The following is a 106426-nucleotide window of genomic DNA, read 5'->3' as shown; positions in this document are numbered from 1 at the left end:
TGGAATAGATGGAAGAAGTTTGTGTCTGTCCGTCAGAAAAACAAGTTACTATGTACAGTTAGAAGAAGAGAGACAGGGATTCCCATGTTGTAAATGTGAAGTCAAAATGTGAAGCATGTACATACTCTAATAAATATTGTGAAAAAAAGAAATATTTTGTTGATTATTAATTTGGCATTGATTTTCAGAAGCTGTTTGGATGACACATGCTGACATTCATTTTCTGATGATGATTTGAATTTAAGGAATATTAATTTCAATTTTTTTTCTGAAAGTGATTTTAATTTATCTGTTTTAGAACAAAGGAAGAAAATTTTGCCTTAATTTTTTTTTTAGTCTGCATTGCCTAGCGACCCACTTAAAATATTCTTTACCCAAACTTTTTCCCCCCAGTCATTTTGTGATATTTTGCAAGGGGTGAGAGGAGTGGGTGGGGGAAATGAAATCAACCCCTCTCCTAGAAAATGCTAGATCAGCCTCTTGATATAACAATTTTTAAAATGAATTTGTCCTGTGGATCATGTTATTATGAATAAATGGATGGGATGGGGATCTAACACAAGAGAAAGATTACAGGCATGCATTCTTATTTTGGAAATAAAAGGGGGTACCTAAAAAATCGAAAGCACAAAAGAGTGAGAATGAAAAATATCCTATTTCACATTGGAGGGGATGTTCAACTTTCTTTTGGAATCAATTTTTATAAATACATGTATATGTACGTTATCACACCATAAACCATGATTTAATATACTGAAGAAAGAATGTAGGGGTTGGGGGACCAGCCTTTCAATGTGAGTTTCTTTTTAAACTTGATTTTAAAATGTTTAAATTTGAATATTTAAAGGAAAAAGGCTACATTTTTATTTGCCAACAAAATTTCACAGCAGTTGTGGAACAGTCCTTTAACAATTTTACTTCTGGTTGCAAGGCCGTAACTAGGCTGAAGCTTTTAGTAAGGCAAGTGATCTGGGGGCACCCATTAGTCACACGCGAGTCCATGGTAGTTCCCTGATTTTCTCGGGGGGTGGGAAAATTCCCGAAATCTTGGTTTTTATAGAATAAAGGCTCGCATGTAATTGTTGAAAGTTTTCACGTTTCATGGGCGTCGAAAGCAAGTTGAAAGTGAAAAGGGGCTAAGTAAACCAACGAAAAAAGTACTGATAAGACCCAATTTTCAATGCCTGTATTACGCATGTCCATCTTTGAAAAAAATGGGGGGGGGGGGGGACTAGGGGCTTGTCTTCCGGATTGTTAAATGTAAAATATATTTTTTAAAGTTTGTATCTACATTAAATACACTCTAAAAGTTGCTGTAATAAAGATTCTGACATGATCAGACAAGGAAAATAATGTTTTAAAAAAAGGTACTATACCTATTTACATAAACTCTATGCCCCCCACCCCACCCCCCGGTTCCGACGCCTACGCGTTTGAATTATTTTTAAAGGGCGTGCTGAGATGATCAATTTAACATGCGTTCTTAACGATAATAATTAAAAACACCTGGTGAGATGAACAATTCACAGAAATTGGAACAAAAAGAAAACATAATTAATTGATTCAAGTTCAAAATTTTGTTACGGTCTTGGGTTGTACTTTTTTCCCTTATAATTAAATAGATATTTTACATTTAATTAATATAACTTTTACAGTTACTGACAGCCTAATTGAATTATTCTATATTACCCCCTTCCTTAACAGAAAATTATTAACTTAATTAAATTTCTCCACATTCAGAATGTAAAAGTATTAATTAGCTGAGAAGTAATGGACAAGGAGAAATTTATTTTTCATTATGAAGTACAAGTGTATTTTTTTCTTTTAAGTTTGCGTTTGTATATTTATTTCAAATATTTGCGTTATTGAAATACGTGCGGATTACGCTTAAAAACTTCTTGATAAATTAAATTGCTTCTTTTGAATGCCACATATCTGTTCAAATTGTGGTTTTTTAAATATATACATGTACATTTATGCGACTTTATATTCAAAATATATACAAGCGCAAACAGTTCATAACACTCTTATTCACTGGAAATACTTGATTTTTTTTTTAAACTTTATTTTTTTTTTATATATATAGTTTTCTTTAGTTAATAAACTTTACAAAAATTGTTCTAAAAATACAGAATATGTCATTAATTTCTAGGTGCGATAAATTCTTATCAATCTGATTAATTAGTTAGATTAACTTTAAATCTGATGCTATTGTTTACAAGTCTGGTTAATTATGGCTCTTTGATTTATTTTTCACGACTGAGTAACTGTAAAATTTAACTGTTTATATTACTCCCATGACGACCACGCAGTTTCCTATTTTCAGCCAATCAGAATAATCCAAAATCACGTCTCCGGTAATCGGGCACCTGACTTCCTGTGTTTACAGATTTTTAGACCGTAAAGTATCGACACTACAGTTCCCCCTAAAAACAGAATCTAAAGGAATTCAACCGAAATAAGTTTCAAACGGAATGTATTAACCTACAACAAAAAAAATTTAGGTGTTCAGAATCCAAATACACGCCAGAAAACAAACTTTTTTCATGCTGAAATAGAAAACTTTTCGGTCATTACCCCCGGTCAATACTTCATTATTTTTCACTCAGAAGATGGTGGATTATACGTACGATGATGACGGTAACCCAGTGCGTCGTTTGAATGAATGCTATGAAGATGCGTTCTCTGATACCGAGGATCTGATCAACCCGTTCGTTATTAAGGGGGATGGATTTGATGTCACTCTGTCCCTGGCGCGTGGTATGATCAGCTGGACCACAGTCAGCCCTAAAGGTAAACACAAATAACAAATGAAAAAGTAAGTTCTAAAGGTAAACATACAGCCTAAAGGTAAACATACATAGATATATAACCTTCTATATAGCTTTATTAAGCTATTCAAAATAGCTTGATAAAGCTATTTATATGCAGTTTTTCACAAAAACAAAGAAATAAACAAAAAGTAAGTATTTGACTATTCATAGATGTAATGGACTATCAAAAATACAACCTAAATCATAGTTCTTACATTGCTGCTGTTGAATACTTTTAGCAAAATATGAATTTCCATTGTTTGAGTAACTGTGTGTGCGGTGAGGCATGGGTAAGTATGATTGCTTCTCATTGTGCTGACACAGTTATCATTCAACTGTCTCCTTTGTAATTTCAGAAAAACTTATATAGAAAAACTTTTAAAACTGTAAAAAAATTTTTTTACATGCATTGTATTCAAAGAGAACAAAGTTTATTATTTCCACTGCACCTAGAGATGGAGGGGGTATGATGGGGCACTCAATATACTGTTATTTCTAAAGGTAAGCACAGTGGAATAATTAGTAAATGTAAAGGGTAAGAGTTATTCCAGTCAGTCATAAAGGTAACATGTAGAAAACTTCTTAATGTAAAGTTAACCCCATTCTCCTTTCACTCCTGACGAGTTATTCTTACAGGTAAGGAGGAGCCAACAATAATTCACATGTTTTTGCGAAATTTTGATTCCAAAGTTACCAGTAATCATGTGTGATATATATATCATTGTGATGTTTTTTTTACCTTCAGTGAAGAAAAGCAAGATACCACTCCCAGGAACAGCCACAATCTCCAAGGGAACAGTCGACCTTCCTCTCAAGGACATATACGGGGTCCAGATCAAACGGAAGAGGGTCAAAGGTCAGGTGGAGGGGGAGGGGCTGTGTCAGGGGTTCACAGTGTACACCTATTATCAATTTGGACCAAACTGCTGGAAGGATCTAATTATAGATTTTGAACATCCTAGTGAATCCCTGTGTAACAAGTATTATGATGGGATCTATTCATTTATTAAAGGTTTGTATTAGTTGAAGTGTGTGTGTGGTTTAACTGATAGCTGAGGTTTTGATTTTGTATACTACTGTTTAATTTTTATATGTCAAACACTGATATTTCAAAAACAGTGGATATAATGAATATATGTCATTATTAAAGGTTGACTTCGTATTAGTTGAGGTGTGTGTGTAGTTTTACTGATTTTGTATACAGTTAAACTTCAATGCATCAAATATTGATATCTCTAATTCAGAGGAAAACACATTTTTGATATTGGAGGATTTCAGATATCAAGGATATAATACAGTAAAATTTTGTTGTGTCAAACACTGATATATCTGTAATGCTGTGGATATGTCAAAGTGATTTGGAAGTCACAACCACTCGATTCTTTAAGTATCTTGCTTCTGATATCCCAATTCCTCTGATATATTCCGAAGGATTTTCTTGATCCCACTGGTACTAATTCGAGATATCATGGATTCACTGTACTGTTAGTTGAATTTAAGTCACTATTTCAGTAAATTTAATCCACCATGAATGTACATTTGTTTACAGATTTTCCGGGAAGACCTCACTCCCTGAAGTTTTTTATGCAGACCCATGCTGGGGCTCGGACAGGAAGTCAGCTGTACAGAAGTCGGATCTTACCGATGCTCCGAGCTGCTAATCTCAGCGTAGACTTTCTGGGTATGTCCTCTATGTATCTCTACAACAACAGAAAAATTAAATCATATGTACATGTATGCTATGACACACAAATTTACCAGAAGTAACATTATTTAGTAACAATATTTCAAAAATGCAGGTTGTCCCTAAAAATTGAAATAGCAGGGGACATTATGTGGAAATGTAAGATACATGGCATCCTACTAGCCTGGGCTAATGTGTTAACCTTTTAGCCTAATTGGTAGAGTGCTCTGGAATGGCAAGCCAGAGGCCCAGGGTTCAATCCCCAGCAGAGGCAATAAATTGTCTCTGTCAAGAAATGATCCACAAAAGAATTATGACTGGGAGGTTTGTTATATAGTCTACCCTTGATTCCTCCCCACCCTCAAAGATGAGGTCTCATTGTCCAAAGTGAGATGCTAATTAGCAGACACTGCAAATCATGGGTTGCATAAAAGGGAAGGGGGTTGGCAAACATGGTTAGGGTTTTTTTTTAATTAGTTATCATGGATATTAGAATGCTTGCAACTGAGTTGAACTGATTTTGTTGTAGAAATACAGCATTCAGAGCATGTGAAACAAGAAATGATCCACATCAACATTGATGATTATGATTGGTGAGTTACACATTAGTGTTGTTATATATAGTCTCTCCCCCTCGTCCCCCAACCCATTACAAGTCAGTGATAAGTCTCATGTTGATTGTCCAAAGTGAGGTGCCTTTATTGATATGATCATAAAATTCTTTTAATTAATTTGGTACATCTGAGAACGGTAAAAAATTCCTTCCTTTTCCAAGCACAGTGTATGTAAATTAATTGGACTTGTCAGCTATTGATCAGCTGTTAATCAGAGTTAACAATGTCACTGGATTCTGGGCTGTGATACTGGAGTACACAACAATCAATGATAATAATACGCAGTGATAGCAGCCAGTCTTATCCTGCCTTGTATGAATAATTTAACATTATAGGATAACTATAAACACTTAAAAGTTGGATTACAGCCACAGTGTATAAAGGAAAACAAAGCCTTGTAAAATAATTAATATCAAAGATTACAATAATTAAAAAAATATTGTTAATCAAGTATTGAATGGCAAATAATTTCTTTTTAAAATCAACTATGGGCAAAAACGTAACACTGCCTTGGTCAAATGTAAGGCTTAACATTTGTACAGTAGCAGTTAAGAGTTTTTCAGATGAAATTTTAAAATGTGATTTTGTTAAAGACAGAAGCTCCTTTATTTCTTAAGATGATAATAAGTTACATTAGGCATGTCATGATTTATTTTACTTTGAAACGTCTGTTCAGATTATCATTGATACAGTGATTAATCTTACCTTCAAATGATAATTTAAACAGTTATAAATATAAACAATGCCTTTATATGATTGCTCTATTCTTATTTTTACAATATTTGTTAAAAGGTCAAAAACCAAAGAAATAAGCTGCATTTAATAATGAAGCATCCCCCCTTTCAGGGGACTTATAAATGGCTACATTATTGCAGCTCCATGGAAATTCACTGATAACTGGTTTTCAAATTCATGTTATCTTTATTTATTATTTTTGTAGCATGGTAGCTATGGGTGGTGATGGGACCGCCTCTAAGGTTGTGTCGGGGTTAATAACGGCAACACAGACCAGGAACGATGTAGAAATACGACAGGGTTTTACCCCCTCTAGACCAGCCATGCCTGTCGGAATTATTCCCACCGGTAAGTAGAAATACACCATGGTTTCACCAGCCTGCTAGAGCAGCCATGTCTGTCGGAATTATTCCCACCGGTAAGTAGAAATACACCATGGTTTCACCGGCCTGCTCGAGCAGCCATGTCTGACAGAGGGAATTATTCCCACTGGTGACATAAAGCATTCCAAAGGAAACATCTTATCTTACACTAGTTTCTTATTGCAGTGAAATATTATAAAATTTAGTTTATTTTAACCTTAAAATAATAATTTCTTGCATTACAAATTAAAATGATTTTTTACCGTGTAAATAATAAATTGATCTCCTTTGCTTTTACAAGGAATGAGAGATTTTGATGGAAATAGAATAAGCAACAGTTGGTCAGGAGTATTTAAATTAATTTTCATGTTATAAAGGAAAGTATTACCGGTACAAACTAATTGTTATAAATCATATAAATCTTTGTTTCCAAGGAACCACCAATCACATCGCTCGTTCTGTCATGGGTTTGGCTGATCCCATCACTGCTGTTCTGTATATACTATTGGGTGAGTTGCTGTGTTTTTATCTGACCACCTTGCTTCTTGCATTAACTAAAGAATGCACTAGTAAAATTATTTTAATTAAAAAATCCTGTTAAGTACAAATTAAAAGCCATGTTCTCTTTGATCAATTTATGCAATCAGAGATTGTACAGTGAAAACTTTTTATCTCATTGATTGTACAGAGGTAATAAAAATATATTAAATATTGATTGATTTGGACATAAAGGGTAGAATTGTTAAAGTGCACAAAAAAGGGTTGGATTTTCCAACTTTCTTTGACACATATCTGTGGAATTCCATATGATTGAGATACAGAAGTTCAGCTGTACATCATAGTTTTGAACTTCTTTTGGCCAATTACACATTCTTCTTATCAATTCATCCAATCAGAGGTCATGTATCATAAATTCAGCCAATGATATGTTTTCTCTCATCATTTCAACCAATCATTATTGAGAATGTCTGTATATTTAACAGGTTACAGTGTACCAGTAGATGTGTGCTCTGTGTTCAGTGAGGATAAGCTGGTTAGGTGGAATTTCGCTTGCCAGTATGGGTTCGGTGCAAATGCCCTCAGATATGCCAATAATTTCCGCCATAATCTCCTTCCCAAGAGTATAGATGCTGCCATTTATAAAGCCTCGTCTAAAAAGAAACTTTTGTAAGTAATCACTAAGAGAATAGACGCTGCTATTTATAAAGCCTCATCTAAGAAGAAACTTTTGTACGTGATCACCAGTGGTATAGATAATGAAGTTGGCTTGGGTTTCTCTTTATGTAACATCTGTTCAGTTCATATATTTAAGCATTAAAAGCCATAATCTCAAATACCATGCATGGATATATGTCAAAGTTATTTTCAATTGACTGTCCCAATTATTTGATTTTTAAATATTTCATGTTTGATATTTTAAAACTTTGGAAGTTTTTCTTGGGTTCGACAAGATTCCAGATAACAAGCTTTGACTGTTGTGTAGGATTTAAAATTAATTTTTATTTTACTATTTTTAGACCCTACGATTGTGATATTGAATACATTCCTGCAGAAGAAAGACCCAAGGACTGCGATCAAACTGCATGTTTGCGGGGGTAAGTATAGATGTCAGGGCACACACGATTTTTGTTTGTTGCTTTTTAGATGAATCACCTATTGAGCGTAAGATGAATCTGTTTGTCTTTATTTTGTAGATGTACGGTTTGTTGGACAGAGGATGTTAAAGAAGAAGATGAAGTAGAGGAATGTTTAGTGCAGCCATTTAATGATCTCAATACCTCCAACACCAGTGACACATTTGTAGGTAAGATACCCATCAATCAAAACCTGTGTCACAATACCCAATCAGAAACAGTGACACATTACCCAATCAAAAAGATTGACACTTTACCCAATCAGCATTGATGACACATTGCCCAATCAGAAACAGTGAGACCTTTGTAGGTTCTAAGTTACCTAATCATAAACAACAACATATATAAGGAAGCTGTTTTGTTTTCTTGGTTTCATCACAAAATCAATTTTCTTCCATGATTATTTGCATAAGGTGTTTATGCAAAACAAGTGTCACACGGGTAGATTGATTGATCATCATCATAGAACCAAAAAACATTTAAGTGTTTAATAGAATGACACATAGAACTGAGTATATACTGATCAAAACATTTTTCTGATGCAATACATTTTGATTAAGGGTCTACATTAAGGAAATGTTTTAGGAGAGACATGAATATTAATTTATTTTTTCGTTGTAGATTTGTCTAAGGATGAGAGTCCGTGGAAGGTGTCTAAGGGCTCCTTCCTACAGGTGTTAGGGATTATATACGGTGTTAATTTATTTTTTCGTTGTAGATTTGTCTAAGGATGAGAGTCCGTGGAAGGTGTCTAAGGGTTCATTCCTACAGGTGGGGCTGTTTTCTATCCCCGCCCGGAGCGAGTTGGCCCCCGAGGGACTCAGTAAATTCTCACACCTGAACGACGGCTGTATGGAGCTAGTGCTCATCAAAAACATCAACAGGAAGGACTTCATACGTTTTCTTAAACGTCACGGAAACTCCAAAAACCAGGTATGTCTGAATCTTTATCGAGATTGATTGGTTGATTTTTTTTCATATACCATTAAAAAATTTTGCACCTATAGAGCTATCAGCATCTTTAGAAGCGCCACAATTTTCTGCCTTTTCATGGCATTGACGGTTGTATTGGTTAAAGTTCTTTATTGTGTCAAAGCCTATCATAAGACAAAAATTTTTTTTATTGTTTCTAAAACTTTAAAAGTGTGACTTTCAAATCTTATGATGAGCGCTTCCCTTTGGAAAAGTCACTGATAATCTATGTTATACATACATGTATTAGATTTAACACAGTGCTTAGGAACAAGAATCATTAACCATGACTTCCTAGTCACATTTTAATCAGAGAATATGTTAGGCAAAAAAAAATTAATTTCTTGGTTCTCAGACCCTCCCTCATCTCTTCCAAGGGTGCCTCATTGACCCTTTTTATTGCTAAATCAATAAAATATAAACACCAAATCACCTCCCTCATCATCTTTTTAGGTTTTGTACAATGTAAAAAGCTGCCTCATCATGTTTGGGGGCAATAAAAAAGAAAAAAAAATGCCTCCCTCCCTCATCATATTTCTTGAAAAACGGCCTGAGAACCAAGTAATTAACTTTGCATGGCCTTATATTGTTTGTTAAATTATCCTGATAGCAACTTTATTGTATTTGAATAATTAAGATATTTTTTTATTATGACAACTTCTGTAAAATAACATTAATCCTAAAGCAAGGAGAAATTTTCATCATCTTTCAGTTTGATTTTCCATTTGTGGAGGTGATCCGTGTCAAGGAAGTTAAATTTCGTCCCCGACTCCCCACTGGCTGGAAACACACGGACCGTAAATTTCATGAAATCCAGTACAGAATGTCTAAGCTTGAACGCCAGGCATCGAAAGGAAGTCAGATCCTGGAAATCGATGACAGCGATGATGATAAGGACAATGTCAGTGAGCTGAGGAACCCGTTAGATGACATGAGTGATATAGAATCAGATGAAGATGAGGATTTTAAGGGATCAAGTAACAGTGGGAGTAGAAAGGTCAGTCTGAGAGTGCAAAGATGTATACCAAAACAGACAGTTTATATTAGTCCTAACTTCAGACCTGTTTACTCTTACGATTTCGCCGTATTTTATATGGATTTTTAGTCTAAAATACGTCTCACGGTTTGCCATTATGAAAATACGGAAATCGGGAAAACATTAGTTTGGAATTTAACACTTTTGTTATAATCTGTCTTAGTTTCACCCCTTTCATCGCTAAACAAGAAAAAGATTTCAAACACATAAGCGATGTCAGTTTGTCAAAACGCTGTGGTATTATTAAATGAAAGAGACCTTGTTGTTAAATTATGTTTTTGTAATCAGAAAAGCAGTTTTTCTTTTTTAATATGTGTAAAATCGATGGAAAGTGAAATCTTACTGGCAAATGCCAAATCTCACGGAAAAATCTAATAAAAAATACTGAGAAACAGCATTATGGGTAAACAGGTCTGTAACTTAATAAGAGCTGTGTTTGAAACAGGCACAGTTTCAGGAATCTTTTCAACACTGACACTGTCTTATTGAAGCTTTCGAAGGATTGAAAAAACTGAAAGTAATGGGGATAGGGTTGGGGGGTATGATGTAAATGAAGCTTAAGAAGGGTAGGAACATCACAAGTTAATGAAAATTTTAATTTATTTTAATTACAGAGCTCTGCAGGAAGCAACAAGAGTTCTGAACAGAAACAATACATAAATAACAACAACGTCATCGTAAACTCGGCTCATCAGGACCGTAATCTCGTCGGCCCGCAGTACCGCATGACCTTCGCTGACATGGACCGCATGAAGCGTAAAAATAAACAGATTAAAAAGGAAGAGAAGGCAAAGGCGCGCGAGGAGAGACATCTCCGTACAAAGTGGAATCTGGATAACGAGCTAGTGGATAAATATGAATTGGACTTCAGGTTAGTTATATAACAAGCTTGTGGGTAAATATGAACTGAACTTCAGGTAAGTTATATTACGAGCTACTGGATAAAGACGAGCTGGACTTCAGGTACATTATAGGTTGATAAATGTGATAATGCAAAATAAAGAAAAGGTGGAGACCAACACCTTTATGTTTAATTTTACATAAATTTCTGCCTGGATACTTAACAGTATTCAATAGGTTCTGTATCTTATAAGTTGTAAAGTTCAAGTTAAAGAAATAAAATAGATCACCATTGACATGATTTTGAATGGATGCAGTTACTGTGGTAGATTTTAAAATAAATCTACTGCTGCATTCTCATGAAGTGTTGGTGATCTGTATTAATTATGTCTTTAAGTTTGCAAACATGATAATGGTAAACATGATTGAGATCAAATGGTGACAGTTTCAGGAAAATATGAAATCGAACTAAATACAAATGTAAAGGAGGGGAATTTTAACAGCGAGTATTGGAAAATTCACATTAAGAAAGTGTCAGCACAGATGACCTCAGGTTAGGACAAATAATGAGTTAAACAATTCAACCTTAATACATTCTTTTTTTCTGTCATTAGAGTTCACCACGGCCTGATTTCCTTGTGTGGGAGGGGCATCACTCCTGGTTCTGTGTTCCAAGAGGTTGGCTGCCTACCGCTGGCCAGATGATTGACAGCTCCAGTCACCATGGATACTTCCAGATCTTGGTCTTCTAAGCGTTTTACAGTATTGCATTTTTGCATTAAGAGATTAATCACTCTGTAGAGTCATACAGCATTTAAATCAGCTCCAATGTTTAATCATCACAATCAAACTTTACATGGACCTATAGTGTATACATAGGATTGTACTGGCAATTTTATGCAATGGAGACCTATTACTCAATTTTAATTATTATTGTATGACAGTGCTTCTATTGTATATGTTACAAGCAATGTGTTTTCACATTCTGTAGGAATAATGTTTCCATTCTCAGAAAATAGTTTTCATTCTTTCGTTGCAGATCTTATTTATAAAATTGACATTAATACATTAAAGTTTGCAACCCTTTGGATGTAAACAGAATTTGTATAAGTTACATTCAAAATGTTTATTTGCTCAAGGAAGTTCTAGTGTCAAAATATTTAAGTGTAAGCAGTATTATTTTTAATAATAACATGAACTAATTAGATCTAGGTATCTATTTCTTAGGCAACTGAATAATTTTGCTGCTTTTTGGTCTAAAAGCATGAGATGGTACAGTGTACCGTGATTTAAACTGTCAAATATCAAAATCCTGATAGAAATAACTAGTAGATAACAATTTCAGTTTGTGTGTGCACTTTATGTGGAATAATACATAAGTCTGAAGAAGAAGTGAATGTTTCAATGTTTAACATTGTTTTATATGCTTTGTGTGATATTCATTTAATCATATCACTTACTCACACCCTCCTTCCATTTTGTTTCTAATTTCGGGAGGTACTGAGAATTGATTTACATTTAATTGCTTTATTTTGTTTAATGTGCTTTCTATGATTGTATAAAATAATAACCTCTCCCCCTCTCTCCCCTTTTTTGCTTGTGATTTAGAAAAAAAGCAACTTGCTTTTAAGATGTATTTATTAATAAATTGTATAATTATATATATTTTGTATGATGGTGCAATGGATAAGGCAATAAATTTTTATTATCTACATGATCTAGGTAGGGTTTTTTTAAAATTTGTAACAAATGTACAACAATATACATTTATTAGGTAGATATATAATATGTACTTAGTAGATACAAAAGTTTTAGGGCATATCAGGTCAATCAATGCAATTATTGACTTTCAGGTCAGGTATTTTATAGAAATTGTGTTTTTTGTGAATTTTGCAATTGGTTTGTTTTAGTTCAGAGAAAAAAAAATTGGCAATGCAATATAGTAGAGATTGATTCTTTTTGTCTAATTCTGCTTAATAAGAACTTCACATATGGAAAAGAATATCATAGATCAATGTCAAATTTATTCATTTAATAAAAAAATTGACTTCTGTCAGACAAGCTCTATTTTCATTTTTTATGGGAAAAAAGTCTTAAATGTCCTTAATTTGTCATGGTAATATAGTAAATTTTACTTCATTCTCAGTAATTAAAATTTTCAGCAGCATGAAACAGTTATGTATTATATATTATATGCATTTCAATCCACTGATTGCTTGGTAATAATGTTCATATACAGTAGCTATTGCAATGAATTGTACATTTGTGTAATTACATATACTGAATACAGGGAAATTCTTGCCTCACTTTATTTTTGCCCCTTTTGCCATACCCTTTTTGGAGAGAATTTAAAATGGGACAAATTCAAAGAATATAGTATAATTTCTTAATAAGAAAAACTATGACTGGTCAAATTTGATATGGGGCAGACTTGATTGTAAAATTAATGTGAAACGGTGACAATGACAATGGGCAAAAATAACCCTGTACAGTAAAACACGTTTAGTACGAACACGGATACAGCGAATTCACGGATATAACGAAGTTTTTCTGGGTCCCCGGCAAAATTCTTAACAAATCTTTGTAAAATTTTACGGTTATAACGAACTCTGATATAACGAATTTACAGATATAGCGAACTGATTTTGAGTCCCGTTGAGGTTAAATATAATGAATTTTACATCTTTTATAACGAACTTTCAAAGATTTCAAAATTTGATTAATTGAACTGACTTTATTTTCTCTCAGCATTTGTATATAAAATTAAATTCATAATAAAACCTTAGTTATCGAAGGTATGTTTTGTAATATTTGCTTCCCTAACATATTTGATAGTAACACTTGAAGGAAAACATGCATATTGCGAATTCGCTATATTTGGTTATACGAATTCCTTATATGGATATAATGAATTACGGATATAGCGAATTAGATTCACAGGTCCCCAGGACTTCGCTATAACCGTGTTTTACTGTATACAGTAGTTACATTGATGTATACACAGTTATGAAATGATTATGTTGTACATTAATGTTATATTAATACAGTTGTACATTGATTTAAGTCCTTATACTATTCTTATGAAAGTGTAAATTTAGTTAATATACTGATTGCCTGTAGGATTACATGAATAATATTGATGTTGTTCAGATAATCAGTATTGTAAAATTATTGTACAAGTATCCACAATGTTTTATTGTTGCTACAAGTAGATATATTAATTGTATATACACACTATCCATGTGTACATGCATCAGATACAATTTTGTATTGTGACACCTAAATACATTGAGTACATATACATTGTAGATACATTATGTACATGTTATGATGTATATTTATGAGGTATATTGTATATAAACATTGTCCATGTGTACATGTTACAGAAAATTTTCTGTTGGTGTGATACATAGATACATAGCTGATTAGCTTACAGGTGTATACATTTATAATTAGATTGTATATTTAATTTTGACATGCCGTCCTTCAATATATTTGTATTGTTGATGCTGCTTTGCTGTTTGCAAACTTGATATAACTGTGCTTTCATTATTTTTTTTAAAGAATCTTCGTTTTTTTTTATTCAAAGTAATTATTTATTATTTTTTTTTTAATTATTATGATGTTTATCCTTTTCCGTCCTAGAAATAAATTGCATTCCATATAGTTGAGGCATATGAAGTTAGAGTGGGGATGGCAGGTGGGGGGGGGGGGCTTAATTAGTGATATAGGTTTGTCACAGCCCCTCCCCTACCCCCATCCCACATAGTTAAATTATACAAAACCTCGCACATTTCCTGAGAAGGTTAAATGTGCACACAGGTATTAATTTTCAGTGTATCTTCAATATTTATTTTGAATGCTTTATCAAAGATTTTACATTTACATGTATTTAAGTGTGATAGCTTTGTACATTTTTTGCTTTCATATTTATGCTGATCTACATGTACTTTAGTCAATTTATGTGAGTTTAATTTTAATCCCACAATGCTATCCTTTGCCGCTTTCATGAAGAGATAAATTGTGACATAATTATTATAGAGAAAAAATGAACCATAAATCAGTAACACAGCTTATAATAATAACCATAACAACAGCAAAACGTCTTCTTTACAAAAAGTCAAATTGAAATGAGAACACAAAAGTTCATAGGGTAAGCTATTACATGTATATCTAGTCAGAAGCAAAATAGATTTTTAAGTTTCTATGGTTTTTATGAAATCCATATCAGATCTTTTATTTGCCTCAAATTTGCTTCAAATTTGATTTGGTGATCTTTAGATTGAGGCATGTCAGATTTTTCATGAAGTCATTGTCTTATTGAAGCTTGAATTTTACAGATCTTGGTTTTGTTGATGCTTGTCTTTCATTGGTATTGTGAAGTTGAAAATGTTGAAAGACTTTTAGGCTAATAATTTTCAGAAATACTTAAACTTATAGCCATTGTTTTACAATGACTACTGAAAAAGTTATAATTTTTGTACTACAGTCAGCCCAGTGTTCCAATTTACTCTCGCTGAGATTTTAAAGATTTTTATAGCAATACTTACCACTGTTTTCACAATTTTAAAGTTATTTTAAGCTTTGTAGTATTTCAGGATGTTTTATATCTCACTTAAAAAAAAGCAATTATTCTCAGTCTGATGTGTCTGAAAGATAAACTTAGGTTTAGTTGTAAAAAAAATCAGAGATTAAAATTGACTGTAAGATAAATTCGGAGTAATTGTAAAATCCTGAATTATCTCCAGATTACAGGTTGTACAGTGTAGGATAAACCAAGACTGCTTGTAAAGTCTACTAAGCAGGACAACTTGATTTTATTCTGTGATTATCTGTAGTTATCATTGTATGGAAACAGTATTGTAAAATCACATGTATTGTTTTGATAATAAATATGCATAAATTATGAAAATATATACTTCTGCCTTTGGATTCATTGACAGACATTAAAAAATTAGTTGTCTATAGTTAGTATTAACAAAGTCAATATGAGCTTGTGCTTTTATAAGTGCACATTGATCATCGTCAGTCTGTCTGTCTGTAAATTTTTAACATTTTCGACCTTTCAAAACCACCGGACCAATGTCAACCAGACTTGCCACAATTCATTCTCGGTGAAGGAGATTGTATATCTGAAAGGAAGGGCCCAAAGCTTTTTATTCTCTAATATGATTAAGCATTAGTGAAAATGTGATTGTAATGTTTAAAAATCTCAAGAACCGGGCTAAAAATGTTGAAATGTACCCAGTAAATGAAACCTTATTTACGTAGTGAAGATCTCAAATCATGACCCTCGGTGTGGGATTGGACCACATTGGGGACAAAAATTTTTACATTGAGGCCATGATTAGTAACATTGACGTGGAAGAGTTCTTCAAAATTCTTAAAAGCGTGACCATCATAGCTCTTACAGAAGAAAACCAATAGAAACTTATAAGTGTTTTATAATCCACTTATTAGCAATTTATAAGTCACTTATAAGTGTACTATTTAAGTCAAAGTAAGTATAAGTGGGGAACAGATTTTGTTAATACTTAACTTATAAGGAAAGATGAGCTACATATCGGTGAATATTTCACTTATACCTCACTTATAAGTGAAGATCAGTATCGTATGAGCAAGAATAAGCGTGGACTTAGAATTTTTCCCCTATTAATAGTAGACTTCTCTCTTGGAGCATTATGGGTATTCAAGGTAACCAATCAGAAAGTTTGTCTCTGCAGAGACGAGCAACAAGAATTTGAAACTAAGTTAGTGTCAGTGAAAGGATGATGTAGGAGATTTTAGATTTATTTTGAGTATGCCTTCATATCAGGTACAACAAGTATAGGTTCTATTTACATCATCTTTTTATTTTAACTTCCTAAATGCCTAAAATTTTGAATCAATTGACTCAGCTGCTTTCAGATGTCGTAAATTTGAAGAAGACTCAAGGTCATTAAATCTTGTTGCCTTTTTGTCCAACATTCTTGTTAGTAAACTGAATTAATATGTTAAGTTTGCATCATCAAAGAATGTACCTCATATGAAAGGGACTTTTTTCATAGAAGGTTAACTTGATTATTTCATCTAAAGTGCAAATACCTATGTATATGTAAAAAAAGAAAGCTTTGAACATATGCAACCCCTGCATGATTGGAAGTTCTGTTCTAAATTAAGATCTTAAAAGTAGTGTTGTACTTCACTTATAAGTGACTAATAGATGACTAATACTTGATGAAGTATAAAGGGCTAATAAGAGGGTATAAAGACATCTTTAAAAAAACAAAGCATCTGAAGGGGGAGGGGGGGGGGGGAGAGGGTAACAATATACGTACAAAAGTTTTACATAAGAATATATGATAAAAAAGTTCTGATGAAAAACAGCAGAGATATATTGACTCAAGTGAGTGTTAATGCCCATGGGCCTCTTGTTCACGATGTCGGCGTCAGTGTTCCAGAACAAGATTCAAGAACAAATGTATTGGCTGACGTGGTCCACAGGTACTTGTGGACAGGACCCCCCCCCCCATATTCAACCCCGGGGGGCTTCTCCACAAATACCTGTGTCGTGGTCATCGTACGTCGTCGTTTTTGTCTGCTATCTATGCTATCATATCTACAGACAATGCAAACACTTTATGGAATATTGTCTAGCTAATTTTTTAACAAGAAAAGGAAAACAAAAGAACCCATGTGTTTGAGTATAAATCTTTATTATTGAGTCCACTCTGGAGTATAAGTAATTGTGAGTTTATTGAGTCTATCCGACAACAGGGGCCACAGACACGGGAGTGGTGAGTCCACATTTACTGCCGTCCACAGTCTGTAGAGAAGGGTTATCACAGCGGGCCTTAGACACGTGACAGCTGTAGGAAATAAAATATACAAACATGATAATCACGTGACAACTGTAGGAAATAAAAAATACAAACGTGATAATCACGTGATAACTGTAGGAAATAAAATATACAAACGGGATAATCACGTGACAGCTGTAGGAATAAAACATACAAACGTGATTATCACGTGACAACTGTAGGAAATGAAATATGATAATCACGTGACAGCTGAGATGCGATTAACACAGTTACACTGACCAAATATTCTCTGATTATCACAGCGACGCGTGAGAATATAAGCCTAGCTATTAGATAATTGTGCAATGAGTGAATCAGAGTGAGGCAGTGACATGTGACAAATGTAGAAAATAAATGAGGTCACACTATGAGATCCGCCATTTATAAGTATACACCACCGCGGTGTTCATTATACACGGGTTCTAACCTGCTGTTGTAGACAACGCCATCAGAACCACATAGTGGAGTCACCACGGTAGGGCAGTTAATGGAGTCCTTATTTTTACAGAAAATGTTTTGGAAGGCGATGGCCTCCGGGCTCTGAGTGGTCGTCGGTGGCATTGTGGATTGAGTGACGGCGCCTGAGCTCCCGACTACTGGTACTGTGGTGGCTGCCGTTCCGGCGGGAGTGGTGGCGCCCGCGGTGGTGGACGTACATGGACCAGTATGGGCAACACTCAGATTCTCGTACATACAGGCGGCGTGCACATACTTACAGCTGCAAAAATGAAACATACGACATTGTTAAGTAAATACTAGCTATAGAGTAAGACATACTTTAAAGTACATATAGTTTTGATACGTCCTATTATCCTAGCCTTCCGAGCAGGTGATTTATATTATAGTTGCAAATCCTTTTTTAAGGATTCGTATGTTTGTAGGTTTGTAGCAGTTTGTAGGTTTGTAGCAGCATTATAGCTTTATCTGGCCGAATTCTCTCATGCAGAGAGCTACAGTTCTGCAGCCATAGGAGCATGTATGCCTTAAATGCTATATTTTTAGTTCTTCGAAAATCTGAATGTCTGCATCTGGTAATAAAGCAGACAAACTAGGGTGTTTCTTTCAAAATTTTGCAATTTGTGGCCCCAGAGGCAGGGGCTCAATATGGGGAGGGGGTGGACTCTATTGATAATGACATTTTTAACGGACTTAATGCAGTTATATGTATGATAAACAAGAGTGTCTCTTCCAAAATTGTGATTTTCAGGGACTCATGTGATAGGGTTGTGATCTATTAATTCATGTAATTATTCAATGTATATTGTGAAGATGCATTCATGTTTGAAAATATTTTTTTCTGCTTGTATGCCTCTCGGAGGCAAACAGAGTACAAAGTATTGCCCATATGATTTTGAAAACGCACTTAGTTTCTGAAATGATTTTTTGCATGTTTTGTTCGTAAAACTTGCTTTTTACATAACTGATCATGGTCCCAATTAAACACTCTTATTACCGCTTTATAATTGTCACATGGCGGATCATAATCCCACAATATGTCTTTGATTTCCTGTTTTGTACCTGACTATTATTGTCACATACTGCTCTTGGTCCCAAGAGTCTTAACCCTTTATCATGTTTATAATTGTCACATGTTGATCTTGGTCCCACAAAGTCTTAACCCTTTATAATTGTCACATGCTGATCTTGGTCCCACAAAGTCTTGAATACACTTTTTACCCCTTTAATATTTTAACGGTGTGACAGTTGGGGCGAGCGCAGTTGTACCTTCAAATATACACCTGAGAAGTTGATCCACCACTTCAAACGTTAAATCGCACGAGACATCTAGACTGTGACGTCACACGAGAGCTCGTCAGGGTTTACGGAAACAATTTCGTCTATTTGAAATCGTCTGTTTGAAACTATAGACCTAGTGCAATTTTTGTCGAAATACATTGCAGTTATTTTTTGTTTCTTTTGAAGATTTCTACAAACTGAAAGCCTTAATGTTATGCTTTACGTTATTATTTATTTATTTATTCGCACAAAGGACATTGAGTAGTAAAAGAAATTTTGGGAAGGTTTCACAACAAAATATGCCTCATGTACAGATTTCATCCCGAATTTCCTCTCTTCTTACACGTTAGTCTATTGAGGTCGCTTCGCGAGCGTCACTCGCTGCGCTTGCTGTAATTTTCAATAGCCTGGTCCCCCTGTCTCATCCTTGCCAAGGCACGCGGAAGCTGTGCCTTGTGTAGCTTACAGTTTAAAGATAACTATACATAATTGTAATACTTCACCTTTTTTTCTGACGGAAAAGCCCGATTCATTATCTGATTGTTCTAAATAAAGACAATGGAGTTTTTTTTTTTACGTCTAAGCACAACTAAAGATAGACTCTAATAGATTGGTCAATTAAGCCAATCTTACAAATTCCAGAAACAACTTAACAAGAGTTAATTTACACTAAAAATAATGAATAAATCCATTATTCTAATGCAATTGTTTTGTAAAACACTCTGTGATTGGCTAATGCACTGAATAAATCCATTACGCGTCGCCGGTAAAACTCAGTTTGCGACCGTTAAATCAGCATTAACGGTCGCAAATACCAAATTAGAAGATAGTTATTCCCTAATTTATAAAAAAAAAATCTGATGTGTATGGCTTTTAACCTAACAGTTCTTGACAAAGATGACCCAAAGGACCAAGCTACTTCACATCTTCACATTCGGATCTCCCTGGATTTCTTTATACAATATAAACTTTGAGTTATTTTCTATATTCATTTTAACTCCGCTGTATCTTCCTTGCTACATAGCCAAAAAATTCTATTCTGAAACCAGCTCATACAATGCCTAAATCGGCATTTTCTCCATGTTATATAGAGTCTCTCCCCCTCTCCAGTAAAGGTCTGAAATGTTCCATTGGGCCAAAACTCCAATAGGTCAACACAAAATTTACTAATGTGTCTATAAAGTACACTTCACAAAACAATTATAACTTTATCACACTGCAGCCTCGATAAACATTTAAAAATAAATCACTTGATCACGGACCTTCCTTTCTGTATTTTTTGCTACGACTCACCTATCTTTTTTAAAAGATAAACTTCTACACCGTTATCATGTTTATAATTTCCAGATACTAAACTTGGTCCCACAAATTTTTTTATTAACCCTTTGAACTCTTTTTATCACTTACTGATTAGAGTAGGTAACCCCGTCACTTCCGCACACCATTTCGTCGCCATTAGTAGTATGATACTGGCAGTCTACTAACAGGAGATCTAGACACTGGTGTCTGCCGAAGTGGGCGTCCAGTCCCTGTATCTCGGAGTCTATGTGAGTCTGAGAGTCGGGTTGGTAGTTATTATGCCCACCTCCATGGCCGTGCTGAGCACCTGTCATACAAAATCAAAGGACTGAAAGTCGTGAAAAATCAAAGTATTCGTGCAAAATCGAAGTACTGAAAGTACTCGACGAGAAATAAGGTAATTGTACGAAATAGTTTAAGCAGAGGGGAACTATATTGGAGTTCGGGAACTTAAGTTTAAAAAGAATCTCCTCGATGAATTTTATAAAATGACAGATTGCTTGAGTTAAATGGGATATTGACCAAAATTAAATCACCGCCAACCTCTGAAAATAATATTCATGAACTATTTGGCTATAATGAAAAGTATTACGGCTCAAATTCATAAACCATTACAAATTAGGAGCAGAGAAAACACTGATCTCTAAAACGTCAGAGGTGGGATCGGGTGCCATCATGATGGAGGAGTAGTCATCCGCTGCCGACCGGTCACACCCGCCGTATGCTCCTTGTTATAAAGCATCTTTTATATGAATTTTATGTTGTCATGACTTACAACCGCTTCACCTTGCTAAATTAAATAGCCTTTCCTGTTTCTTATCATTTGTAAAAATGACAGAAATTCGGTCTAACAACGTAATCGAAATGCAAGAGATTCCATTTGCTTGGTTCTAAATCCAAGAATATCAATATTAATAACTGTTAAAATATTTGAATGGAAAAAATGTCTAGAATATCCTACATGTGTTTTGAGAGACGGGTCATATCATCTTGGAGCCAATTGACCTAAGTTGATAAAAAAAAAATTAGTAGCAATTGATTTGCTCGAAACTTTGAAGTGATAGTTGTGGGTCTTTTGAAAGAGACTTAATAACATAAACCTCGTGTCATGGCGGACGTTGGCACGATAAAGATCCTCCTTGTCCAATGGCCGTAACTGCTGAGTAAATACAAAATTCAAAATTTGAAGCCCTTCAGCGGTATGTGATGACGTCTTTATATGAGTGAAATAATCTCGAATGGGACGCTAAACAACATACACTTAATCAGTCATATTTTGAATTTAAATGTACGAACAACCTTCAACGTTGGCTGGTAATATACTATATTTGATTTCACATTAATCACTGTTTTAATTTATTTACAATCACTGTGATTTCGTGAAATCAAATTTAGTATGTTTCATTTACCGCTCTCCTGTGCGTTGCGTCACCAAATCATGCAACTCGAATCTTTCTCAGACATTTTAAACAAAGAATTGAAAAAAATTAAAAAGAACAATATTAGATAGGGAAATTTCATTGCAATTTTTGACAAGCATGGTTATACACGGTATTACTGCTGAAAACCGTTTCTATTTGGTGAAACAAAAGTAAAACCATGTACTCACAAAAAGAACTTGTACTGTCGATTCAGAAGAAAAATGACGCAAGATCTGATATTGTTTAAGGGTACTTACTGACGAATCCAATAGCAAGAAGGATAACTTTGTACAAAGAATGAAATATTGGTTTTAATGCTGAACGCGTTCTAATGTGCCCTATGGAAGCAAAACAATTACCACAAAAAGCCCTCGATTTAAATAGAAAATAAGGCAGATTAATAGGTATATGTACTTACTTACGAATCCAATAGCGAGAAAGACAATGATTAACTCCATAGCTGTATAAGTTTAGACTGAGGAACTCTGGCCTAGATATCAGTCTGCTATGTATCTCTTATCACTCCACAAGGACGGCGCGTGAGTTAAAGACATTCTCTTTTTATCGTACAATGACAAAGATCTCTGTCAAAACCAGTTTTTCTTGCTATTTGTTTGAAATATAATTACTTATTGTATGTATGAAAACTAACAAATCTAGAATCCTTTATATCTTGTTAATATTATAATGAAAGCACCAGAACGTTAAAAAATGTATAATTCAAAGATTGAAATTATATATAAATGCACAGGCTTAACTGTCTCGTTGTGCGTATTTGTAACCATAGAATTAAGTCACGTGGTTTTTTAACCGACACGTTTTAATTATAATTTTGAACAAAACAAAGAAAAAAATACTCTTGATTATTGATAAGAGAAAATTATGATTCAGACGAAAACAAATTGCATTAAGAATTTACAGAAGTGAAAAAAAAACAAGTTTCTGTGGGATAAATCTGAGAGTAATAATATCAAATTATACAGGGGCATGGATGAATTCAAACTAAATTTAATGAATCCAGGAAAATTAATAAAATATCTGTTAACCTGTATATTAAATCTTACACTAACAGGGGGTTGCATTATCCCCCATCAAAATATTTCTTTTTCTTATGTTAGGAATGAATAAAATCAGACAAAAGTTATTTTATCTAAACTTGATTCATAAAATTAACCTCTGTACAAGTATTGACTTCCAAAGCACTTAGAATTATTCCTTGTATTAGAAATGCGGAGTTCAAGTGCAATTATTTTATTATTTTTTCAAGAAATATAACTTTGTAAAAATTTGCACCATCGTACCCAAAATTAAAACCTGGCCTAGATGTACCTTTGATATTTTTTTAAAAACATTTTCTTTTTAGCTCACCTGAGCTGAAAGTTCGAGTGAGCTTTTCTGATCACCCATTCTCGTCGTCCGTCTGTCCCTTCGCCAGAAAACTTTTCAACTTTTTTACCTTCTTTTCAATGACCACTGAGCTAATTTTAACCAATCTTGGTACATAGCATCATTTGGTGAGTATAAATTTAAATGGTTAAATGTAGGGTATTAGAGATGTGGAGTTCAAGTGCGACTATTTTTTTTTATTTTTCAAGAGCATATTTTTGTAAAAAGAAATGCTCGATCGTACCCAAAATAGAACATGGCCTAGATATTCTTTTATAAAATTGTATAACATTTTTTTTTAGTCCACCTGAGCTGAGAGCTCAAATGAGCTTTTCTGATCACCCGTCCGTCTGTCCCTTCCTCTTGAAACTTTTCAACATTTTAACCCTTTTTTTCAAGGATCATGCACTGAGATCATTTAAAGCACTGAGCTCATTTAAACCAAACTTGGTACATAGCATCAATGTGTGAAGGGAAATTTAAATTGTTAAAAAGAAGGGTCATCTCAACTTCCAAGGTAAGATAATCAAGAAAAGACAAAAATAAGGTGTGGTCATTAACAATCTTTTACAGAACCACTGAGCCAGAAAAATTGAAAATTATGTGGAAACATCGTCGAACAGTGTAGATTCTAAATTGTTCAAACATGACCCCCGGGGGTAGGGTGGTGTGGGCGGGATCACAACAGAGAAGGTTTACATTGAAATCTATAGGAAAAGTTTTTTTTCTCAATAACCACTGGGCGAGAGTGGCTGAAAAAATGTGGAAGCATTCTGGGGTAGTGTAGATTCTATAGTGTTCATATTACGACTACTGGGGTAGGACGGGCCACAAAATGGAATCAAAGTTTCATATTGAATTATTTCAAAATAGAAAAATGTTTTAAAAAATCTTCTCACAAACCACTGTCCAGAAAAGCCAAAACTTAAGTGAAAGCATAAGCGCCCTCGGGTGACAACCCTTGGCAGATCCTGGGGTAGTGTAGATTCTAAATTGTTCAAATCATGACTCAGGTTGTGAGGCGGGTCACAATAGAGAATTCAAGTTTTACATTGAAATATATAAGAAAGATATTTGAAAATCATCTTCCAAAGAACCACTGGGCCAGATGTGAAACATACTTTAATAAACAATACAAAATCAGGGATAGAATCAAGTGCCAGAAACAGATGAACGAAATAGTTTTTATATATGCTCTTTATTTTTCTACAAAATACATAAACTAATAACAAACAAGCAACTTTTTACTATATAGGTACAATGATATCAATCTAAATCATATAAGACTAAATGTTTCACAAATTATAAAACTGTGGAAAATATCACTACGCAATACAAATGATAGAAATCATATGTTCATTTTTTTAAATAATTTTTTTTTTTTGCAAAGATGGTTTACCTTTCAATTATAACATTTAAATAGATAGTAAATTAATACAATAAGATCAGAGATGATAATTTTAGTTCACCTAAAGGTCATTGCCAGGATCAATTAAACATGTCTCAGTTACAAATGAAGTAATTAACTTTTTATGACCTTTGGAGTATAAATTTCCTCTTTAAAATAAATAAAGTTCAGAAAAAAAATGTTCTTTGTTAAGCACGTCTAAGCTGGATACAAAGGCTAAATATATTATGTTAAAATCACATATTTTCGTGGAGTCAATTTTTCGTTGTTTGAGTAAAAATCTTTATTTGTGGGGATTTGAATTCGTTGATTAAGAATTGTTAAGTATTTATGTATGTAACGTTTTACATTTCGTGCTGGATATGAATTCGTTGGTCTCTTCATACCCCCCAAAACAACGAAAATTAAATCCCCAAGAAAATCTGTAATTTCACAGTATATTAATTGAAGAAAAATACAAGTGTTCAAACCATCTAATTATACAAACCACGTACAACATAATGACGAGATGTCTTTGTAAAATAATTTATATATAGATAATTCTACTTTGTTAGAAAATAGTCACAGAAAAATTCACGTAAAGATAAAAATTCTTGTCTATAGTATACATCTTCCGTAAATAAAATGAAATGATATATGCTGAAACATTTAAACATGTTTACATGATATTTTTGACATGGATTTCTTTTATTATTGAACAAGGTCAAAGAATTAATACTAAAGGTAAAGAAATACCTATTCAATTTTTTAGGGAGAGAAAGTTTGCCACTGTGCAACAGGAATGGTTTAGCATAAATTGTAGAAAAGGGAAATATTATTTGTATTTAAAAAAAGTAAAAAGAAAAAAATCAATATATGACAATTTAAATCAATTACTAATAAGATATTTTATGTCATTCGATTTTTAATCAACTCAATGTGAGTTTTTTTTTTTTTTTTTTTTTTTGTTACACGCCCCAGAAATTCATTCAAATGTAGATATCACCACTTTCTTGTGAAGGACTGCAAATTCTGTCCTATTCTTGCCACTTTAACCATTGTGGCGGATCTTTTTACGGTCAGCAATTACTACGACAGAAGGTTATACACATGTATTTCAATTTACCCTTCCTAAATATCATAATAAAAGAAAGAAATATACAGTGAAATCTGTCTGAGCCGACACCTGAATAATCCGACACACAATGAATTCCAACGTAAAATTTCTTTCCCAGTTTTCTGATTGTCCATGTTTTAACACTGTTAAATCCGACACCTTGTCCATTCCGACATAAATTTTGTCTCCCAGTGTATGTCGAATTAAACAGGTTCACTGTATTAACTTGCATCCATAGACTGTAAGTGATCACATGCCCATTCACACGCACAATCAACGTTACTCAAGGTCTTAAGAGTCTAAGTATTATTGAAGGCGGTTGCAAGTAAAAAAAAAAAAAACCCTTTCAAAACGCTTTGCATTTATTTGGATTTTCCAATCTATTTGTCTTCCAGCATAGAGAAAAAAAAATCCCTATGTTTACGTGGGGGGTCACATGCTGGTGAACAGAACATAGTATTTTTCGTACATTGTTGTATCCCAGCCTATCAGAGAGATGGGAAATAATAAAAAAGAATAATTTTGAAAATTTAAATATCTACTGATCATCTATCAGCTTTTTTTATTCAAACAACATGTATTCTTGTATCTTTGCTAAACATATCAATGTACGAACAAAATACATGTACTACAATTCACTGACAGTTTTTAAAACGTACATCTAAACTCAGAGAAAAAAATATGGAGGAAAATTTATAATAATGGTGCTTTTAAATAATACAGTCACAAAAACCCTAGTGGAACAAAACTATATTATTTAAAGCTACATGTAAAATTTTTACACTGAAAAGAATCCCCAAAACCAACATCTTCTTTGATTTGACATATCCAAGGAAAAAATATACTAGCAGCTGCAATTTATATCAGAAAGCGTTGTTTTTACATTTTGCATTCTAACATACCTTAAACTTTATGTAAACGAATGGTTTTCCTGTCCCAAAATAGTTAGATACAAATAGTATGTTTACTTGATTCGATTCACCGAGACCAAAGGTCAAGATGATTATTGTACTTAATTACATGTAGTGTTCTCATATTCATATTATTGCAATTAATTTTGAGGTCGATACAATGTTTTTAAAATTTGATACCCGAGGAGTACATCTATATAATAGCATTTCGTTTTACTACTATTTCCTATAGGTATAAACTAAAGCACTAATTATTCAAAGCAGACTATTGTGGAACTCTTCAACATCGGAGGTTTAAATGAATGTAAAAAAAAAATATCAAAAATCCCAACAACCTCTTCGTCCTGACATATCAAGAAACAAGAGAAAAAAAATCAAATATCACACATCGCGGAACAAATCCTGTTCCAGTTTTGGTGTAAAGGATTTAAGTAAAGACCTGACTTTTTTCATGGAGATTCCAGACTCGACCAGCAGATCAAGACGTTTCAAGCGTCCATTAAAATAATTATAAAATACACCGGGGTGTCCACATAGAAGCATCCCGTACACTTTTGGGCTTCCATTACATACGATAATGAGTGGGGCACCGGACGCACCATGAGCTGTGCTACAGGAGCTATGAAATAAAATTTTGTCTTTAGAGATAACACACGGGGAATAAGATTCCTCTATATCCTTTTCTTCCAAACTTTTACATTCTTTTTTAAAGAAAGCAATTCCTTCTTTTTTTAATTCAGAAAGATCTGTATCCTCCTTAAGGATTGTACATGCAGGGTCATGTTGAAGCGGTTTTCCACTTGGGTGACCAAACACATGGAGCTTTTCGTTACAAGCATTATCTTCCACTAGACCAAGACATTTCAACTCAAACTTGTGGTCTTCAAGCTCTAAGACTAACACATCATATTCTGGAGATGCAAACGCTATATCAGGTTTGAATTTGACAATTCTTCCTACATCTACTTCCTTTAAAAATTCAAATTTGATTTCATATAGCCCAGTTACTAAATTCACCAGTTCCATGATTTTGCCTGAAAAAAAGACAAAGAAAATTAAATACTGAAATCGATACCCTACTCATTCTAAATTAGCAGGATCCATGTATTTGGATTTTCCTACCATAAAATTTTGATATGAAGACTTTCTTTGCAACTAAACAAACAAGAACCCCTCTTAAGGGGGATGTACAAGCCAATTGGATCTAGTCTGGTATGAAATAAGAAATGCCAAGAATGCGCTTAATACTCGTCTAAACGAGCCCAAAGTTACTCAAAGTGTTAATGCACTAGTTACCTACTGTTAGAGACCAAAATTAGTAAATAATTAAGTTTATTTTGTTTTAATTAGGAGGAAATTAATCATGGTAGAACTGCGCAGCTACAGCATTCACGAGATGAAAAATGCATTGAAAATGGCGTTAGTTTGATTCATTTATAATATGGCTACAACCATTTGTTTCGCTTTTTTCTTGTCATTATCTAAAATTCTTGAAAATTTGATTTTTCATATGTGTGTCTTCCTGAGGCCATATGTTTATTTCGCCCGCCATTCCTCTGTCACACAGAGTTCGAATTACATTGATTTTAGAATAAATGCGACCATAATAACATCAAGACAAGAAATTAATAAGTTATAATCATTAGGTATATTACTTACTACTTTTATTTGTTGCATCGCTTCGTCTGATTAATGAAAAAACGCTATTTTAACCCCACTAGAGCAAATCGGGAAAAACTGTTCTGTTCGCAGCTCGAGTTTCCTAGGTAATATTATTACACTGAGCACGTGGTTGGCATGTGCATATATCTGCTGTGGATAGATGCGTTGATTACCATGATTATATTTAATTTTTCGCGGAACAAGTCTTGATAATTTGTTGGTTTCTTTAAAACTCAAGAAAAAAGCTAAAAAATGCCCTAAACATATGTGTTTACGTCGGGTCTTTTTTCTGTGGCGATAGAAGTTATTTTGAAATGGGGCACTGCAAGGAGGATGCTTAGCATTTAATTTGAAAATGTTAAACAATATCCGGTGCATGAAAAACAAATTGCAATTGCATGTCTTACATTCGAAAAGTTGGTACATATGTCTATTTTGTTTAGCAGTTAGATAGAAAAAATAGGCTGTTAAAGGATTTCCTTCAGGCACCCCACGTAAATAACTTGATGAGCTGAACTTGATTGTTTGCAATGACCAACACATTGTATGGAGTAATGTTTGGACATAAAAGCGCATCATGTCTCATTATGTTGACTACGTTATAAGCTCTCGCTTATTGAACATACGAAGCTTGATAAAATATATTAAGTTGTTTCTTTGAAATTTAGAAGCAATCACAATGTTTGCAAACAAAGGTACATTGCATATGCTATGTCTATCATCGCAAAAAAAAATGAGAGAATACCCCCCTTCCGAAAATCTTATGTTCTTTTTTCAAAATAGTGCCAAAGATTAAAACAATATTGCATTACTAAGTATGTGATGGAACATGTACTAGCCTTATAAGACCATTTGTTATAAAAATATTTGGTTGTCCTCTCTCCCGATCTACTGCCTAGAAATGGCCCGACTCAATTTTATTTTACATCCAATTACAGGATTTTTTTTTTTCCGTCAACAAATATGTTTAAATTTCTATAAATACGGACCCAATAATTTTCCCTGAGTTGGGAGGTCCACCTAACGTCATTTTAAAGATGGTATAAAATATTTAATTATATGTTGATTTTTTTCTTTACTCTGTAAAATTGTAATTTTGACAAAATGGGCAAATAGAAAAAATAATTTTATTCATTAAATCTCCTAACCCACTCTGAATGATTTTATTCCTTTTCAAATGTTGCTCCACTGTAATGAAAATTGTAAATGTTTATTTGACAGAGTATACGGGGGGGGGGGGGGGGATCAAAAGTAAACGATATCTTAGGTATTTGATAGTTATATTATTGTTGAAATAATAAAGTATTTTTCTAAAATCTGAAAGTCTAAATTGGAGATGTTTGATAGCATATTGCTTAATTAAAAACAGACCCCTTTTCAAACTTGCTTTCACCGGGCAACATAACAAGTATCATATTCAACCATCTGCCTTCCTTCACTAAAACGATCGATTCAATCATTGATAGATTTTATAGGAAGTCATTTGTCTTAATAAACTATGAACAAATTCTTATACAAAAGTACGTTACTTCAAAGGCATTTTTAAGATATACCATAAATATTTTAGTCGTTTGTTGAATGAGTTCCACTGAGACAACCATTTTTCGTCACAAGTACATGCATGATGACTTCATTTTCACATTGTGAGCAATACTTTATTCAGCATATGCTATTTATGGAACTTGAGTGTGTACCAAATTTGTTTCTAATCTAAATTGTGGTTTTGTATAGATATAGAGATAGTTCGAGATTTTTTTGATCACCCCTCGTATTAGTTGATACTAACACAAGGTTTTTCATATCGATTTTATGTGGTTAATTTCTTTGTGTTTCATCGGTGATAATAAAACTTTTGATAGATATATTATAAGTTATCTGTGGCAAACTTACAAACTCTTAATTTTAAACTTTGATGGTGCTCATTTTTCCTTACCCGGAATCAAAGAGTTTATTCAATACGTACACTATTTAACAACTGTTCGATAATAATACTAAATAAATTACTTCAAGCCACACTATAACACAATTCCTCTTTTAAAAGTGTTCATATTATTTGAAATATTTGGAACTGTAATTCTCTTCTACATTTAAAGATTGTTATGTCCCTCCATATTAAGACGAGGTCTGGAAAACAAAATTATGTGCTAAAAATAGACCACGTGCTGCTATCAATGAACTACTTTCAGTGTTCTTTACACTCTTTTTGAAGACAACGATACCTTGTTTTGAACTTAAAATTATCATTTAAAAGTGCAAAATTTAGACATTTTCTCAACAAATGGTTGTAGAGAGAACATTAATGAACAGTTTGCGTATTTTTTTTGGATTTTTTAAGGCTCTGCTGAATTCTGTAGCTGCGCAGTTCTAAGGAGCATATCAAAAGCATTTTTCTGCAAAAGTACAGATTATATATGCACAACATGCATTCATTTATGCATATTTATTGTATCTTTATCATAAAGGTTTAAAATTTGATCAAAATATAATGTACTTTAGCATTTGAAGAAATGTTTACATTTTGTTCTCACTGCACTAAAGGTGGCCGTACATCCCCCTTAAATTCATAAGATATATTTCATGTTGTTAATCTCTCTTTCGAGATCTTTTTATCCAAAAAGGGCCTTATCTACAACGATACTTGCTACGCGAGAAAATTAGGCACTGATGACTACATAGGCAATATAGCCACATATGATCCACATATGCATTGTCTTTTATATAAGGGTCATATGTGGATCATATATGAATCATATGTAAATACAATCATATGAGAATCATATGTGGCAAATCATATGAGAATCATATGAATACACATATGTAAGTCATATGCAGTAATTTATGATTCTCATATGAAAGGCCCTGCATATGAAAATCATATGAATATTTTGACGGTGGTCACATGAGAATCATTTGAAACTGATCATATGAGAATCATATGAAAGTTTTCACTCATTTACCCTTGTTATACTCAAGTAAAATTGCAATTTCAATAATATATATGTCAAGATAAATTTAAATGTACATTTATTCAAAAGAATATTTTAGTAATTATATGTAAAGTTCTACTCTGTTCACCCCCCTTCCTTTCCCTTTTTGTCTTTTATCGGATAAAATTATACGTCATTTTCAATGCTACAGCAGACGTGTTGGGTGTTTGGAAAATGCAAGTGATCATTTAACAATATTATTTTAAGACTTTTGATAAATAATGGTTAAGTATTATTTTATGATAGTTACAAGTGCGTATAAACTTTCTTTATACAGTAAAACTCGGTTAGTATGAACACGGATGAAACGAATTACGGATAAAGCAAGCGTAGCAGTAACTACGTTATAACCGAGTGATACTCTTATCACTTGCAGAATGCATGTAATTGTTAGAAATCAATGCATTTCGTAAAGCTTACATTAATAATTTTGGATAAATTTGTTTCTGAATGAATGAGAAACATTACTGTTATGTTAGGCTTAAGGCATTAATATTTTATAACAGGATGTATTCACTTTGACAAAAGAATTGACGCTTTACGAGAAGACAATTTCCCGGAAAAAAGTGACATTTAAAAATTTATATTTATTTGTTGTTTTCTACTATATAATATATATATATATATATATATATATATATATATATATATATATATATATATATATATATATATATATATATATATATATATATGTGTGTGTCTATTTTTTTTTTAAATTTGTAATTTATACCTAATATTTATTATTTACTACTTTACAATAAAACTCCAAAGTTGGTCAAAACACCATTTTGTCCGTGCATTAAACTTTTCAAATGCTTATTTTTTCTGATTTTTGTGCTTGGATAAATACAGTGAATTAAAACTGAAATTTCCTTAAAAATGTATTGCATTTATTTTTAAACAAAATATGACCAAATTGCATGTATTTTGGCCTAGAAGTCCTTCAGGGCAGGCCTGCCCCTAAATAAAACTGTGATATTTTGATAGGTTCGGATGTAAAGAATAATTTAAGAAATTCAAAAAAAACCTACAAAAAATAAGGAGACCTGATTTTGATAATCTGCTTAAAAATTATGCCATACAATGTTTAAGTCAGACTAGCTCAGTTGATATATGCGTTAACTTAAACCCTATCGTTACTTTTTTTTAAGTAACATGGGGATCCACCTGGTACCACAATTTTAAAGTTTTATTTTTTCGCTTTTTCAAAGAATATTTTATTTTTTTTTTATAGACTTGTGCATTTTCTTTCAATTATCTATCCTTCTTGTATGCTCATACTTGATATAAGAAACCCTTAAGAGAGCTAAGATCGTGACAATCCAATGTCCAGTCGTCAGTCAGGCGGAACAATATAAGCACACTTTCTCCGAGGACAAGCTCACTTTATGTTACTCCATACAGGTATTCTTGGCAGCATTGAAATGCGATGATATTCCTTAGAATTTGATCACATTGACTTTGGCTACGTATATATCAGTAACTGTTTTCCTTTGATTTCATTTAGGTTTACATAATTTGCACACATTAATATGACATGTTTTATAATATCCACTGATAAATAAAGCCTAAACATAAAGAATAGAATTTCAGAGACAGTATACATTACCATTACATGTATGCACAATGAGAAGTAAAGAAAAATATAAATTATTACATTTGGAAATAAAAAATAAACTCAGAAAAAAAGAGTTCTTCCTATCTCTACTCACTGAAATAAAGATTTAAGAAAAACAAATTGTTATTATGTATTCAGTCTAAAGTCATTAATCAGAACGGAAATCGACAAGGTTTTTGTAGAGAGAAAAACCAAGCCCGGTCCTATAGGTCAAATACCTATTTAGAACGAAGTGATCCTTTGTTTTCTTTCTGTATGTTTTGTTATGTACTGATATGAAAGTGAAGGTAGAAACCTTGTAAGTCAGTTGGCGTTTATGTATGTTGAAATCATTCTCAAGTCCAGATCATTTCATCAACTCAATGACAAAGGTTTGTTTTTATGGCCTAAGATGCATTTGGCAACTTGAGTTCATTGCCACTGTGCTGTTTGTTTTTAATTCCAAAGAGCCCGAAGCTGATAAGACTGGCGATTGATTCTAAACATCTGTTAAAGCTGATTTGACAGACGATTCATCACAATAATAAAGGTAAAAATAAATACTTGCAATAAACAAGAGGCCCACGGGCCTTATAGGTCACCTGAGAAGTCTTTACCTAATCCTGGGAGTCCGAACCGCAAGTGAAAATCCGTAAGCTTTTAAGCTGTTGATTTTTGTAAAATTTTGTGATTTAAAATTGTCCAAAAGTTGCTTAGAATTTTTTAGTATTTACATCTGATTCACACCACTTCTTGAATATATAGTTGCAGAGTAGTCTTGAAGTTTTTCCTTCACTACTGTCAATATCTTGTATATAGTGAGGAGTAACGAAAGAGCTTTGGTTAAACATTTACTGAAACCTGCAATGTATCTTTGTTTGTAAGGATTCGTATGAAGTTTTGGAATTCAATATACATAAGGTAGTTCATTTTGGCTCTGTGGAATATTGAAAGTATTCCAAACTTCAAAACTGACAAGTTATTTTGAAGAATTTATTCCCTAGAAAGGAAAGTATGAGTATAAGTAGGATTACCATTTGTAGAATTAAATCAGAGTTCTTCTAGAACGCAATTTTTATAATGAGTCTTACAAACGAAGACAATCTTGGTACCTGCTTTGTCGGCAGGTACCAGTACATACTGATCGTGTAATCTATCTAACTCCTTTTTCCCTTCTGGTTCATCGAACACAGAAGGGTATATGGTTTTCATATTGCCCTCCAAACTTTTAATACAGGATTTTAACATGGATCTGATACATTTAATCCATTCCGACAAGGTGTCAATGTCTTCTTTTTCATATCTGGCCCATCATCTTGCGTAATTTTCAACAGAATCCATAATATTTATGAAATCCGACGCCAGTTGAAGGATCGGGGTTCCCTATATTTAGGACCTTTTAAAATAAGTGATCAAAGGTCCTCATTACGAACTATATTTATGTCACTTGTAATAACGTGTCCAGCAGGACTATAGTTATAGGGCGAAGAAGAACAGATTATGTTTCAGATAGTCGGTATCCAGGCCATGTAAAGTGTTTTTGTAATTGAAAAATTTGGAAGCAATGGTCGATGCATATTTGTAGGAAATACAAGGTGTAGTCTTTAATTTGAAATGTGGTGGAATAGAAGACTGGACCCTTTTGTGATTAAGAATATTCCTTATATTAACCGCGTCAATTCCTTTATTGGCATATTAAAGTTAAAGGAAAGACGGATTGTTTTTGCTGCATTTTCTTCCGTGAAGCGTGCGGGTTGAAAGAGCTTATGATATGCAATATCCATATTCACAGATCCGAGTCTATATTCAAATTGGATGTTCCTTGACCTTTTCAAGGAAACTATTTAAAAGTTTCAAAGGGACAGAGTAAAGTTTTGTTCAAATATGATGTAGACCTAACTGTTGATTTACATAAGGTAGTAATGAATCAAAAGACACGTCGTGTATTGCAGGTGAATTGTACGAACGATGCCCACGACTACGCTTACGTCTCTAAGTATGGTTAAAAAGTCCCATCACATTTACATTATTACACTGCAGACTGGAAAGATATCCAACACTATTGACATTATCATTACATCCACAGGGAAAGGCTGTCCCTAGTTTTCTAATCCAAAATTCTTCTCTTTGTCTACGAAAAGGTGTACTCAGGGACGGACTTTTTATGTGGTGATAAATCTTTTCGAGAATTCTAACTTTCATTGATAAAAAAAGAATGATCAGGTGAATTAAAATGTTTGTATAAAAGCTGCTGACCACCATGATTAATTTGAAATCAATCACCTGATGTTCTTTTGTTAAGCGATTCCTTGGTTTCACCGACATAAACAAGTCCACACAGATTACATTGTATTCCACAGACAACATTAGAAGATTTGCAGTTCAGATTTTCCCAAGTTTAGGTTTAGACGCTCTGTCCAGTAAGATTACTCGTGAAATAAGTGTCAGTTATCAAAATATCACAGGTTTTACAGCTTCGAAACAGAACATTTTGAAACAGAAGACATGGGATCGGAAAATATATTTGTAATAGAAACCTCCATTCTTTCAATTTGGTGTATTGGTTTTATACCAAAACTGGGAATCTGAAGACTGTACATATGACATATGTTTTATATCCCTGAGGATTATCTGAGGGGCACCAAATGAACTCCTTGAGTCTGTGTCCCTTATAGACCCAAAGGAGTGACGTGTTTCTATACTGGGCGACGCGCCTGCCAGTATCATTTCGTTATTCTGTGTACTCATGAATGAATAGGTACCGGACGACAAGTATCCTCGGGAACAAATTGTCCACCAACAGAGATCAAATTCGGTGGTTAAAAGAAAGATATGGAGATAACAAACAGTATTCCATCTCAAAGACCATAAAACAATACAAAATTAAAGGAGAGCGAACACGGACCCCGAAACATCAGAGGTGGGATCATTGTCATGGGGGAGTGAGCATCCCCTGCCGACCCCTTTATAAAATTAATTCGCAGATACATTACTAAGTTTTAGAATGTTCACTTTAAACAATTTGAGCAATAAGATTTTAAGTGACATCATTCTCTAACTATACACCTGGAGTAATCTACAAAGTCAAAAAAGACAAATGTCAACCGTTCAAATTTTTGAAGAAATATTCCAATTACCAGAATCAAATTCTTTGATTGATAAAAACGATTATAGTTATTAATGTAAAATAAGTTAATTACTATGATATGATCAAACATTAAAATATGTAAAAAAAAAAGTACATGTATATGCATATTCTGGTATGAAATTTTAATAATTTGAAAACCCTTTATTTCTACGGGCTTTTTGTCTGTCCCTAATGGAATTGCACAGTGGCACTCCTGTCAAAGGTTTAATCCTGTCTTCATTTTTATATCCGTTATACATATACATAGAGAAACCATTTCATTCATTTTTAATAATGGGGACCAGAAAACATTCCCTTGTATATCAAACATTTATGACTTGTACATTTCTGAAGGAGTGAATTCAAAATGAGAAGACTTGATCATAGTCCAGTGCGCCGCCTGGGCCAACGCAGCCGCCATTTTTCAGAAAGTCGGAATTCAACCTGGTGTATATAAAACTGTCTGAAATTCACATTTGTTAAAGTATTGTGGTGCTTCTGGTGTGGGTCCTAAGTGCACCACGAGTTCCGAGCTGCCAAGGAATCAAACAGACGTCCGATACTTTAGAAACTTTTATTAGAACTGACTTATGACGTATACAAAACATTTGCACTCCGAACCCGACGCCGAGCCCGACATTAATACAAATTCACTACACTACTCCCCTTTTTCTAAAAGGAATAATACATGAAATGAAAGCAAAGAAAATAAACATTAGTTAATTGTTCTGATATTTAAAGCTGCTTTAGGACGTGTATCTTGACGGAGGTTGAATCTTTCTTCCACATCTAGTAGTGGTCTCGTTGGTCCTCTGTTGGTCTTCCGCATCGCTATCCTGGTTCTCCGGTGTAGCCGGTCCTGAAGGAACTGTTTCCTTTTCAGCTTCATGTTGTATGGGTATATCAGGTACCACCCAGTTCTCTTCTACTGCAGTTTCCTCTGACTTGTCTTCTGTCTCGCCTGGAACATCAGCATCTTCTGGTGAGATTGCTTGAGGGTCCTTTTCCTTAAAGTTGACACAATACTGGAGCTGTCTTCGTGCTTTCGATATCCATCTGGGCAGTGTTTCTTGGTGGCAAGGCTTGAGGCGGTCATGATGCAGTACTGTGCATCCCTTCTTTGTGATAACTTCATACAGCACTGCACCCAACTTTCTAGCAACTACTGCAGGCCCTTTCCATAACGGTTGTAGTTTAGGACTCTTGCCTACTTTCTTTGAGTCGTCCCGTATGTATACTAAATCACCAATGTCGTAGGACCTCTCGTACACACGCAAATCGTGTAATCGTTTTTGTCCTATCGATGCACTCTTCAAGTTTCCTCGAGCTATTTCTTGACATTTCCTCATTGACGATCGTAGTTTCTCCAGGTATGGTATTTCATCCTGCTCTGCTGAATGTAAGCCCAATATCACCTCTTGAGGAAGATGGACTTCATGACCTAACATCAGTCTATTGGGTGTGAAGCCAGTACTGGTATGAGGAGTACTTCGATATGCCCCCGCAAGCAAGGGAAGGTGTTCGTCCCAGTCTTCCTGATTCTGGCTGACAAAGCATCGCATCATCTGAAGTAAGGTCCTGTTAAATCTCTCCACGAGCCCGTTTGAAGAAGGGTGGTAGGGGGTTGTTCTTGTTTTTGCCCAGCCCATCAACTCTGATAGTCTTTTCATCAGGTCACTATCGAAGTTCCGCCCTTGGTCCGTGTGAAGTTCTAGAGGCACCCCGAAGCGGGCAATAAAGTCCTTCACTAGTACATTGGCAATAGTCTCCGCTGTCTGGTTGGCAAGTGGATAACACTCCGTCCATTTCGAAAACTGGTCGACAAGAACAAGGATATATTTATTTCCCTTTTTAGATAAAGGAAAGGGTCCTAGTATATCCAGCTGTATTCTGTCCATGGGTGATCCAGCTTGGTACTGCTGCAATGAGGATCTATTTGTCTTGTTAGCCTTTTTACTTAGCGCACATTTTTCGCATGCTCCAACAAAAGTTTTCACCCAATCCGTCATATTAAACCAGTAGAAGGTCTGTCGAAGGCGCTGAATAGTTCTTTTAATTCCAGGGTGTCCCGATAATGGTGAACAGTGGGCGATGTCTATAATTTCCTTCTTCATTGCCTCAGGCACGATGAATAATAGTCGGGTCTCCTCTGGAAACGTCCATCGGTAATAAAGGCAGTTATTGCTTAGTGAGAGATTTTCTCTTGTAAGCCAAAAGTGTTTAAGGGCTGGCGACTCAGAAAATACTTCCTCTCGATTACTTGGAAACTTCCCTTCCACCCACTTAAAAAGCTTATGTAGCTCTGGGTCGTCCTTTTGTTTCTGACTCAATTCTTCATTTGTGTATTTGCTTAAGGATATAGGAGGACCTATTTCTTCCTCATCATCACTTACTGCCTCATCTATCTGTGTTAAATTCCGGATGGTACCCATCGCCGCACTTTGCTCGGGGACACTGTGTCCTCCAGAGCAAAAATTAGTATTTGGCCCTGGATCAGAGTCATCACAGCATTGGTCTCCATGGCTTGTCTGATGTTTAGCAAAAACCATGCCAAAATCACTCCTTACTGCCAGGGGTATGACGTCATCTACGTCTGTGTGAAATCGAGACCACTCCCGATGTATTTTTGTGCAGTGTTTGCATCCACCACATGACAAGTCAGATAATCTTGATCCAATAGTGTAGCAGTCACATTGTGGTCCTTCTAGAGGGTATCTGGATAAAGCATCAGCATTGCCATGGTTCAGACCTCTCCTGTGCTGAAAAACGATGTTAAACTGGCTGAGATGTTCTAACCAGCGTGCAAGTTGTCCCTGTGGTGTCTTAAAACGATACAACCAAGTAAGGGAGCCATGGTCGGTCCGCACAATAAACTGCCTGCCTAAAAGGTAGTGTCTGAACTTCTGCGTAAAGGTGACAATAGCAAGAAGTTCCTTGCGTGTAACACAGTACTTTGATTGTGTTGGACCAAGACGCTTGCTGGCATAACTGATGACCTTTTCTGAGTCGCCTTGTAGTTGTGAAAGGACTGCTCCAATTGAACAGTTAGATGCGTCGGTATCTAAAATAAATGTATTCTGGGCTAGCGGATAAGCCAGAACAGGTGGGGACACTAGTTTCTCTTTTAAAACTTCAAATGCCTTTTGTTGTTCAGCTTCCCAATGAAATTGCACTCCTTTTTTGGTTAACTGGAACAGTGGTTCAGCTATTTCTGAATACTTGTCAATGAACCGACGGTAATAGTTAGTGAGGCCTAGAAAGGATTGTATGTCCTTGACATTATGAGGCTGAGGCCAGTCCTGTACAACCTTGGTAAGCTCTGGGTTTGCCTCAATTCCTTCTGCACTGATTCGGTGTCCTAAGAACAATACACTTTTCTGGAAAAAATTGCATTTAGATGGCTTCAGCTTAAGGTTGCTTTCTCTAAACCTTTGGAGGACCTCCTTAAGGTGTTCAATATGCTCCTGCATACTGCGACTGGCAACAATCACATCGTCTAAGTAAATCAACACCATATTCCACTGGAGGCCTTTCAAAATAAACTCCATTGCCCTTTGAAATGTCCCAGGTGCTCCGCATAGCCCAAAAGGCATGCGTGTATACTCGAATAAACCGTAGCGAGTAATAAAGGCTGTTTTCCTCCTATCAGCTTGGTCAACTTCAATTTGATGATATCCTTGCTGCAGGTCGATAGTTGAAAAAATTGTTGACCCTGCAAGAGTGTCCAGGCATTCCTCAATATTTGGAAGTGGGTAGGAGTCTTTCCTTGTTACATCGTTGAGCTTCCTATAATCGATGCACCACCTTACCCCACCATCTTTTTTCCTCACCAATACCACAGGTGATGCCCAATCAGAAGTTGAAGGTACCACAACACCAGTATTGAGAAGGCTCTGCAAATGTTGTTCTTCCTCACCTTGAAACCCCAGAGGTGTTCGCCGAACTGGTTGCCGTACAGGTGGAGCATCACCTGTGACAATCTTGTGAGTGATCTTAGAGAAACATCCCATATCACTGGCACTTTTTGCAAAAACATCTTGATAATCCATTAACATGGCTTTTATTTCATTTGCTTCTCCTTCTGAACGTCCCTTTATAGCTCTCTCCATTAGGTTGTCCAGATGCACTGGGACAGCATCACACTCATCTTTCTGCTGGTGCTCTTCAACCTTGTCCATTTCAGCTTCCACCAATTTACCTAAATGCGTGCCTGCAGGCAACTTAAGTTCTTGGGGAGTTGGGTTTAAGATTCGAACAGGTATATGCTCATTCATATTTACTAGTACAGAACCAATATGTGCACCATTTTTTAAGGATGCAGGATCCAGTACCCCAACAAGGTGTGCATCAGGTTTGTTGACATATCCATTAAGTACTGTCTCGCTCAGTGGGGGAAGTATGGTGTCAGTATCTACGCTAACTCTTGTGACATGTATCTCACTTGCAGACTCCATGTTTCCAAGCACAAGCTCTCCTCCAACCATTAGATCACCCTGTCTTGTTAAAACAATAGCATCAAGGGCCATTAGCAGGTCAATTCCAATTAGTACCTCATCATGTATGGGCGCAATGCAGACTTTCCAATCAACTGAAGACTTCCCCAAATCAACTCGCACTGTAACATCAGTAACTGCTGCCATCTTGTTGCCACTTTCTGCATTTAAAAGTGTTGTTGTTTTCTTACCGCCAGAATACACTAAACTCCTACTCCTCACAAAGTCTTCTGATAGCACAGTTACTTCTGCCCCAGTATCAATAATTGCATGAGTTTCTTCCCCATTTATTTGCACTGGTACTCTTATTGTTTTCCCACTCTTGGTTCCAATCTTGAATAATTTTTGCTGAGTCTCCTGTTCATTAAAGTGATCATCCTTCTTAGGAGACTGATATGGTGAATTCAAAGTTGGGCAGTTCTTTTGGAAATGGTTCAATCCCCCACACTTGAAACAACCTCTTTTGGGGGATGGTGACCGGCGGGATCTCATTTCTGTTGTTTTCCGCTCTATCAACTCCTTTAATTCCAAAATCGCATCCTTTAATGACTTTTCCTTTGTGTCCATTGAGGAGAGTGATCGCAAGTTTTCGTAAGCATTCCCTTCTGCGTTTCCAATGTTATGGGAATCCTCTTGCCAAGAGACTCTCCTTGAATGTCGCTGAAATTGGACATTTTCACGGCCAATTGTTGCCCTGAAGTTGTGCTGTAACTGTATAACATAATCTAATGCCTCAGATATAGTTTTCGGCATTTTGTTTAGGGCTTCATACCCAATTTTAGAATTTTTGTACCCTTTCAGGAAGGATTCTGCAGCTATTTCTTCTTGGAGCTCAATGTTCACAGAGGGAAATGCTTGTGAAACCAAGCGCCGGACATGCTCTGCGAATTCATCGTCAGACTCTCCCCTTTGTCGCACTTCTTCTAATCTTTTCCTTGCTGTAGCAGGTGGATCTTTTCTATTGAAGCGATCTGACATAAGTTTAAGTAGTTTAGGTAAGTCGCTCTGTACAGAACTCGGTAAGCTGCATAGATATTTTGAAGCCTGCCCCCTCAGACATTCAATGAATCGGTCTAGTTGTTCTTCTGTTGTCCATGCGTAGCGTTGCGCAGCCCTTTTGAAGGGTAGGAGAAATCCTTCCCAATCGCCACTTCCATCAAATATTGGCAACTTCTGTCTTGGCATGTACTCTTGCTTGAAACTTGAAGCTCCCAGGCCTCGACAAGATTCAAAATTGTTAATTGTGTCTAAAAGTGGCTGAAATGGTACGTTGCTTGCTCCTGAAAGAGGAGTTGATGTAGGTTGTCTATTACTTGCACTGTTGCTACCTAAGCCATGTAGTGTGTGCGTGTTTCTCTGCATAACACGTCCTGATGGTAATGAGTCATTTCCATTCATGTTGTTTGGCCTGTGGGGTGTTGAAAACCCAAGCCAATCTTCATCACTTTGTGGTCGCTTTTCCTCCTGATCATGCTGACATAGCCTGGGGCTGTCCCCTCGACTATGCAGCAACCCCGTCTTGTGGTCCTGTTGTGCATACACTTGCCTGGGGCTGTCCCCTCGACTGTGCAGCAATCCAGACATGTGGCCCTGTTGAGCATCGATTTGCCTGGGGCTGTCCCCTCGGCTAAGCGAGTGCTCCAAGACCTGTGTGATCCCTTGAGTCATGTCTAAGAAAATGCTTTCTTGTCTTTTCATCATTTCTTTATGATTTTCTATTGTTTCCCATAGAAGTTTCTCTTGTTTATTTATTACATCCATTTGTCTGTCTATGCTTCTTGACAAAAGTTGCTCTTGATTTCTCATCTTTTGCATTTGTGATTCAAAAGTTTTATCTTGCTTCCCCAACATCAAATTTGTTTCATGTATGTTTAAGGAAAGGTCGCCTAAGGTTCTCTCAACTTTTTCCAACACCCTGACAGTACCATTTTCTACAGACATTTTCAAACTAGCTTCTAACTTATGATCATTGTCATTGTCTGTTGTTAGTGTGTCATCGAGCAAATTGTCACCGGTAGACATAATTCTTGTTTTGTGATTACAGTGTCAGTAATTCTTGTGGGTCAACACTCAAGGTTAACAAATCTGGTGTTGTGTCAATCCAACACTCCTTAATTATGTCCAATTCTAATCGCCTTAGCCACTTTTCCGACAATTTACTATCAGGATGAATTCCGTCTCTTAAGAGATTAAAATTAAAAGATTGTCTTCCACGACCTCTGACCTTTACAATGTCAAGGTGAAATTGGAGGGTGTTACGGCCTAACGATTGATTTAGATCAAAAATTTTCTGGTTAAGGAGTGTTATTTCTTCAACTAGAAACTTATCTGTGGCTTCAAAATATTCAGGGTGGGGATGGCCTAAGTAAGAATTGTAAATTTTTGCCGAGTACACTGGAACTGTAAGGAATTTTATAGAGCCTTTATTGGTGATGACCAAACGTTTTAACCTATGAAATTGCTCCAATATGTGTGTACTCGCTTCACCTACTGAGCTATATCGCAATTCAATTTGCCTTTGCCTGCGATTAGGCCCCTTATGTATTTTTTTTGTAATATCACACACACCTAACCAAACATACACAACAAGTGGCCTGTTTCCCTTAGACAGTTTTTCTAACTCAGGTATTGCCCTATCAATTGCAGTGGCAGTAGGTGACCCTGGATAAGTGAGAAAATGCAGTGGAATATTATATGTGTTGTGATGTGTTTGAAGGCAGTTTCCCAAACTATCTGAAATCAACACAGGCAATTTGTCGATTGGGGAAGAGGGAACTTGAAGTGGGTTTTTGTCTAAAAATTTTGTGATGCTTGACAAACTCATAAATAGCAAAAATTACCCCTCTTGATCTATTGATAAATGTAATGATGATTTTGCAATGAATAACACAAATATTCAGAATGCGGATTCACACAATCTGATACAAAATTTAATAAATACGCAAACAGGCTATCTGGACTTGTCCCGCCAAAATCGTGCAATAACAGAGGAGCGGATTCACACTTCTTTGAAACGCACGTGGTCGAAATTAAACCCGACTGTAAAATATTCAATAAAACAAGTGCAAATTCACGCAAAAACTTAGCTGCATAAATTTACGACACTTCTGACACCAGTGTGGTGCTTCTGGTGTGGGTCCTAAGTGCACCACGAGTTCCGAGCTGCCAAGGAATCAAACAGACGTCCGATACTTTAGAAACTTTTATTAGAACTGACTTATGACGTATACAAAACATTTGCACTCCGAACCCGACGCCGAGCCCGACATTAATACAAATTCACTACAGTATAAATACCAAAATTCGAGGAAATATAGATAATAAAACAGTATTAAGATTTTTAATTTCCATTCTAAAAATACAGAGTATTAATGTGTAAATTAATTACTTTTCCGCAGGGTTTTAAAAATGATAAACCGATTTTTAATTGCACATTTTTGGTTCTGCGCTGCTTTCTTACACCAGACAGTGAAATATATATATGCTAAAAATCCTATTTAAATGGGACGGAAATTTAAATTTGCAAAAGAAAAATAGATATACGAGGGTTGTCCTAAAATGTCGTAGACAATGTTAATAACTTTTTTAACACATGACCAATACAAACCAAATTTTGCATAGACATAATACATTCAATGTTCTTTAAAATTGTGAATTCTATAATATATATCTTTCATATTTATTATATTAGGACGATTTATATGAAGGCCGATATGGGCTGTCATCATACGACCAAAATTCGGAATAATTTACGCATATAACTATTACATGTACATTTGTTTTTATTTCTTTGGTATTATGTAAAAGATTGATCTAAAATTTCAATAACTGAAACCAGAATCAAAATCTTAATAATATGTCAAATTTTCATACACTGAGCACATTTGTAAATAGCTTTAGTAACAGACGACTGGTGGCATGATTTTCAAAGTGTTGTTCGAATTGAGATTGATGAAAATGACGTCGTTGAACGCGTACCCGGCGAACGGAAATGTAATAAATTGTTTTTAGTATGTTTTATATTCATCAGAGACAGGGGAAAGGAGTGGCGAAAGGACATTACACACTACATTTTAATAAAGTAAAGAAAAGTTGTTTTTTATAGTATGAGATTTAAAGAGTTTTTCCTCTATATCGAAAAAAAGTTATTGCATGTAAAGTTGAGTACTGATTCTTTAACACAGACATTTGGAAATGTTCTGGGTCATGAACGTCGTCAAGCAAGGTGTATTCTCCGTGTCTCAAATGTAGGGTGATCTTTCAACTAATTCAATTTTGACTAAAACTCTTGTTTCAAAAAACGGACAGTAGTGAATTTGAAATATTCCCTTAATCAAGAGTTGTTTTTCACTATAACAAATATTCATTTAGATGTTAATAGCCTCATGTGAAGCAGAAAAAGGGACCATGTCATTGTGAGAGACGTAAATTACGCTTGCTTTCGTAGGTGCGCCGATGTACACTTACACGTTTTCTTTATTTTTTCACAGTTTTCTCATTAAATGTGGTATCGTCATGAAACTTGAAATACATGATCATAAAATGTCACTCTTTGCTATGACAAGGAAAGAAATTTGATTTAGCAAAGAGAAAATAAAATATGTTCCCTGTCTATGATTTTATGGGACACCCCTCGTATTTTTAAGGAAAACATTACCTTTGCTTTTGGGATCTGTTGAGAAGAGGCTTGATATATTCCAACTAGTCTCTGGCACATCGTCTGTTGTCCATCCTATTTCTTCTTTTTCTTCCTTAGACAATTCATTCACGGTTTCCCAAAGCATCTCTACAAAAACCTCTAACAAATCAGAATTTTAAATATGTTCCGCATTACCTAAAACGAAACTTGAGTGTTGATTTTCATTGCTGCTGTAAATGTTAATGGATTGGAGGTTTTTATGGCTAGTTATCATCATGATTTGATTTGAAGGTACATTGTTTTTGCTCAATTTTTGCACTATATTTTTTCCAGTGAGTGTTGATATATCATTCTGTTGTTACTATTTTATAATTAAGCAATCCATAAAAACAACACTCTCCTGAATAACTGTGACCGGTCTTTGTTTACAATGTCTTGCTTCTGTTTTGTATTGTTTTATGGACTTATGATGATAATGTAGATAGTGTTGAAAATCTTTCCAGTCCAAAGTGTAACAACGTTAATGTAATAGGAAAATTTAACAATACACAGAGACGTACGCGTGGTCATGAGCATTTAATATTTTTTATCTTTCATTTTTTAACTTTATGTTAACTCTTAATTTAATTTAGTATTGATCAGTTATTGATTAATCCTTTATTTTTTACTACATACAAGTAAAAAACAAGCTTAATGTTTGTTTTACTTTATGATGCATACTGATGGAAATACTTCATGCTTGTTTGTAGTTTGATACTGTAAATGTATTAAGCTTTTTACGTCAAATCCTATTGTGACGTCAACAAACCCGCGATCTACCTTAACATTTAATGAAAGACAATCAAAAACAAGACAAGGAATAAATCCAAGAGATCTGATGTTTGTGTAGTCATACCCAAAATGTGGGCAAATACTTGCGCGCCAGATGGATGTTTAGTTGCTATTTACAAACTTTTTTCAGAAATAAGACCCAATGATTTTTTAAAACCTGATGATCCATTTTATTTAGCTACGCATACTCAGCAACACGCAATGTCAGTCAAAGAGCAATGGTTTAAACGACCTCCGGTTGGCGTCAAAAAATTAGCATCTTTAATGAAAAGAAAGGCAAATGCAGCTGATATTGGTGGAGACAAAAAAAACTCACTGGAAAAAATCTAGTGCAAAAATTAAGCAAAAACAATGTACCTTCAAATCAAATCATGCAGATAACTAGCCATAAAAACCTCCAATCTATTAACATTTACAGCAGCATCAATGAAAATCAACTTAAAAGTATATCTGGCATCCTTTCGAACTCCGCACCTCCTGTAAACAACCCCGGATCCGCCACATTCAATTGGACACAAAACAGCTGTACGAAATATCACAACATCAAACACTGGAAGTTATATGATTATTAATGTTTCAGGGGCATTCAAAACTTCTTGACTAGAGACATGCACGACGGAAAAAAAAATTGTAATCATATATGAATGTTCAAACAAAACACCACAGAAAAGGCAGCATGTTATCTTTGACAAGGAATCGGATGACTGAGCTGAAGTCAATAATTATTGTAAATGACTTACATCGTCAAATTTCACATTATTTGATAAATTTTAACAAATTTTTTATTCATGGATTTAAAAAAAATAAATGCTTTTTTTCTTTATTTTTGTACGAACTATTTCATACATCGTAATATGATATTATTTATTACGTTATTTGGTCAGGAGTAACCGAAAGGGAACTTTGAATTAGAAACAAAGACAAAATACACATTTATAGTGAAAAAAAATATGTGATAAAAAGGATCTCTTATGGTTTGTGCTTTTATCCAACACTTTGTGTTTTTTCTGTCCCCTCGCCAAGGCTCAGGGATAGAAAACACATAACGAGTTGGATAAAAATCACAAACCATGGGAGATCCTATATTTATCATTGAGTCTAATGCTGACTGACGTCATCATTTCCTAAGTTCTTTTGTTCTTTTCATACTAAATGTTAGTCCATTATTTATACACTGAATTGACGACGGATTTTTTTGCTATTTCCTGATAATGGCAGGGGAAGCGGCGGCCAGGGGATGCCCCTACCTCCATGACAACTGCTCCCACCTCCTCTGATGTTTTAAAGGTCTGTGTTTGCCTTGCTTCTATTTTGAATTGTTTTATGAACTTTGATTTTAATTTATATTCCTTATATCCATGTCCTCCATGTTTTTTTCTTAAATAAGGGTTCCTATATAAAAGTATTGTATGAAGGAAATGGAGATAACGTACAGTATTCCATCTCAAAGTCAATAAAACAATACAAACTAAGAGCAGATCAAACACGGACCCCCGAAACATCAGAGGTGGGATCAGATGCCACGGAGCATTTTTAATACTTGAAAAAAGAAATCGAACAAATTTCATGGACTTGAAAAAAGTAATTAGTAATTAATTACAAATATTTTGAAATGCTTATACAATCATCACAAAGTATCTCATTTACTGAAAAATGACGAAATAATCGAATGGAAAATTGAAATCAAGGTATTCAATCCCTGATAGCAAAAGAATCAAAGAAATTGAAGATGTGTTAGTGTTGAATACTCGGTTTATTCAGACATAATTCTCATTTATTACTATATATTAGCGAGTAAGGATTGAATGTATCCTAATTTAAATCCATGAGTTCAGGTAACTTCTCTTTAATTAAAATTAATTATTAAAATCAATTTTAAAATACTTATCTGGTAAAAAAGAAATGTTTTAATTTCTATTTTTAAAGTTTTAATGCATCTTTCGAGCAGAGTGTTTAATGATATTCATTATGTTTGATCTTTTGCTTTAAAACTAAAATAAAAAGGCTTTTCCCCATAGACATGCAATCTTTGTTAATTAATTACTGCTTAGCTAATGATGTTTTTTTTTTAACTTTTCCTTGGGGAATCCTTTTAAGCTGTAAAATGCTTTAATATAATGTCACATGATAATATATTTGATAAATATTTAAGGGAAGAAAATTAGTCCAATTTGGAATTGAAATCTTTAATAGTCAAATTCAGAAAATTCTTCTAGTGATAGAAATATTCCGATAGTCAAATCAAAATATAATAAAGTGTCGTACGTTTTTGTTTTTTCTCTCTCTGTAAATCTCAAAATCGGTGATAAATATTTAATTTAACAAGCTATTAAATGCATGCACAATCAATCAATCTGAAAAAAAAATATTTTGGTCAAAAGCCTTTCTAATATAAACAAGAGAATAAAATGTTATTTTAAAACTTATTTTTACAGCTCAAGTATAGATGTCATTATTGTTATGTCAATCTAACACATCCGATAGTGCTTATATATATATATATATATTTTTTTTTTTTATATATAATTTGAACAATAAGAACAGAAAAAAATATTATTTACACCTTTTCTGGAAAAACCTAGATATAATAAATTTTGTCGAAACCGCAGGATATTTTAGCTTTTGAAAGACACCGTTTTAAAATCATTTTACATTATTTATTTAATGATATGCCCCTGGTTAAAGAAATTTATTTATAAAGATTTAACTTTTTAAATGAAATTGTTTTCATATCATTTTACTAATTTTATAGATAGATTATCTACAACGATCTTGGACACAGGAACAGGTGCCCGTAGCTTATAATTGTCGTCATCACGATAAGAGATGTGTAATTTATCAGCTTTTCCCAAAAATCCGCGCAATTAACATAGAATATACAATAAATATATACCAGATATATACACATTGCAGCTCATCGATACAGCAGGTAGGCCTTTCAACTAATTTTTCAAGTTGTACATATGGTAAAAAATCATTTCAGATATTGATTTATAGGTACATGGAATTATCAAAAAAGATAATAAATTAGGCACACCTTTAATCAAATAATTTTAAAGTTTAATTATTAATAGTTGACTACTTCGATATTGTGTTTTAAGGACAGACAACTCAGGTGCGTAAAACGACCAACTAAGTGCCGATTTATGACTTATCGTTTTTAGGAATGACATATAGGCTCCTTTTCCATTGGTATTGTTATGTACACAAAAGGATAACCTATTCCTTAAATTGTTTTTATACAAAAGTGTTGACCAAAAGAATGTGAATGTCTTCACTTTACCTGAAATAACAGGGTCAAATGAATGGGGAACAGATTATTCAACATTTAAGCTCTCATGGACGATTATTATGAAGAAGAAAATATAATGTCATGTTTTTTGTACACACACTTTTGCGCTTCCTATAAAAACATATACATATTTACAAGTAAATGCTATAATTAATTATCTTATTTGTGTTACTTACCATGATGAAGAACGACCAGGTATAAAAATTGAATTAGGTTAGAATTAAACGGAAGGTAGACTTAAATTTTTATTTTAATTTAAAAATTTACTTATATGTAAATAAACGGTTTCCGCAACTGTATAGTAAATAAGTTTAACATTAGTGCTAAATTTTGACAGCAAAGAAACACTTGGGAAATGCTAAAAACTGACTTGTGGATAAACCGTTCTATACCTGGGACTTGCTCTAAGCAAGTTAAGCAACTTATTATCATTCATAACAGCGAACCCTAGCGGCACTTGAAAGACTGTTTTAATCCGTGTTTTAATTTTGTGTCAATATTAGAGGGATAGATAGGGGGTAATTTTATCGACCAATCAGAAGAGATACTTTTGTTTTGTCTTCATGTAATATGTTACACAGGGGAGATTAACTTATGTGTTGTACAAATTTTCATTTTTTTTTCAAGAGTGATCTCCACTTTATCTTATGTATCTTTTGATTATCTGTCGACATTTATACATGTATAATAAATGACAAAGAGCTTGAGTCAGAAAGTACACAAATTCGCCTGATTTCAAAATAGGACAATTTTACCTCTAGGTATATCTATAGACTGTATATTTTTTCAAACCAATTTTCTTTTTTCAATATCTCTTTTATATTTTCTGTAAGAGGTCTTCAAAATAGCATATGTATATGGCCGAATTTCGTACATTTTACGGAACGTCATAATGACGTTGTGAATTTCAACACATCTGAGTTCTCATAAATAAAGTGTAAATATTTATTAATTGATGAGAATTTAACAAAAATGTATATTACAACATATTACAGATAGTACTTTGATATTTTGTTAATAAAAGATAACTTAATTTGAAATTATAACGCGTCAGGTGTAAACAAGCATAGGTACATGTACAAGTGAAAATGACAGCGTGTCCGTTCAGCACCCATGTGTTTATCGCTGAATACGTAAATAATTATGTTCCCCAAACGAAGTTGGGGAACATATTGTTTTTACTCTGTTTCTTATTATTATTATTATTATTTTTCTTCTTCCTGGGAAAATTTTGTCCACGAGTGATCTTGTAAACTACACGTCCGACTTAGATGAAACCTTTTTAGGGTCAGTAGGCATGTTGTGTAGACTTGCCGAACGAAGGTCATTTTGCGCGCACGTGCTTGCAAGAGCGAGCACGTGCAACACATAAAATGACCAATATAATGGATATTGCTGGAACTTTTCTATTTTTTGATGAATTTTTTTGAAACTCATAATGTAAGGATACATTAGTAGTATTGGCATGGTCAAAATAGCAAGATTCACGCGCATGCACGTGCGCTTCGCTCTGATTGGGTCAAACTAAAGTCTCAAAATAATCCTTTGAAATTTTGAACATAGCCCTACATAATGAAGATCTACAGCATGATATATAAAAATTTTCATGAAAGCATGCGCATGTGCGCGTGCTGTAATCTGATTGGCTGAAACTTTAAATGGCTATATCTCCTTTGTTTTTTGACGAAATGCTTTGAAATTTAAAGCATAGTCATGCATTAAGATATCCTACAATATGATATAGAAAAAAAATCATGAAATCACGCGCATGCACGTGTGCTGCAATCTGATTGGCTGAAACTTGAAATGGCTATAACTCCCTTGTTTTTCAACCAAATAGGATGGGATTTAGAACATAGATAGATATAAGGGACTCCTACAAGATGGTATGGCCATCATGCACGTCCGTGCATTTGGAACAAGTGGAACTAAAAATACACTTGAATGAGTTTGAATTTGGACTGAATGCTTTAATATAGTATATTAAAATATATAGATAGTGTAGACAAGATGATATGGTCATAACACACATGCATTCACATGCGCACGGGTGCAATGCTAAAATTTGAATATAATTGGTATCCTTCTGAGAAAACATTGTTAAAGTAAAAAATGCACAGAGTGTGTCTTATTTAATGAAGCTTGCAGGGAATATGGCACCAAAAGGGAGTTGGGGAGCGTTTGGGGAACATCTGTAACGGTTCCCGTTACAATTAGCACTAGTTACATGTAGATTCATTGTAACGTTTCATTATTAACATTGATAATGTTTTAAAATAATAAATTCATTTATGAATTACATAAACTTTATGCATTTGATATTTTAATCAACCTGTATATATAAAGCCAATTCCAGGAACGTATAGCAACTCGGGGATGTTAAATGTTAAGGTAAAAATAATACTGGTCACACAATTGATTGCGCCCATGGAAAAAGGGCCCTTTTTAGCAATTTTTATGCATTTTGAGTTTTTCACGGATTTTGGTAGAGTAAGCTTAAAAGTTGTCAAATATGAATTTTTTTGTCCTATATACGTCCACTCTAAGTATTTTTTTTTTCATTTTAATTAAAGATACAAAGATAACAAATTCATAATGATGTCGTGTTTTTCAACAACGTCAAACGTTTTAAGAGTGAACGTAAAATGATTTTCTTTTGTAATATTACTACGGTAATTAAAAGAACTTTACATAATATTTACCCGGTAATATTTGCACATGCGCAATATTTTTTTCTCATCGTCTCTTTTAATTATTAATAATTTTTAATAGTTACATGTATATAGATAATGGATTCAGCAGTGGTGTTTAGCATATTATGAGCGAGTGTTTGCTTAACATTTCACTTTTTTATGACATCAGGGGGAAACCTGAACAGCTAGCGGGCGACATCCATTCAGTCTTTTTGGAAACAATTATTTTCTCAAACAAAATATTTACTTGTAATCCATACAACAGTCATTTGATAAGACTGTAGAATTCATTAGGAATTATTATTATTGAACATGCATTGCTCTCAATAGGTCAAGATGTATTTTCTTTGCTTGATTTCAGCATAAAACGATATATCTTTGGTTACCATATATGTGAAAATTAATTTAAAAAAAAAACTATATCTGGAACAATAATACGCTACCTCAATGCTACTGCAAAGTTAAAATTTATTATCTTTTTCTTCTAAATTTTATATAAAGATAGAAAAATTGCGAAGAATGGTAACATGTTATTACGCTATACAGTGAATAAAAAGGAAATTCGATTGATTCACTGCATCTATAAGAATGTCTGTCTGCATGGGGTGAATAATGACACTGTTTTTTTTTGGAAATATAAAGGATACGCGAAATATTTTTCAGTCTAGCAGTTAAAATATTTTAATATTTACAAATCAGAAAGGTGGGAATTTCATAAACAAATGAATGAGCTATAATCTGCACACAATTTAATAGATCTACAGACCCAGAATTAATGTGTGCGTTGGTGAGGAAAGGGGGGGGGGGGGTAAAAATCTAAATGGCAGAAACTTACAATTCCTCCGAACATGACTTAAAATAAATAAATACATATTTTTTACCTGCCAAGTTTTAGGTGCACATGCGTAGAAAACACTGCGTATTATGTTTATTCCTCATAAGTAAGACACTAAAGACAGTACCGGTATTCCATACACATTCTTCAACGAAGAACACCTCTGAAGAGGGTACCACGTGATATTTTACGCACGGACTTTTGAAGATATTCTTTTTCTCAAGAGTAATCATTCTCATGTTATCACGATCATCAATTGGCTTTGCAAAGTAATAAATTGATTTATTAATTTTCAATAATCTGTACAGCGTGTTTGTTGACAATCACTAGACATGGTTGAAGTTTCAATTTTCCCTTTCATCTTAATTTCTGCTTTTCAACATTTTCAACTATTTTCGACACTTGTGTATTTTTGAGCAATACCTATACTTCGTTGAACGAATACTTCTGAGAGCAGCATATCAGCAAACTTCTAATGCAAGAACGCCGCTAAATCAGAGGCAGATCCAGTGCAGGTGCCTCTGGTGTGCGCACCCCCACCCCACCTTTTAGATTTTTTAAAAACAATATTTACTAAACTAATAACACATAATTAAATGGTTTCCTTATTTTGTGTATGTGAGGGTGTGTGTGTTTGTGAATTCAACCCTATGGCAGGGTGCCCCTAATCTATTTTTTATAATTAGGGACGTAGCAACGGGGGGGGGGGGGGGGCAACGGTACTTGAACTATTGAAAATGTTCACTGAAAGGTTGGTCGCCCCCACACTTTATACTAAAGTAAAGTAATATGAGGGATGATATATGGTATTGTAAGCTTAAAAAAATGGATATTGAAAAGGATTTGGTAGTTGAAAACGTTAGGATTTTCGACTTTGGGCAATTATCCTTAATTTTTTTTTTTTTTTTTGCTTGTTAAGTTTTTTAAGGAAGTTAAAAAAAATTCTGTGGCTGCCCCCTCCCCCCACTTTCAAAATCGATACTACGTGCCTGATCTTGAATTATTCCTTACATCCAATCTATCGAAACATCATTTATTTATTTAGGGACGGACTGCCCTGAAAGACTTCTTGGACCTTATGATGAGCCATGTCGGAAACTAATTTTTACCACTCTTTTTATAATATATATATATATATATATATATATATATATATATATATATATATATATATATATATATATATATATATATATATATATATATATATATATATATATATCAAATTTATTCATACATCAAACACAGAACAGAAATGTTTCCTCCTTTTTGAGATTATTCTGATAATAAATTGATAAATTTTTATTTATATATAAAGGCCGGCTAAATATTACAGTGTTCATTTATAACCTATATTGCCTTTTTAACAGGATTCTTATAGACATCCCCAACCTTAGAGCATACACATGGAGGCCACATGCAGACTTGGGCTGACATATTTGAAAATCACGATTTTATGAATATATTTAGTCATTTAATAAAATTAATTTTTAAAAAGCATAATCTACAAATTATTGAAATATTAGTGGACCTCTCTCTCACTCTCTCGCGCGCTCTCTGGAACATGACTAAATGAAAAATATCAATGTCTGAGCAAAATATAACCATGAAAAGATACTGAGTAAACATAAACATCCTGACCTGTAGAAATTTACAAGTTAATCACTCGCGATCTACCCCATGCGCGATAATGATTATGTGACACACAGAATACATATTGAAGCCTATGTACTAAGTAAACTTTAAATAGTAATAATGTTATTTCTTTAAAATTTTCAAAAATTGATATTTTTTGAACATTTAAAGTTATTGATCTAGATCTATAATCACCACGAGTACGAAAAATATAAAAGTTCCCAAAAAACTTTGACGTCATTTTCTGTACATTGTGACGTCACGAGAAAATACTGACGACTTGTCAAATGATGGGAGAGAAAAAAAGCAAATAGACCTTATAAATACAGTCACGTGCAAAAATTATTCGGTCAAAAATGGCGGCGTGTTTACACTTACCATGGTATTAAAAAAAGAAAATGACCTTGCCCTCTTGATATCACATCACAGGAAGTAGATTTGTATAAATTTAGAAAAATTAGTCACATGATAAATCACGTGACAATATTTTCGTCTGCTGTTTACAAATTTAGAGCAATTATAGCAAGAGTAAGAAAGATGGGTCGGAAAGGAAAAGAAATGGGGTCAGATGTGAAAAACATCATCGTGGAGTTAATGCAGAAAGGTTATTCTCGGAGAAAGATAAGTGAAATGTTACAGTTACCTAAATCAACAGTTATAGACGTTTGTAGAAAATTTTGTGACACGGGATCTATTGAAAACAAACCCAGAAGCGGCCGACCTCCAAAAATCGGGCCCCGTGACTATCGGAAGTTAGAGAGGATTGTGAAAACAAATCGTAGATGTTCACTTTCTGATATAACGGCAAAATTTAACGAGGAAAGACCAGAACCAGTTAGTAAAAGGACAGTACAGCATAATTTGCACAAACATAACTACCGGAGAAGTGTTTCTAAGAAGAAACTGGTTATTAAAGAAGTGAATCGTAAGAAGCGGCTTGCTTGGTGTCGGGGGAAAAGACGATGGTCAGTAGAGGACAGGAAGCGTGTGATTTTTTCAGATGAGAGTAAAATAATAATGGGTCATGATGAAAGGATAAGAATTTGGAGAAAAAAGGACGAAGGATGGAGGCCGGACCTTGTTCAGCAGAGGACTTCTCAAGCGAAATACGAAGTTATGATATGGGGGTGCATTTGCAGGGAGGGTGTTGGAACTATGACGCCAGTAGAAGGAAATATAAATGCTGCTAAATACCAAGATATATTAGAGGAAAACCTATGGCCTGTTCTCGCAAGACATTTCCCTCAAAATGGTTATTATTTTCAGGATGACAACGCACCCGTCCACCGAGCCAGGTCAACTCAAGAGTATGTAGCTAGAAATCGAATTAACTGTTTAAGTTGGCCTGTTCAGTCACCAGACTTGAATATAATAGAGAATGTTTGGTTACACATAAAAAGAAAACTTCAGTCACGCACTGCTGCAATAAAATCGAAAGACAATTTGATCGAGGAAATTCGGCGCATATGGACAAGTATCACGCCTGCTTACATTAAAAGCTTGTATGGCTCCATTCCAAATCGGATTCTAAATGTAATCAGACTTAAAGGACACCTTACGAAGTATTAAATCGTAAGTAATTGATTATTTTAATTTTCAGAGCATTTTCGTTGAAAATTCAGCTTGTAGATTTTTTCATACTACCGTTGTCAGTGTAAACACACCGCCATTTTGACCGAATACTTTTTGCACGTGTCTGTAGTTATAACCTTGCCACTTTGGAGGACTTCTGTTTAACAGTGGTCCACAGTAGACATGCAGATGTGGAGAGCATAGACTAACGCGAAAACATTTCTACATTTTATTGTTTTTAATTGAACTGAGAACTAGGCTATATTAGAATCTGTTTAGCCTACCCTAATTACCACGCATAAATAATGCATTTATGCTAAAAAAAGGATTTATGGTTGTGTTTATATAATTAACAGTAACTTATCTTATGAAAGATCTAATACTTGCCATGCAGAGTTTTATTAACATCGAATTATATAAAGGTAAATTTGCTTTCTGCATGCGCAGCTGAGCAAACGAAATTCGTAAATATTAAATTTACTCATGGGGCGCATTCCTCTCGGAGAAAAAAACTTGTTGAAAAATACACGTAAGATACCAATGTTTGATTTTATACTTGAATTTTTTTCCGAGAGGAATGCGCCCCACTTGAAATTTTAAAGTGAATCTGTAAAATCGGTGAAAAATTCCGGAAGAGTCAAAACCCTTATAGGTTTTAGCCGTTACGATAAAGAAGCCAACATCCGGTTTGACTAAAACTACCCATCCCTGCATTGACGAAGTCGAGTAGATACGGAAACCACAAATAGTTTTCAAGAAAACGATGATTTATTTTTTAAGAAATTCACAGGCCGTATATTGTACTTTCTGACTTTTGTTCTTCATCCATCAAACTTCATGTTTGAGTTACTCTCATATGGATGTGATATGGTCTACATCAGGTTATAGATATGTGCAAAAATCTAACTTCAGTAAACTTTAAAAATTACAGTTAAATTACACTGGAAAACATAAATAAACTTCTGTTACAGAACATATGGAGAAAAAATTAAATATAATGGCAAGGCTACCTCAAGTGTAATTGATACATAATATCTTTCAATGTCAAAGGTTTGAATTTGTTTGAAAAAGGACTATTTTATCTTTGTTTAGAAAATTTTATACATACATTCAATATTCATACAAGAAACTCATCCAACAGATTTATTTAAAGGAAAGTATGACTCTAATTGGATAGGTTTATTCATATGAGCCTTTTCTGATTCTGAAGTGTTTCCATATTATTTCTTTAAGAACAAGATAAATATTATTAATATACACAAACACGTATCTGCATAACTTACTCAGATTGTCCTTCATGACATGGTAGGCTGTCATGACGTACTTGCTGCCAACTATAAATCCTGTTCCAACTGCTCTAACTGCATCACTTCCAGTAAATTGTATGCGGCCTACCCGTTTTCCCATTCCATATTTCCCTAAGATCTCGGTATGCACATGTGGATTAGAATTATCCAAGAGTTGTCGGAAATCTTGACCAGTTGAAACTGCGGAAAAATCATTTTCATTTAAATTCACATTTTCAGTCTTTTTTATATAAAAAGGTAATAAAACAAGATGTGTTTGTAAAACAATATGCGCCCTGTAGCAACAAAATTAAAAAAAAAATGTTTTTAGCATATAGGTCACAATCAAGGTCACAAGATCTTGGTGTCATTTGAAAGAAGTGATTGGTGAAGAATGCATACCAAATATGAAGCCTCCATCTCTCATAGTTCAAAAGTTATGGTGAAGGTTCAACAAAGCTATTTTTAGCATATAGGACACAGGCAAGGTCACAAAGTCATTGATCTTTGTATCATGTGAAAGGACTTAATTATTGGAGCATGCATTCCTATTATAAAATCTCTATCTTTCAACATTCAAAACCTATGGCGAAGGTTAAAGTTTGCCGACAAAATAGCCATACTAGTATTTAGCAAAGGTCTCAAAGTCATTGACTATGGTCTCATTTAAAAGAGCTTAATCTGTGGTGTATGCATACCAAATTTTCCCCCCGCCCTTTTTATGAATGTAACAAAATAATAATTGTCACCCTAATCGATTGGGATTTTTTATGAATGTTACAAAATAATACCGAAAATCTGGAAATTTTTACGTCGATTTATTTTTGCGAATTTTGGTCAAAAAGCTGTTGATTAATTTTTACGCTTCAAATTTTTGCGAATTGTCACTGGCGCTTAAAATAAAAATCACTGAAGATTTTCAAACCAGGTATTGTTTCAAATTTGTTTGCAGTTAGAATACCATCAATTTACTCGTAACGTGGCAAGAAATCGCTCCAAAACAATTTTTATAAAATACATGTAAAAGGATTTGTACTGAAAATAACTTCTTTATTGATTATAACAAACATTTTAGAGTTTGTGTATGCCTTTTAACCTAAAATATAATCCAAATGAAGCAAAAAATATAACTAATTTTCTCAACGTTTGGTTTCTCACCTACTTAAATTTACATACCGTATTTACATTTGGAACTCTCTAGTAAATGTTAGTTATCGAGCTATCGCCCGCGTTGATACACGGTTCTAAAGATAAAATAACAGTTCTCTCTTTATTGGCAAAATACTTAAAAAAGGGGCATATCGCATCAGTGCTTGTCAAACCATCGGACGATATTGCATATAATGAGGGCAATTTACAGTCACGGGTAATTAACTTGTATTTATAGTAGTATAAACAGGTTTCTTTTAAAAATGACCAGTGGTTACCGACGCCTATTCTCTGAGTTAAAAAAAAGACACCAGCTCTCAGAAAAAAAAATCTTCACATGTTGATTTATTTGTAAGAAAAATATTTTTGCGAATGCAATGCAATTTGCTAAAAATTTATCTACAGTAAAAATTTCGAGATTTACGGTAATAATTGTCACCCTAATCTAATGGAATTTCAAAAAAAAAATATATAGTTCCTGCACATAATAATTATAATACAACCAGGGTTCTCCGTCATTCCAATTATAACAGTGGCGCAAGAATTGCGCTGGGTACTAATATTCGTGAAGGAACACCAAATCAAACCGAAAAATAAACACAGAAGGCTTTTTTATCAATATCAAGCTCAATTACAAAATGAATCAATTATCTTGGCAAAAGTATTTAAATTTGCACTAAATTCAGTGATATTTTGCAAACCATGGTCTTGGAAAACACATTCCGTTTTGTTCAGGTTTGTGGGTGGAAGGAAGGTTTGTGATTTATTATCTCAGATAAGTTCATATAAAAACATCAGGAATGTATTAAATAAATTTTATTGTGGCGAATATACCAAATGTATCAAATTTATAATACACAATAACAAGCTGGAAAATTTTTACCGACCCAAGATGATGCTGGAATATTGAAAAAGGCAGTTGCAACCAAAGCACCTTCAGGTGTTTTTATTAAAAGGATAAGTACCAAAAAAGTAAGGCAGTAATGCACTTAACTTTAAATATTATATCGAGGGATATGGTGATTGTATCTGCTTTAGGTGCCGATTAGTCGTTTTAATGATTCGACAGAATGATATTATTCAAAGTACAGATCCTAAATTATTAGCTTCAGAAATTAAACTGTGGCAACGGTAATGCATGGCCGCTATACAGGTGCAAAAATAATTGTTTGCTATCATTGCTAAGATTTAAGGTATCCGACCCATATTAGGACCAAAATTCTAACCTTAAATAGCAATTGTTTGTAAAATATCCTGATATTGCTGTAAAGCACTTTAGAGTAGAAAGGGATTTACCAAGAGAAATTTTCTAAAATGTTATTACCTAAGCAGAAATTAATTATTGAAGATTGAAGTCTGTGGAAAGAAGTTAGCTTTTTAAGATAAAAAAATGAATACTTCCAATATCAAAAAATGCTGTGGTGGAAAGATGTATTTGATCATTGGGAATAGAAAAACAATTAAAAATATTTTTTTTTTAACCAGACAGACTTTTTTGAAATTAATTTTTATTGAGTAAAATCAAAGGAAGATAACTCTTCAAGGGCAGGAAAAGGTAATAAGTTAGGACATGTCCCACTCTTACATTCTTATACTAAAAAATGAAAATTAGTTCTAACTACACTGAATATTCAGCCCATATGTATCTATTATGCATTCAAATCCATTGAATCTGAGGCTTATATGGATCTGATACCTTAAAGTTAGTTTTGGGTACAATGTAGCAGACAGAATAAATGCAATACTGAGAGTGCATTGCCATCACTGGGTTATTGTGTATTTCGGGAACACGAGAATTATTTCGGTTCTTCCCGTGAAGGGGAGTGTGGCCTGAAATTTGTTCACGACGGCGTTCATTCGAACAAACAAGGGGAATTGAATTCATATATGAGTATAGAGGGGGGGGGGGGTCAATTTAAGCGAAAAAATAGTTTCCAGAAAATGGAATGTATGTCTCAATTTTGTTAAATTCGATGAACGCCAATTTCTTGCTTAAATATTGTTCTAATTTACTTAATTTTTTGTGACTTTATCATTAATATAGGCATGATCTAGGTACACGTTTCAGGCAGTCAAGTTTGAGCCCGTTTGCCATTGTAGTTTCAGCGTTAACCTTCAGATAGCGATTTTTTCCAATCGTTTTTTTTCAATTGATTTTTCAAGGAATGTATCTTAATGCCTTCCAGATATCACAGGACGAAAGCCCACTTTTTAATCAATCGCTTAATGGTAGCTAAATGGTGACTTAATGGTGCTTAATGAAGTTAATTCCTTTAAGCCACCATTAAGCTGTAACTTATAGGCGCTTAATGTCCAAACTTCATTAAGCTACCATTAAGCCACCTTTATGCTGAGCTGAGTGGTGACTTATTGATCAAACCTCATAAAAACACTTTAAATTTACGCATCTTATATCAAATCTTTGAACTAACTTGTTAAGTTAAATTTCAATATCATTTACGCAAAAATTTCAATTCATAATTTTGTTCGATCGTCATTTCAATATAGCATTCTTGTCAACATCCATAAACTCGGTCACTAAGAACAGAGTTAGTTATAATAGCCACAGTGTACAGTATATCGACTGGTCAGACAATAGACCTTAAGGACATACGCAACGTACCTTACCTACTGGTAATTTTTCAAGATATTCTAAATTCAAACTCACAATACCATTACATGATCTTAGACAAAAAATCAGCATGCGTTACCAGGGGTTTTGAAAAGATATCAAATTGTAAAGATTTTTGCATTATTCAAAGAAAAATGCACAAAAATTACAAAACATAAATTCAAAACTTTTTTTTCATCAAAAATTATTTTAGAAGAGGTGTACAAATCCATATGTAGACATTAAAAGTATTGCACACGGGTCCTTCATTTAGTGGAACTCTTCAACTCCAGGGAAGAACCCAATAAAGTTCAAACTACATTGCGTATGACCTAAATTAGGTGTCCACCAGTCCCCGGTTAACTAACAGGAAGGTATACATACACAACGTACATGTACACTGACAGATTTTGCTTCCTATTATACATACACAACGTACACTGACAGATTTTGATGATAAATTATTTTTACAAAACTTAAATTTAACGGAAGCATGTAACAAATTAAAAAAATTATGATTCCTTGTAAAAAGGCAATTATTTTGATACCCATTATGATACAAAAAAAAATTTAACTGAATAAGGTATTCTAAGATAAGTTTTTGTAAACGTAACCAGGTAACTCATGTAACTCTTACCGTATGCAAGGATTGTCACTAAATTTTAAACACAGAAACCGTAAATAGCCGCAGCATATTTAAAAATAGTAGAATCTGGTATTTTTTTTATCTTTCTTTTTCAATAATAGATTTTTGTGTTTTATCTATAATTAAAGAGGCTGGGGGTGGCAGCCATTTTCAGATTATTTCGATCCCTTTGAAAGAAGAGCTCCATATAAAGATATAGAAAATGATCAAATTTCAAAACTAAAATTTTTAAAAATTTTCCTTGCAAAATGATATTTGACAGCTTAAGATACCATATTTAAAAAACTAAGTAAAATCCGGTGGCTAGTTTGTGATTTATTTGTTGACCCCCAGCCTCCTTAATTTAGTTTCAATCATGATTCAATGCATAAATCTTCGAATAAAAGAGCGAAACATTTATTACATCAATTTAAATGCCGAACTGAACGGTTTAGAAATATTAATGGTATATAAAAGCCTTTTAAAAAGATCCATAAATAAATTTATTTATCTTTTGATTAATAAATGAATTCAAGAATTTGGTAACGGAGAAGAAAAAAAAAGTGTTACAGGTCCAAACAATTTTTTTTTAAAAATAAGGGTTTAATATTTTCACATGGAGTCATACACGGTGATAGCCCTATGGTTAAGGCGTTTGCCACCTACCCTGAGGGTCGTGGATTCACGCCCTGCTTAGGGCGATTTTTTTTTTGAATTTTCGCATGTATGCATGTTCGGTTAAATGCGTTCCACACTATCCTGTTTTATACGATGTAAATGAGCTTCCTTAGAAACAAATTTTCTCAAATAAATCCCAAAGTTTAACAAAGAGACACGTAGAACTTGAAATTAAATTTCTAACTTCCCAGCAAATATCATTTGCAACAATATTTCAACCATAAACCAATTGAATAGTAGTCAATCTTTGATGTATATGCAATGTTGAAATTGTACGTTGTATTATCGATGAAATTTTAATTTAACATGCAAATCATATCTAATAACCTTGATTAAAAAAACAAAAACGCTTAATTTATAATTTCTAACGTCTTTTTAAAGTTAACATTGACAATAAATGTAACATATTTTTGATAGGAGATAACAAAATCAGTTTAGATTCTTTTTGCAAAAGTAGAAAAAAAAATCTTTACTACAAGCTCAAGAAAAAAATCCTTACTACAAGCTCAAGAAAAAAATCCTTACCTTTTCTTGGATTTTCTTTATGTAGACGATCCTGAAAGTAAATGTTCACAATCATAAATGTCAAAATAATGTAAAACTTGGAAATATAATAGCAACTAAATAAAATCAGCCGTTTCACACGTCATCTATATAATGAGATGGAGCTTTTTAACTTGCTGATAAGTTCGTTTTAAAAGTTTTAAAGATAGAGAAAGGTTGGCTAAATTGAAACAAATTGTAAGCCGTAAGATTAAAAAAAAAATATAAATAAAAATAAATATATAAATAAAAGCCGATGTAAAAAGTACTCCGCATCTGCAAGTGGTGGCTTCTCCATATAAGTGAAACATTCGCGAGAGGGGCACTATGTGATAAACAATCAAACAAGAAAGAGTAAAAATTGTGGTATCAATAAGGGAAAAACGATAAAATTTTATGTTCTTGTACTTGAAGACTAAGAAAAAAATTTACAAGAAATTTGATGAAAGGACTCATGTTGAATTTGTAAGAAAATAAATACGCTGGAGAACTTGTGCAATTTTGGTTTCTAAGTTTTAAAAGATTGAATTAAAATAAATATTTGAAAGTGTGGTATATTTTATTAATTTTTCGTTGTATACATGTATTATGTTCATGTATTACAAATGTCATTCATTATATGTTTAAAATCTAAAGTAAACGATATCTTATATTTTAAATAATTAAATCTTCGCAAACTATTTGATCACTCCTCGAATATATACACACTTTAATTAATGAATTATTTCCCTTGTCAATGAATAATGTCAATCATTGTACTTTTATACTTAAATATTTACACTTGTTATTTTGTTAATATTGGTGGGTTATTTCCATTATTTCCATTTCTTCATCTGGTAAATACAGTCTTGTCAGAACCCTCAGTTATTTGTTCTTCCATAAACCACCCCTGTTACAAAAGTATTCAAACGTTGTAATTGCCACTGATGACTCTCCGCTAACTCAGAATGTTTCAATTGAAAAACCAAGCAGAGACCAGATGATGACCCCCCTCCCTGATGTTTCTTGATCGAGGAGATCGGACACACAAAGACAACTCATTCTAATTGAAATGAAAGGAAAATTCAAGGACTAAGATAGTAAAGTCAAGTAGGTTCCAATTTTTAACTATTGTAAAAAGAAGTTTCAAACGTCTAAATGCTGGGCAGAAAAAAAGGCAAGACAGTACCAAAATAAAGGCCAAATGGGCTTGTAAAATCCAAAGAGACCGGGTAGTCAAGATGTACAACAGAAACCTTTTATCGCAGATCCACTTTCCCTTTTAAGTGATATAGTGAACATTAAACTTTGTTTTTTCTATTTTTCAGAATAAAATTATCACAAAACTCACCTTCATTTTGTCCATAATTTTCCTAATGGACACATCCTTATTTGCCACCTGGCTGCCTACAATTTTTTCCTGTAATTCGCTTGCAAAGACCTTTCCCTTCTCCTTGCATTTTCCCTGAAGGTCTTCTGCCTTGTCCTTTGCATCGTGGAATGTTTTCTTAAAAAAACAAGTAGATAGTTTTATTAGGTCAGCCTAAGAGTACAAAATCGGCAAGAACAAAACCCAAATCATTAAGCAGATTAAAATTAAGGGGATACTAGAATTAAGAAAAAAACATTACTGTCAGTTTAACCCTAAAAAATTAACAAGACGAAACCGCAATAAAGTAATAGATGTAGTGCACTTAGGGTAACAAATGAACATAGCAAAATTTTAAGATTAACAATACATTAATAATTAACAAGGAGGATCGACTCTTTTAAGATTTTATTGATATCAGAAAAAATTTAAATATAATAAATTGTTTTTGCTTACATACACAAAAACATGGTTACCCTCCCCCCACACACCCACTCTGACACCCCCCCTCCCCCACACACACACACATATGAAAATGTTTTTCAACATTGCTTCTCAGAAGTGGTGTTATCTGCAAATTTTGAAATAAATTCCATAATTCATTAACATTTATAGGCAAGTGAAAATTTGAATTAAGTCTGAGTCTGTTTCAGTTTGTTTCAGGACACTTGGGCCTGATGATTTGTATGTCCATGTTTGCTCTGCTCCTGCTTTGTATTGTTTTATGGACTTGTGATCTTGAATACTTTTCCTTATCTCAATATTTTTCATTAGAGCAGGTCCAAGATATTTATTTGTTTATATGCAAGTCAGTTTTTAGCGTTTCCAAGTGTTTCTTTGCTGTCAGTAGAATGCAGTGTTTATAAAAATTAAGCTCTACATTTTATCAACAAATGATTTAAACATTTTTATTTCTTTTATCAATAGGCTTTTGCTTTATTTTAAAGTTATTTATCAATAGTGCGGACACTGTTTAATTACATTTAAGTAAAATTATTAATTAAAATAAAGAGTAGAATCTACCCCCTTACCAATCCTAACCCGATAAAAGTTTCATACTCGCTCGTTCTTCATGCTTAGTAACAAATAAGATAATCGATTGTTGCATTTACTTGCATATAAATATATTTATTTTTAAAGACATCAGAAAAAATGCACAGGCAAAAAAAAAAAAAAAAAAAAAAAAAACACGACTTTAAATTTTCTTTTTCATACCATTTGTCAAAGAGAAATAAACATATTGAATATAGTCTGCTCCCCATTCATTTGAACCAGTTATTTCAGGTAGAATGAAGACATTCTCCTTCTTTTTGTCAACACTTTTATGTACAAAACAATATATGTAACCCTTTTGTGTATTATACATAACAATGACAATGCTGGAGCAGCCTATATGTCATTCCAATACTCGATAACCCATAAATCGGCACTTTGTTGGTCACACTTGAGTTTCCTGTCCTCAATACACTACCTCGTACATGTTGAATTTTTAATGAGTTAATTAAAGGTATGCATAAGTTTTTATCTCTTTCTCTCAATGAAATGTTTTTACTCTATGTGCAACTTGAAAAATCAGTTGAAAAACTTACTGTTAACCGACGTTGAGTAAGAGGCATTGGCCTTTTGAATCACTAGTTTTAAATCTAAACTTACTTTGAGGCTGTCCATACCGACAGTAAAATCTCAAACTCCTATCCAAAGTATTGAAGTTCTATTCCAATGTGATTTATCCCTGGTTTCTCACTGGAGTAACATGTATATTTTTGCCGCACTTGAGAATTTTATTCAACAAGGTTGACTGTCTAAAACGAAACTGTTAAGGAATTTCCGTTTTGAAGATTCTCAGAAGTAACGGGTGATTTGACACTAATTACAATTACGTGTTTGCTGACCGAGCGGTTTCCCCTCGAGTTGTTTCCTTTCTATCTTTAATATGATAGGTTATTAAAGGTATATTATGTTTTTGCACGTGTAGTATAAGTAGATTGTTGTATATGACAAATGGTTTATCCCGTGGAGTAGTGTTTTTTGTGTATATGCGATGGGAAATATTTTTTCTATCTTTCCAAATTTAAATAATCCTCTTCAATGATACAATATACTGTAAGATTAATTTCAGTAAACGATTGAGACCCTATTTGTTTATGTCATTCATTTTATTTCTAAACATTTATTATCTTAAGGTATTTCAGTGATTTTTGCTTCCATCCTTATGATTTCTTTTTCTAACATGGAAATTTTTAATGTGGTATTTATTTATTTCATGATCGCTACCTATAATTGAATTAAATAAAATTCTCATTTAAAAAGTGGATGTAAACACCCACTTTAAAAATAATTATCTCCATAACATCATAATAAATATGTTTGAAGAAAACCCCATAGAGCGAAACCACCGAGGATGAACAGCAAACGGGGCGAAGAGATTTAGAGTTTATAAAAGGAGTGTTTTGTCGTCAAGGAAGCGAAGGCTAGAATTTTAAATGAATTGATCTTTGTCATTGTACACAATTCCACGAACCTCATTTCTGCATACAACAGCTATAATTATTTTCCACAATGATCACACCTACTATGGGAAAACCCTTGATATCATGTTAGAAGCATCTAGAAGATCGATGGAATTTGCATATTGGAAAAAGAATGAAAAAAGGAGAAAATCATAATTGTCAGCTGAGAAAATTTTTCAAAAAAATATTATTCCTGTTTTGCTTTTATGAATTAGTTGATTTATATACATTTTTTCTGTTTATTTGTTTTTTAAAAAGTTTATCGATTAATTTATTCTAATCTTTCTATCCATTTATGCATTTGATTAATTTATTTTTTATAAAAATAAACAGAGGTTCACTGGTTGTCCTACATACGAACATACGTACATTAATGTTCCAGGAGGCCACATGGACTGTAATTTAATATAGATATGAGATATTCTCCTTATACAAAAGAATTCTAATCATATAAACAAATCGTAATATTTATATAAACTTCCATTTCCTGTGTAAGAGGCGAAAATCTTTACAGATTTAATTACATGTTATACATGTACATTCGTGGATGACTATTTGATGCTTGCTTTTTTCGGATGGGGGTTTGGGGTGGGGGAAGATGGGGAGTATATGACATTTTTAAAAATACATACATGTAATGTTCTTGTTGTAAAAAAAGTGTATACATTAATACGTTTTCTTATTTTTTGTATAGTAACGGATTTGGATTTAAAATTTAGTTAACATTTTAATTAATCTAAAGTTTATTTCATATTCCTAACAAAGGGTTTAGATACGTAGATAATGCACGTTGCATAACTGCATCATAAACAATGACATGGATTTTGCGAGGGTAAATATATTTCATTGAGTATTCATTTTTAGGTTAATTTAATGCTTTAATGAACAATCAAAATAAACACTTTTCATTGTATAAAATTTTACAGGTTCTATTTTTGTGATAAGCTTTAATTGTTTCTCGGTGCAGTTTCAAACTTTTCATTCATAAGCTAAATTGCTTATTTCAATTATCATGCAATCAATTAGAAGAAGGATATGGAGTACTTGGATACCAAATCAACTTTTTAGTCACTGAACTAATTCATATTCACGTAAAACCCACTGAATGTAGTTGTGTATCATTTGACATATTACACCCTGAGCATTTCAATCTCTACGAATATTCATTTTAAATAAAGTCGGTGAAGTCGCTCGATATGATCTGAAACGGATTTAAATAGCGTGTACAATTTGAATTTAAAGGGACCACTGAATCATAAGTACACTAGGACTGTTTAAATTGAAAAGATGATTTTAAGTATTGTAACCTGATAGATTTCCATTCAATATTAAAAACTTTTATTAGCATTTATGCGAAAATTCTGTTGAAATTAAATGAACGGTTGTGAAAATTTGCTTTCAACAAAATAAGATGACTGTAATTTTGTGTTTTTCAATAAAGTAGGATAATTTAATGGGATATCTTTTCTTTTATAGAGGCAGATATATCAAGTACGAACGCCCATTATGGGCTCATTTTCGAAGTTTAAAAAATAAAATTTTCGCGTTATGACGTGTAAATTTTGCATAATAACGCGAAGTATTTGCGTTAAAACGCTTACATTTTTCGAATAAACGCGTATCTCGCATATAAATGCGTAAAGAAATTTATTCGGTAATAACCAATATTTGCCCCCCAAAGCAAACTTTGAAGGAGATATATTTAATAAGGTTCTTAAACCGGGGAGTATATGCTGACTTCAAAGCACTGAATATTTTCATAGGTAATGACGACATATGTACGTAATGACGTCACAAACATGACGTAAATTTCAGTTTTTATTGATTTACAGACAAATGTACATATTTCGTCGATATTTTGAGTAAAAGTCACCGAGCGCATGTGTGTTCAGGATCAATATTTTGATATAATTTGTAGAATGATAATATCAATGAAATATGTCAATATTGTTCCTGAACAAACTTGCGCTCTATAAATTTTGAAGCTAAAATTGTTGAAATTTTGTCCATTTTGTCCTCTTTCTGAAAAGGGATGTAAAATCGAACTAGTTTGTGACATCATAAAAACAAAAATTGTGAATACAGTGCTTTGACACAATAATATTTTCTGTTAATTTATATTTCTCATACAATTTATTGAACTCAGAACATTTCAGGAAGTTTTCAAAATTTGATTTTTGTGGGGGCAAATTATGCAATATACCGCATATAGTTCTTTCGCGTTATAACGCGTAATTTTCGCGTTATTCTGCGAAATTATTGGCATATTAATGTTTTTCAGGAACCCTGACCTTCACTGACAGATAGGAAAATGAACGCTGACATGATCTTTTATGAATTTATTGATAAATTATCATTTCCTCAGAGGATGTCCTGGAGAAATGATGCAAGAATGGTTCGAGAATAGGATAGATTATTTATCTTTTTTTATTTCAAAAATCCTATCAAATGATAAACTGAATTTTACTTGTACATGTTCTTCAGTTGTTACATTCGAGAGTTTCTTTAGACTGAATATTTTATTGACGGAAAATCTCCACTTGACACTTTCTCACAGCATTTTTTATCATATATATATATATATATATATATATATATATATATATATAATTGTACCACTAATAAATTAAACAATCCATCATGAAAAATATATATATATATATATATATATATATATATATATATATATATATATATATATATATATATATATATATATATATATATATATATATATATATATATATATATATATATATATATATAAACGTTACACTGTGAAAAGTTATTTCGCAAAAGATTCTCGTTATGTCCGAACGTTTTGCGTTTTAAAGCGAAAGTTACGCGTTTATTCTCGAAACTTTTGCGTTATAGCGCGAAAAAAAAATAATTTAACCTACGAAAAGGAGCTCAATGGGCTTTAGTAATTAAGCTTTTTTGTGCTAAAAAAGTAAAAGATGTAACATAATGTTTATAAACATTTTCAAACAGAAAAATATAGTTAGTATTCGAAAATCAAAACTCAATATAAATAATTCAGTTAACTTCCTAGTACGAAGCTTAAGGCTGTTCGAAAATTATTGAAACATTTATTTTAACCCCATAAAGGGCAGAGATAAATTCATGAAAATTCATCAACATTTTAAAGGGAAAGAGTGAAACACTTACTCAAATTTTCTATTTCACAGTATAATTAGATAAGTTCCCGTGGAATTATTAAAATGCATATATCCAGCGACCAGGGGCAACATTGCTACGTCAATTTAATGTCACGTCAGTCAGGGGTTTTTCGCATGTGATACGATCGGGAAACGACTCTTCGAGATTTTTATTATATAAAACATTACAAAAATCAGCCTCTCCTTTTTCCTTAAGATTCTTATAAAATGCGTGTTGTTAACCCAGTGTAAAATTTCTATGTGCCGGGTATAAATACAGGATGCCTTAGTTTATGCGACGCAGGTAAACGTTCCAAAATAATTATGGTCGTCTGGAGCATTTCATTTCACTGTGGTTGAATTATGTGTTGGATGAAATATAAACCAATAACAAAACAAACCATTAGACATGTTTTTTTTCTCTCCTTGTTATTGCTTAAGCACGTTGGTCAAACTTCAAAACAGTTTTACATACCGCTACACCATATGTTAGGTATGAACGCTGCTACATCTTGACGCCAAAATCCATTTTGTGGTCGTTATCAGACTTCGCTACCGCGCCTATTGACAAACAAGTTGATGACACAAGAATATCAGCCATCGTCGTTTCGTAGTCGTAGTCTGTGGTCAATACAATGTCAGCATATACAATTTATCATTGAGTCAAATGCTTACTGAAGTTTTTCATACTAATTTTATAGTAATTGTTAGACTGAATTGACGACGGATTTTTCTGTTATTTCCTGATCGTGACAAAAAACACACAGTGGGTGTGACCGTTCGGTCCATCCCCATATGTTTCATGCATAATATGCTACGCCTACTTTTCCAACCATTGCTGATGTCTCCGGCATACTTTTCACGACTTAGGACGAAAGGCCATCTTATAAACAATCGCTCAATTGTGACTAAATAGTGCTTATAGAGGAAATTCCTTTAAGCCATCGATCAGCTGCAGCTTTCTTGATGCTTATCCAGCTTTCAGATGCTTATCTAATTTTGAGAATTTATTTTTTAGAAAAAGTTTATCTTTTTAAGAAACGGAAAAGGTCTTATTGAAATTTTAGTTTAAAATATTAAGCTATGGAAGATATGAAATTATTTTTAACTCCCAATTTTGTGAAGTGGTTCTTTCCACTCTCAGTCAACAACATTGTTTAACCTTACATTTCATATGGTTCAATAAATTTGTATTTTCTCTTTCTCTCTTGCATGATCGGGGGCCTCAGATTCTATTCTCGGTCGCTGCATGCCGTGTCAAACTGACGACATATAGGTTTGACGCGTCAAATAAAAATTTGGAGCAAAGCTAACACAAACCTCCTAGTGATCGGAAGAGAGATCAGGTGTCATGGAGGAGTGAGCATCCCCTGCCGACCGGTTTCACCCACTGTGTTCCCTTTATCATGATGGAGAAATAAAGGAAAAATCCGCCAATAATTCAATGTGTATATACATGTATAGGTCTAATAATTATTATAAAATACCTGATTCATTTGACTTAATGATAAATTTTATTTGCTTTTTAATTATTGATTATTGAAACTACATTTAATCATTAGTATCCGTAAAGATATATAAACAATTGAATGCAATTTGTCTGCTATTTTTTCATCTTAAGTAGAGCGCATTCTTTTCCTTGATTGGAGAATATAATTGTGAAAATTCTCCAAAGTTACATGTAGATATTAAACAGCCATATATCTGTGAAAGATATTTACCTACTAGTAAGTACTACAACAAAAATATCCCTGTGAAGAAGTTGTTTTTTGTATATAATGTTTAATTGTTTTGTTGTAACGGTTTTCCATACATTTGAGTCTGTTTTATTACGAGTATATAAGGAGACCGGTTTTGTCGGGTGGTGAAAGAACGATGGCGCTTTTGATTGGCATTCGGCATGAATCTGGGCGTACTTGAAAAGTGAAAATTTTATCGACAGTTCACATTAAATTTTAACATTTTATTTAATAATCGGGTTCCTGTGCTACTTGAAAGGAAAATATTTACACGAAATTGATCTTTGATTTGCTAAAAAATAACTTGAAAATTGGCCAGATCAGACATTTGGTACAAAATGGTATAACTTAAACACGTTTTTTCTTTAAATTATATCTCTGGGTCTTCTCTCAATGATTTTGAAACTTTATTATTGTGTATTTTAATTCAAAAAAACGAATACACTTTTTTAAAAAACGGAGAGAAGACCCAGAGACCATGAAAAATGAACTTTTCACATAAATATAAAATGTGTGAATGCGGTGCTTCTTTGGATTTTTAAAATCACTCGTATATGTGTAGCAGTGATAGCTCAGTGAGTTGGGATACCTGTACAGTGCACTCGAGGCGAAAACTTTTTGGTTCGAGCCTGGCATGAGGCGTTACTTTTTTTTCTCCATGCAAACAACCATTTATTTTATTAGTTTCGTTTTATGTACTGATGTATTAAAATTTTGAATTATGAATTTTAGTTCAGTTAGGTTCTCGAGCAAAATCAATTCCAATCTTCTATTCTATAATGTACATGTACATATATCATGCATCTATGCATTAACTAATTGAGGTTTTTATTTTTTGTGAAACATTACTATGTTATAGTACCCCCTAGGAAAATTTGACATAAACTGGACATAAATGTTACAATGTCTCTCAAACTAAATGAAAAAAAATCTTTGGACGTGCTTGTAAAATCTGACCAGTTATATTCAGCCAACCAAATCATGGACATTTAAACCATAAATGTTTCGTACAAATGATTCCTGAAGATCTCTCGCCAAATGCACCCATCTTTTTTAGTTTGGTGTCCGGTAGTGTGACCAGCCGGAGGTGTGCCACGTCTGCTATTTCTCCTATATGATATATATAAGTCGCAAATATTTTTCGGTGAGATATAGCACCGAATGTAAACGGGAAGCCATATAAATTGTCAGAAAGATTTTTGCTGCTTGTTTTTGCAGTTCTGGCCGGTAAGAATGATCGAGTAAAGAATACAGTTGGTTTGCAGTTACACTACTGAATTAAATATCCCCTTAGATTCCAAAAAATCCCCTGTTGTCCCCCTGTGAGTCCCTGACATTTTCCTGTCTCTCCCTGACTTTCTCCTATGATCCCCTGTCGTTGTCCCTGCTCTCCCTGTCCAGTCCCTGTCGTCCCCTGTCGTTGTCCCTGCCCTCCCTGTCTACTCCCTGTCGTCCCCTGACATTCTCTGATCTCCCTGTCCAGTCCCTGTCGTCCCCTGTCGTTGTCCCTGCCTTCCCTGTCTACTCCCTGTCGTCCCCTGACATTTATTTTGGCCAAGAAAAGGAGTTTAAAAAATATTTTTGTTGCATTTAAGCATCATTATAAAGAATTATAAAGAAGAAATAAATTAGCAATTTATTTCATCTTGTGATGCTAGACGGCTTATACATTGTACTTTATGGACCTTTTATATATATTTATAACTTTTTCATTTTTTATTTGATCTACTTTGAAACATTTTTGAGTATAATAACTGTCTTTGTAAAAGAACTAGATTTAAACATTTGAGAATACATTATCAAATCCATGCATGGGATACTTTGTTTTACCAAAGAATTAAAAAAATTATTGAAAGGAATGATATATGAATGCATTAATAAAATAAAAGTCTATTTAATAAATAAAAAATATTAAATAAACTAAAGATATATTTTATTCATTTATTTTCTTATGTGAATAAATCTATAACTCGACTGAATTAAGAATGAATGAATAAATAGATAAATAAATAATGAGAATTATATAAATTTATTCATTTATTGTTTAATTTTTTAGCTTATCGCTAATTCGAATTCCCCAAAATTTGATTTATTAGTTTTATTTTATTTATTTGCTAAAATATGCTACAAAGTATTTTATTAGCACATTTAAACGACTTTTTATTACTTTAAGTCCATGATGGATAACAAAATGATCGTCTCATTATGCACAATATTAATCCGTCAATTAGATTTTTGATACTTTGTTTTGATTAAAAAATCGGTTTTCAAAACCCTAACACGGTTCTGAAACAACATCAAAGCCACTGATGTTTACCAGTAATTAACTCGGGGTACACAGTCATGACACCTATTATTTTTTTTTTCACTGACCGCTATACCTTGTTTATATTGTGACAGGACGACCGCGTGTAGTTTGCAGCGGTTTGAAATAACATTTTCTCTTTGTATGAGAACTCAATTTTTTTTCAAACAAAACAAAATAAAAGTATCAAAGAAGCTATTGACGGGTAAAGATTGTGCATAATGAGACGATTATTTTGATATCCATCATGGATGTAAAATAATTAAAGGGGGAGGAAATAAGCACCTCCTTCAAATTTACCTGGTCTTAGAAAATCTGTCAATCATCTGAAATTAAGCCTGGGATTGGATACTTTGATTTGATTGACATTTAGTTTGCTGCTGTTGTGTATATCTTGTGTACCTTGTCTGGAGATCGTACCGACCATCGAATTAACTTTCAGGCTTTTGATGCCTACCGCACTGTATGCCAATGTGATAATCAAGCAATTAGATAGTTCTTTTCTTTTTTTTAATTCATAAGAATATGCCATAAATTTAAATAATGTATCAAATAATTGACAAGAAAAGCATGGCTTTATAATCTACTAGTTAACTTATATTTATTCCTCCATTAAAACAAGTATATGACAACATTATAACATCGTTCACGAGTCAAGCGAATTCATATGTATAAGACAAACCTGTACGTTTCGTTTTTCTTAGAGACATGGTGACGAAGTTACGGTATAATTATAAATTTTAGAAGAGAAATTACTCGGAATATAACATCTTGCTTTGTATTTAATGTTTGAAATTTATAATGAATCCCGAAAGAAAGAAAAAAAAATCCGATGCAGATGATTCTTTTCTTGTTTCATAGCTGTCGGGGAATAAACCGCGGTCCGATGCCCTGGTCATTTTTACCGACCATGCGTTATGGAAAAATCAAGTAGGGTTTATCTTAAAAAGATATGTATTTAGACAATAATATTTCTACTTCAACATTTTATTCTCAAAACATCGTTTCTAAGTTTTATTATTATTTACCGAGAGACTATTTTATTATTCACTTTCTTCTTTCGTTTTTTGCGTAGACGACGTGTTATTTTTTGTCGCCAGATTACAACGACAGATTTCTTTGCTAAATGTATTTTTTATTATAATACTTCATTAAGAAACACACTGTATATAAAAATGTCGAATTATTAAAATTATTAATTATTTTAAAAGAAAGAGATTAAGAAGGATTCCGTCTGCAACAAAAATGTTTTATTTCGCATTTCAATTCATAAGCTAACCACGAAAAAGAAAAACGGCCTCGGTTTACAAAATCGTAGGAAAACGCATACAGGTAATACACTCAGGGGCTCAGGTAACATCCTGTTATATAGGTACCTATACACAACCAGCGTCGTTCCCTCGGGGCTTCTCAGCCGCTTCGACTAAGCTCCACCCCACACCAAACTTACCTGAGGAAAACCGTACGGTTAAAAACCTCGGCCTTTAAAAGCAGATTTAATATGCTTCAAGAATACTTTGACACACATTTTTGTGTAAATAGTTTTACATTAAATAAGCCAAACAAAATTCCATTTTCGGGTATTTAATTATTTAATTTGTTTGTATTGTCAATTTTAATAATAAAAAAGATTGTTTTTATCATAATTAAATACATGCAGTTAATATTTTTTTCTTTTTTGTTTACTAACTATTCAAAATCAACTATTGTTTTGATTTTTAAAAAATAATTATTCTAAAATGCACCAATGCCCCCTGTATCTCTCTCTTTTTTTCCTTTTTTATATATATATATATATTTTTTTTAACAAATGGTACAAAGTCAAACCAGTACTTAAAATTAGCAGATTTCAGCTAAATACATGCATAGTAAATATAAAAAATAAAATGAATGAATAATAAAAAAAATATTAATCTATTTATTTTTGAAATTGAAAATACAACAAATTAATGAATCATTATTATCTGCAAGAAATTGTGTTTCTTTAGTTTTATTTTATATAAACACTTGCATCGGTATATGTTCTACAAAGTATTTTATAAGCGTAGTAAAACCACTTTTTATTATTTTAAATACATGATGGATATCAAAATAATCGTCTCAGTATGCACAATATTAATTCGACAATTTGGTTTTTGATACTTTGTTTAGATTGAAAAAATCGGTTTTCAAAACCCTAACACGGTTCTGAAACAACATCAAAGCCATTATTGTTTACCAGTAATTAACTCGGGGTACACAGTCATGACACCTATTGTCTTTCTCCCTGACCGCTTTACCTTGTTCATGTTGTTTATGTTGTGTTTGGAGTGCCCGTGTACAGTTTGCAGCGGTTTGAAATAACATTTTCTCTTTGTATGAAAACTTACTGTTTTTCAATCAAAACAAAATAACAGTATCAAAGAAGCTATTGACGGCTAAGGATTGTGCATAATGAGACGATTATTTTGATATCCATCATGGAAGTAAAATAATTAAAAGCAGATTTAATATGCTTAAAAATACTTTGACACTTATTTTTGCGTAAATAGTTTTACATAAAATTAGCCCCCCCCCCCCCCCCACACACAAAAAAAATCCCATTTCGGTTGTTTGTTATTTAATTTGTTTGTATTGTCAATTTTAAAAATAAATAAGGTTGTTTTTATAATAGATAAATACATGCAGTTAATAAGTTTATTTATTTATTTATTTTTTTTTTTTTGGTTTTCTAACTATTTAAAATCAATTATTGTATTTATTTTAACAACTTAATTATCCCAAAATGCACCAATACCCCCTGCTGTCTCTCTCTCTTTTTTTCTTTTAAAAAGTCTAACCAGTTTTTAACGAATAAAACAGATTGCAGCGAAATAAAGTCATAGTAAATTAAAAAAATAAAATACATGAAAAATAAAAACAAATTATTAATTAAATATCAATCTTTTTCTTTATTTTTGAAATTGAAAATAGTACAAATTAATGAATCATTCAATCTGCAAGAAATTGTGTTTCTTCAGTTTCACTTTAAAATTATATAAACACTTGCATCCGTAGATACGCTACAAAGTATTTTATTAGCGTATTAAAACCACATTTTATTATTTTTAGTACATGATGGATATCAAAATAATTAGCTTATTATGCACAATATTAATCTGTCAATTTTATTTTTGATACATTGATTTGATTGAAAAAATCAGTTTTCAAAACCCTAACACGGTTCTGAAACAACATCAAAGCCATTGATGTTTACAAGTAATTAACTCGGGGTTCACGGTCATGACTCCTATTATCTTTTTCACTGACCGCTATACCTTGTTTATGTTGTGACAGGACGACCGTGTATAGTTTGCAGCTGTTTGAAATAACATTTTCTCTTTGTATGAGAACTGATTTTTTAAATCAAAACAAAAAAAAAAAAGTATCAAAGAAACTATTTAAGGGTAAAGATTGTGCATAATGAGACGTTTATTTTAATATCCATCATGGAAGTAATATAATTAAAAGTAGTTTATATATGCTTCAAAAATACTTTGATACATATTCATTTTTAATCAGTTTACATAGAATATGATTATTTAGTTTGCTTGTATCGTCAATTTTAAAAATAAAAACATTGTTTTTATAATTATTAAATACATGCAGTTAATAAGTTTATTTTTTTTTTATTTACATATCAATTATTGTATTGATTTAAAAAAAATAAAATATTCCAAAGTGCGCCAGTACCTCTATTGTCTCTGTTTTTCTTCTTTTTAATTTTTACAAAAGGTAGAAATTCACTCCATTGTTAAATGAATAAAACATGAATAAAATAAAACTCTACAGAGATACAATTTCTTGCAGATATAAATGATTGACTGATTTGTTGTTTGTTTGTTTTTTAATTTCAAATATAAATAAATAAATTGTTTTTATTTATATTTATATCATTATTTTTTTTTACTTTATTTTATCTATTTATTTACTATGTATTTATTTCGCTGTAATCTGCTTTATTCATTAAATACTTTATACTTTGTACCATTTGTAAGAAACAAAGTCAGCAGGGGGTATTGGTGCATTTTGGAATGTTTTAGTGTTTAAAACCAAATCATTAATTGATTTTAAATAGTTAGTAAATTAAAAAAAATAAACTTATTAACTGCATGGACTTAATCATGATAAAAACAATGTTTTTATCTTTAAAATTGACGATACAAGCAAACTTAATTATCAAATACCCGAGTACCCGAAAATGGAATTTTTTTGGCTTATTTTATGTAAAACTATTTACGCAAAAATATGTGTCAAAGTATTTTTGAAGCATATTAAATCTGCTTTTAATTATTTTATTTTCATGATGGATATCAAAATAATCGTCTCATTATGCACAATCTTTACCCCTCAATAGTTTCTTTGATACTTTTATTTTGTTTTGATTTAAAAAATCAGTTCTCATACAAAGAGAAAATGTTATTTCAAACAGCTGCAAACTATACACGGTCGTCCTGCCACAATATAAACAAGGTATAACGATCAGTGATAAAGATAATAGGTGTCATGGCTGTGTACCCCGAGTTAATTACTGGTAAACATCAATGGCTTTGATGTTGTTTAGAAATGTGTTAAGGTTTTGAAAACCGATTTTTTAATCAAAACAAAGTATCAAAAATCTAATTGACGGATTAATATTGTGCATAATGAGACGATTATTTTGATATCTAATCATGTATTCAAAATGATAAAAAGTCGTTTTAATGCGCTAATAAAATACTTTGTAGAACATCTACGGATGCAAGTGTTTATATAAGATAAAACTAAAGAAACACAATTTCTTGCAGATAAAAATGATTCATTAATTTGTTGCATTTTCAATTTCAAAAATAAATAGATTAATATTTTATTAATATTTTTATTATTATTTATTTACTTTACTTTATTTATTTATTTACTATGAATTCATTTCGCTGTAATCAGTTTTATTCGTTAAGTACTGGTTTGACTTTGTAACATTTGTTAAAAAAAAAGAAATAATATAAAAAAAAAGAAAACTAAGAAAAAAAGAGAGAGACAGCAGGGGGTATTGGTGCATTTTATAATAATTATTTTTTTTTAAATCAATACAATAAATGATTTTGAATAATTAGTAAACAAAAAAGAAAAAAATATTAACTGCAAGTATTTAATTATTATAAAAACAATCATTTTTTATTTTCAAAATTGAAAATACAAACAAATTAAATAATCAAATACCCGAAAATGGAATTTTGTTTGGCTTATTTTATGTAAGACTATTTACGCAAAAATATGTGTCAAAGTATTCCTGAGGCATATTTAATCTGCTTTTAATTATTTTACTTCCATGATGGATTTCAAAATAATCGTCTCGTTATGCACAATCTTTACCCGTTAATATCTTCTTTGATACTTTTATTTTGTTTTGATTGAAAAAAATTGAGTTCTCATACAAAGAGAAAATGTTATTTCAAACCGCTGCAAACTACACACGGTAGTCCTGTCACAATATAAACAAGGTATAGCGGTCAGTGAAAAAAAAGGTGTCATGGCTGTGTACCCCGAGTTAATTACTGGTAAACATCAGTGGCTTTGATGTTGTTTCAGAACCGTGTTAGGGTTTTGAAAACCGATTTTTTAATCAAAACAAAGTATCAAAAATCTAATTGACGGATTAATATTGTGCATAATGAGACGATTATTTTGATATCCATCATGGACTTAAAGTAATAAAAATTCGTTTAAATATGCTAATAAAATACTTTGTAGCATATTTTAGCAAATAAATACAATAAAACTAATAAATCAAATTTTGGGGGATATAAATGAGCGATAAATGAAAAAAATAAATGAATAAATGTATATAATTCTCATTATTTATTTATTTATTTATTTATTTATTTATTTATCTATTATTTATTTATTTATTTATTTATTTATTTATTTTTTTATTTATTTATTTATTTATTTATCTATCTATTTATTCATTCATTCTTAATTCAGTCGAGTTATAGATTTATTCACATAAGAAAATAAATGAATAAAATATATCTTTAGTTTATTTAATAATTTTTATTTATTAAATAGACTTTTATTTTATTAATGCATTCATATATCATTCCTTTCAATTAATTTTTTTTAATTCTTTGGTAAAACAAAAATATCCCATGCATGGATTTGATAATGTATTCTCAAATGTTTAAATCTAGTTCTTTTACAAAGACAGTTATTACACTCAAAGATGTTTCAAAGTAGATCAAATAAAAAAGTTATAAATATATATAAAAGGTCCATAAAGTTCAATGTATAAGCTGTCTAGCATCACAAGATGAAATAAATTGCTAATTTATTTCTTCTTTATGATGATGCAATTCTCTGTCCTTCTCCCCCGAAATGCTACCACACTAAAATAATCACATTGATACAAGTAATAGAAACAAAATTACAGGGGATATTGTTAAGGCATTTAAAAATGTGTTAACTTTTTACTAAGTCTATATTTTCAAAAAAAAACTTCAGTTTTCAAGACTATATTATTTTTCACTCTTAAATGCAACAAAAATATTTTTTAAACTCCTTTTCTTGGCCAAAATAAATGTCAGGGGACGACAGGGAGTAGACAGGGAAGGCAGGGACAACGACAGGGAACGACAGGGACTGGACAGGGAGATCAGAGAATGTCAGGGGACGACAGGGATTAGACAGGGAGGGCAGGGACAACGACAGGGGACGACAGGGACTGGACAGGGAGGGCAGGGACAACGACAGGGGATCATAGGACAAAGTCAGGGAGAGACAGGAAAATGTCAGGGACTGACAGGGGGACAACAGGGGATTTTTTGGAATCTAAGGGGATATTTAATTCAGTAGTGTTATAAATTTCCGGTTTCAGTTGTGTTTTAGGTTAGGTTTTTGTAAATATAAATTACTTTAGGAGCATAAGGGGTTTGGACACGATTTATTGAATACTGGGCGTGATGAGGGTCATTTGAGAGTTAGTGGCGAGTTTTGTATAAAGGGCTACGTGCGTCATATCAAAGGTCGACAACGTTGATGATGTGGTAGTTTAACGGGAGCGGGAGGCTAAGACCCGAGACTCTGCGGTTAAGGAACTACTGTTTGAGAACCATGGAACTTGGTGGGACCTTGACGTTGTGTGGGCGAGAGCGCAGTGGTTTACTTTCTAGGACACGTGGTTAACCTCAAGTTGTGACTTGCAATTTTCAGTATCTTGCAGTGTTATATAGCAGAAAACCGTTTCATTTAGATACATATTTTATTCTTTTTGGAATTCAATTGAGCTTTTTCGAAGTATCAAATCAAAAGACAAAATATGATGATTTATTTATTTGATTTAATATCGGATACTAACTGAATCAGCATTGTAGCATGTAAATGAAAACTTTATTATGTAAAGTATAAGAATTAGTTAAAACTGAGTTAACAGTTCATATTTACACGCATATTTCATATCCGATGTGTGACCTAGTATGTGAGACTGGATGAGTGTTATTGATATTATTTTGTTTTCTATTTTTTTTATTTTTTTAATAAATTTGTTATTTCTGATTGATATTGTTATCCTTCTAAACTCTACAAAATCCAATAAGAACCCATGACACTGTTTTATCGTATGAATAATCTCCGTGCTCTGGAGTGCATGGGCTCAAATCCTTCAATTCAAGGATCAAATCCTTCTTCTTCTCCCACCTTGAATGAGTCAAATACTGCACCATCGAGGCGACAGAAAGGTTCTATATTTTTCTCCAAACGTTAATTTTTAAGTTCATTTAGCATTTCGTTTGAACATCAGCAGGGCAATTTCTTCTTCTTTTCAAATGTCTTCTTTGTCATATGCAACATTTTATACAATGCATTTACATAATACCTTAGTGCAATTTGCTGTATAAATTATTAAACGTCAAAATAACCAACTTAATTTTCATTCAAATTCATGCTTATACGTGTATTTCACACATAAATACAGCTAGCATAATATAGTGTAAAATAAAATGTTTGAATGATATATTCATGTCAACAGAAATTGTAAATGAAATAATTAGATGATGTTCTAAATGTTCTTAGAACAAAACCAGTTTTTAAGAATACATGTCAAAAAATCAAGTATTTATTTCAGGAAAACATAAATTAAACTATGTTAATATATGTTGATATATAAAAGAAAAGATGTGTTTAAGACACATTTCCGCAAAAGCTATTTTTAGCATATAGGTCCAATCAAAGACAACAGGTCATTGTTCTTGGAGTTTTTTGAAAGAACTTAGTGGGGTACATGTGTATGCATACCAAATTTGAAGTCTCTCTATTTTATACGGTTCAGAAGTTATGATCTATGGTTCAAGAGGTATGATGATTGCATAAAAAGCTATTTTTAGCACATAGGTCACAGTCAAGGCTACAAGGTAATTGTTCTTGGTGTTTTTGGAAGAACTTAATTAGTGGGGTATGCATACCAAATATGAAGACTCTATCTCTTATGAATGAAAAAATTATGGCGAAGGATAAGGTTGAAAACAGAAAGACAAACAGATAAACAGATAAACAAAAAAAAAACCATACAGACAAAAACAATATACGCCTCGGATCTATCGATCCAGGCACATATATAATATACAGTTAATTCTCGATAAACCGCCACCTTTTGTAATTTAGAAATCATGGCGGTATAACGAATTTGGCGATGATTTGAATTTCCCATATTTAAGGAAACAAGAAGTAGAGTTACCGTTCTTAGAAATAGCATAAAGCGTTTCTATTCTTATTTTTACATGTACATGTACATGTATATAAAACATATTTCTAAATTTTAAAATATTTCAAGTGATTTTTTTATGTACAATTTCTTTAAAACAAAATGTGCAGTTATGAAATAAAGATATGTACATGTGCATTTATGTACATGTAAATCGGCACGTCTGATATCGGGAAAAAAAACATGCTGGATCGATCGTCGTGATATATTGCTGACGGTACGTAAAAAGTTTCTTGAATAAATTTATTGTCTATGGCATCATTGTTCGTGAACGTTCACAATTTATACCGTATAATTATTTTTAAGCAAAGTTTGCATTGTGTAAAGCAGAGATCATCAAAATAATATCGTATTCGCCGTCTTTCACAACTACCGCTTTCATGGCGAAGCCGTGACTTAATGTTTTTTTTAAACAAAACAACAGAACAAAATCATTGTAACAGTTCATATTAAAATTATTTGTTCATTTAATTCTAATTTAGTTATTTAATTGCGTGTACCTTGTCTGGCTTTGCAAGCTTTACAACAGGGATAGCGTCATCCAATTAGCCGCGCTTCACTGACCACACACACCTGTGGCGGTATATCGAGATAATTGACACTTAAAAATGGACGTTTGTTTTGAAAACAGGGTGGCGGATGGCGGTATGCGAATTTGGCGTTATAAAGAGAATTTTATATAGCAGGAAAAACGTTCTTGGGAAATCATGGCGGTATTGCGAAAATGGCGATGAATCGAATGGCGATAATTCGAGAATTGACTGTAGTAAAGACACAGTGGAGCGAAACATTCCATAAACAGATATTACAATTTGTCAGTTGTCAAACAGTAAAGATTGTTAACAAAAAATACAAATAATAATAAAGGTATAAAACTTGTATTGACAACTCTTTGACAAGAAAACTGACATCTACTCAATATTATATGTTTAAATATCAGTATATGCTTTTATGTTCAATGCGATATAGTACTAAAGATGTAAAAACTTTAATAACATTTTTTTAAATATCAGTATATGATTACATATGATACAAATGAATGCATTCTTTTAAAAGTTTACCTTCGTCTTGTATAGAAAAAAGAACAAGATCCTTATTCTAGCCCTTGGTACCTCGAGATTAATTTTTTCGTATTTCATTGTAGTTGGTTTTTTATTTACATTTTTATGTTAATAGCTGTGGTTGGTGGCTAAGCTTTATGGGAAAATAACGAAGAGTGATTTATGTTTACAAAATACTGGAATGAAGAATAAATATATGAGAATCGTACAATAACAACGGACCCCCAGAAATCCTAGATTTTATCATAAGGTACATAGAAAGAGTAAGTATTCTTCAAAAAGATTTTGTTTTTGTCAGGCAAACGGGAGATTCATTAGTCACGTTTGATTTGGAAACGAAGACCCAACAATTGGTATCAAATAGGTCAATCAAAATACGGCCAATTGACAATTATTATTCAATACAAGGTCAAGATGGTCATATAATTTACAGAATGCTGACTGTACACGAGGGCTTTGAAATTTCTGTATCCTTAACTTTTTTTGTCAGTAGCCTACCTTGGTTAAAGAATTGATGCAAGTATGGTCTGGAGTATCTATACGGTTAAGAGACATAAACATATATACTATATGTACATAAGAAGATGCCCCTTAGTTTCTCTTTGAAACAAAGGTTCTTCTGTTCTTTAACTGCAGAACAAAATCTTCCTTTTCTTTATAAAAATCCCTATTTATAATTTTGTGTCAATCACAGGTTAAACGCGCTTTTAATTTTTTCAATATCGATTTCCACTTCATGGACGTTGGTGGCGTCAAGGAGCTTCTTCTTAGTGGCTTGTCTCCATTCTTTCTCTTTCCAAGCACATAGCATTTTGAAAAGCTGTGTCCTGACACCATGGTTCTGGTATTCAATCCTTATTTGTTCGATTGTTGCGTTGGTAAGGCCAAGCTCAATCCCAAGTAAATGGAAACTGGCTCCAATATCTGACGACCTTAAGTTCTTTATCTGTTGGTAGTCTGTTCAGAGAATCATCTGTGTTATGTACACAGTTTTTGTAAACAGGGCGAAAGCTCTGTTATTGTTTGGTGTTTTGGTTCACCGGGTGCGTTTAATCGCCAAAGTCTGCTCACCACAACTGCACGGACTGACAATATATTGTGTGTTTGTTTTACTTTCGAACATGTCCACTCTGAATTTTCTGGATTATAGTATTAATAATTTTCATTAGTACTCAACAAGACTGCCACTTTTCCTAAGGATTAAGAATAAAGTTAAAATGTGAAAGTGCAAGGATATGTCAATCAAACCCGCCATAAAATTTAAAATTTTAATAACTTTTAAATAAATTAAGATTTTTAACTATTTTTGTTTGAAATGCTATTAAAATAAATAAGTTGTAATATTATCGTAAATTATAGAGAAAATATTAACTTCAAATCTGTGTCCAAGTACCTTTAATGCTTGCATGACATGTTCGAAATAATTGGTTATTACATGTAGCTTACCTGAGCCGAAAGCTCAGTTTAACTTTTCGGATCACATTTCGTCCGGCGTCCGTCTGTCCGTCAATCTCTCTGTTTGTCTAGCTCTCCATCTGTCTGTAAACTTTTCACATTTTGGACTACTTTTCAAGTACCAATGGGCCAATTTAAACCAAACTTGCCACAAATTATTTGTGTGTAAAGGGGGTATCAGTTTGTAAAAATGAAGGACAAAACCTCATTCCAATGTGAGATAATTTAAAGAAAAGTAAAAAAAAATAATGACATCTAATGGTTTTATACTTAGATATTTTATTTGAAAAAGACATTAATGGTAATCTAACAACCAAGCTCTATGATAAACGTGATGACTTTAACTCTTCTATCGTCAACTTCCCTTACCGGGTACTTATGCAGCAGTATACCCTCATTACCTGCATACGGAGTTTATATATCTCAGTTGCATGCTCTACGTACGAACATTCTCTTAAACGAGGTAAATTATAGAAAAGTTGATAAAAAAAGAATGTCAACAGTCTCGTTTAAAGTCATCACTTCGTAAGTTCTTTTGTCGATACAATAACCTTGTCAACAAATACAATTTTAATTGAGTCAAATGCTGAATTACGTTTTTCATACTAATTGTTAGTCCATTATTTATACACTGAATCGACGACGGATTTTCCGTTATTTACCGATCCTGACAAGGAGCACTCAGCGGGTGTGACCGGTCAGCAGGGGATGCTCACTCCTCCATGGCACCTTATCCATCCTTTCATGTTTTGGAGGTCCATGTTCGCTCTACTCCTGTTTTGTATTGTTTTATGGATTTTTGACCTTAAAAACTGCTCGTTATTTCCTTACATTTCATCTTAAAAAAAACTCAAGAATCACTAAGCCAGAAAAGATGAAATTTAAACTAAAACAATCCCCAGACGGTGTAGATTCAAATTTGTACAAATCATGACCCCTGGGCCTAAGGCAGGACTGACGACTAACAACTGACGATCAAAAATTTACATAGGAATATCCAGGGGAAAAAAGCCTTTAAAAATCTTTTCTCAAAAACGACTCGGCCAGGAAAGATGAAAAGTATTTCGAAATATCCTTAGGTAGTTCACATTCAATTTTGTTAAAATCATGACCTATGGGGGTAGGGCGGGGACACAACTGACGATCAATGATTTATATAGGAATATATATGAATAAAAAAAACATTTTTTTCAAAAACCACTGGACCGGGGAATATGAAATGTGTATCGAAACATCCTCTGGTAGTTCAGATATAATTTTCTTTAAATCATTACCCCTGGGGGAAGGGCGGAGCCACAACTGACGATCAAATATTTACGTACCAATATATTGGAAAAATCTTTAAAAAGCTTCGTATCAATATCCATACAAGAGTCAATAGCTCAGTCGGTACAGTGCCCTCTCCATGCTCCAGAGGTCCCTGGTTCGAATCTAGGACGAGAATGACCTAAGTCGATAAAAAATTGGTAGCAACTGTTCCTTCGCCACGCACTTGGCACTTTACAGTACCGACCAGACCCAACCTGACACAAAGCAGTCCCAGAGCTGTCCCGGGGACTGCTTTCTTGGACTGCTAAAGCAGTCCCGCAGCGGTCCCAGTGCAGTCCCACAGCGGTCCCAGTGCAGTCCCACAGCGGTCACAGAGCAGTCCCACAGCAGTCCCAGAGCGGTCCCAGCAGTCCCAGCGGTCCCAGAAAGCAGTCCCAGCAGTCCCAGAAAGCAGTCCCAGCAGTCCCAGTGGGCGGGGTTTATCAATTCAATGGTCGGGGCTAACTCAGAAATGAGATTTACAATAAACAATGGAACTATTAAAGGCAGCTGAATTTTTTCTGATCAGTATGCCAGGAATCCTTACAATGTGAAGGTCATTTACATGTATGAGCAGTACCTGCATAGATTTGAAACAATTTGAAATAATATTTATTAAAGGAATAAAGCTTACACACCTACATAAATGAGTTACACTGAACATGTATATCTAATCGCAATTATTTTGGTTTTTTTGTGATTGATACTGGCTCCCATATTTATTTTCTATACAGAAATTTAAAATTCAATTAATCATTTTTCACCAGAAGTAGTTTTAAATAGATATATTCATTATACATCATGGCCGATTTCCATACTATCGGGATACTCTAAAGGCATTTTAAAAAAAAATATTAGGAGTTTTGAAAAATCCAATGCTAATATAGCCGAGTAATATTTTTCAGTATTGATTATTCTTTACTGACATGTTAATTAAAAATTATTGTTTTATTTGTAAATTGTATTAGTGACCAGTGTAGAATCCTATGATTATGTTCAACATTAATTAATCTTGAAAGAAATTTATACACATTTCATTTATCTTTTTTATGTTTTACATTTTTTACATAGATTGAAATAAGGGTCATTGTTAATTGAGCAACATGTTCAAAGATGTGTAACACTAATACGTGAACCCAAATAACATGCATGATTGATTTTCTGCCCAAAGGCGATTGAAACCACAGGTGTTTATACCATTTTATTCATACACATTATCGGCCAGGTAAACAAAAGGAAAACAAAAAAGAAATAAATCACAATTCCAGGTATTACAGGTTTTCAACTGTTTATTAATTTTTTTTTAAATTTACTCTTTTAATAACTTATTCATAAATTAAAAAAACTAATTCATCTGTAAATTCCCGTATAATTGTTCACATTGCTCATGTTACGGAAGAATGGTGGCATAATTTTATTTCATGCCATAAAATAAATTGTTAGATTTTTATTTGAGGGTTGTATGTAATACCCTTTTAACGTGGTGCTTGTAAAACGTCTAGCCTTTTCAATTAAAATATCTTATATCTAAATGTAATGATTTTTTTTAAATAGTGCCATATGAAAATTTTGAGTATTTAATTTCAGATTTAATAAGAAAAGAAATCTACATGTAGATATTTTTTTTCATGAGTAGTTTTATATACTTTAGAAATGAAAATCTCCTCCTGACTTCCTTATATAACAACTTTATTTTTATAAATATTCTATATTACATTTGTGTAAAAGTACAGTTCCTAAAACTTTAAATTAACTATAATACATGTAATCTCCAGTTATTAAAAGATTATAAGAAATCCTTGCGTATTAAACAGTTAAAACTCCTCTCTGCTGCAAGTAAACAAAACAATAGGGAGCCTGCAAATTCAGAATACACAAGGGGGCGGAGCTATCATGTCACTCAGAACCTTTGTCACACCTGAGTGAACAAAGCAGTCCCAGAAAGCAGTCCCAGGGGTAGCTGGGACTGCTGGGACTGCTTTTCATAGCAGTCCCAGAGCAGTCCCATAGCGGTCCCAAAACAGTCCCACAGCAGTCCCAGTGCAGTCCCACAGCGGTCCCAAAACAGTACCAAGGCAGTCCCAGGGACTGCTTTCTGGGACTGCTTTGATGTCAGGTTGGGTCTGGTCGGTACTGTAAGTGAAATATGCGGTTCTTTAGATGAGACCTTAAAAACCGAGGCTCCGTGTCATCGGCAGACGTTGGCAAGATAATGATCCCTTACTGCTCAATGGCGCCGAGTGCCGATTAAAGGTAAAAATCTAAAGCCCTTCACCAGTATACGGTGACGTCTCTATATGAGTGAAAAATTCTCGAATGAGACGTTAAACAATACACACCCAATCAATCTCAAAAACCACTGTGGCAGGAAAGATGAATATCATATGGAAACATCCCCCTCTATTGTGAATTTAAGTTTGTTGAAATCATAATCCAATGGGGTAGGTTGGGGTCACAACTGACGATCAAAGATTTATATATCAATATATACATGAAAAACATCTTTGAAAATCTCCTGAAGAACCATAGGGCCAGGAAAAATGGAAATTATGAGAAACATTCTTAGGTGGTGTAGATTCAAAATTGTACAAATCATGACCCCAGGGACAGGGCGGGGCCACAATTGACGATTAAAAATTTTTCAAAGGAATGAATTCATCGGAATCTTAAAAAAAAAAAAACTCTTCCTTTTAAAGACCAAGAGCTAAGATTGGTCATACTTTTATGAATTTTTTTATGGAAGCATCCTCGTGTAGTGTTGGTGTTTGTTCAAGTAATGACTCGAGGAATGTAAAAACACATTAACTTTCTATTTATCCCTTAAACCCCTTTACTCTTCAGGGCATGCGGGTTTGGACGCCGTCATTAAGAAATTCAATGTAGTGGATTCCTGATTCTGGGTCCTTCTTCTAATAAACCCTTTCAATTTTTGTGCAAAAAAATTGCTTTCGAGACTCCTCCAGATAGCAAGCTGTCTCCCCAAATACGAATTTGAACAACAATACCACTAATATTTAAGAAAATGCATATAAATCTGTCTTTGTGCTCTTGCATACCTTTGCTTTTGTCAGACCTTTGCCGTTTTTATCAAGTACATCTTATGGTAAATTTTGTTTTGATGATTTTAAGCAATAGATTTATGCTCCAGTATCTGCTTACATATAAAACAAACGTGTATAACTACAATTACTGATATTTTGAAGTTTTTTAATGTCCAACGTTTCTCAAAAATAGTGTAAATTACTCCCGATATGATGTCCATCAAATTTGCTATGTGTATTTTAAAAAGTCAATCATACATCATAAAAAATATTTGTTGAAGTTTGGCAAACAGTACATAAGTTGTTATAATTTTTGTTGGGAAGGAGGGTACCCATTTTTGATGCCCATTATATAATTTTTTATCATTAAAATCCACCTACTCATTTATTGAGTATAAATCAGACATCGGTTGCTGTAAATGACATATATTTCAGTGAAAATTTCTTTGGGATTTTTAACACGTTTTACAGCAGCCTTAATGTAGCCTTTACTTTCACTCTAGTTTACTGATTCTTTAACATTCATTTATAATGCAGTGTCTCGAAAAGCCCTTGCTTCCCAGCCTAAGCTTCTCACGATGAAACTATGTAATGAAAAGTGGTCACATAAACTGTTTTAAATTCAGTAAAGATTCAATAATGAGAGAAAGTCAAGTTTAATGTCATATGATATCTGTATTGTACGTCATACAGTTCAGGACATTATTTATTGAACAGCCCTCGTATATGAGAAGAATTTTGGGTCAGTCAGTCACTGTTTCGTTTGGGAATTTATTAGCATAGCCACAGTTTTCTTGGGAATTTATATAGACCGTTCAGAAGATATTGGATTATTGTTTAAATATTTTTTTCCGGGCACCTGTCCTTGTAAATAAATTGTGTATAAAACTTACTTATCGTTTTATTTCAAACAAGGAGGAGATTTTCAGACATGCAGAGGAATATTTTCTGAGTTAAATTTCTTGAATAATGGATTAATTTAGCCGTTTACCGCTCGACGGTGTTAAACAATTCTATTTTTATACCAGCCATTTTCAAAACAGATGATAGATGCGATATGACTAGCACTGTATATGGCCAACCCTATCCATTATAGATATCCGTATTACATTACATTTTTACATGTACAATATTCAGTTACTTTATTACAATTTAAATAAAAATATAAAACATAGAGGGTGTTTCATAATATGTTACATTTCGAATCTTCAATTCGACAAACGTATAAAAAGATACAGATACATCTTTTTATCAAATTGATGCATATATCCATAAGATTCACTATGCACAATGACCAACTAAAATCTTAAACAATGAACAAATTTATAATCATTAATGAAATTAGCGAAATTTCTTAGTTACGTCATTTTTTAACGTTGAATTTCATAGCGTCCAAAGCTCACATTACATGTCCCAAATGATATCCACTATTTCAACAACAAATGAAAGTTGCTCCTTGAAAATCGTATAACCTTGTCAAACATATTTTCTTGGACACTCCTCATTGAGCTCAACCAGTGCATGTGGTCTAGGATTGTAGATCCTGTTCATTAAAAAAGCCCCAAAGATTGAGATTGACTAATGTAGAGGTCAAACTCTTTCCTTATCGAATTGCATTAATGAAAATTTATACGCTGATAACTTCAAATCATATTTCAAACTTCAAGATATGCTGGGATTGCCGATGTTGAAAGCAACAAGCATCAATAAAACGGTGCCAAGATTGCCTTTTTAGCTCACCTGAGCCGAAGGCTCAAGTGAGCTTTTCTGATCAAAATTTGTCCGTTGTCTGTCGTTGTCGTCGTCGTAAACTTTTCACATTTTCATCTTCTTCTCAAGAACTACTGGGCCAATTTCAACCAAACTTGGCACAAAGTATCCTTGGGTAAAGGGAATTCAAGTTTGTTCAAATGAAGGGCCACGCCCTTTTCCAAGGGGAGATAATCATCAATTTGTTAAAAATTAATGGCATTTTAAAAAAAAATCTTCTTCTCCATAATCGATGGGCCAGGAAATATGAAACTCATGTGGAAGCATCCTCAGGTAGTGTAGATTCAAGTTTGTTCAAAACATGACCCCCGGGGCAAGGGTGGGGCCAAAATGGCCGACCCAAGTTTAACATAGGAATATATAGGAAAAATCCTTAAATATCTTCTTCTCCAGAACCACTGGGCCAGGAAAGATGAAACTCATATGGAATCATCCTCAGGTAGTGTAGATTCAAGTTTGTTCAAATCATGACCCCCGGGGCTAAGGTGGGGCCAAAATGGCCGACCCAAGTTTTACATAGGGATATATAGGGAAATATAAAATCTTCTTTTCAAGTACTTCAAAGCTATGATTAGTGATATTTATATGGAATCATTCTCAGGTAGTGTAGATTCTAGTTTGTTCAAATGATGATTGCCTGGAGGGGGGAAGTAAATTCAAGCCCGATGTGCTTAGGTGAGCGCTGTGGCCCCTGGGCCTCTTGTTTCATTTCGGTTCTTAACATAGCTGAGCAGCTACAATTTCTAAGTATTACACAACATTGTAAAGGTTTGAAAAAAGGGACAGAGCCTACTTTATACGGGATATGTTTGCTGTGATATCACACAAAAATACCACAGGTATTTATTTCATATAATACCAGAAAATCAAATAATTTGCAATTTTGAATTGTATTAGCATAATAAACAACATCAAAACTTCTAATGCTTAAAAAAGTTGCTAGTTAATTCCCAGACAACAGTTTATAAACAAATCACTGATCGCAAATAGCTGCTCGACATGACGTGAAAGGCAGATCAAGTACGTTTTTTACAGTGAAAGAATATTACTAACAGATTTAAAATAGGCTATTGATAATGAACGTAAAACCTTTGTTAAGTGCGATTTTTCAATGAGTAGCGAGAGAATGTATATTATGAATTTTACCGTGTTTATGTGTATAAGTTTGGCATGTGTAACATTGCGGTGGCTTATTAAGGATTTCTATCCATAATGGGAACAAATTCTCTACCCTTGAATGGCCTTCAAGAACATATCACTCTGATAATAAATTAAAGCATTGTATAGAAGAAAAGGATTGCCCGCGAGAAAGTTTAAAAATTTTCACTAACTAAGCAGTACTTAATTAACAAAGATTGCATTGAAGTCTATGGGGAAAAGCGTTTTTCTTTTAATAAAATTTCAAATAATAAGAATATCATTAAATAATGTAGTGGAAAGATTCATTTAAACATTAGAAATATACTGAAAGGAAAAAGAAACGCAGGGTAGCATAATTGTCGATAAAAATTTGACCATATGACCGAAAATTACGAAAATTGGTCAGATGGGAAATTTTGTTACTGTGCATCTAAATCAGTATTCAGAATTACTCAACCGTAAAATTTATGACGTCACGTAGGGAGAACTCTAAAAAGCCTAAAACACGTGCAATTTGATAACGACTTGTTTGTTTACACATCTTGTTGTATTATTTGATGCATATGAGGTATGCACATCGTTTTTCAATATTAAGAGACATTATGAATTTATTGCAATCTTGGCACAGTTTACGGAAGTTCAATGGGGTCTTGTTTTCGAATTTCCTACTTAATGAAAAAGGCAACAACGGTTTACTAAGCAGTCTCTTGTAAATTTTCCTCCATAAAACTTTTTAGCCGTTGTCAGAGAGGGTCTGCAGTGGATTTCAATCAACCGTGATGATGACGTTAACGCAAAACAGAGCCATGTTACGAGCGGGTTATTCGTCCTGCCATCTCTGAAATCGCCACCTCACTACCACAAAAACAGCCATTTATAGTGTACACGATTATAATCATTACATTCATACGGAATTTGAAAGAAAACAATTCCGCAATTTGGTTTTTTGAGCCAGTCAACTTACTGTTGTATTCCTCTCACTGGCGCATGCGCGCGCCGTTTGACGAATTTTTTTGCGTGGTTACCCATGCTAAATATAGCCAGGGTTTGAAAGATAAACACTTTGATGAAATTCAATGCAAAGGAGAAATAAGACTCTGACAGATGCACGAGATGGACATTGAAGATAATGAGAGTTCTCTATTTTCCCTTTTTGGGTGTATCGTCATTTGAGCTTCAATAACTCATGAATAATTACACAAAATCATATGAGAATTTGGTTATATCTTTTTGAAAGATGGTTTTAAAAGTTAGATATGAAAACTAAAAAGTATTTTAAGAAAAACAAATTTAATTCATCTCAAAATTTTACCCTGCGTTTCTTTTTCCTTTCAGTATATAATGACAATTTAAAACAATTTTTTGCCACTTTGGTTTTTTTTTAATTCTTTTTTTCTTATTATTAAAAAATAAGGGTTAGACAACTCTTTCCAAAATTAAAGTTCATAAATTAGGACACATCTCACTCTTTATGCTAACAGTCAATCTCCCATGCAGAGTTGTAGTTCGTTCCTCTCTCAGACACCTCTGCAATAGCCTCACGTCAAGATTTTTGACATAACGTATAAAACGTGATATTTGCAGGATTGTTTCAAATTAGATTTATAGTTTTGGATTAGTTTAGTAATTATCTATCTCAAAGGTTAAACACAAACATAAAAATTAAATAATAATGAATTAAAACAAACGCACTATTTCTTGTGTTTATCACTGTGGTATACGCGAGCCAACGATAGCGGTAAATGTATGAGCCGATGGTAGAGAGTGGCTAACAGTAATATATTGGATTTATGTCTAAATATAAGAATATTTCACACTTTAACATATTTTCGTATTTAATTTCATTGAATCTGTTGCTAGTAGGGATTGTATACCATAAAATGCCTTTTCGCAAGGGCATACACTTTATAGATGTAAACAATTGTTTTGAATATAAATACTTAAATTGAAAAGTGCTGCTACTTTCTTTAAATCGAGAGTGTAACGTACTTAGGACATACAAAAACTTGGTAAAGATCAAGCATATTTGGTCATGAACATTTTTACTTCAAAATTTAACTAATGAAATGCATATCTATTTAAAGCAGCAGAAAGTATTCAGAAACAAATAGTAACTAAAATTTTTAATTTTATACACATACTATGCATTTATCATGTGACTGTCAATTGATAGGAACAAAATCAATTCATTACAGATTGGGGTATATTATGCTCTTTCAACAATTATTTAGGTTATGTTATGAAAAAAGTGCTTTATAAAAATAAGTTCAGGTTTAATAAGTTTCCTTTTTTTGCACAAATAAATTCCATTTATTTTGTCAACGAATGCCTTAACAATTCTGCGAATTTATCTACTAGTATTCGTGTATTACTCCGCGAATCTAGAACACTCTTTCCATTGACCTGTTGTATAGGGAGAGTATTCATAGGTATTATTTCTTTTACCCAATCAATTCAACTTACTGAGTCAATATTGTATAATAAGGTTTTGAAGATTTTCCCAATGTATTCATAGGTAAAAATTTGAACATCTACTGTGAACCCAGCCTAGCCCCGGGGGCAATGATTTGAACAAACTTGAATCTACACCACCTGAGCATGCTTGCATAAAAAATTGACCAACCATGGCTTTGCAGTTTCTGGGAAGATTTTTGGAGAATGGCCAAATATATACCTATGTAAAACTATGAATGTCTCCTGTGGCCAACCTTACCCCGAGGCGTCATGCATTGAATTGAATTTAATCTACACTGATTGATGATACCTTCTTATAAATATCACCAATCAAGGCTTTGCTGTTTTTTAAAAGAAGATTTTTAAATATTTCAACACACACTCCTATGTTAAACTTTGATCGCTACTGTGGCCCAATCCTACCCCTCGGTGACATGATTTGAAAAAAAATAAACGTGAATCTACTCTACCTGAGGAATTTTCCAAACAAGTGTCTTATTTTGAAACACAGTGGTTCTTGAAAAGAAGATTTTTAAAAGATGTCATAAGAACAAGGTATGGTTTCCATACAAATCTTGCCATGTGGTTTCTAAAAAATGAAACTGGTGTAAAAGATGAAGAAAACTAATGCTTTCTGAATCATTAAAATTTTATGCAGAAAATAATACAAATCATTTTCTCACATGCGTTTCAAATTGCTTATTGTGACGTCATCAACATGTACATTTTCCCGTATTTCTTTAAAAGATGCAGAAGGCAGCAATTTTCAATGGAATTTTCTTTCAGAAAACATTGTCCACAGGCACCGCCCACAAAGATTTAAAGATATGTAATTTTTATCGTTTTTTTGGCACAACATATAATAACAGTTAAAATGGGCGACGGCTGTGGATACTATTTTCTAATGGAAAATTACCCTTGAAATTTGCTAAGTTGAGTTTTTTTCTGTTAAAAATACAGAAATGCATCACATTAATGACGTCATTTTTCCACATTGGTAACCCAGTGTGCCATATTCTTTATAACAGTCATATACTTAACTAATATTTAAACCAGTTTAAAAATTTATTGATGACAACAAACCATACCTTCTTCTTTGTCCTTTAATTCGCAATAATATTCCATTTGGAAGACGTTGTGGCCTCTCATTTGATCAAACCTGAATCCCCTTTGCCCAAGAAAACTTTGTTACAGGTTTGGTTGAAATCGGTCCAGCAGTCCTGCAGCAGAAGATGAAAATGAAAAAATGAGAAAAGTTAAAACGACACCGATAACAATGAAAGGCAACGGACAAATATTGATCAGAAAAGCTCAAATGAGCCTTCCGTTTAATTGACCTAAAAGAAGACAAAATAATTCCTACCCACCCTTACCTTTGTATTCAGAAGTTATAATAATGAAAATGATAATTAAAATAACAGGTTCAAATATAATGTATGATGTAACAATAGAGCTTTGAAATATGTAACCTATTTTTAGATTCTACTTTTACAAAGTTTAAGGTCATTGGCAACGCAGGCTTTCCGGAGAAAAAAGGTTTATACATAGATTTTTTCACTTATGAAAAAAGTCATTGAGATCCCGAATGGAATTCTCTAGGCGCTGAAAAGAAATAAAGCATATGTTACTGACTGAGAGGTAAACAAAAGCACGTGTTTTTATCGGGTATATTCAACTGTACAGTAATAAGAGAAAAAACAGCGATGGGTTTGTTAACAAGAGGCCCAGGGGCCACATAGCTCACCTGAGAACATCGACTAGGAAAAAGCACATATCAGAACTGAAAGTTTACTGAAGAGGGGGGGGGCTTGAATTTTACCCCCACCCCACCCAGTTGCTCATGATTTGAACAAACTAGAATCTGCACTACCTGAGGATGATTCCATATAAATATCACTAATTATGGCTTTGAAGTACTTAAAAAGAAGATTTTAAAAGGTATCCGTATATATCCCTATGTAAAACTTGGGTCGGCATTTTGGCCCCACCCTAGCCCCAGGGGTCATGATTTGAACAAAATTGAATCTACACTACCTGAGGATAATTCCACATGCGTTTCATCTTTCCTGGTCCAGTGGTTCTTGAGAAGAAGATTATAAAAGATTTCTTTTATATATAATCCTATGTAAAATTTGGGTCGGCCATTTTGACCCCACTCTAGCCCCGGGGGTCATGATTCGAAAAAACCTGAATCTACATTACCTGAGGATAAATCAACATAATTTTCATCTTTCCTGGTCCAGTGGTTCTTGAGAAGAAGAGTTTTAAAGATTTTTCCTTTATTACCCTATGTAAAACTTGGATCGGCCATTTTGGCCCCACCCTAGCCCCGGGGGTCATGATTTGAACAAACTTGAATCTACACTACCTGAGGATGATTCCACATGCGTTTCATCTTTCCTGGCCCAGTGGTTCTTGAGAAGAAGATATTTAAAGATTTTTTCTATATCTTCCAATGTAAAACTTTGATCGGTCATTTTGACCCCATCCTAGCCCCGGGGGTCATGATTTGAACAAACTTGAATCTACACTACCTGTGGATAATCCACATGTTTCATCTTTCCTGAACCAGTGGTTCTTGAGAAGATTTTTTTTAAAATGCCATTAATTCATCTCTAATTCACAATTATCTCCCTTTGGAAAAAGGCATGGCCCTTCATTTGAACAAACTTGTATCCCCTCTACCCAAGGATACTTTGTAGCAAATTTGGTTGAAATTGACCCAGTTGTTCTTGAAGAGAAGATGAAAATATGAAAAGTTTACGACAACGATGACGACGACGACAACGACAACGAATACGACAACGACAGACAACGGACAGATTTTGATCAGAAAAGCTCACTTGAACCTTCGGCTCAGGTGAGCTAACAATGTGCTGAGGCGTCAGACAGTCAACAAGTTGTCATTTAGAATAGGTACATGAATGCTGGGAAGTGCAAAGATGTGAAATAATTATGCTGAAAGTGGTGATAGCCAGGTTGACCGGACGAGAACTGATTCTATAGGTTATGTGAAGGAGGCACCATTAACAGTTACTAGTAAATCCTTGCAAAAAATGTTTAATGAGAGTTCTTTTACAAGAAAGAAAACTACGGAATAGAAACAAACAACAAATCTCCTGATCATTATGAATAAGAATTAAATGTTAAGGGAAGTAACTCAAAATTAAAGAACAGTGCTGGTATTGTATTTCCGTGTTTTGTTTCAATATTTGAATTTTCAGCCAAAGTATGTGCATGTCAACGGTAAAAAAAGTTTCAACAATATATTTTAAGTATAAACCTTATGAAATAAATGGTTTTTGGAGAAAACTTATGGTTAAAAATAATAAAGTGCCAATTTTACATAGGAAATGCATTGAATATTAATTGTAAAAACATTGATTTGACAAATTCTATAAAGGAAGGCTAGCTTGATTGCTAAAAAGGACCTGAATTGAACATGCTTGGTACCATTAAATCTGTTAAAAAAATGTTGAAAATTCTATACGAAAACCAGAAACGTTGCCAATGTCTTTAAGTTTAATAGATATTAAAACTCTTTAAAAAGAAATGAATATTTATAAATCTATTAATCTTGCCATTTCTTCCCCATAGCCACGTGTCTCGTCAACTGTGTTGTAGTCTGTCAAGCACTTCTTCTGAAAGAGAGGTCCAAGCTTATTACTTTTTGTGTAAAACTTTATGTACCATATGCATTTTAACTTGCATAATGTAAAATGAATTTGAATGAATATGAATCAAAATATCAAATATATGGAGATCATTTTTTTCCAACAGAGATCATTTTCGAAGATATTAAATACTTGTCGAATCCTAAGTCTAAAAACCTTTCTTCTCCTCAATTCACCATTCGGTTGACAGACATCCAGATTAGGATAAAATTCAGGTTCCTCCTTTTAACTTTTGATAAGGATTGCTGGAATGATACATTTTAAAAAATTAGATCCTAAGAACATGTTTAAGCTTGAAATCAGCCTTTAAAAGAAAATATGCCATTCAAAACACCAGCGTACACATATAAGCGCTGCTACACTCTTATGTAAAAAGAATGCCATTTCTATATTTTCATGAAATCTGAACATCTAATTGTTTATCATAAACATATAAATATGAATTAATAAACTCACATTTTTTCACGAATTTTAAGCTTAATTATTTCAATTCTTGGTAAATTATACACTTAAAAAGTTAAACATTTATCATTTGTTATCATTTGATACACTTTTGAAGATTAATTACACTCTACTGTATTTCTATACAAAACCCCAGTGCACTTTTTTAAATGTTGCTAAAGTCTCATGTTAACAATATGTCACTTTTATAAATAGACAGACAATGGCAAGTTACGCTATGAAAAGAATGAAAGTACGATTGATTTATTGTTTGATCAACATGTTTTTAGTGATTCATTTTTTCTTACTTGCCGTGTCATGGAGACAGATAGAGAGGAGTTATACACATTTGGATGGAATGTACAATATGAACTCTATAATCTATCATGCAATAGGAAACAAATTTTATACAGGAAAAGACAAGATATTGGAAGGAACATAAGTGAAAATGAGAGTTAACGTCGGTATTCACAGTGAAACAGATTGCATGTATGCTTGAATATACAGTATTTACTGTATCACGTTTTAAACTTTCAAGACATCGTTTACTTAGAAAAAGCAATCTTCTTACCTTTAGCAGCAGCTCTAGTTCTTATATGGTGTAGCAACAAAAGTTCTTTAATTTAGACCGTGTCCTTTTCAAGAGGATGGATGTGTTGGCATTAAGGTAAAGCGAGATGAATCCTCAAAGAAAAATCCTTAAGGAAAGCATTGTTCATCATACCTCATATTCATGTACAATATAAAGGGAATTAATCCCGAGTCCTGTTGCTTTTTCCTTCTTGGTACATTGATTTTAAATTAATGCATAAAAGTTAGTATTAAATGAACAAAGAAAGTATTTTGTAATGATTGAAAAACAAATAATGTTAAGATATGTTGTATCAGGTTAATGTATACCATACCTTTTAACTAAGAGTATTTACAAATGTATTGTATTTCATTACTGTAACAATGATCTTCATATATATGCTTAAAAATGCAAATGATACGTACATGCCTTTCACATTTAACAATCATTCATGCCCATAATCAAAAACCCATATTTTGATAATCTGTACAAGGTCTTTGACCTATGTTTCAAGGATTATTAAAACAATATATTTTCACTGGTAAAAAAAAAGGAAATGATAAAATGTTATCTTGATATAGCGAAAGTCTGCAAATTTTGAATCAATGAAATTGTTTACACTTATATATGGATAATACATCTTCCATCCATACCTCAATTGTTTAATCACATTTACTTTAAAAATTCCTTTTTCATTACGGTATGTGAGACAAGCGAGCTAAGAATTAAATCTAAAATTTCAGATTGAATGTTTGTTGGCACCACTATTAAGAAGAAGATGTACCGTGCTGTCATGTCCCTTTTTATATGCCATGTCGAGAGGACTGACACCGCTCCTCGAACAGAAATTAATATCAGCGCCATTATTTAGTAAAAGTTGGACTATGCAGTCATGTCCATTTTGACAAGCTATCAACAGAGGATTTACTCCATCTTTGTCACACAAATTGACGTCGGCGCCGTTTTTTAATAAAAGTTTGGCTGTGCTGTTATATCCATATTGACAAGCTATGCACAGAGGACTGACTCCATCATTAGAAGAAACATTAATTTCGGCACCTCCTTTCAATAACTTACGGATTATGCTGTCATGCCCTTTAAGACAAGCAATGTAAAGGGGATTCACGCCAAGCTTGTTGCATAAATTAATGTCGGCACTGTTGTTCAGTAAACGTTCTACCGTGCTATCATGCCCATTTTCACAAGCTATATAAAGGGGACTGATGCCATTCTTGTTACATGCATTGATATCTGCGCCATTAGTCAGTAAAAGGTTAACTATTTTTTCGTGTCCATTTTGACAAGCTATGAAGAGGGGACTTTCTCTTTTTTTGTCACGTGAATTGATGCTGGCGTCGTTGTCTAGTAATAGTTGTAGCGTGCTTTCATGGCCATTTTCACAAGCTATGTAAAGGGGGTTAAATCCATTGTTCTTATTCAAGTTTATGTCGGCCCTATTCTCAAGTAAAAGTCGTACCATGCTGTCATCTCCATTTTTACATGCTATCCACAGAGGGCTAACTTCATTGCCTGTACTTGTATTGATGTTTGCACCGTTGTTCAACAAAAGTTGTACTGTATTGTTATGTCTATTTTCACATGCTATCCACAAAGGAATCCCCCCATTTTTACTGATAGAATTTATGTCTGCGCCATTATCAAGTAAAAGTTGTATTGTGCTTTCGTGTCCATTTTGACAAGCTATAAACAACGGACTGAATCCATCGTTGTAACATGAGTTGATATTGGCGCCCTTGTTCAGTAAAAGGTGTGCTGTGCTATTGTGTCCCTTTTCACATGCTATGTAGAGGGGGCTGTTTCCAGCGTTATCACATGAATTGACGTTGGCGCCGCTGTCCAGTAAAAGTTTTACTATGCTATCAAGTCCCTTTTGACAAGCCATCCACAAAGGACTGACTCCAAAGTTGTCATATAAATCAATATCGGCTCCGTTATTAATTAAAAGTTGTATCGTTTTGCTATGTCCATTTTGACAAGCTATCCAAAGAGGACTAACTTCATTGATGTTACATAAATTGATATCAGCACCTTTGTTAAGGAGAAGTCGGACTGTGTTTTCATGTCCATTGTTACAAGCAATCAACAAAGGACTGCTTCCCCTTTTTGTGCATATGTTGATGTTGGCACCTTTGCTCAATAAAAGTTGAACCAAGCTGTCGTTGCCATTTTGGCAGGCTTTATGAAGGGGGCTTACTCCATTCTCATTACAGGAACTGAAGTCGGCCTCTAAGCTAAGTAAGAGGTGTACAATGCTAACATGTGCATTTTGACAAGCTTTCCATAGGGGACTTGCTTTTCTGCAGTCACATAAGTTAATATTGGCGTCGTTTTTTAGTAAAAGTTTAACTATGCTTTCGTGTCCATTTTGACAAGCTATATAGAGCGGACTTACTCCGTTTTCATTACATTGATTTATTTCTGCGCCTCCAGTCAATAAAAGCTTTACGGCATTGTCATCTCCCTTTTCACAAGCTATATAGAGTGGACTGTTTCCATCATTTCCACAACGATTGATGTCTGCCCCATGAATCAATAAGCAAAGAATAGTTTTTATTCTTCTTTCTTCTCCTTGGATCTCTTTTTTAGCATTTTGTAAGTGTTCTTTATTAGCTGCTGTAGCCAACTTTAAAGGAGTCCAAACATTATCATCAGTAAATATATTGACGTCCGCACCTTGTTTGACCAATTCTTCAATTTTTGAAACATCATGAGATGCAGACGCTATGTGAATCTGTTGCTCCTGATTCTCTGTGTCCTTATCGAAGCATGCTAAATGTTCTGGAATAAAGAGAATTTGATTTCATTTTTTGTAACTTTTCTTTTATACTGAAACAAAATTTGAAAAAAAAATATTTCAAGACCGTTTAAAAATTTATGTTTTGCACTCTGGGACCAAAAATAAGTTTTAAATCAAAAAGTGTTGGTTGTGTTGGAATTAATGTGTAAATTGGAATTTTTTTCATTGCCTCAATGAAATAATTCTTCATTAATAGCGAAAATAAAGGTCATAAAATCTAAAAAAAAAATGCATTATATTTATGAAGGCAGATCCAAAATTTTAATAAATGGAGGGCGCAGTAGAAGGTCGATGATCCGATGACTGTAGGGAAGCCCCTAACGGGTCAACAGCAAAGCCCTGATGTGGGTTTGGAGAAAACTGAAGAACTTCTAACAAGTAAAAAGTTTTTTTCTTTCTATTTCAGGATATATCAAACATAATGTTAACAACCAAAAAAAAAAATAGGAGGCGCACGCCCAGCGCGCCGGTGTAACGACAAAAAGGGATCTCCGTAGAATATTGACCAGGGTGTCATTTTTCTATGTACATGTAGAACAATGACCCAAAGTCAATATATTAAGACAAGTGGGGTCATTTTTCGACCGTAAAAAACCATTTCAGTCCAGTAATTCTACGACTATACTTATCATGACAATTGTCCCCCATAGAAATTTGATCCTCTCCTGTTTTATCAAATAAAATCTTATATTTGTGTGTACGGATGTTTTTATTGTTTAAAATGTGGAGAAGAGATATACTTTACCCCTTTTGACATATTTGATTGCTTGACTTATCCTGAAAATAGCATCGTAAACAATGTACCTGTTATGTTTTTCTTTTTGCTTACAGAATCCCCATGGATAATAATTTATTGAGGAGCATAAATTTAGGACTATATTGTTGGTGTTTTTGTCATTTAAAGATGTTGTTCCGAAAAAGGCATGATATGTTTCTGTTAATAATAAACTTAATGGAGGCCCCGAAATTAGCACTTTTATACATTTAATTCATTTTTAAAAATTTTTACAAAACCAAACAAGATTGCTTAGAAGAAAGAAAAGCAACGTGATTTCACTATATACAAATTCAATTCCCTTTGTATTTACATTTAAACTTACATATACGATATATCTATGCATTGTTCTTTAAAAAACTTATATAAAAAAATCCCCCAAACAGGCAAATATCTGAGTAAATAATAGTTCAAATTCCCGATATATCTATTAATTCCATTAGAAAAAACTTCCCTTTTCAACACTTTTAGCCCACAGACACCTGGAAAAATTCTGGTTGTAACCTCCCATTTTTTTGTGAAATTTTTTTCGACACTAATTTTGTAAATAAAAATAAACTCTCAGTCTATCAGGCCATTACTTCAATATGAAATACAAGTTTCTATTTCAGAAACTATCCTTTTAAATACAGTAAAAGTATATCACTGAGGGAGTTAGCAAGAAAAAATATGGAGATAACGAACAGTAATCAATCTCATCAGACAATACAAAATGAGTTGCATAATTTCTCACGGGAGGTTTGCACCTGTGTATTAAAAAAAAAGAAATCTAAGATACATTGTAATTGGATTAGAAAGTTGTTTATATAGACGAAAAAAAAATCTGGAAACAAAAATTTCATAAAAGTAGAAAAGTTGAAAGTGTGTTGGTGTTTGGAGGGAATAAGAAAGGATCAAAAAGTGTCTCCGATCTTTTCATTTATGCAATACTGAACTGATTTCATTCAGCTTCTTTGAGCCAAAATATCCAGGTAAGCATGTGTACCATGCCTCTTGTTTTATTCGATACGATATTAAATAATCTGAGCTAGTTCTTAATTGTTCTTAAGTTTACAAACCGTGTAATCTATGATCATCTACCTATAGATACCTATAAATATGCCGCTCTGATACACGTACGTTTATCTATCAAAATGTCCTTTTACGCAGCAATGTAATGTTAACCATGAAGAAATCAACGGAATGTAGATGTGTAAATATGGGATCTAAAAAAAATTATAAAACTGTTCTATTATTACATAACTTAAATGCGTATTGAAATAACATAGATTAACCCACTGTGGTACTATATTAAGTTTGGCCCCATCGATGGACAGTCACATTAGTAATGCATAGTATATGAACTTAATGTAGATCAACCAATTTTAATATCGCAATGGCATACACTAGTTGAAATCTTACAATCTAAGTTATTAATTGTTTCTGATTCCTTTGTACTTTCTGGAAATGCAGCTTTTTTAAATAGAAATCTAATTTTAATAGTTTAAATTTCAAGTAAAAATGGCTCAAGTCAAAATAAAGTTGACCTTTATAAAGTATTTTGTGAAAATTTTAAGTCACGTTCTCAATTTTACAACGCAGCAGCACTTTTCAAGTTAAGGTCAAACAACACGTTCCTCAAATATATCATTTGTATTTCGTGGTATTATATCAAACATTTATCGTATTTGTCATCTTATTCTTATTTCTGCATTGTTTTCAGAATGTTTCTAAATATAAGAACTACAAAAAATGTGATAAAGGCCATTCACAAGATTATCCATAAGGGTTATATAAGAAATATGACCCCATGGTATCTTGTTCAAATGCCTGGTAAGGTACCCTAATTTTTTGTAAGGAAACTTGTTTAAGTATCTTAACATCAATGACAAATTCTTAGAAAAAATTATATATAAATTTATATCTTTGAGGAACGTGTCGTCTGACCTTAAGGAAAATGTCCTTTATATATATTCATAAAATAATTAAGATTTATTAAGTGTATGCCATTGCGAAAGGGTGATTTAATTTTGCACCTTGATGTTAGATATGCAAAACCTGTACCCCAAAGCATGGTAATATTAATTAAATTCAACCTATCGATAATTATTGAATAAACGCATCAATAAAGATTTTATTGGTATTTGATAGCCTATCTAAAATCTGTAAATGATATTCTGTTTATAAGAAATAACTATTTTTTGTGATGTTACATTAAACATTTCCCGTTTAAGTTACACCACGCCCCCTTTATGCAGACTTAACCATGCTGCGTATTTAACAATGTCAACGAGTTTTTATTTCTGCATTTTTTAAAAAAAAATGTTTTGATTCAAATCAATTCTACAAACCAAGGTCTCCACACATTTTAATGAAACTGCACCACTGGATTTAGTACCGTGTATTCTCGAAAAGGAAGGGGTCATAAAAAAGATACAAAGTCACTTAAATAACTCTTTATTATTACATTTATCATGATGTTGTTTTGTAGATGTTAGTTTTAAAAATAAAGAAGTAAGTCTAGTACTTTACACAACATTATGTGAAGCGGATATATTATTTATCAGTATAAAATCATACCGCTCATTGTCCACCTTTACCCTGGGATATTAATGGCTCCTGTTATATATACCTGTAAAAGATAAGACAGCTATTATTTGTTTACCGTTGAATGGGACAGAGATAAACATGTATATATCAATTATCCGTAATTAGCATGGAATTTATTTCATGTATGGAGCAGTATTTTAACATATTCACGAGTAAAATTAAGGACAAGGTATGGTAGAAGACGAATATGGACCTTAAACTGATATAAGAATCAAAGCACAGCTTAATTGTGATAGTTTGCAGGTAATTAAGCACTTTAAATCCTGCTTTTTCTGAAACCTAGAATAATTCTGATTTAAAGAGTACAAGGTGGCCACAAGAGAGTGCCAAAGTTGGACATTTTCCCAAACTTTATCAATTTTGAGGGAATTTTGCCAAAGAACAAGGTTCACTTGAGCCTTGTTTGCCTTGTTAATTTCTGAAATATCACTGCTCAGTTTTAACTTAAATTAAGGCAAATTTCACTTGAATG

General features: G+C 33.2%; 5 protein-coding genes across 8 annotated transcripts in view; 2 read left to right on the top strand and 3 right to left on the bottom strand.

Annotated features, from left to right (window-relative positions):
• Positions 1-152, top strand: part of LOC134243100 (sentrin-specific protease 1-like) — a 17140-nt gene extending 16988 nt beyond the window's left edge. The window contains exon 17 of the mRNA XM_062725315.1: positions 1-152. This exon is cut by the window's left edge and continues 935 nt beyond it. The gene's annotated coding sequence lies outside the window, so the exon portion shown is untranslated.
• A 2223-nt stretch (positions 153-2375) lies between these two features.
• LOC134243092 (ceramide kinase-like protein) lies at positions 2376-12178 on the top strand. Its single transcript, XM_062725310.1, has 13 exons — positions 2376-2793; positions 3559-3825; positions 4363-4494; positions 5027-5090; positions 6052-6194; positions 6643-6717; positions 7192-7375; positions 7726-7803; positions 7903-8012; positions 8561-8775; positions 9527-9811; positions 10465-10721; positions 11305-12178. Exons 1-13 carry the CDS (start codon positions 2613-2615, stop codon positions 11393-11395), a joined length of 2082 nt encoding a protein of 693 aa, XP_062581294.1. The 5' UTR covers positions 2376-2612; the 3' UTR covers positions 11396-12178.
• A 5221-nt stretch (positions 12179-17399) lies between these two features.
• On the bottom strand, positions 17400-22501 carry LOC134243091 (agrin-like). The gene is made up of 4 exons (XM_062725309.1): positions 22405-22501; positions 20674-20872; positions 17957-18247; positions 17400-17538 (listed from the first exon to the last, which is right to left on the bottom strand). The coding sequence occupies exons 1-4, from the start codon at positions 22442-22444 to the stop codon at positions 17433-17435; spliced, it is 636 nt and encodes a 211-aa protein (XP_062581293.1). The 5' UTR covers positions 22445-22501; the 3' UTR covers positions 17400-17432.
• Positions 22502-27107: 4606 nt separating this feature from the next.
• LOC134243088 (uncharacterized) lies at positions 27108-66236 on the bottom strand. Its single transcript, XM_062725308.1, has 6 exons — positions 66047-66236; positions 64376-64531; positions 63028-63058; positions 57437-57640; positions 45314-45442; positions 27108-27821 (listed from the first exon to the last, which is right to left on the bottom strand). Exons 1-6 carry the CDS (start codon positions 66059-66061, stop codon positions 27169-27171), a joined length of 1188 nt encoding a protein of 395 aa, XP_062581292.1. The 5' UTR covers positions 66062-66236; the 3' UTR covers positions 27108-27168.
• A 32195-nt stretch (positions 66237-98431) lies between these two features.
• Positions 98432-106426, bottom strand: part of LOC134243086 (ankyrin-3-like) — a 9400-nt gene continuing 1405 nt past the window's right edge. Inside the window, exons 2-5 of one of the 4 annotated variants that reach the window (XR_009986966.1) lie at positions 105925-105976; positions 99773-102571; positions 98893-99005; positions 98432-98727 (exon numbers count right to left, since the gene is read on the bottom strand). Coding sequence is in view for 1 of the 4 variants with exons in the window: in XM_062725306.1 (XP_062581290.1) it covers positions 100512-102571; positions 105925-105931 (2067 nt within the window). In the remaining 3 variants the exon portion in view is untranslated. Of the gene's footprint in view, positions 98728-98892; positions 99006-99239; positions 102572-105924; positions 105977-106426 lie in introns of those variants that run through there. The other 3 variants (XR_009986967.1, XR_009986968.1, XM_062725306.1) reach the window with 3 other exon arrangements.

This window comes from Saccostrea cucullata, unplaced genomic scaffold (genome assembly GCF_032062105.1).
Source record: "Saccostrea cucullata isolate Sc308-1 unplaced genomic scaffold, CSIRO_AGI_Scuc_v1 ctg973, whole genome shotgun sequence".
In the NCBI taxonomy this organism is placed as follows: domain Eukaryota; kingdom Metazoa; phylum Mollusca; class Bivalvia; order Ostreida; family Ostreidae; genus Saccostrea; species Saccostrea cuccullata.
The sequence above is the reverse complement of the archived record's forward strand: the minus strand, read 5'-3'. Positions and strand labels throughout refer to the sequence as shown.

Coding starts and splice junctions, on each gene's coding strand:
- LOC134243091 (XM_062725309.1), bottom strand. CDS start 22,444: ATGGAGTTAATCATTGTCTTTCTCGCTATTGGATTCGTAA. Junction 20,873..22,404: donor TCTCGCTATTGGATTCGTAA/GTAAGTACATAT, acceptor TTTGTATGACAG/GTGCTCAGCACGGCCATGGA. Junction 18,248..20,673: donor GGGGTTACCTACTCTAATCA/GTAAGTGATAAA, acceptor TCATTTTTGCAG/CTGTAAGTATGTGCACGCCG.
- LOC134243092 (XM_062725310.1), top strand. CDS start 2,613: ATGGTGGATTATACGTACGATGATGACGGTAACCCAGTGCGTCGTTTG. Junction 2,794..3,558: donor GACCACAGTCAGCCCTAAAG/GTAAACACAAAT, acceptor TTTTACCTTCAG/TGAAGAAAAGCAAGATACCA. Junction 5,091..6,051: donor AACATTGATGATTATGATTG/GTGAGTTACACA, acceptor TTATTTTTGTAG/CATGGTAGCTATGGGTGGTG.
- LOC134243088 (XM_062725308.1), bottom strand. Junction 57,641..63,027: donor TAAAGAAAATCCAAGAAAAG/GTAAGGATTTTT, acceptor ATTTTTCCGCAG/TTTCAACTGGTCAAGATTTC. Junction 27,822..45,313: donor AACAGATCCCAAAAGCAAAG/GTAATGTTTTCC, acceptor TCTTTTTTTCAG/GCAAAATCATGGAACTGGTG.